We start from the raw sequence: 121,896 nt of genomic DNA on the forward strand, positions 1-121,896 counted from the left end.
CGAGGGCGAGCGAGGCCGAGGGTGAGGGCAAGGCCGGGTGATTTAGGGTGAGCGAGGCCGAGGGTGAGGGCAAGGCCGGGTGAGCGAGGGTGAGCGAGGCCGAGGCTGAGGGCGAGGCCGAGCGAGGCCGGGCAAGCGAGGCCGAGGCTGAGGGCGAGGGCGAGGCCGAGCGAGGCTGAGGCCGGGCGAGGGGGCGAGGGTGAGCGAGGGCGAGGCACGGCGAGGGCGAGGCAGCGCTAGGCAGAGCGAGGGGGCGAGGCCGGGCGAGTGAGGGCGAGGCCGAGCGAGGGCGAAGCCAAGGCCGAGCGAGGGCAAGGCCGAGGCCGAGCGAAGGCGGGCGAGGCTGGGCGAGAGTGAGGCAGGGCGAGGCAGAGCGAGGGCGAGTGAAGCCGAGGCCGAGGGCGGGGCTGAGAGCGAGGCTGGGCGAGGCTGGGCAAGGCCGAGGGCGGGGCCGAGCGAGATGGCGAGGCCGGGCGAGGCGAGGGCAAGGCCGGGCGAGAGGGTGAGGCCGAGTGGGCGAGGGCAAGGCCGGGCAAGGGCGAGGCTGAGCGAGTGAGGCCAAGTGAGGGGGAGGCAGGGCAAGGGCGAGGGGGTGGCAGGGCGAGGCAGAGTGAGGCAGAGCGAGGGCGAGGGCGAGGCCGGGCGAGGCACGGCGAGAGTGAGGCCGAGCGAGGCCGAGCACGGGGCTGAGAGCGAGGCCGAGAGCGAGGCCGGGCGAGGCTGAGGGTGGTGCTGAGCGAGAGGGCGAGGCCGGGCGAGGGCGAGGGTGAGGCCGGGCAAGAGGGTGAGGCCGAGCGAGTGAGGCCAAGCGAGGGGGAGGCAGAGCGAGGGCGAGGCAGAGTGAGGGAGGGAGACCGAGGGAGGGAGGGCGAGGCCGAGTGAGGGCGAGGCAGGGCGAGGCACGGCGAGGGCGAGGCAGAGCAAGGCAGAGCGAGGGGGCGAGGCCGGGCGAGCAAGGGCGAGGCCGAGGCCAGGCAAGGCCGGGCGAGAGTGAGGCAGAGCGAGGCCGAGGCCGAGCGAGTGCAAGCAAGCGAGGGCGAGGCCGAGGCTGAGGCTGAGCGAGGGCGAGGGTGCGGCAGGGCGCAGCAGGGCGAGGGTGCGGCAGGGCGAGGCAGAGCGAGGGGGTGAGGCCGAGCGAGGGCGGACAAGGCCGGGTGAGAGTGAGGCAGGGCGAGTCAGAGCGAGGCTGAGGGCGAGGCTGAGTAGGCGAGGCTGGGCGCAAGGCTGAGCGGGCGAGGCCGAGGCCAAGCGAGGGGGAGGCAGGACAAGGGCGAGGGGGAGGCAAGGCGCGGCAGAGCAAGGCAGAGCGAGGGCGAGGCAGGGCGAGGGCGAGGCAGAGCGAGGGCGAGGCCGGGCGAGGGAGGGAGGCCGAGGGAGCGCGGGCGAGGCCGAGCGCGGGCGAGGCCGAGCACGAGGCTGAGCGAGGGAGAGGCAGGGCGCGAGGCTGAGCGAGGGTGAGGCAGGGCGAGTGAGGGCGAGGGGGCGAGGCAGGCCAAGGGAGCGAAGCCGAGGGGGCGAGGGCGAGGGGGCGAGGGCGAGGCGGAGGTAGGGCGAGGCAGGGCGAGGGCGAGGCAGAGTGAGGCAGGGTGAGGGCGAGCAAGAGGGCAAGGCCGGGTGAGAGGGCGAGGCTGGGTGAGGCCGAGCGAGGCAGGGTGAGGGCGAGGCAGAGCAAGAGCGAAGCAGGGCGAGGGTGAGGCAGGGCGAGGCAGAGGCAGGGCGAGGCAGAGGCAGGGCGAGGCTGAGCGAGCGAGGGCGAGGCCGAGCGAACGCGGCAGAGCGAGAGCGAGGCCGAGCATGCGAGCGAGCAAGCGTGGCAGAGCGAGTGAGGTAGAGTGAGCGAGAGTGGCAGAGCGAGCGCGTGAGGCAGAGTGAGTGCACGAGGCAGAGCGAGCACAAGGCAGAGCGAGCACGAGGCAGAGCGGGCAAACGTCGCCGAGCGAGAGCTTGGCAGAGTGCGCGCGCGAGGCATAGCGAGGGAGGCAGAAAGAGAACGAGGCAGAGCGAGGGAGGGAGGCACAGCGAGGGCGAGGCACAGCGAGGGCGAGGCAGAGTGAGTGAGGCACGGCGAGGCAGAGCGAGCGCGAGGCAGAGCGAGCGAGGCAGAGCGAGAGTGAGGCACAGCGAGGGCGAGGCAGGGCAAGGCAGGGCGAGCAAGGCAGAGCAAGTGTGAGGCAGAGCAAGGCAGAGCAAGTGTGAGGCAGAGCAAGGCAGAGTGAGCGCGCGAGGCAGAGTGAGTGCAGCAGAGCGAGAGCAAGGCAGAGCGAGCGAGGCAGAGTGAGCGAGTGCAGCACAGCAAATGCATGAGGCAGAGCGAGGGCGAGGCAGAGCGAGGGCATGGCAGAGTGCGCATGCGAGGCAGAGCGAATGAAGCGGAGTGCACGAGGCCGAGCGAGGGCGGCAGAACGAGAGCGAGGCAGAGCGAGTGAGGGAGGCAGAGCGAGTGAGGGAGGCAGAGCAAGGGAGGCAGAGCGAGTGAGGGAGGCAGAGCGAGAGGGAGGCAGAGCGAGAGGGAGGCAGAGCAAGGCAGAGCAAGGCAGAGCGAGCGCGCGAGGCAGACTGAGTGCGGCAGAGCGAGGCCGAGGGCGCGAGGGCGAGGCTGAGCGAGGGCAAGCAAGCGAGGGCGAGGCCGAGGCCGAGCGAGGCCAAGGGGGAGGCAGGGCGTGGCAGGCTGAGGGCAGGGCGAGGGCGAGGCAGGGCGAGGCATAGCGAGGGCGAGGCACGGCGAGGGTGAAGCAGAGCGCGGCAGAGTGAGGGGGCGAGGCCGGGCGAGCAAGGGCGAGGCCGGGCGAGAGTGAGGCCGGGCGAGGCTGGGCAAGGCCGAGGCTGAGGCCGGGGCCGAGTGAGAGGCCGAGTGAGAGGCCGAGGGCGGGCGAGGCCGAGGCCGAGGCCGAGCGAGGGCGACGCCGAGCAGGCAAGGGCGAGGGCGAGGGTGAGGCCGGGCGAGGGCGAGGCCAAGCGAGGGGGAGGCAGGGCAAGGGCGAGGGGGAGGCAGAGCAAGGCAGAGCCAGGGCGAGGCAGAGCCAGGGCGAGGCAGGGCGAGGCAGAGCCAAGGCGAGGCAGGGCGAGAGCGAGGCAGGGCGAGGCAGAGCGAGGCAAGGCAGGCCGAGGGGGCGAGGGCAAGCAAGCGAGGGCGAGGCCGAGGACGAGGCCGAGCGAGGCCGAGGGGGAGGCAGGGTGCGGCAGGGCGAGGGCGAGGCATGGCGAGACACGGCGAGGGCGAGGCACGGCGAGCGCGAAGCAGAGCGAGGCAGAGCGAGGGGGCGAGGCCGGGCGAGAGTGAGGCAGGGTGAGGCCGAGCGAGGCTGAGGCCGAGGGTGGGGCCGAGAGCGAGGCCGAGGGTGGGGCCGAGCGAGAGGGCAAGGCCGGGCGAGGCTGAGGCTGAGGCCGAGCGAGAGGGCGAGGCCAAGCGGGCGAGGGCGAGGCCGGGCGAGGGCGAGGCCAAGCGAGGGCGAGGCAGGGCGAGAGCGAGGCAGGGCGAGGCCGAGCGAGGGCGAGGCAGGGCGAGGGAGGGAGGCCGAGGGAGCGAGGGCGAGGCCGAGCGAGGGCGAGGGGGCGAGGGAGAGGCGGAGGTAGGGCGAGGGCGAGGAGGCAGGGCAAGAGCGAGGCAGGGCAAGAGCGAGGCAGGGCGAGGCAGAGTGAGGGGGAGGCAGGGCGAGGCAGAGCGAGGGCGAGGCAGGGCGAGGCAGAGCGAGGGCGAGGCAGGGCGAGGGCGAGGCAGGGCAAGTGTGAGGCAGAGCGAGGCAGGGCGAGGGCGAGGCAGAGCGAGAGCGAGGCAGGACGATGGTGAGGCAGGGCAAGGCAGAGGCAGGGCGAGACCGAGCGAGCAAGGGCGAGGCCGAGCGAACGCGGCAGAACGAGAGCGAGGCCGAGCATGCGAGCGAGCAAGCGTGGCAGAGCGAGGCCGAGCAAGCGCGCGGCAGAGCAAGGGCAGCAGAGTGAGGCAGAGTGAGTGCAGCAGAGCGGGAGCAAGGCAGAGCGAGCGAGGCAGAGTGAGCGAGCTTGGCAGAGCGAGCGCGTGAGGCACAGCGAGGGCGAGGCAGAGCGAGCGAACGATGCCGAGCGAGAGTTTGGCAGAGTGTGCGCGCGAGGCAGAGCGAGGGAGGCAGAACGAGAGCGAGGCAGAGCGAGGGAGGGAGGCAGAGCGAGAGTGAGGCATAGCGAGGGCAAGGCAGAGCGAGCGAGGCAGAGGAAGGCAGACTGAGCGCGTGAGGCAGAGCGAGCGAGGCAGGGCGAGGCAGAGCGAGCGAGGCAGAGCAAGTGTGAGGCAGAGCGAGTGCGCAAGGCAGAGTGAGTGCAGCAGAGCGAGAGCAAGGCAGAGCGAGCGAGGCAGAGTGAGCGAGTGCGGCACAGCAAATGCATGAGGCAGAGCGAGGGCGAGGCAGAGCGAGGGCGGCAGAACGAGAGCGAGGCAGAGCGAGTGAGGGAGGCAGAGTGAGGGAGGCAGAGCGAGAGCAAGGCAGAGCGAGCGAGGCACAGTGAGGGCGAGCTAGAGCGAGGGAGGCAGAACGAGTGAGGTAGAGCGAGGCACAGCGATGGCGAGGCAGAGCGAGGCAGAGGGAGCGAAGGAGTCAGACCGAGCGCGAGGCAGAGCGAGGGCTAGGCAGAGCGAGCGAGCGAGGCATAGCAAGGGCGAGGCAGATCGAGGCCAAGTGAGTGCAAGGTACGGCAAGACAGAGCGACGCAGAGCGAGACTGAACGAGGCCGGACGAGACAGAGCGACACAGAGAGAGACTGAGGGAGGCAGAGCGAGAGCGAGGCAGTGCGAGGCAGAGCGAGAGCGAGGCAGCGAGAGTGAGGCAGAGGCGAGCGAGGCAGAGCGAGTAAGTGAGGCAGAGCGAGAGCGAGGCTGAGCGAGGGCATGGCAGAGCAAGTGCGAGGCAGAGTGAGCGAGGCAGAGCGAGATAGAGCAAGGTAGAGCGAGGCACAGTGAGGGAGCGAGGCACAGCGAGGGCGAGATAGAGCGAGCAAGGCAGAGCAAGAGTGAGGCAGAGCAAGGGTGAGCGAGGCAGAACAAGAGCGAGGCAGAGCAAGAGCGAGGCAGAGCAAGAGTGAGCGAGGCAGAGCAAGTGAGGCAGAGCGAGCGAGGGCGGCAGAGCGAGTGAGGGAGGCAGAGCGAGAGGGAGGCAGAGCAAGTGTGAAGCAGAGCAAGGCAGAGCGAGCGCGCGAGGCAGACTGAGTGCGGCAGAGCGAGGCCGAGGGAGCGAGGGCGAGGCTGAGCAAGGGCAAGCAAGCGAGGGCGAGGCCGAGGCCGAGCGAGGCCAAGGGGGAGGCAGGGCGTGGCAGGCTGAGGGCAGGGCGAGGGCGAGGCAGGGCGAGGCATAGCGAGGGCGAGGCACGGCGAGGGTGAAGCAGAGCGCGGCAGAGTGAGGGGGCGAGGCCGGGCGAGCAAGGGCGAGGCCGGGCGAGAGTGAGGCCGGGCGAGGCTGGGCAAGGCCGAGGCTGAGGCCGGGGCCGAGTGAGAGGCCGAGTGAGAGGCCGAGGGCGGGCGAGGCCGAGGCCGAGGCCGAGCAAGGGCGACGCCGAGCAGGCAAGGGCGAGGGCGAGGGTGAGGCCGGGCGAGGGCGAGGCCAAGCGAGGGGGAGGCAGGGCAAGGGCGAGGGGGAGGCAGAGCGAGGCAGAGCCAGGGCGAGGCAGAGCCAAGGCGAGGCAGGGCGAGAGCGAGGCAGGGCGAGGCAGAGCGAGGCAAGGCAGGCCGAGGGGGCGAGGGCGAGGGGGCGAGGGCGAGGCGGAGGTAGGGCGAGGCATGGTGAGGGTGAGGCAGGGTGAGGCAGGGCGGTGCCAAGCGAGCAAGGGCGGGGCCGAGCGAGTGAGAGCGCGGCCGAGGGCGAGGCAGAGCGAGGCAGGGTAAGGCAGAGCGAGGCAGGGTGAGGCAGAACGAGGCAGCGCAAGGCAGAGCGATGGCGAGGGCGAGCGAGAGGGTGAGGTAGGGCGAGAGGGCGAGGCCGGGCGAGGCCGGGCGGGAGGGCGAGGCCAAGGCCGAGGGCGAGGCAGGGCGAGGCAGGGCGAGGGCGAGGCAGAGCAAGAGCGAGGCAGGGCGAGGGTGAGGCCGGGCGAGGCCGGGCGAGGCAGAGCCAGGCAGGGCGAGGGTGATGCAGAGAGAGAACGAGGCAGGGCGAGGGTGAGGCAGGGCAAGGCAGAGGCAGGGCGAGGCCGAGCGAGCAAGGGCGAGGCCGAGCGAACGCGGCAGAACAAGAGCGAGGCCGAGCATGCGAGCGAACAAGCGTGGCAGAGCGAGGCCGAGCAAGCGTGCGGCAGAGCGAGGGCAGCAGAGCGAGGCAGAGTGAGTGCAGCAGAGCGGGAGCAAGGCAGAGCGAGCGAGGCAGAGTGAGCGAGCGCGGCAGAGCGAGCGCGTGAGGCACAGCGAGCGCGAGGCAGAGTGAGTGCACGAGGCAGTGCGAGCACGAGGCACAGCGAGCACGAGGCAGAGCGAGCGAACGACGCCGAGCGAGAGCTTGGCAGAGTGTGCGCGTGAGGCAGAGCGAGGGAGGCAGAACGAGAGCGAGGCAGAGCGAGGGAGGGAGGCACAGCGAGAGTGAGGCACAGCGAGGGCGAGGCAGAGCGAGCGAGGCAGAGGAAGGCAGACTGAGCGCGTGAGGCAGAGCGAGCGAGGCAGGGCGAGGCAGAGCGAGCGAGGCAGAGCAAGTGTGAGGCAGGGCGAGGCAGAGCGAGTGCGCAAGGCAGAGTGAGTGCAGCAGAGCGAGAGCAAGGCAGAGCGAGCGAGGCAGAGTGAGCGAGTGCGGCACAGCAAATGCATGAGGCAGAGCGAGGGCGAGGCAGAGCGAGGGCATGGCAGAGTGCGCATGCGAGGCAGAGCGAGTGAAGCGGAGTGCACGAGGCCGAGCGAGGGCGAGGGCGAGGCCGAGCGAGGGCGGCAGAACGAGAGCGAGGCAGAGCGAGTGAGGGAGGCAGAGCGAGAGCGAGGCAGAGCGAGCGAGGCACGGTGAGGGCGAGCTAGAGCGAGGGAGGCAGAACGAGTGAGGTAGAGCGAGGCAGAGCGATGGCGAGGCAGAGCGAGGCAGAGGGAGCGAAGGAGTCAGACCGAGCACGAGGCAGAGCGAGGGCTAGGCAGAGCGAGCGAGGCATAGCAAGGGCGAGGCAGACCGAGGCCAAGTGAGTGCAAGGTACGGCAAGACAGAGCGACGCAGAGCGAGACTGAACGAGGCCGGGCGAGACAGAGCGACACAGAGAGAGACTGAGGGAGGCAGAGCGAGGCAGCAAGAGCGAGGCAGAGGCGAGCAAGGCAGAGCGAGTAAGCGAGGCAGAGCGAGAGTGAGGCTGAGCGAGGGCATGGCAGAGCAAGTGCGAGGCAGAGTGAGCGAGGCAGAGCGAGATAGAGCAAGGTAGAGCGAGCGAGGCACAGTGAGGGAGCGAGGCACAGCGAGGGCGAGATAGAGCGAGTGAGGCAGAGCAAGGGCGAGCGAGGTAGAGCAAGAGTGAGGCAGAGCGAGCGAGGGAGGCAGAGTGAGGGCAAAGCAAAGCAAGTGCGAGGCAGAGCGAGCATGAGGCAGGGCGAAGCAGAGCGAGGTATAGCGAGGTTGAGGGAGGGTGAGTCAGAGCGAGTGAGCGAGGCAGTGAGCACGAGGCAGAGCGAGCGAGGCATAGCGAAGGCAAGGTAGAGCGAGGCAGAGCGAGGGCGAGGCCAAGCGAGCGGGCAAGGCAGACCGAGCGCGAGGCAGAGCGAGGGGGGCGAGGCAGAGCGAGGTCAAAGCAGAGTGAGGTAGAGTGAAAGCGAGGGAGTCAGACCGAGAGCAAGGCAGAGCGAGGGTGCAGAAGAGCAAGGCAGAGCGAGGGCAAGGCAGACCAAGTCAGAGTGAGCGCGAGGTACAGCGAGACAGAGCGACGCAGAGCAAGACTGAACGAGGCAGGGCGAGACCCAGCGACACAGAGAGAGAGACTGAGTGAGGGAGAGCAAGAGCGAGGCAGTGCAAGGCAGAGCGAGTGAGGCAGAGCGAGTAAGCGAGGCAGAGCAAGAGTGCAGCAGAGTGAGAGCGAGGCAGAGCGAGGTAGAGCGAGGGAGCAAGGCACAGTGAGGGCGAGCTAGAGCGAGCGAGGCAGAGCAAGAGTGAGGCAGAGCGAGCGAGCGAAGCAGAGCAAGCAAGCGCGGGAGAGTGAGCGAGCACGGCAGAACGTGTGAGGCAGAGGCAGCGAGGCAGAGCAAGCGAGCGAGCCAGCGCAAGAGTGAGGCGCAGCGAGGCAGAGCGACACAGAGCAAGACTGAATGAGGCAGGGCAAGCGAGGTAGAGCGAGTAAGCGAGGCAGAGAAAGAGTGCAGCAGAGTGAGAGCGAGGCAGAGCGAGCAAGGCACAGCGAGGGAGTGAGGCACAGTGACTGCAAGCTAGAGCGAGTGAGGCAGAGCAAGAGTGAGGCAGAGCGAGCGAGGGAGGCAGAGTGAGGGGGAGGCAAAGCAAGTGCGAGGCAGAGCGAGCATGAGGCAGAGTGAGGTATAGCGAGGTTGAGGGAGGGCGAGGCAGAGCGAGTGAGTGAGGCAGAGCGAGTGAGTGAGGCAGAGCGAGCACGAGGCACAGCGAGTGAGGCACAGCGAGGGCAAGCTAGAGCGAGGGCGAGGCAGAGCGAGGGCGAGGCAGAGTGAGGGCGAGGCCAAGGGAGGCAGAGAGAGCGAGGGTGAGCGAGTGAGTGAGGCAGAGCAAGAGCGAGGCAGAGCGAGGCAGAGCGAGTGAGGTAGATCAAGCAAGGCAGAGCAAGAGTGTGGCAGAGCAAGCAAGAGGTAGAGCGAGCGAGGCAGAGCAAGTGAGTGAGGCAGAACGAGAGCGAGGCAGAGCGAGGCAGAGTGAGTGCGAGGCAGAGCGAGGCAGAGCGAGCAAGCGAGGCAGAGCGAGCAGGAGACAGTGAGTGAGCGCGGCAGAGCGAGCGAGCGAGCAAGCAAGGCAGAGCGAGCGAGGCAGGGCGAGGCAGAGGCAGAGCAAGCAAGGCCAAGCGACAGCAAGGCCAAGCGAGAGCGAGGCAGAGCAAGGCAGAGTGAGCGTGCAAGGCAGAGCGAGCGAGGCAGAGTGAGCATGAGGTAGAGTGAGCGAGGCAGAGCGAGTGCACAAGGCAGAGAGAGAGCGAGGCAGAGTGAGCGAGGCAGAGCGAGGGAGCGAGGCTCAGTGAGGGCGAGCTAGAGCGAGTGAGGCAGAGCAAGAGTGAGGCAGAGCAAGAGCGAGCGAGGGAGGCAGAGTGAGGGCGAGGCAAAGCAAGTGCGAGACAGAGTGAGCACGAGGCAGAGTGAGGTATAGCGAGGTTGAGGGAGGGCGAGGCAGAGCGAGTGTGTGAGGCAGAGCGAGCACAAGGCACAGCGAGTGAGGCACAGCGAGGGCAAGCTAGAGCGAGAGCGAGGCAGAGCGAGGGCGAGACCGAGAGAGGCAGAGAGAGCGAGGCAGAGTGAGTGAGTGAGGCAGAGCGAGAGCGAGGGAGAGCAAGGCAGAACGAGCAAGCGAGGCAGAGCGAGTGAGGTAGATCGAGTGAGGCAGAGCAAGAGCGAGGCAGGGCGAGGATGTGGCAGAGCAAGCACGAGGTAGAGCGAGCGAGGCAGAGCGAGTGAGTGAGGCAGAACGATAGCGAGGCAGAGCGAGTGAGTGAGAGCAAGGGAGAGCAAGGGAGTGAGGTAGAGCGAGAGCGAGGCAGAGCGAGGCAGAGCGAGCGAGGCAGAGCGAGGACGTGGCAGAGCGAGGCCGTGGCAGAGCAAGCACAAGGCAGAGCGAGCAAGAGAGGCAGAGCGAGGCAGAGCCAGCATGAGGCAGAGTGAGCGAGCGCGGGAGAGTGAGCGAGCACGGCAGAACGGGTGAGGCAGAGGCAGTGAGGCAGAGCAAGCGAGCAAGGCAGAGCAAGTGCGAGGCAGAGCGCGGCAGAGCGAGCGCGAGGCAGAGCGAGCGAGCACGAGGCAGAGCGAGCGAGCGAGGCAGAGCGAGGCAGACCGAGAGCGAGGCAGACGGGGCGGGCGAGGCAGCTCAAGGCAGGGCGTGTGAGGCCGCGGCAGAGGAAGCAAGGCCAAGCAAGAGCGAGGCAGAGCAAGAGCGAGGCAGAGCTAGAACACTGAAGAGCAAGCGAGCGAGGCAGAGCGAGAGAAAGGCAGAGCAAGGTAGAGTGAGCGCGCAAGGCAGAGCAAGAGCGAGGCAGAGTGAGCACGTGAGGCAGAGTGAGGCATAGCGAGAGTGAGGCAGAGCGAGCAGGAGACAGAGTGAGTGACCGCAGCAGAGCGAGCGAGCAAGGCAGAGCAAGCGAGGCAGAGCGAGCGAGCAAGGCAGAGTGAGGCAGAGGCAGAGCGAGCGAGCAAGGCAGAGCGAGGCCAAGGCAGAGCGAGGCCGAGGCAGAGGAAGGCAGCACGAGCGAGCAAGGCAGAGCGAGTGAGGTAGATTGAGTGAGGCAGAGCAAGAGCGAGGCAGAGCAAGGCCGTGGCAGAGCAAGCACGAAGTAGAGCGAGTGAGGCAGAGCGAGTGAGTGAGGCAGAATGATAGCGAGGCAGAGCGAGTGAGTGAGGCAGAGTGAGCGCGAGGCAGAGCGAGGGAGAGCAAGAGCGAGGCCGAGTGAGGCAGAGCGAGCGAGCGAAGCAGAGCGAGGCAGAGCCAGCATGAGGCAGAGTGAGCGATCGCGGGAGAGTGAGCGAGCATGGCAGAACATGTGAGGCAGAGCGAGAGCGAGGCAGAGCGAGGCAGAGCGAGAGCGAGGCAGAGCAAGCATGAGGCAGAGCGAGGGGGAGGCAGAGCAAGAGTGAGGCAGAGCGAGGGAGCAAGGCAGAGCGAGGCAGAGCCAGCATGAGGCAGAGTGAGCAAGCGCGGGAGAGTGAGCGAGCACGGCAGAACGTGTGAGGCAGAGGTAGCGAGGCAGAGCAAGAGAGCGAGGCAGAGCGAGAGCGAGGCACAGTGAGCACGAGGCAGAGCGAGCGAGCACGAGGCAGAGTGTGCGAGCGAGGCAGAGTGAGGCAGAGCGAGCGGGTGAGGCAGGTCAAGGCAGAGCGAGTGAGGCCACACGAGGGCGAGGCAGAGCAAGCAAGGCCAAGCGAGAGCGAGGCAGAGCGAGCAAGCGAGGCAGAGCTAGAGCACAGAAGAGCAAGCGAGCGAGGCAGAGCGAGAGCAAGGCAGAGCAAGGTAGAGTGAGCGCGCAAGGCAGATCGAGCGAGGTAGAATGAGCACGAGGTAGAGCAAGCGCGGCAGAGCGAGCGTGCAAGGCAGAGCAAGGCAGAGCAAGTGAGGCAGAGTGAGCATGTGAGGCAGAGCGAGGCAGGGCGAGGCAGAGGCAGGGCGAGGCCGAGCGGGCGAGCCCGAGCGAGGGCGAAGCCGAGCAAGGCAGCACGAGCAAGCGAGGGAGGCAGAGTGAGGGCGCGGGAGAGCAAGACAGAGTGAGGGGGAGGCACAGCGAGGCAGAGCGAGCGCAAGCGCGAGGCAGAGCGAGCGCGAGGCAGAGCGAGGCAGAGCAAGCGCAAGCGCGAGGCAGAGCGAGGCAGAGCGTGAGGCAGAGCGAGGCAGAGCGAGAGCGAGCGCGAGGCAGAGCAAGCGAGGCAGAGCGAGAGAGGCAGAGCCAGCCTGAGGCAGAGTGAACGAGGCAGAGCAAGGCAGAGTGAGCATGAGGCAGAGTGAGCGAGGGTGGCAGAGCAAGGCAGAGCGAGGCAGAGCGAGTGAGCAAGGCAGAGAGAGTGAGGCAGAGCGAGGCCGAGGCAGAGCGAGGCCGAGGCAGAGCAAGGCAGCACGAGTGAGCGAGGGCAAGGCAGAGCAAGCAAGTGAGGCAGAGCGAGCGGGCGAGGCAGCTCAAGGCAGAGCGAGTGAGGCTGCGCGAGGGCGAGGCAGAGCAAGCAAGGCCAAGCGAGTGCAAGGCCGAGCGAGGCAGAGCAAGAGCAAGGCAGAGCGATGACGTGGCAGAGCAAGCACGAGGTAGAACGAGCGAGGCAGAGCGAGTGAGTGAGGCAGAGTGAGAGCAAGGGAGAGCGAGTGAGTGAGGTAGAGCGAGAGCGAGGCAGAGCGAGGCAGAACGAGTGAGCGAGGCAGAGCGAGTGAGGCAAAGCAAGTGCGAGGCAGAGTGAGCACGAGGCAGAGTGAGGTATAGCAAGGTTGAGGGAGGGCGAGGCAGAGCGAGTGAGTGAGGCAGAGCGAGCACGAGGCACAGCGAGTGAGGCACAGCGAGGGCAAGCTAGAGCGAGAGCGAGGCAGAGCGAGAGCGAGGGCAAGCGAGGGCGAGGCCGAGGGAGGCAGAGAGGGCGAGGCAGAGCGAGTGAGTGGGGCAGAGTGAGCACGAGGCAGAGCGAGGCAGAGCGAGCAAGCAAGGCAGAGTGAGGCAGAGGCAGAGCAAGCAAGGCCAAGTGAGAGCAAGGCAGAGCGAGAGCAAGGCGAAGCAAGAGCGAGGCAGAGCGAGAGCGAGGCAGAGCAAGGTAGCACGAGCGAGGCAGAGTGAGGCCGAGGCAGAGTGAGCGAGTGAGGCAGAGCGAGGGCGAGGCAGAGCAAGGCAGCACGAGCGAGCGAGGGAGGCAGAGTGAGAGCGAGGCAGAGTGAGGCAGAGCGAGGGGGAGGCAGAGCAAGCACAAGGCAGAGCGAGCGAGCGAAGCAGAGCGAGCGAGCGAGGTAGAGTGAGAGCGAGGCAGAACAAGCGAGGGAGGCAGAGTGAGAGCGAGGCAGAGCAAGAGCAAGGTAGTGCGAGGACGTGGCAGAGCAAGCACGAGACAGAGCGAGCGAGGTAGAGCGAGTGAGTGGGGCAGAGTGAGCACGAGGCAGAGCGAGGCAGAGTGAGCAAGCAAGGCAGAGCAAGGCAGAGCGAGCAGGAGACAGAGTGAGCGAGCGAGGCAGAGCAAGCGAGGCAGAGCGAGGCAGAGGCAGAGCAAGCAAGGCCAAGTGAGAGCAAGGCAGAGCGAGAGCAAGGTCAAGCAAGAGCGAGGCAGAGCAAGCAAGCGAGGCAGAGCTAGAGCAAGGCAGAGCAAGGCAGAGTGAGCGTGCAAGGCAGAGCGACCACGAGGTAGAGCGAGTGAGGCAGAGCGAGCGCACAAGGCAGAGCAAGAGCAAGGCAGAGCAAGCGAGGCAGAGTGAGCACGTGAGGCAGAGCGAGGCAGAGGCAGGGCGAGGCAGGGCGAGCAGGAGGCAGAGTGAGCGAGGGTGGCAGAGTGAGCACGGCCGAGCGAGCAAGCGAGGCAGAGCGAGAGTGAGGCAGAGTGAGCGAGGGTGGCCGAGCAAGGCAGAGCGAGAGCAAGGCAGAGCGAGAGCAAGGCAGCATGCACGAGGCAGAGCGGGGGTGAGGCAGAGCGCGGCAGAGCGAGTGAGCAAGGCAGAGAGAGCGAGGCACAGCGAGGGCGAGGCAGAGTGAGGCCGAGTGAGTGAGGCAGAGTGAGGCCGAGCAAGCGAGAGAGGGAGAGCGAGGCCGAGGCAGAGCGAGGCCGAGGCAGAGCGAGGCAGCATGAGCGAGCGAGGGGAAGGCAGAGCGAGCAAGCGAGGCAGAGCAAGAGCGAGCGAGGGAGGCAGAGTGAGGGCGAGGCAAAGCAAGTGCGAGGCAGAGTGAGCATGAGGCAGGGCGAGGCAGAGTGAGGTATAGCGAGGTTGAGGGAGGGCGAGGCAGAGCGAGTGAGGCACAGCAAGGGCAAGCTAGAGCGAGGGCGAGGCTGAGGGAGGCAGAGAGAGCGAGGGAGAGCAAGTGAGTGAGGCAGAGCGAGAGCGAGGCAGAGCAAGGCAGAACGAGCGAGGCAGAGTGAGGCCGAGGCAGAGCGAGCGAGTGAGGCAGAGCGAGGGCGAGGCAGAGCAAGGCAGCACGAGCGAGCGAGGGAGGCAGAGTGAGAGCGAGGCAGAGTGAGGCAGAGCGAGGGGGAGGCAGAGCGAGGGCGTGGGAGAGCGAGGCAGAGCGAGGGGGAGGCAGAGCAAGAGCGAGGCAGAGCGAGTGAGCGAAGCAGAGCGAAGCAGAGCGAGCAAGCGCGGGAGAGTGAGTGAGTACGGCAGAACATGTGAGGCAGAGGCAGTGAGGCAGAGCAAGCGAGCGAGGCAGAGGAAGAGCAAGGCACAGTGCGGCAGAGCGAGCGAGCACGAGGCAGAGTGTGCGAGCGAGGCAGCGAGCGGGTGAGGCAGCTCAAGGCAGAGCGAGTGAGGCCGCGCAAGGGCGAGGCAGAGCAAGCAAGGCCAAGCGAGAGCGAGGGAGAGCAAGGGCGAGGCAGAGCAAGCAAGGCCAAGCGAGAGCGAGGCCAAGCGAGAGCGAGGCCGAGCAAGCGAGGCCAAGCGAGAGCGAGGCCAAGCGAGAGCGAGGCAGAGTGAGAGCGAGGCAGAGCAAGGCAGAGCGAGCGTGCAAGGCAGAGCGAGCGAGGTAGAATGAGCACGAGGTAGAGCGAGTGAGGCAGAGCGAGCGCACAAGGCAGAGAGAGCGAGCGAGGCAGAGCGAGCGAGGCAGAGTGAGCACGCGAGGCAGAGTGAGGCAGAGCGAGCAGGAGGCAGAGTGAGCGAGGGTGGCAGAGTGAGCGCGGCCGAGCGAGCGAGGCAGAGCGAGCAGGAGGCAGAGCGAGCAGGAGGCAGAGTGAGCGAGGGTGGCAGAGTGAGCGCGGCCGAGCGAGCGAGGCAGAGCGAGCAGGAGGCAGAGCGAGCAGGAGGCAGAGTGAGCGAGGGTGGCAGAGCGAGGCAGAGCGGGGGTGAGGCAGCATGCACGAGGCAGAGCGGGGGTGAGGCAGAGCGGGGGTGAGGCAGAGTGCGGCAGAGCGAGTGAGCAAGGCAGAGAGATCGAGGCAGAGCGAGGGCGAGGCAGAGTGAGGCCGAGCAAGCGAGAGAGGCAGAGCGAGGCAGAGGCAGAGCGAGGCAGAGGCAGCGCAAGGCAGCACGAGCGAGCGAGGGCAAGGCAGAGTGAGCGAGCGGGGCAGAGCGAGAGCAAGGCAGAGTGAGGCAGAACGAGCGCGCGAGGTAGAGTGAGCACGAGGCAGAGCGAGGCAGAGTGAGCATGAGGCAGATCGAGCTAGCGCGGGAGAGCGAGCCAGCGCGGCAAAAGGTGCGAGGCAGAGCCAGCGAGGCAGAGCGAGCGAGTGAGGCAGAGCGAGGCAGAGCAAGCGAGTGAGGCAGAGCGAGGCAGAGCGAGGACGTGGCAGAGCAAGCATGAGGCAGAGCGAGGCAGAGTGAGCGAAGCAGAACGAGCGAGGTAGAGCGCGGCAGAGCGAGGTCAAGGCAGAGTGAGGTAGAGCGAGAGAGAGGCAGAGGGAGCGAGGGAGTCAGACCGAGAGCAAGGCAGAGCAAGGGCACAGAAGAGCAAGGCAGAGTGAGCGAGCAAGGCAGAGCGAGACAGAGCGAGCGAGGCATAGCAAGGGCAAGGCAGACCAAGGCAGAGTGAGCGCGAGGTACAGTGAGACAGAGCGACACAGAGCAAGACTGAACGAGGCAGGGCGAGCAAGGCAGAGCGAGTGAGTGAGGCAGAGCGAGGCAGAGCGAGTGAGTGAGGCAGAGCAAGGCAGAGCGAGCAAGCGAGGCAGAGCGAGGCAGAGAGAGCAGGAGAGAGTGAGTGAGCACGGCAGAGCGAGCGAGCAAGGCAGAGTGAGGCAGAGGCAGAGCGAGCGAGCGAGGCAGGGTGAGGCAGAGGCAGGGTGAGGCACAGCGAGCTTGAGGCAGAGCGAGAACGAGGCAGAGTGAGCGAGGGTGGCAGAGTGAGCTCAGCAGAGTGAGCGCAAGGCATAGCGAAGGTGAGGCAGAGCAAGGCACAGCGAGGGAGGTAGAGTGAGCAAGCAAGGCAGAGCAAGGCATCGCGAGCGAGCGAGGGAGGCAGAGTGAGAGCGAGGCAGAGTGAGGCACAGGGAGGCAGAGCGAGAGAGGCAGAGCAAGGCAGAGGAAGAGCGAGGCAGAGCGAGTACGTGGCAGAGCAAGCACAAGGCAGAGCGAGCGAGGCAGAGCACGAGGGAGGCAGAGCGAGCGAGGCAGAGCGAGCGCGAGAGGCACAGCGAGCGAGGCAGAGTGAGTGCGAGAGGCCAAGCAAGCGCACGAAGCAGAGCAGGGCAGAGCGAGCATGAGGGAGAGCGAAGCAGAGCGAGCGAGCGTGAGGCAGAGCAAGCGCGAGGCAGAGCAAGGCAGAGCGAGCGAGGCAGAGTGAGAGTGAGGCAGAGCGAGCAAGGCAGAGCGAGGCAGAGCGAGAGCGAGGCCGAGAGATCGAGGCAGAGTGAGGCAGAGCGAGCGCGAGGTAGAGCGAGCGCGAGGCAGAGCGAGCGAGCGAGGCAGGGCGAGGCAGAGCGAGCGCGCAGAGCGAGGCAGAGCGCACGAGGCAGAGTGAGGCAGAGTGAGCGAGGTAGATCGAGCACGGCCCAGTGAGCGAGAGCGACGGAGAGCGAGGGCGAGGCAGAGCGAGAGCATGGAAGAGCAAGCAAGCGAGGCAGAGGGAGAGCGAGGCCGAGCAAGGCAGAGTGAGCGCGCGAGGCAGAGCGAGCTAGGTAGAATGAGTATGTGGCAGAGCGAGCGAGGCAGAGCGAGCGTGAGGCAGAGGCAGAGCAAGCGCGCGAGGCATAGCACGAGCGAGGCAGAACGAGCCCGAGAGGCAGCACGCGAGCAAGGCAGAGCACGAGCGAGGCAGAGCGAGCGAGTGAGGCAGAGCGAGGCACAGCGAGGCAGAGCAAGAGCGAGGCAGCGTGAGCGAGGCAGCGTGAGTGAGCGTGAGGCAGAGCGTGCACGAGGCAGAGTGCGTGCGCAAAGCAGAGCGAGGGCGAGGCAGAGCAAGGCAGAGCGAGCGCGAGGCAGAGTGAGGCAGGGCGAGAGCGAGGCAGGGCGAGGCAAAGTGAGCGAGCGAGGCAGAGCGAGAGCGAGGCAGAGCGAGCAAGCGAGGCAGAGCAAGAGCATGGCAGAGCAAGCGAGCGAGAGCGAGGCAGACCGTGTGCTAGAGAGAGCGCGCGAGACAGCGAGGCAGAGTGAGTGAGCGAGTGCGGCAGAGTGAGCGCAGCCGAGCGAGCGAGGCAGAGCGAGCGCCAGGGAGATTGAACGAGCAAGGCAGAGTGAGCACGCGGCAGAGCGAGTGAGGTAAGGCAAGGCAGAGTGCGCGCGTGAGGCAGAGTGTGAGGGCGAGGCAGAGCGAGCGAGGCAGAGCGAGCGTGAGGCAAAGTGAGCATGGCAGAGCAAGGCAGAGTGAGTGAGCGTGGCCGAGTGACCTCAGCAGAGTGAGCATGAGGCAGAGCGAGGGTGAGGCAGAGCAAGGCAGAGCGAGTGAGGTAGAGCAAGCGCCAGGCAGAGCGAGCGATGCAGAGCGAGCGAGTCAGAGCGCACAAGGCAGAGCAAGGCAGAGTGAGCGAGAGCGAGGCAGAGCGAGTGCAGCAGATAGAACGCGAGGCAGAGCAAACGAGAGCGAGGTAGAGAGCGTGTGGCAGAGTGAGCGAGAGCGAGCGAGGCAGAGCGAGCGAGGCAGAGCGAGCGCAAGAGGCTCAGCGAGCGAGGCAGAGCGAGCGCGAGAGGCCGAGCAAGCACGCGAGGCAGAGCGAGGCAGAGCGAGCGTGAGGCAGAGCGAAGCAGAGTGAGCGAGCGTGAGGCAGAGCGAGGCAGAGCGAGTGAGCGAGGCAGAGTGAGCGAGGCAGAGTGAGCGAGGCAGAGCGAGAGCGAGGCAGAGCGAGGCAGAGTGAGCGAGCAAGGCAGATCGAGTGGAATAGGCAGATCAAGGCAGAGCAAGCGAGGCTGCGGCAGAGCGAGCGATACAGAGCGAGAGTGAGGCAGAGCGAGGCAGAGCGAGAGCATGGAAGAGCAAGCGAGCGAGGCAGAGGGAGAGCGAGGCCGAAAAAGGCAGAGTGAGCGCACGAGGCCGAGCGAGCTAGGTAGAATGAGCACGCGGCAGAGCAAGCGAGGCAGAGTGAGCGCGAGGCAGAGAGAGGCAGAGTGAGCGCACGAGGCAGAACGAGCCCGAGAAACAGAGCGAGCGCACGAGGCAGAGCGTGAGTGAGGCAGAGCGAGCGCGAGAGGCAGAGCGAGCGCGGCAGAGCGAGCGCGAGAGGCCGAGCAAGCGCACGAGGCAGAGCGGGGCAGAGCGAGCGCGAGGCAGAGCGAAGCAGAGCGAGCGAGCGAGGCAGAGCGAGCGAGGCAGAGCGAGAGCGCGGCAGAGAGAGCGAGGCAGAGCGAGGCAGAGCGAGGGCGAGGCAGAGCGAGGGCACGGCAGAGAGAGCGAGGCAGAGCGAGGCAGAGCGAGGGCGAAGCAGAGCGAGTGAGCGAGGCAGGGCGAGGCAGAACGAGCGCGCAGAGCGAGGCAGAGCACACGAGGCAGAGTGAGGCAGAGTGAGTGAGAGCGAGGTAGAGCGAGTGCGGCAGAGTGAGCGAGAGCGACGCAGAGCGAGGGCGAGGCAGAGCGAGCGACGCAGAGCGAGAGTGAGGCAGAGCGAGGCAGAGCGAGAGCATGGAAGAGGAAGCAAGCGAGGCAGAGGGAGAGCGAGGCCGAGCAAGGCAGAGTGAGCACGCGAGGCAGAGCGAGCTAGGTAGAATGAGCACGCGGCAGAGCAAGCGAGGCAGAGTGAGCGCGAGGCAGAGAGAGGTAGAGCGAGCGTGTGAGGCAGAGCGAGCTAGGTAGAATGAGTACGTGGCAGAGCGAGCGAGGCAGAGCGAGCACGCGGCAGAGCAAGCGAGGCAGAGTGAGCGCGAGGCAGAGAGAGGTAGAGCGAGCGCGTGAGGCAGAGCGAGCTAGGTAGAATGAGTACGTGGCAGCGTGAGCAAGGCAGAGTGAGTGAGCGTGAGGCAGAGCGTGCGCGAGGCAGAGTGCGTGCGCAAAGCAGAGCGAGGGCGAGGCAGAGCAAGGCAGAGTGAGAGCGAGGCAGAGCGAGCGAGAGTGGCCGAGTGAGCTCAGCAGAGCGAGCGCGAGGCAGAGAGAGCGAGCGGCTTAGAGAGGCAGAGCGAGCGAGCGAGGCAGAGTGAGGCAGGGCGAGAGCGAGGCAGAGCGAGGCAAAGTGAGCAAGCGAGGCAGAGCAAGAGCATGGCAGAGCAAGCGAGCGAGAGCGAGGCAGACCGTGCGCTAGAGAGAGCGCGCGAGACAGCGAGGCAGAGTGAGTGAGCGAGTGCGGCAGAGTGAGCGCAGCCGAGCGAGCGAGGCAGAGCGAGAGCCAGGGAGAGTGAACGAGCAATGCAGAGTGAGCACGCGAGGCAGAGCGAGCTAGGTAGAATGAGCACGCGGCAGAGCAAGCGAGGCAGAGTGAGCGCGAGGCAGAGAGAGGTAGAGCGAGCGCGTGAGGCAGAGCGAGCTAGGTAGAATGAGTACGTGGCAGAGCGAGTGAGGCAGAGCGAGCACGCGGCAGAGCGAGCGAGGTAGGGCAAGGCAGAGTGCGCGCGTGAGGCAGAGTGCGAGGGCGAGGCAGAGCGAGCGAGGCAGAGCGAGTGTGAGGCAAAGTGAGCGTGGCAGAGCAAGGCAGAGTGAGTGAGCGTGGCCGAGTGACCTCAGCAGAGTGAGCGTGAGGCAGAGCGAGGGTGAGGCAGAGCAAGGCAGAGCGAGTGAGGTAGAGCAAGCGCCAGGCAGAGCGAGCGAGGCAGAGTGCACAAGGCAGAGCGAGGCAGAGCGAGGCAGAGTGAGCGAGAGCGAGGCAGAGCGAGCGCGGCAGATAGAACGCAAGGCAGAGCAAACGAGAGCGAGGTAGAGGGCGTGTGGCAGAGTGAGCGAGAGTGAGCGAGGCAGAGCGAGCGAGGCAGAGCGAGGCAGAGCAAGCAAGCAAAGCAGAGCAAAGGCACAGTAGAGTGAGAGCGAGGCAGAGTGCGTGCACGAGGCAGAGTGCGCGCGCAAAGCAGAGCGAGGGCGAGGCAGAGAGAGGCAGAGCGAGTGTGAGGCAAAGTGAGCGTGCCGGAGCGAGGCAGAGCGAGAGCGAGGCAAAGTGAGCGTGGCGGAGCGAGCAAGCGAGGCAGAGCGAGGCATGGAAGAGCGAGCGAGCGCGAGGCGGAGTGAGCGAGGGCGAGGCAGAGTGAGCGCACAAAGAGCGAGGGCGAGGCAGAGTGAGCGAGGCAGGGCGAGGCAGAGCGAGCGTGAGGCAAAGTGAGTGTGGCAGAGCGTGGCAGAGTGAGAGCAAGGCAGAGTGAGCGAGCGTGGCAGAGTGAGCTCAGCAGAGCGAGGGCGAGGCAGAGAAAGTCAGAGCAAGCGAGGTAGAGTGCTCGCGCGAGGCAGAGCGAGGGCGATGCAGACTGAGCGAGGGCAAGGCAGAGCGAGCGAGGCAGAGCACACAAGGCAGAGCGAGGCAGAGTGAGCGAGAGCGAGGCAGAGTGAGCACGGCAGAGTAAGCGAGAGCGAGGCAGAGCGAGCGAGGCAGAGCAAGGCAGAGCGAGCGAGCGCGAGGCAGAGCAAGGGTGAGGCAGAGCAAGGGTGAGGCAGAGCGAGCGAGGCAGAGCGAGCGAGGGCAGCGCAAGGCAGAGCGAGGGCGACGCAGACTGAGTGAGGGCAAGGCAGAGCGAGCGAGGCAGAGCAAGGCAGAGCGAGGGCGAGGCAGAGCACACACTCGGGGCAGAGCGAGCGAGCGCGGCAGAGCGAGTGTGAGGCAGAGTGAGTGAGCGAGGCAGAGCAAGGCAGAGCGAGCGCGGCAGAGCGAGGCAGAGTGAGCGCGGCACTGAGTGAGAGCACGGCAGAGCGAGGGTGAGGCAGAGCGAGCATGAGGCAAAGTGAGCGTGGCAGAGCGAGGCAGAGTGAGAGCGAGGCAGAGAAAGGCAGAGTGAGCAAGCGAGGCAGAGCGAGTGAGGTAGAATGAGCACAAGGTAGAGCGAGCGTGGCAGAGCGAGTGCACAAGGCAGAGAGAGAGCGAGGCAGAGCAAGCGAGGCAGAGTGAGGCAGAGGCAGGGCGAGGCAGAGCAAGCGAGCGAGGCAGAGCGAGGGCGAGGCAGAGCAAGGCATCACGAGCGAGCGAGGGAGGCAGAGTGAGAGCGAGGCAGAGTGAGGCACAGGGAGGCAGAGCGAGAGAGGCAGAGCAAGGCAGAGCAAGGCAGAGGAAGAGCGAGGCAGAGCGAGTACGTGGCAGAGCAAGCACAAGGCAGAGCGAGCGAGGCAGAGCACGAGGGAGGCAGAGCGAGCAAGGCAGAGCGAGCGCGAGAGACACAGCGAGCGAGGCAGAGTGAGCGCGAGAGGCCAAGCAAGCGCACGAGGCAGAGCAGGGCAGAGCGAGCATGAGGGAGAGCGAAGCAGAGCGAGTGAGCGTGAGGCAGAGCAAGCGCGAGGCAGAGCAAGGCAGAGCGAGCGAGGCAGAGTGAGAGTGAGGCCAAGAGATCGAGGCAGAGCGAGGCAGAGCGAGCAAGGCAGGGCGAGCGAGGCAGGGCGAGGCAGAGCGAGCGCGCAGAGCGAGGCAGAGCGCACGAGGCAGAGTGAGGCAGAGTGAGCGAGGTAGATCGAGCACGGCCGAGTGAGCGAGAGCGACGCAGAGCGAGGGCGAGGCAGAGCGAGGCAGAGCGAGAGCATGGAAGAGCAAGCAAGTGAGGCAGAGGGAGAGCGAGGCCGAGCAAGGCAGAGTGAGCACGCGAGGCAGAGCGAGCTAGGTAGAATGAGCACGCGGCAGAGTGAGCGAGGCAGAGTGAGCGTGAGGCAGAGAGAGGCAGAGCGAGCGAGCGAGGCATAGCACGAGCGAGGCAGAGTGCGAGAGGCAGAGCACGAGCGAGGCAGAGCGAGCGAGTGAGGCAGAGCGAGGCACAGCGAGGCAGAGCAAGAGCGAGGCAGCGTGAGCGAGGCAGAGTGAGTGAGCGTGAGGCAGAGCGTGCGCGAGGCAGAGTGCGTGCGCAAAGCAGAGCGAGGGCGAGGCAGAGCAAGGCAGAGCGAGAGCATGGCAGAGCAAGCGAGCGAGAGCGAGGCAGACCGTGCGCTAGAGAGAGCGCGCGAGACAGAGCGAGGCAGAGTGAGCGAGCGAGTGCGGCAGAGTGAGCGCAGCCGAGCGAGTGAGGCAGAGCGAGAGCCAGGGAGATTGAACGAGCAAGGCAGAGTGAGCACGCGGCAGAGCGAGCGAGGTAAGGCAAGGCAGAGTGCGCGCGTGAGGCAGAGTGCGAGGGCGAGGCAGAGCGAGCGAGGCAGAGCGAGCGTGAGGCAAAGTGAGCATGGCAGAGCAAGGCAGAGTGAGTGAGCGTGGCCGAGTGACCTCAGCAGAGTGAGCATGAGGCAGAGCGAGGGTGAGGCAGAGCAAGGCAGAGCGAGTGAGGTAGAGCAAGCGCCAGGCAGAGCGAGCGAGGCAGAGTGAGAGCGAGTCAGAGCGCACAAGGCAGAGCGAGGCAGAGTGAGCGAGAGCGAGGCAGAGCGAGTGCAGCAGATAGAACGCGAGGCAGAGCAAACGAGAGCGAGGTAGAGGGCGTGTGGCAGAGTGAGCGAGAGCGAGCGAGGCAGAGCGAGCGAGGCAGAGCGAGCGCGAGAGGCTCAGCGAGCGAGGCAGAGCGAGCGCGAGAGGCCGAGCAAGCGCACGAGGCAGAGCGAGGCAGAGCGAGCATGAGGCAGAGCGAAGCAGAGTGAGCGAGCGTGAGGCAGAGCGAGGCAGAGCGAGTGAGCGAGGCAGAGCGAGCGAGGCAGAGCGAGAGCGAGGTAGTGCGAGGCAGAGCGAGTGAGGCAGAGCGAGGCACAGTGAGCGAGCGAGGCAGATCGAGCGGAATAGGCAGATCAAGGCAGAGCAAGCGAGGCTGCGGCAGAGCGAGCGATGCAGAGCGAGAGTGAGGCAGAGCGAGGCAGAGCGAGAGCATGGAAGAGCAAGCGAGCGAGGCAGAGGGAGAGCGAGGCCGAAAAAGGCAGAGTGAGCGCTCGAGGCCGAGCGAGCTAGGTAGAATGAGCACGCGGCAGAGCAAGCGAGGCAGAGCGAGCGCGAGGCAGAGAGAGGCAGAGCGAGTGCACGAGGCAGAACGAGCCCGAGAAACAGAGCGAGCGCACGAGGCAGAGCGCGAGTGAGGCAGAGCGAGCGCGAGAGGCAGAGCGAGCGCGGCAGAGCGAGCGCGAGAGGCCGAGCAAGCGCACGAGGCACAGCGGGGCAGAGCGAGCGCGAGGCAGAGCGAAGCAGAGCGAGCGAGCGTGGCAGAGCGAGGCAGAGCGAGTGAGGCAGAGCGAGAGCGCGGCAGAGAGAGCGAGGTAGAGTGAGGCAGAGCGAGGGCGAGGCAGAGCGAGTGGGCGAGGCAGGGCGAGGCAGAACGAGCGCGCAGAGCGAGGCAGAGCACACGATGCAGAGTGAGGCAGAGTGAGCGAGAGCGACGCAGAGCGAGGGCGAGGCAGAGCGAGCGACGCAGAGCGAGAGTGAGGCAGAGCGAGGCAGAGCGAGAGCATGGAAGAGCAAGCAAGTGAGGCAGAGGGAGAGCGAGGCCGAGCAAGGCAGAGTGAGCACGCGAGGCAGAGCGAGCTAGGTAGAATGAGCACGCGGCAGAGCAAGCGAGGCAGAGTGAGCACGAGGCAGAGAGAGGCAGAGCGAGCGCGCGAGGCATAGCACGAGCGAGGCAGAGCAAGCGAGTGAGGCAGAGCAAGGCACAGCGAGGCAGAGCAAGAGCGAGGTAGCGTGAGCGAGGCAGAGTGAGTGAGCATGAGGCAGAGCGAGGGCGAGGCAGAGCAAGGCAGAGTGAGAGCGAGGCAGAGCGAGCGAGAGTGGCCGAGTGAGCTCAGCAGAGCGAGTGCGAGGCAGAGCGAGTGAGCGGCATAGAGAGCCAGAGGGAGCGAGCGAGGCAGAGTGAGGCAGGGCGAGAGCGAGGCAGGGCGAGGCAAAGTGAGCGAGCGAGGCAGAGCGAGAGCGAGGCGGAGCGAGCAAGCGAGGCAGAGCAAGAGCATGGCAGAGCAAGCGAGCGAGAGCGAGGCAGACCGTGTGCTAGAGAGAGCGCGCGAGACAGAGCGAGGCAGAGTGAGCGAGCGAGTGCGGCAGAGTGAGCGCAGCCGAGCGAGCGAGGCAGAGCGAGAGCCAGGGAGAGTGAACGGACAAGGCAGAGCGAGCACGCGGCAGAGCGAGCGAGGCAGGGCAAGGCAGAGTGCGCGCGTGAGGCAGAGTGCGAGGGCAAGGCAGAGTGAGCGAGGCAGAGCGAGTGTGAGGCAAAGTGAGCGTGGCAGAGCAAGGCAGAGTGAGTGAGCGTGGCCGAGTGACCTCAGCAGAGTGAGCATGAGGCAGAGCGAGGGTGAGGCAGAGTGAGTGAGGTAGAGCAAGCGCCAGGCAGAGCGAGAGAGGCAGAGTGCACAAGGCAGAGCGAGGCAGAGTGAGCGAGAGCGAGGCAGAGCGAGCGCGGCAGATAGAACGCGAGGCAGAGCAAACGAGAGCGAGGTAGAGAGCGTGTGGCAGAGTGAGCGAGAGTGAGCGAGGCAGAGCGAGCGAGGCAGAGCGAGGCAGAGCAAGCAAGCAAAGCAGAGCAAAGGCACAGTAGAGTGAGAGCGAGGCAGAGTGCGTGCACGAGGCAGAGTGCGCGCGCAAAGCAGAGCGAGGGCGAGGCAGAGAGAGGCAGAGCGAGTGTGAGGCAAAGTGAGCGTGGCGGAGCGAGCAAGCGAGGCAGAGCGAGAGCATGGAAGAGTGAGCGAGCGCGAGGCGGAGTGAGCGAGCGCGTGGCAGAGCAAGAGCGAGGCAGAGCGAGGCAGAGAGAGCAGGCGAAGCAGAGCGAAGGCACAGTATAGTGAGAGAGAGGCAGAGTGCGCGCGCGAGGCAGAGTGCGCGCAAAAAGAGCGAGGGCGAGGCAGAGTGAGTGTGGCAGAGCGTGGCAGAGTGAGAGCAAGGCAGAGTGAGCGAGCGTGGCAGAGTGAGCTCAGCAGAGCGAGGGCGAGGCAGAGAAAGGCAGAGCGAGCGAGGTAGAGTGCTCGCGCGCGGCAGAGCACCCGCGGCAAAGCAAGTGCCAGGCAGAGCGAGTGAGGCAGAGTGAGGCAGAGTGAGTGAGAGCGAGGTAGAGTGAGTGCGGCAGAGTGAGTGAGAGCGAGGCAGAGCGAGGCGGAGCGAGCGAGCGCGAGGCAGAGCAAGGGTGAGGCAGAGCGAGAACGAGGCAGAGCGAGCGAGGCAGAGCGAGGCAGAGTGAGCAAGAGCGAGGTAGAGTGAGTGCGGCAGAGCGAGCGAGCGTGAGGCAAAGCGAGCGAGGCAGAGGGAGAGCGCGGCAGAGCGAGTGTGAGGCAGAGCGAGCGAGCGCGAGGCAGAGCAAGGGTGAGGCAGAGCGAGAAGGAGGCAGAGCGAGCGAGGCAGAGCGAGGCAGAGTGAGCAAGAGCGAGGTAGAGTGAGTGCGGCAGAGCGAGCAAGTGTGAGGCAGAGCGAGCGAGGCAGAGGGAGAGCACGGCAGAGCGAGGGTGAGGCAGAGCGAGGGTGAGGCAAAGTGAGCGTGGCAGAGCGAGGCAGAGTGAGAGCGAGGCAGAGTGAGCAAGCTAGGCAGAGCTAGAGCATGGAAGAGCAAGCGAGCAAGGCAGAGCGAGAGCAAGGCAGAGCAAGGCATCACGAGCGAGCAAGGGAGGCAGAGTGAGAGCGAGGCAGAGTGAGGCACAGGGAGGCAGAGCGAGAGAGGCAGAGCAAGGCAGAGGAAGAGCGAGGCAGAGCGAGTACGTGGCAGAGGAAGAGTGAGGCAGAGCGAGTACGTGGCAGAGCAAGCACAAGGCAGAGCGAGCGAGGCAGAGCACGAGGGAGGCAGAGCGAGCGAGGCAGAGCGAGCGCGAGAGGCCAAGCAAGCGCACGAGGCAGAGCAGGGCAGAGCGAGCATGAGGGAGAGCGAAGCAGAGCGAGCGAGCGTGAGGCAGAGCAAGCGCGAGGCAGAGCAAGGCAGAGCGAGCGAGGCAGAGTGAGAGTGAGGCAGAGCGAGCAAGGCAGAGCGAGGCAGAGCGAGCGAGGCAGAGCGAGAGCGAGGCCAAGAGATCAAGGCAGAGTGAGGCAGAGCGAGCGCGAGGCAGAGCGAGCGAGGCAGGGCGAGGCAGAGCGAGCGCGCAGAGCGAGGCAGAGCGCACGAGGCAGAGTGAGGCAGAGTGAGCGAGGTAGATCGAGCACGGCCGAGTGAGCGAGAGCGACGGAGAGCGAGGGCGAGGCAGAGCGAGGCAGAGCGAGAGCATGGAAGAGCAAGCAAGCGAGGCAGAGGGAGAGCGAGGCCGAGCAAGGCAGAGTGAGCACGCGAGGCAGAGCGAGCTAGGTAGAATGAGCACGCGGCAGAGCGAGCGAGGCAGAGTGAGCGTGAGGCAGAGAGAGGCAGAGCGAGCGAGCGAGGCATAGCACGAGCGAGGCAGAACGAGCCCGAGAGGCAGCGCGCGAGCGAGGCAGAGTGCGAGAGGCAGAGCACGAGCGAGGCAGAGCGAGCGAGTGAGGCAGAGCGAGGCACAGCGAGGCAGAGCAAGAGCGAGGCAGCGTGAGCAAGGCAGAGTGAGTGAGCGTGAGGCAGAGCGTGCGCGAGGCAGAGTGCGTGCGCAAAGCAGAGCGAGGGCGAGGCAGAGCAAGGCAGAGTGAGAGCGAGGCAGAGCGAGCGAGAGTGGCCGAGTGAGCTCAGCAGAGCGAGCGCGAGGCAGAGAGAGCGAGCGGCTTAGAGAGGCAGAGCGAGCGAGCGAGGCAGAGTGAGGCAGGGCGAGAGCGAGGCAGAGCGAGGCAAAGTGAGCAAGCGAGGCAGAGCAAGAGCATGGCAGAGCAAGCGAGCGAGAGCGAGGCAGACCGTGCGCTAGAGAGAGCGCGCGAGACAGAGCGAGGCAGACCGTGCGCTAGAGAGAGCGCGCGAGACAGCGAGGCAGAGTGAGTGAGCGAGTGCGGCAGAGTGAGCGCAGCCGAGCGAGCGAGGCAGAGCGAGAGCCAGGGAGAGTGAACGAGCAATGCAGAGTGAGCACGCGAGGCAGAGCGAGCTAGGTAGAATGAGCACGCGGCAGAGCAAGCGAGGCAGAGTGAGCGCGAGGCAGAGAGAGGTAGAGCGAGCGCGTGAGGCAGAGCGAGCTAGGTAGAATGAGTACGTGGCAGAGCGAGCGAGGCAGAGCGAGCACGCGGCAGAGCGAGCGAGGTAGGGCAAGGCAGAGTGCGCGCGTGAGGCAGAGTGCGAGGGCGAGGCAGAGCGAGCGAGGCAGAGCGAGTGTGAGGCAAAGTGAGCGTGGCAGAGCAAGGCAGAGTGAGTGAGCGTGGCCGAGTGACCTCAGCAGAGTGAGCATGAGGCAGAGCGAGGGTGAGGCAGAGCAAGGCAGAGCGAGTGAGGTAGAGCAAGCGCCAGGCAGAGCGAGCGAGGCAGAGTGCACAAGGCAGAGCGAGGCAGAGTGAGCGAGAGCGAGGCAGAGCGAGCGCGGCAGATAGAACGCAAGGCAGAGCAAACGAGAACGAGGTAGAGAGCGTGTGGCAGAGTGAGCGAGAGTGAGCGAGGCAGAGCGAGCGAGGCAGAGCGAGGCAGAGCGAGCAAGCAAAGCAGAGCAAAGGCACAGTAGAGTGAGAGCGAGGCAGAGTGCGTGCACGAGGCAGAGTGCGTGCACGAGGCAGAGCGAGGGCGAGGCAAAGTGAGCGTGCCGGAGCGAGGCAGAGCGAGAGCGAGGCAAAGTGAGCGTGGCGGAGCGAGCAAGCGAGGCAGAGCGAGAGCATGGAAGAGCGAGCGAGCGCGAGGCGGAGTGAGCGAGCGCGTGGCAGAGCAAGAGCGAGGCAGAGCGAGGCAGAGTGCGTGCGCGTGGCAGAGTGCGCGCACAAAGAGCGAGGGCGAGGCAGAGTGAGCGAGGCAGGGCGAGGCAGAGCGAGCGTGAGGCAAAGTGAGTGTGGCAGAGCGTGGCAGAGTGAGAGCAAGGCAGAGTGAGCGAGCGTGGCAGAGTGAGCTCAGCAGAGCGAGGGCGAGGCAGAGAAAGTCAGAGCAAGCGAGGCAGAGCGCTCGCGCGAGGCAGAGCGAGGGCGATGCAGACTGAGCGAGGGCAAGGCAGAGCGAGCGAGGCAGAGCACACAAGGCAGAGCGAGGCAGAGTGAGCGCGGCAGAGTAAGCGAGAGCGAGGCAGAGCAAGCGAGGCTGAGCAAGGCAGAGCGAGCGAGCGCGAGGCAGAGCAAGGGTGAGGCAGAGCGAGCGAGCGCGAGGCAGAGCAAGGGTGAGGCAGAGCGAGCGAGGCAGAGCGAGCGCGAGGCAGAGCAAGGCAGAGCGAGGGCGAGGGCGAGGCAGAGCACACACTCGGGGCAGAGCGAGCGAGCGCGGCAGAGCGAGTGTGAGGCAGAGTGAGTGAGCGAGGCAGAGCAAGGCAGAGCGAGCGCGGCAGAGCGAGGCAGAGCGCGCGAGGCAGAGTGAGCGCGGCACAGTGAGTGAGAGCACGGCAGAGCGAGGGTGAGGCAGAGCGAGCATGAGGCAAAGTGAGCGTGGCAGAGCGAGGCAGAGTGAGAGCGAGGCAGAGAAAGGCAGAGCAAGCGAGGTAGAGTGCTCGCGCGTGGCAGAGCAAGCGCCAGGCAGAGCGAGGCAGAGCGCATGAGGCAGAGCGTGGCAGAGTGAGTGAGAGTGAGGTAGAGCGAGCAGGGAAGAGTGAGTGTGAGCACGGCAGAGCGAGGGTGAGGCAGAGCGAGGGTGAGGCAGAGTGAGCGTGTGAGGCAGAGTGAGCGTGTGAGGCGGAGCGAGAGCGAGGCAGAGCGAGCGGAAGAGGCAGATCAAGGCAGAGGGAGCGAGGCCGCGGCAGAGCGAGAGCGAGGCCGTGCGAGCAAGCGAGGCAGTGCGAAAGCATGGAAGAGCAAGGCAGAGTGAGCGCGCGAGGCAGAGGGAGCGAGGTAGAATGAGCACGAGGCAGAGCGAGCGAGGTAGAATGAGCACGAGGCAGAGAGAGGCAGAGTGCGAGCGAAGCAGAGCGCGCGAGGCAGAGCGAGTGCGTGAGGCAGAGCGTGCGCAGAGCGAGTGCGCGAGGCAGAGCGAGCGCGCGAGGCAGTGCGCAAGTGAGGCAGAGTGAGCGCGTGAGGCAGAGCGGGGCAGAGTGAGAGCGAGGCACAGTGAGCGAGCGAGGCAGAGCAAGCGTGACGCAGAGCGAGGCACAGAGAGCATGAGGCAGAGCAAGGCAGAGCGTGCGAGCGAGGCAGAGCAAGAGCGAGGCAGAGCGAGGGCAAGGCAGAGCATGCGTGCGAGGCCGAGCGAGCGTGAGGCAAAGTGAGTGTGGCAGAGCAAGGCAGAGTGAGCGAGTGTGGCAGAGTGAGCTCAGCAGAGCGAGGGCGAGGCAGAGCGAGAGCGAGGCAGAGCAAGCGCCAGGCAGAGTGAGCGAGGCAGAGCAAGGCAGAGTGAGCGAGCGCGAGGCAGAGCGAGCAAGCGAAGCAGAGCGAAGGCGCAGTAGAGTGAGAATGAGGCAGAGTGCGTGCGCGAGGCAGAGTGCGCACGCAAAGCAGAGCGAGGGCGAGGCAGAGTGAGCAAGGCAGAGCGAGGCAGAGCGAGCGTGAGGCAAAGTGAGTGTGGCAGAGCATGGCAGAGTGAGAGCGAGGCAGAGTGAGCGAGCGTGGCAGAGTGAGCTCAGCAGAGCGAGGGCGAGGCAGAGAAAGGCAGAGCGAGCGAGGTAGAGTGCTCGCGCACGGCAGAGCACACGCGGCAAAGCAAGTGCCAGGCAGAGCGAGTGAGGCAGAGTGAGGCAGAGTGAGTGAGAGCGAGGTAGAGTGAGTGCGGCAGAGTGAGTGAGAGCGAGGCAGAGCGAGGCGGAGCGAGCGAGCGCGAGGCAGAGCAAGGGTGAGGCAGAGCGAGAACGAGGCAGAGCGAGCGAGGCAGAGCGAGGCAGAGTGAGCAAGAGCGAGGTAGAGTGAGTGCGGCAGAGCGAGCGAGCGTGAGGCAGAGCGAGCGAGGCAGAGGGAGAGCGAGGGTGAGGCAGGGCACGCGCGTGAGGCAGGGTGAGCGAGCGCGGCAGACCGAGGGCGAGGCAGAGCAAGGCAGAGCGAGGCAGAGCAAGCGAGGCAGAGCGAGGCAGAGTGAGCGAGAGCGAGGTAGAGCGAGGGTGACGCAGAGCGAGGGCGATGCAGACTGAGCGAGGGCAAGGCAGAGCGAGCGACGCAGAGCGAGGCAGAGCGAGGCAGAGCGAGCCTGAGGCAGATCAAGGCAGAGCATGCGAGCGAGGCAGAGCGAGGCAGAGTGAGTGAGAGCAAGGTAGAGAGAGCATGGCAGAGTGAGCGAGCGCGAGACAGAGCGAGGGTGAGGCAGAGTGAGCGAGCGTGGCAGAGTGAGCTCAGCAGAGCGAGGGCGAGGCAGAGCAAGGCAGAGCGAGCAACGTAGAGCGCTCGCCCAAGGCAGAGCATGCGAGCGAGGCAGAGCGAGGCAGAGTGAGTGAGAGCGAGGTAGAGAGAGCATGGCAGAGTGAGCGAGCGTGAGACAGAGCGAGGGTGAGGCAGAGTGAGCGAGCGTGGCAGAGTGAGCTCAGCAGAGCGAGGGCGAGGCAGAGCAAGGCAGAGCGAGCAACGTAGAGCGCTCGCCCGAGGCAGAGCGCGTGCGGCAGAGCAAGCATCAGGCAGATTGAGCGAGGCAGAGCACGAGCAAGAGGCAGAGCGCGAGTGAGGCAGAGCAAGCGAGGCAGAGTGAGCGCCTGAGGCAGAGTGAGCGCCTGAGGCAGCGCGTGGGTGAGGCAGAGTGAGCGCGAGGCAGAGTGAGTGCACGAGGCAGAGCGAGGCAGAGCAAGAGCAAGGCAGAGCGAGTGAGCGAGGCAGAGCGAGGCAGAGTGCACAAGGCAGAGTGAGCGAGAGCGAGGTAGAGCGAGCGCAGCAGAGTGAGCGAGAGTGAGGCAGAGCGAGCACAGCAGAGTGAGCGTGCGGCAGAGCAAGCGAGGCAGAGTGAGGCAGAGTGAGCGAGAGCAAGGTAGAGAGAGCGCAGCAGAGTGAGCGAGCACGAGTCAGAGCGAGGGTGAGGCTGAGTGAGCGAGCCAGGCAGAGTGAAGCAAAGCGAGGGAGGCAGAGTTAGTGCGAGGCAGAGCGAGTGCATGAGGCAGAGCGAGCAAGGCAGAGCAAGTGAGGCAGAGTGAGCGCAAGGCAGAGCGAGCGAGCGAGGCAGAGAGATTGACAGAGACAGAGAGAGAGAGACGGAGGCACAGAGGGAGAGAGAGGGGGCAGAGAGAGAGAGGAAGAGGGGGAGAGAGAGAGGGAGAGAGGCAGTGAGAGGCAGAGAGAGAGGGATGAGAGAGAGGGGGCAGAGAGGCAGAGAGGGAGAGGGAGAGGGAGAGAGAGAGGAAGAGAGGGAGAGAGAGAGGCAGAGAGGGGGAGGCAGAGAGGGAGAGAGGCAGAGAGGGGGAGGGGGGAGGGGGGGAGAGGGAGAGAGGCAGAGAGTGGGAGAGGCAGAGGGAGAGAGAAAGATGTTTGGATAGTCTGTCCTAGTCTCTGAGTTTTTCTGATTTCACTCTAGACAGGGATGGAGCAACATGTATAATCTGAAACTGAATTTTACTGAAAATAGATCTTTCTTGTAGTTGATTACTGTTATTAGTTTATTGTAAAATTAGGATAAATAAGCTTTTTTTTCCTGAAGATTTTGTGTATATCATAACTTTCTGCATAGTAGCGATTTAAAATTCTTCAAAGTTACTTGTCTTTAAAACATTCTCCATTTCCTGTATTCCCTTCCGCTGAAAGTGCCCTGAGCTCTACAAGTCCTCTGTCCTTTAGTAAACAATACTGATTCTGGATCCTGTACCAAATTGGACTTTTTACTGCTCTATTAAAAGAAATAGAAATAAATCCATGTCTCTTGACAAGTGGAAAAGAGAAGAATCCTTTCTGTTTAGGGAGCTATTGATAGAGTTTCCTGAAGGTACAAACTTCATAATAGTCTGATGAACAAACACCTACTACTAGCAAGACTGGTACTCCCTCCAAGATTTATCCTGATATTGTAGGCTTCATCAGTACTGAGTCCTTTGACACCAGCAAGGTAAAGATTGTTGTTTGGACCTGAGGAAAGTCAGTCTTTCGCATCAAAACTACCTTTTATGGTACCAAACGATATTTGTGTTCAGTCATCGAAAATCAAACAATAGATACTAGGGTTGGTATCAGACTGACAAATGACTGGTACTGGGGTGTTTGTCTTTTACTAGGCAACTATGAGGATGCCATCATCATTATCTCTTGAAAAATAGTAGAGTGGGAGACACCCAAGACAAAAGAGGTTTCTGGACTCTAATTCATCTATTTCATGGTCTCCATATTTGTTTACACAATTCTTATGCATGGTCTGACTGGTTTTCATGGAGCAATTTCCAGAGATTTTTTTGGCTTAAGTGCATTCCAAACCAGAATGTTCTTCAGTGGTGGAATCTTGTAAGAGGTTTTTAATCTTTTCATACTTGTCAGAATTTTTCTAGCAACGTGTAAAGATATTAAGCATTTTCTGCACTTTGTGGGTTTTCAATGTTTTATTGGTTGGTCTGGCAGAAGCACACTCTGATTTTAGTCACTTACAGTCTATTTAGGATTTTTCTGCAAAGACTTTTTTGTTAGTGGCTGTAACCTCTTTAAGAATAGTGTAGAAAACCTGGTGCTCTAATGTCAGGGTCATGTTACATACATACGTTTTATATATATATAATATTTCTTTAGAGTAAAATTTTGCTCAGTCCTCATCCTACCTATCCTCAGAAGTCCATATCAGAACTTAATGTTAATCAAATATACATGTACCAATGTTCTTCACAGATGTTGTACACTAAATGCAGTGAGAATACTGCCTTTATTTTTTTCAGAGGTAACTTCAAAGTTTATCTGAAAGATTTATTTGTAGTATATGTGGAAATAGTTAAAGAGAAAGCATTATCCCTTCAAAGATTATCAATATGGCTTTCTGAATGTGTTATACTTTGCTACATAGAACTCAATATAATACATGTATTGCTGTGTTTCCAGCAGCTTTGGTAGTCTCTTACAAATGTACTAGTTTGGGAGATGTTTAGATCTACTATTTGGCTTTTGGCACCTACACTCACTAAATGCTGTGGTATAGTCCAACTTCTAGAGCAAATGGTGTCTTTGGGCTGGCAATGTTTTGGTTTAAAAATTGAGACTATATTGATCTCTTTAATTGGAGCACATTTGGGGGCTCTCGAAGAGTAGACATATGAACAATGGAAGCAAAAAACTGTTTATTTAACATAATTTGTTCTTTGAGATGTGTTGTCTATATCATTCCACAGTCTACCACTCTCCCTCAATCTTTAAATGGCTGATTTTCATTTGGCAAAAGGACTGAGGGACAGTTGGCCCATTCTGTAAAGGAGGTTGGGGGGGGGTGAGAGGGAAGTTGTAGCAATAGAGGTATATGATTTACCCATCAATGTGTATATACAAACAAGTTTTGGAAAATATCACTGAGGTATGGTGAAGTGTAGCTTCACCATTTCCACTTGTATCTGAATACACACTCCTGGCTCATAGGTGAAAATGCACACAAAAAAAAAATTAGTCCTTGATTATTTTCAATAGTCATTTTTTGAAGATTTTTTTTCCCTTCCAGGTAGCTTCCATAATGGGTTTTGTGTTGCAGATGACTCAGTATATTCTTTCTTTTGTGTAAGGGGGGGGGGTAGGAAACTGTTTAGTCAAATTCACTATCTCTTCCTGATTCTCAGATGATCAGTTTGTACTTTTTGTTCACCTGCTTTCTGACTATAAATTTGAATACACCATTTTAGTTGCAGGCTTCCCTGATGTCTGTGCTGTTGAATAGTGCACCATGTCCCAATTAACACCTCTTGTGTGGAAAGTTGGAAACTAAGAGGCAGGTAGAAGGAATTTTGGTATAGCATGAAGACAAAGTGTCAGGCATACAGCTAGCTAGATCAAAATGATGAGTTCTCTTGGGGAAAATGCTGAACCGGGTACACTAATTTCAAATGGGAGAGCAGGAAGGAAGAATCTACAGACAAATACTGAGGAGTCCATGGATTCCTGATTGGGATAAAAAGTACCTCATATCTCCGAGCTACTACTTCAGACTGTTTGCAGATTTAGGGTGCCATTTTTACGAATTAGTTTAGTCTCTTGCAATTCAAAATTATCTTCACAATATTAAAAACTAAAATGTAATGGAAGCTACAGTTCTGGAGCATGTTCCCTAATGAATCTTAGGACCTTACTTAAGGGATTGTTTGATTTAAAATTTGGTAAGTGTATAATGTGAAAATGATAACTTGCTGTTTAATCCATGTTCTTCAGGTGGATGAATAGCACTTAAAACATGCAGTGTGAGGGTATGCATTATAACCGCACATCTGGTACATGCCATTATTTGTGCATACTCACTACAGGTGCGTAATTGCTTTGCATATAGTCTCATTCAAAATAAGCCTCCTCCAACCTGTCTTACTGCATTTTATTAACCTTTTTCCTAGTTACTAGCTATCTATCTAGCATTCCCTTGGGATATATTTACTCTTCCAATACCATATTGACTAAAGAGAGGTTGTCTACTAAGCTTTTTAAATCAAGTAGTAATTTAGAAGACTGTTTCAGTTATTTCCTTGGCTAGTGCAGAACCACTCTGTTGCTGCACTTTCAGTGTTCAATTATTTGCTACCATTAACTAGTCTAGAAAGCTTTTATTAGGTTATAGGAAAATAACTGCAAAGACACAAACCTGTGAGCCAGAGAAATATAATTGTCTCCATTTTATAGATGGGCAACTTGGGCAAGCTAAGTGACATACTCAAGGTCACAAAAAGAAGACCACGGGAAATCAGGGTACTGAATTTAAATCTCCTAATTCTTAGACAAGTGTGTTCACTGCATGGACCAGCATTCCTCTCAAAGGTTTGGTCTGTCTAGTACAAGGAATCTGAGAAATAAGGAATGAAATGAAATGTTTTATCTACTAGATTTGTAACTCTTTAAAAGAAAGAAGAAGGAAAAAAATATATATATTGTTTTGCACCAGGAGGTGCCGGTTCATTATGATGCCAGGAAGAAAGGCACTCAGACCCTGTAAAGTATCACTTAAAATGCCATTTATTGGAGCTAACACTATAAGGGAAAAGGGGATTAGCGTAGAGGATCTTGCATCCCTTCGCCATCCCTGGGAAGGTGGTCGAGCAAATAATCCTGGAAACCATTTCCAAACACATGAAGGAAAAGAAGGTGATTGGGAGCAGTCAGCATGGATTCACAAAGGGGAAATCATGCTTAACCAACCTGATAGCCTTCTATGATGGGATGACTGGCTGGGTAGATGAGGGGAGAGCAGTGGCTGTTGTCTACCTTGACTTCAGGAAGGCTTTCGACACTGTCTCCCATACCATCCTCATAGGCAAGCTCAGGAAGTGCGGGCTAGATGAGAACTGGCTGAAGGGCAGAACAGTGGAACAAAGTCTAGTGGGAGGCCTGTAGTGAGCGGTGTCCCCCAGGGGTCAATACTTACTGGGTCCAGTCTTGTTCAACTTGTTCATCAAAGACCTAGCTGAAGGGACAGAGTGCACCCTCAGCAAGTTTGCAGATGACACCAAATTGGGAGGAGTGGCTGATACACCAGAGGGCTGTGCTGCCATTCAGAGGGACCTTGATAGGCTGGAGAGATGGGCAGAGAGGAACCTCATGCAGTGCCACAAAGGGAAGTGCAGGGTCCTTCACCTAGGGAGGAATAACCCCATGCACCAGTCCAGGCTGGGGGCTGACCTGTTGGAAAGCAGCTCTGCAGAGAAGGACCTGGGGGGTCCTGGTGGACACCAAGTTGACCATGAGCCAGCAACATGCCCTTGTGGCCAAGAAGGCCAATGGTATCCTGGGCTGGATTAGGCAGAGCGTTGCCAGCAGGTCGAGGGAGGTGATCCTCCCCCTCTCCTCAGCCCTGGTGAGGCCACACCTGGAGTGCTGTGTCCAGTTCTGGGCTCCCCAGTACAAGAGAGACATGGAGCTTCAATTAGTTTCAGAACCAATCATGATTTTTATGGCTTGTATATTTTTATAACCCCCCCCCCCCACCGTTTCCCCTCCGATTGTAAAATATGCAAGTAACCAGGTAATATAGCACTTGAGTTCTTTTATTGAGACCTTGAAAATCTCAGTAAAGGTCTTATGTGATCAGATAATACAATAACGGACAAGCAAAATGCTTACAGAAAGTATGTGAAAGCTGTTCAAATATTTTGTGTGCTGCCTTTTAGCATATTCTTTCTGTTTTAACAATCACTAGTTATTTTCTTCGGTGTCATTTCTCCTCACACAGAGGAACAGCTGTAACTTCTGTAAGTTTTCTGACCCAGATACAGGAAAAAACTTTTTCCCAAGCACACTCCTCAGGTTTTAATTATGATTCAGAACAGAGATCACAGGGAAACAATCTTGTGCAGCTAGAAAACATATACATCAGAATGAAAATCAACTAATTCCACTCTGTTTTTTCCTTTTCATTTTGATTCCCTGTAAGCTGCTTTCCTAGAGCTTCCCAAACAGCTTGGAAGTTTGGTAGGGCCATTCCCACTTCACTACTGTTTTGCACCAGGAGGTGCCAGTTCATTATGATGCCAGGAAGAAAGGCACTCAGACCCTGTAAAGTATCACTTAAAATGCCATTTATTGGAGCTAACACTATAAGGGAAAAGGGGACTAGCGTAGAGGATCTTGCGTCCCTTCAGACGCTGGGAACCCCGAGTTGTGCAGCATCAAATGGGCCTCCAATCAGGGCGCAGCACCCTGTGCAGATCCCGTCCGTGGAAAGGTTACCCCATTTTGGTCTTTTGAGCTCTTATAGGATTTTCTTAGTAGAAAGCGATTCTATTCATCATTTCTACTGTCAAACAAAAAGGATGTTCCCATCAAAAATTGTCGCTGCACTTTTAGATAAAGGACACGCAGGTGGTGTAATCGCCGGTGCCAAGTGGGAGCTGCCTCCAGGCTCCTCCGTTAGGATTAGCTGGCTGAGTTTATCCTGTGGCCAAGGGATATGTGCAGAACAGCACAGGCCTGAAGGCCAAGCTGTACGTGCAGCACAGCACGGCACAGGCCTGCACCTACTCAGGTCAGCTGTTATGGGGATCACTAAGTCCTTGATGTACAATGGCCTTCCGGTAAGGATCACTACACATTAACAGTTAAAACTTATGGAAAGGCATAATGATAGCTATTGTGTATAAATTGGAGATTAGCACTGAAAAGAATAGTTTTACAAAATAAAAAAAATAAATAGTTCAGGCTTTGACCTTCTGATAAGTGATATATGAGAGATCAGCACAGGTTCTATAAAGTGCTGAGAAAAATAAGTATTAATTGCATTCTAAATTAACTGATTAAAACAATCTGAATCTTTATAAGTCATTTGGAACATCATAAAGCTAGATATACACAGCACATCCCCATATTAATGATCCTGCAATCATCCAGACCAGCAAATAAATCTATTGAAGCAGGTGAGCGTAAAGTCAGTAAGCAGCCAGAATACATTTTGAAGGAACTAGAACTTGCAGGGTGCGCTTAAATTTACAAGCTAATCTTATTAATGGAATTTTTGTATTTTATTCTTGACCTGACCCTAAAATAGGTGAAGCACTACAGCTGTTCTCTTAAATCCTTGTCTCCAATGATACCATTGGCGTTGACTTGATGATTACTTCTCGTAAGTCAATCAATGCCAATGGTATCAAGTTTCACATGATCTAACAACAACTATAAGGACACATACAGTCTAGTTATTTTTCTTTATGGCCAGATAACTGATTAAATGATTGTGATCTATTTTGAGTGAGATATCATTCTTGATTCCTTTGGTAGCCATGCAGTTATCAGAGTGTAGTCATTTATTTTTAAAGTAAAAGACCAAATTCCTATTGAAATATATTTGGTTATCTCAGCTGTTTTATTGTTTTCGTAATAATTTCTGATGTTTTTACTACATTTCCCAACACTGCTTATTGACACAAGAAAATGAAAAATGTGATCCAAATTAAATAACCATTTGTCATATGGCTTCAAGTTCTGCATAGGTATTTTTCTTTCTTTACCAGTAACTACTGAGAAGGTGAGAAAGGAATGAGATGTTTAACAGATTTTCTACAGGCATATATTTGAAATTATAAACTCTACTAGGTTTATGAAATTCCTAACAGTTGGTAGTGTTAGAACTAAGGAAATGGGAAGCTTGATGTAGCCACCTTTTTCTTGAGCAAAATATCTCTCCGTTAGCCCATTATGTCTGTTTTCTGTGCTCAATATATATATGGATATAGATGTGGGTTTCAGAGAGTTTAAAGATTTATTTTTGAATTTTTATACCATAAATGATTTAAGGATTACATATTTAAATGACTGCTTTTCTTTGTGTGCTACTACTATAGTTGCAGCACTTAGGTACTATGATGATAGGTGTTTTGAATAAGAAATGTTAAAATGCACTGTTTATTTTTTTTAACTTTACTTGAAACAGACTTCAGCGATTTTAGGTATTAATAAAATACTACTAAGTTATATTATTATAGCATTGTTTGTAATAAAGATCATCAGAAACACATGGAGTTTAGGAATGGGTGTTTTTATTGCATAGGTAAGTTAGTATGCTTAAGCAAGTAGTTTAGCAAATAATTAGATATTAACTTTATGTAGGAATTACAGATATTTTAAAGTTGCATGATTGCTATATTAAATATGACTACATACTTTTATACAAGATTATAAGCATACAAACTGAGCTACAGTGGATGAATTAAGATCTTCTTTCAAGTTTTTTCTCTGACCATCTTTTGTCATGCTGCTAGGTGAAATGATATTAAAGCCAGACATTTGTCTTAATATGACTAAATTTTTGTTGTGTTTTTTCCTGTCTCTTTTCTGCCCCCTTGTGGACTTACTTATTTTAAGTCTAGAATGGATTCTTCCTGTTTCCTGAAAAAGACTTTTTCTTGTTGCATTCTTCTTGTTTAGCATGTTCTGCAGTGGTTTTCTACTTGCTTCTATTTTCAAATCTGAAATGTAATTAAACTTTTCCTAGTGTTTTAAATTTTGTGATAACTTTAATGAAAAGCTGATCAATTAAGCTTTTGTAGGCATTTGTTGACCTCATTGCTACCTCTTTGTCTGAATTGTCATATGCAGCTTAGCAAGAAGAAAAGATATGGTCCTTAATTGCTATTTTTGTGATATGCATATCAAAATAACAGAGTCTAGTTTAGTTTTCATCAGGAATTGTTCCATTTAGGAGGAGAAAAGGCATGAGTGTGCATCTCCAACTATCTATTCTGGAATCAACATTTATGTCCTGCCAAAGCATTGAAATTCCTTTTCAATATATATTTCAGTTGGACTATAACCTCTGTATTTCATATCCATGAAACCTGAACTTAAATATATTGATATAAACTAATATAGCATGTTTATTAGTCATCCAGTTGTTAATTTTAGGACTTCTTGATTGTATCTTATATATCCCTCCCTTTTATCTATGCAACACTTGATTATATCTTCACAATCGCTATTAATAACATTGGTGAAAAGCTTATCTTTATTGCTGTCTTTTAAGAAAATTTATTTTGAAAAATACTTTTTTTTTGGTCCCAAATTCTTGATGCTTATTAAACAAGTATTTCATTTGTTGTTATCCCCATCCGGTTATCTAATGAGATTAGATGTAGTCCTTTCATTGACTCATTTCCTTGACCTCTGTTCTCATCAATAGTAATACTTTTCTTTCCTTTTTATCATTCTACTCTCTTATTTACCTGATTTTTCTTCCTGTTATTTACTTAGTCAGGAGTGGAGATTACATCAATTTTTCCCAACCCTCTTTTCCTCAACTCTTAGTCTAAAGCTCTTAATAATGTTAGACTGAATCACACAATGCTGTTTTTTCACAAATTCAGGTGGAGTCCATCCTTTAAAGAGTCCATTCTCCATGAATTGCTGGTAGTGATTGAGCTTCATAGAAACTTGCTAGTAGAACAGTCATGAAGCTGCTATTTTACCATGCTTTTGCCCTTCCCTTGTGCAGACTAGAAAAATTCCAGGTTCACTTATGTTCTAGACAACATGAAGTGAATACAGAAGACATCTAGCAGATGATATACTTGGTCCTTGCAAGTTCATTAGATTCGGACCAACAGCCTCGAGCTGAATGATTCTGTGTTCATTGTTATTGCCTACTCCTTCCATTCTCTTACTCTGTTTTTGACTCTGATACAGTAATGTTTCAAATAATGTATTGCATAGCATAACCTTATACACAACAGAAGTTTTTAGTCATTTCCTATCATAAATATACATTTATTTTGTACAAAAGTTACTGTGATATAATTCTCAAAAATTGAAATAATGAAGTATTAGAGCATTGTAACATAAACATAGTATTGACTCTTAATGGTTTCTTTTTTTATATAATTTGTTGCAGGATGTGATAGCAATAACCATTTCATTTATGGTAGGTGTTTGAATGCTGGCAAGGTAGTACTATTTGCTTGGGGTCCTATTCTACTTTTACATTACATGCATTAGCTAATGAAAAACAGACTGATTTGAACAGAATCTGTATGACTTATTTTTCCTGCTTAAAAATACATTTGAACTTGTTAGCATGTGACTTCTTCCAGAAAACTGCCCAAACCAGAAAACAACAGAAATGGCATGGGGTGCCTTTTGAATTGTGTAATTTGTTTGTATACAGTAATCTAGTATAAGGCAAGGAAAATTCATATAAAAAAGTGAGAGATTGTTTAGGTGAAACTTGTCTGTGTTGAGCCCATATCAGGTTCTTTTCAGAATACAGTCTTAAATTCATGTCTGAGGCTTACATGTAGTATAGAAACCTTCACACTATCTGCTGAAGTATCAATGTGCAATTCAGAGCTTGGAGTCCTAAATTGCATGACTAAAATCAATGGAGTGAATGCTTCTTCTTCATTATTCAAATAGAGCACCAAGAATTGCATAAGGCCAAAACAAAGATAATCTTGTCCACTGAAACTTGCACTTGAGCATGATTTAGATGTTAAAATGAGGTATTAGCAGGGAAAAAAAATCACTTCTATATTAGTATGTGCATGCAGCACTTCTGTTAAATGTATGCTAATTCCTAATGAAAATATTAATTTAAATAATTTTAAAATATGGTTATTGTTACAAAAAAGAAGTCGTCTGTCCATTATTGAGGTGTATTACTTTAAATATTCTTCCTTAAGGGGAAAAAAACTGGTTTCAAGGTGTATTCTGAATATGTACAGCTTTAAACTGGTGCAACAGGTACTTTCCAGTGGGCCCTAATATTAAGAGTGCCAGATACTTCTAACTGCAGTGCCACTGCCCCTAACCTGGGTATGACATGTTGTATGCTGCTAGTACTAGGCTGTCCTTTTGCATAGAGGCTCCCCCAGTTTTGATACCCTATTAAATTTACTGGAAATCTTCATGTGCACCACACTTCATCTAGCTCAAGCAAATAGCAAGTTCTCAGTCCAGGGTAAAAGGCATAGTAGTGCCTACTTTCTGGCCTTGGCTGCTTTGTTACACTATTTAAAGGTGTTGCTGGGGACGCAACTTGGCAGAACTGCTGCTGTTTGGGCCATATGCTATATCTATGTACCAAAGTAGCTTGGAAGTAAGGGGTATAAAGATGTTCAGTTATCCATTATCTTTGCACTGAAACATTTGTAATGTTATATATATATATTTTGAGCACATGAGCAGGAAGACAGTGTATCAATTTTACTGTGCCTTTTTTAATGATGTGTATGTTTTCTTGTTTTGTTGTTTTTGTAAACTTGGTTGTTCTGTTGGCCAACTGTAATACAATTTTGAGCTGCTACTGTATTGATACATGATATTTATTTGTAGGGTTTTTGTCAGTCTTTGCCTTTCTGCCTTTGTAAAAGGAGATCTGTGACTATGCAAATATAAACACATGAAATTGTTGTACAAAATACAGAAACTTTAAATTTAGACATTTATACTTGCAATAGTTAAACAGTCCAATTTTTATTGGATTATTAGTATTACAATAATTAAAAGTTAAATAGTTAATCCATTAAAACAACAACCTGTGTTAAACAACCACCTTCATATAGGGGTTTGTATAGTGCAAAATAACTGCTCTATGTAGAACGGAATAAAATTACAACTAGCTAACTACTTCACACTCATTTAGTGTGTTCATTTAAAGGGCACCAAGTGTGAGACAGATTACTCTGCTTTAAGTGGAATATACTGTCCTCCATAAAGGGACAGGGAATGTCAACACAAAGTCAATTGAAAATAGCCTATTGTAAAAGTGTATACTGGAATATGTATGATGTTAATATTCAAGATATAGACAACTATTTAACACAGTAATGATAATCTTCTGGGGAATGGAGAATAAGAATCTGTTTAGCATATTCTTTCTTTTTTGGTATTCTAAGACTTGCTACCTATGCTCTCACTACCAAATTTTTGCAATATAATTGCTCATATTCAAAAGCTTGGATAATGTTGGATAATGTTTCCTGAAGAAGATTCCATTACTATAACTTGTAGATATATTAGATGAATTCTATTATTTATATATATAAATATATATAATTATAATAAATAATATAATAAATTATATATATAAAATCTTCTTTATTCTCTTTGATAAACTTTCTTCTTTTATTATTTATTTATATCAAAAAAGCCCAATTTGTTGAAACTGCAATTTTTTTATAGGCATGTGTTTGTTTTAAGACAGCTTTTATTAGGAATGTTTCTTAACTCTAGGGTAGAATCTTTTGTGCATATGAACATGCATGTCAGTAGTCTGAGCATTGAGGGGCTTGCCTAGGATGCTAGAAGCTCAGGTTTGAGTCTTGAACTGAATCAAGAAAACACAATTGTAAATACAGAAAAATGTGTATGTGCACAAAGGATCAGTTAATGATATATAGATGACTTAAGTTTTGCTGTTTTTCCCGAGTTGTTCAAACTAGCATCCTGAATGTAACACTAATTTTTTTTTCAGTGATTGACTTTTTGCTAAATAATATCTACAGTGTAACGATCTATCACTCTAATCATTTATTTACCTGATTTTTCTTCCTGTTGTTTACTTAAAATCAGGAGTGGAGGTTACATCAATCATTCTTTTCCTCACCTCTTAGTTAAAGCCCCTCCCCCCCCATACACACACATACTCCCCAATACAAGACAAAGATCTGAATAAGGATAAGTGACAACAAGCAAAAAATTTTGTGCTAAGCTTTTAATTTTACATATTAATTTTATTCACAGACCACGATGCAGACATCGGAGACTGGGTCGGACACAGGGTCAACTGTGACTTTACAGACATCTGTAGCTGGCCAGGCAGCAGTGCCAACTGAGGTAGTACAGCAGGTATCAGTTCAGCAACAGGTAGGTGTCTATTAATTTTGGGAAAACATTTTTTTTTTTTGTACAGGGCTGCTAAAGGAATTATTTTGTCCTGTTTTTATCAATTTTATTTTGCTGGAACTGAAATAGCTACACAAGATGTGCTGTTTTCAAGGTTTATTCCTTGAATATCTGGCAACCACCAGAAATAAATATGCATGATTCTAACAGTAGATTATTATGGTGTCTGTGTAATATCTTATAGAAATTTACATTAAGTTAGTGAATATTCACATTTATTCCTTTGAAATGTTGGTAAGAAATATGTTTCTGATATTATTGGCCATATCTCCTTTTATTTGGACTTTAACATAAGTACAATATAGATGTAAAATACAAGAGCAATGTTGTTTTGCACTTCTAGCCTGGATTCCCTGCAGGTTCTTGCACTCCAGAAAGGTATTTGAAGACAGACCATGTGTAATTCACAATGTGGATTTACCAGAGAAGTACAGGGTCTTCTGAAGCAGCCAGCTCAGCAAACACTTCTGTGACATAAGATGATTAGTCACCTATGCATCCCCTCCCCCATTAGAGGGAGTGGTGGATGGGAAGATTGAGGAGGGAAAAGGTGGAGCTGGAAAACAGGAATTGAATGTGAAAGCCATGACTTCTGTCCAAGAGTTTTCCTTTATTATGTGCAAATTAGTGTGTGGAGTGGTTCCCCCCCCCCCCCCCCGTGATATTTGATGTTGTTTTTCAACATAAATTGGCTTTATAGTTTCAGAATCAAAAATATTAAAATTGGGAATGACTTGTTAAATCATACAAATCTTTTTAAATTAAAATTTCTAGCATTTTGTTTAGTCACCTGTTTAGTCACTAAAATTATTTTTTTGCATGTTTTTTGCAATGTGGTTCCACTGCCTATTACATTTCACTAATAATTTTTCCTGATATACAGACTCAATTCATAATGTCTCATAATTTCATTACTATTACTTCTAATTATATTATAATGTACCTCTCAGAATGCATTTGCATTTTTTTAAAACACCCAGTTTGGCAAAACACTTAAGCATTGAGCACTTAAAATACTTTTTAAATGTTTGTCTTTGTGTACTTGCTCAAAGTTCATCCCTACTAAGTTAAGAATTGGCTGAAATGTTTTTGCTGAATTAGGACTGTTATATAGATCTTTAACTTGTATCTTTAGCATACCATTAGAAAAGGCCTTATCCTAATAAAGTTGTAGATGAAGCTTCCGTGATGCTTGGACTTGGTTAAGCTTTCTAGGAGGTTTAGTCTGGTTAAGTCTTTAAGCTTTGTTTAAAAACTTTTTAAAACTAGTTTGTGACTTGTACTTTGCTATTCCTTAGCTTTTCAGGTGAAAGATGGAGATTAGATAGTGCTATGCAGATGCTTGTTTTAAACAAATAGGATATAAACACAATGGTTTAATATGCACTGGACTTGATCCATATGAACTACTGAGCAGTGTGCCAGATCGAAGATTGGTAACTAGCTAGTGGCATAACATGTATTTTATGATATTTTGCTTCTGATCGCTAAATTCAGTGACCTGCAAGGATGGGGTCTTCTACACTTATTTCTAATACAAATAATCAAGTTTTTTATGCACAAGCAACAAAGTCTATAGTTATTACTTTTTTCTGCAAACTTGTACATAAGCAATAAAGATAGATGCACTATTTACGGTCTACATCTTTTCTGAAGTTCAGACTTTCAGTCTTCATCATGTGAGAATGCTAGATTTAATCTTGCTTGATTATACCTTAATGAATACAGGAAGCTGAAAATTTTGTATTACATTATGAGAGTTTCTAAAATTTTCAGTCCCTGGTCAACCTTACTTATCTTTCAGTGTTAAAACTTCCAAGAATTCCATTTCACTGAATTACTTCATCTGTTTTTTGGACTATATTTTCCTGTGATTATATTAGATTGTATTTTTCAGATTTTTTGTTTTATGCATCAAAATTTGCACAAAACAAATCTTCCTATTTGACTTATACTGTAACCATAGCATTTGGAAAGAATTGCATCATTAAACTGGAGATGCACACTTTTCCTAATCAAAATTGGAGCTTAATGCAAAATTAGGCTTAACATATGAACAACATTAAATGACCGATAACAGTTCATGATTTATAAATATGAACATGCTAAGAACATTGCAGCTTGTGCTATTTAAATGCTGCTTTCCAAAAGTAATCCAGGCTTTTTATTTCCTCTGAGAACAGAAAGTTCTGCGTATCCACCACCCCCCTGGCACTGCAGTGGATTGCATGTTTTCTTTTAAATGGGGTTTATACTTTTAATACAAACACTTGTTATCTGAAGTCCAAATTCAGTTTTATCTTGCGTGTGTGTGTGTGGGGGGGGGTTGTTTTTTGTATTTTTTGGTGGGGTGTGTGGGGGATGTTTGGATTTTGGGGTTTTGTGTGTGTGGTGTGGAGGTGTTGGTTGTGTTGTTGTTTTGAAATTATAGTTCAGGTACACTGTTAGGGAATGGCAGGCCAATGTCGATTTATATAATGGTTCACATGGGAAATAGCAAACTACTGATTTTGCTATTTAACCATCAAAAAGGGTACATCTTATTACTATTGACTGGCAGAAACATCTGATTTTCTATCACACTTTAACAATTTATTCAAAGTGTTTTTCAGATTTCAGGTTTTTCATAGAAAGTCTTTCTTAGGTTAACAATGAAGTTAGAATCTCCTTTCAAAGCATATGGGTTAATGGTGAAAAAGGAGGAGTAGGAAAAATGTGCTCGTGGACAGAATTTTATATAATGTAGTGAAGATGATGAAGGTATTTTAATGAAAATGTTTTCAAAGAGCTCTTGCAGATGATGCATCAAATGCATGAGAACCAGGCTCTTCTAAGATTACACTCTTTGGATTTTTTTTTTTTTACTTACTCTAAAAGGTCAAAGGTTGCCTGTTAACAAAATAGCTAAGAAAAATAGCAGTCACTGGAAATATAGCAGGCTATTATATAAAATTATTATATAATTTATTATATATATATATATTTTAAAATAAACCTGTGTACCATTACTTTCTTGATTTGGTTCACAGGGTAAGATTGTATAAAGTCTGAAGGCTCTAAGTCATTTTGCATCCTTTAGTTTCTGGACTGCTCCAGAGCCAAAATGTGGCTGATTTAGATAATGGCAGGATTAAAATATGGAATTCACTTACCCTCTTATAGCATAGGAAGAAAAACTCTGCTTTCTGTGTTAAGACTTGCAAGGAAACTTGCATAACTCAGTTCTTCACAGTCCTCGAGTCAATCCATCTTGTGGCTGGTGGTATGTTTTTATAAGACAAGTATCCTATCTCAGCAATATGCATGGGCTTTAGTAGAGAAAGATAATCCTTCCCTTACTGTTTCAGTTAGAAAATGTCTTCTAACTTTTGTTTAGCTTATTAGCAAATTGTACATTTGGATCAAAGCATTAGTGGAAAAAGAGCTTTACATCAGTGTAGCTTAACTCAGGTTAAATTAGAATTAAACCATCCTGGTGTATTAAACCACAACTTATATGTGCTGTATTAACCTTAAAAATAAGGGTTTGGGGGCTTGTATTGTATAAATTGGAGCTTAACTAAAAAGTGTATAGTATATACAGTATGGGCAGTGTATAGCAAGCCAAAGGAAGTTTTCTTCCTGAGTAAATGTAGTTCCTAAGCTTGATGTGAAGCATACAGTTGCACATCTTTCTGTTCTTGTTGTGCTTTCCAGGTGGTTCTGTTTTTGGCATTGAAAATACCCATACGCTAAAGGGCATGCATCTCCAGTGTTAGTACTCCAGTTACCATATTACAGACTTGCAGCACAATACTGCATTCTGTGTTATTCAGTAATTCTGAGAACGAGTATGTCCCATGACTGGGAGTATTGTTTAGAAACCATTAAATGCACCGAAGTGCTAGTCATTCTCTTTATAAGATAAACTATCCTATATTTCTGGTGTTCTTGTTTACAGGTACAGCAAGTACAGACTGTACAACAGGTACAGCATGTCTATCCAGCCCAGGTTCAGTATGTGGAGGGAAGTGACACAGTCTATACAAATGGAGCTATGTAAGTTGGTTATTGATCAAAGCTAGAATGTTTGCTAAGATGACATCATGTGGACTATTGTATTTTAAATAGCAAAGAAAAATGTTTGAATGTTTAAATAAAAACTTTATTCTTGTCATTTGAAATAGTTATTTGGGTGAAAACAGTTGAATTCACATCACTTAAATGTATTGAGATAGTTTTTGTCTAAAATGAATCAGGTAATTGTTATAGCTGTACATTGAAGTTATATATGCAGCATTTTGTTTGAGGGGGGGAAAAAGTCTTAAGTTTATGGTAAGTTTTAAGTTATGTTGATGGGAAGGATTATCTAAGTTTGTCATAATATGATCATCTGTGTAATAAAGAAGTCTTCATGTGGGCCTCCTGTTCTAGCTGTAATCCTACTGGCAAATGCATAAAATGCTGAGACAGCTGTGGTCATTACAGAAAGCAATTATGTAATTTCTTTACTGTTTAGTGCAATGAGATATTTTTTTTTCCAATGGAAGAAAGAAAGGGAGAAGGAGAGTAACACTGTATGTCCTTTTGCTTCTCTTTTAGACTCTTTTCTATTTCTCATGCTTTTCTTGCTTCATTGAATGTGCTCTTCCACCATCAAGTTTTTCTCCCCGTGCAAACTTAGAATCATAGAATAATGTAGGTTGAAAGAGATCTCTGGTGGTCATATGGTCCAAACCCTCCTCCCCCCCCATCCAGAGTAGGGTTAACTTCAAAGGTAGATCAGGTTGCTCAAGGAGGAGCTTCCCTCCCTCCTTTTCCAGTTACCTCTAAATATAGCCCCTTGCTGCTTTTGATGTGTTGTGGGTTCAGGAAGGAGCAAAAAGCATGTAGGAAAGCTTGTTTGGTGCCAACAAATATATATTTATTGATGATGATTTGGCATTGACGCAAAAGATGCTACTATTGGGTTCAGAAACTGATGTTAACACTTGCAGCATCCTCTCCAGTGGCATATTTTGGCAAATTCATTCTTCAGTTAACTTTTCCCCTGCACAGTCTTCTTGCCTGATTTTCTTTTCTCTTATTTCTAATCAATTTCTATCATAAATGGGTCTATTAAGACCTGTTTATTATTAAGAATGACCAGTGTTTCCTTGTTTAAGGTACTGTAAAAACTGAAAGTCATTCATAAAATTGTTAAACTGTAATCAAAGGTTGAAATTTTCTATGTAGAATGCTTTCTCAAGCTAACTTGTTTTTGAAAAATTTAAACCAAACCAAAGACACTGAGCTTTTGTGACAAAGGAAATCATGTTTCTTCATCCACACTTTAAGGTGGTTGTTGTGGGTGGCTTTCTTTTTTTTCCTCTAGTACTTTTACTCTTTCAATTATGGATTTGAAACTGAGCAGTGATGTTAAGTGTGTGGTTTATTGCAGTTCATGAAACTTTGCCTGAGTTTATAGCTCGCATGTATTAAGTAGAGGTTTTTGTTTTACCATATTTACGTTAAATTTTCCAAAGACCAATGGATGCTCTCCAGGTGATCCTAAATGGGGCATCTCTTTGCTGCTATCAATTGTGTCAATTCTGGGTTCTAGCACCTAATCTCTGAACAAAGAGTCTATTTTATTCCATATACGGAGTCTAGGAAGTACGGTTGAGGGAAGCTATCCAATTCAAACGGAGAAATGAGCAAGTACTAAACCTGTGGTGGGAATAGAAAATGGATTGTGGCTATTAACATGGATCTTCTGTCATTCTCCTTTTATGGCTATGTGCTAGCTATAATATGTGCTAGCAAAAACCTCAAGCCCTCCCAAGAGAGCAGTTGCACATGAAAACAGAAACTGGAGCAGTTAGTGAGGAGGAAAGGAAAACCTGAGTTGGTTGGTTAAGATGACTGGGACTGTGATCCAGTAAGCAGGAGAGGGTTCTGGACTTAATTAAAGAGCTGGCAAAAGCAACTGGAAAGGCAGGAGCCAAGAACCAGTGGGTGGAAAGAAGTAAGTATGGTGGCAGACACACAAATCTAACAAAGAGCTGGAGTGCATTGTTGTCTGGAAAAAGAACTGTTAAAAAAAAAAAAAAAAAAAAAAAAAAAACCACCCACTGTGACTAGTCAAACAGCCCAGAAATTGTCTCCATACAGGAGGTCATGCCTCTGATTTTCCTGATACAACTGTTAACAATTTCCTTTGTAGACAGTACCCTAAAAGGAGATGGAAGGAGGAGCTGGCTGGCATAACATAGCTTGTAGTGCTATTCTATCCACCAGTAAACTGTATTTTAATATTGTTGATAACTTACCATAGAATAATTAAGGTTGTAAGGGACCTCCAGAGGTCCCTTAGTCCAAAACCCTGCTCAAAGCAGGTCTAATTAGATCAGGTTGCTCAACTTGTTTGGTTGAGTCTTGAACATCTCCAAGGATGGAGGGTCTACAACCTCTCTGGGCAAGCTGTTCCTGTATTTGACCATCCTCATTGGGGGGGGGGGGGGGGAAATCCTTTTCCTAATATCTAATCAGAACTTCCCATATTGTGTCCGTTGCCTCTTGTCCTATTGCAGCACACCTCTGAGAAGAGTCTGGCTTCATGTTCTCTGCATCTCCCAATCAGGTAGTTGTAGACAGCAATAAGGTGTCCCCTGAACCTTCTCTTCCCCAAGTTTGAACAGGCCGAGTTCTCTTAGCCTCTCTTCATATGTCATGTGTTCCAGCCCCATGACTATCTTGGCCCTCTACAGGACTTGCTCAAGTATGTCCATGTCTGTCTTGTACTGGGGAGCCCAAAACTGAACACAGGACTCCAGATTTCTCACCAGTGCTGAATAAAAGGGAAGGATCATTTCCCTTGATCTGCTGGCTACACTCTTGCTAATACAGCCCAGGATGCATTTGGCCACCTTTGTTGCAAGGGTACTCTGCTGGCTCATATTCAACTTGTCCACTGGGACCCCCAGATCCTTTTCTGCAAAGCTGCTTCCTAGACAGTCAGCCCCTAGCCTGTATTGTTGCATGGGGTTATTCCATCCCAGATGCAAGACTTGGCATTTGTCCTTGTTGAACTTCATGAGGTTCCTGTCAGTCTGTTTCTCCAGCCTGTCCAGATCCCTCTGAATAGCAGCTCTGCCCTCCAACATATTGACCACTTCCCTCAATTTGGTATCATCCATAAACTTGCTGAGAATGCACTCTGTCCCATCATCCAGATCACTAATGAAGATGTTAATCAATACTGGGACCAATACTGATTCCTGAAGGATGCCACTAATTACTGGCTGCTGGCTGGACTTTATACCACTGATGACAATTCTTTGAGCCTCACAGACCAGCCAGTTTTCAACCCACCTTATCATCCACTTATCCAACCCATATCTCACTGATTTGGTAATAAGGAGACTATGGGAGACTGTATCAAAGGCCTTGCTAAAGTCAAGGTATGCAACATCTGCTGCCTTCCTCTTGTCCACAGTACCAGTCACTTCATAGAAAGCAATCAGGTTGGTCAAGAATGATTTGTCCTTGGTAAATCCATGTTGGCAGTTTCCAGTCACCTTGTCCTTCATGCATTTAGAAATGGCTTCTAAGAGGATTTGCTCCATAACCTTCCTGGGGACTGAAGTGAGGCTGACTGTCCTGTGGTTCCTTGGATCCTCTTTCTTGAAGATGGGTGTGACATTTGCCTTTTTCCAGTCATCAGGAACCTCCCCTGATTGCCATGACCTTTTGAGGATGATGGAGAGTGGCCTTGCAATGACATCAGCCAGCTCCTTCAGCACCCTTGGATGCATCCCACCTGGTCCCATGGACTTGAGTACATCTAAAAGGCTCAAGTGCTCCTTAACTGTGTCTTCCTAGCTACAGGAGGCTGTGACTTCTAGCAATCTCTAGCAGCTTCTAATGAGTGCTGTCAGCTGTTTTTGATCAAAAGGTGCTTTGAGCTTTTCTTCCAGCTGACTCCTGATTAGGGAGGGTCAAGCATTCGGTGATGCCTCCATTTAGTAAAATCAATCAATTGCAATGTGCTACTAGGTGAGCATACAGGTTCTGGAGCCTTCTCTCCCTGCACTCCCTCCCTCCCTTTTTTAATTGCTTTGTTCTCAGTAGGCTGCACTGCAGTCCTGTTATATTAACTGTGAATTTCTCACAGCTGCTCTTAAAGCTTTTGAAATACCTAGAATAAAACCAAAATTTTAAAAGTAGTTTAAGGAGCTGTGAAAGCAAATAATATAGTATATAGCTTTAAAATTGAAATATTAAAATGGAGGGGGGTTTTTTGAATTTTTGCAGTCTCTGAAGAGCAAGAGCAAATCCTTGATGGCTATAATTAGTACCATAGAAGTTCTGACTTGGGTTGTTGTTATGGGGTTCAAAGTGGTGGTGCCAGTTTTACTGTTTTTTGGGGGGGGGCAGCCTTATATAGTCTATGGTTAAATGAAAATTAGCAATTAGGTAAACAGACTAATTTTTATCACTTGACCAATTTATTGTAACATATGCCATAGTATAAAGCTTAGTGGTCATGAAACTGACCAAAATTTTTAAATTAGTTTTCCTAAAATGAAGAACCTGGATTTTGCAGTAATGAGTGTTTACTTGTTAGTTTTGAGCTATATCAATTTGAAAATCCAAGTCAGTACATAGGACTAAATATATATTATGTTCAATAATTATAAATAGATTATAACCCTTTAATGGGTTAATAATTTAAGTGATTATAAACATGAAGAATGATGTAAGGTTCATGAGTTAAGTAAAAAGTGTAAGGTTAACTGGTTAATGAGGCCCAAATGTTTCATAGTTGGAAGGAATTTAGTTAAAGTATTACTGTTATATACCTTTGACTTTTTTTCCATCCCTTCGCAAATTGCAACTCCCTCTTAGTTTTTCATCATAACACTGTACATATTGGTGTCCAATTTAAAATTTCACCCTGCAGAAATAACTGCATATCCTAAAATACCAATGAGCTCAGAATTTCAAGCTCCAGAGAGCTGCAATGAATTTAAAATCAATACAAAACATTTATAGCACTCTTGTATATAGGACTGTCTTGGTTGACATTTGTATGTCTTGTTTACAGTTTTGCAATGTGCACAGTATGCAAAATAAATGGTATCTAAATAAGAATCCAACTTTCACTGTAGAATTAAAAAAAAAAAGTTACAACAAATGTAGTTTTATAAGTTGCTATATAATGTATTAATACTTGTATGCGATTGTGGCGGTCTGATTCACGGACTCTGATGTGCTGGATCAGAATCAACTTTATTCAAGCAAGCAAGCCCTTTATATAAGCTCTAGCCCGGATCGGTACTTTCCCGAAGGTCCTGTTCCCATCATCACTCCTTCTCATTCCGTGCGGCTACTACCTTATCTACGTACTGCTATTTATTCCTCCCAAGGCTTTCAGCTCCTTAACTCTATCTTGTCCAATCCCTCGCTGTCTGCCCCTACATCTCCCCCTTTTTTATTTTCTAAACTAAATATTGCCAGTGCAGTGTGTATTTGTACAAGTACTTGATGCAAAGCCCTTCGAGTCATTCTCTGCATAAGGCTTATTAAGCAGGGGAGATAGATAGCAAGGGCTAGAAATCTTAGCAAGATTACCAATCCACAACCTTCTTAACCCACGACCCCAAACCTAACATCCAGTCCTATCCCTCAAAAGGGTTCCACTCTGATTCTATCTACAACTTATTAGTGAGGTCGTGTAGTTGCCGTAAGCTTTTATGAATCGATATTGACCCTGCACGAGGCAGGCAGGTATTGCCAGAAAATGTCCCGACATGGGCTCATCTTAACTGGCTCTCAGTCCTCGTTTGGTGTTTCGAGGGATGCGTCAACAGTACCGTTCACGCTCACACCAGTCACAGTGACTCTAGATTTCTGTTTTTATAGTCTTGCAGTGCGCCTTATGCTGATCAGGCTGCGCATTCCCCTTTCCGGCCGGACCAAGCTGGGACTTAAAACCCACTCAAACCCTGGGGATGGGACTCATACCCATCCCCCTGGTATGCCTTATGGTGGCCAGCCCACGTACCCCCTGCCTGGTACGCCTTCTGGTGATCAGCCCGCATACTCCTTACAATGCACTCTGTTACCAGACCAGAATTTAGAATTTAGGCGGGAATTTAAGACTCACCTTTTCGGGGCCTCTCGTTGCCAAAGATCCCAGGTGAACTCACCCGATGGCGCCAGATGATCATTTGGAGACGAGAGGCCCCGACAGTGGTCGCCTAGGGTCCCACCTGGGTCGCCAAACTGTTATGGAAATTAGGCTTGTTGGCCACCATAACAGGGCCTGACCCTAGGTTCCCGCAGAAAAGTTCGGAGCCAAATCAAAGCAAATTAAATAATTAAATTTTAATGACACGCGTGCGGTAATTACAGCTCGAGCTGGGTGCCTCCGAAGAGGGACTTATTGATTTAGACATTACAGAAGAATCTGTCTTTGTTGCAGTTGTAGATACAATTTCATTTCTATGTCATGAGGCGTATCATTTTCCGTTGGTAGCTCAAACACACGCCTAAGTTTCGAATGCATGAGTTGTTCTGGTTTTGCCTCTTTCCATACTGCTTCCATATCTGAAATATCAGCTGGAGCAAACATAGACTGTTGGTTGGTGGTGTTTTTTTGTTTTTTTGGTTTTTTTTCCCCCATAAACTTGTGTTTACTTTTCTCATTAGGATCATATTCAAAAGGCTGTAGCATCACAGAAACATTAATTGATGTTCCTGCATCGATAATTCCACTGTTAGGTCTTACACAGTATCTACGTGGTGCTGTGGTCTTAACTTTGAAGCACACGTTTCTGTCTGTAGGATTGCCGAGCTTCAGGTTTGCGGTGACATCATCTGTGAAAGGCTCTTTGAATTTGAGCTCGTGCTGCGGTTCCAGGCTGAGGCCTGCTCCGCTTTCGCCATGTTCTTCCTCCTGCTGCTCGGTGGTGGCGGCACCAGGCAGAGGCGGCACCAGGCGGAGAGAGGAAGGGCCGGGCGGGAGGGGAAGGAAGGCAGGAAGGAAAGGAAGGAGGGAAGGAGGAAGGCGGTGGGCGTGCCCAGCCGGTGTAGTCACGCCCCGCCGAGCGGCCCTGGGGCGATGGATCCTTCCCAGAAGGCCGGGTCAGTGGTGGGGGGGGGGGGGTTGTGGGCAGTCCACACTAGCGGGCGGCCCCGTCTCTTGAGGGGGGGTGGTTCTGAAGGGGCTGTAAGATGGACACAGCAAGGCGTATTAAGAGGCAGATAGAGGTCCGGCTCCTGCTCCGGATCGATCGGCCCTGGGTCAAATGGATTGTCTGGGTCGTTTCCTGGGGAGTTCCGTCCACCCACCGCCCCCACCACCGTGTCGCTTGACGGAGGTGCTGTGGGGGCTGCGGGTGCCTCCGGTCCCTGTGTTTCCTTCTTGCTATGCTCTTTTAGGGTCTCAAGCATGGTACGCCACGGGGCTAAAAGTCCTGCCGCCGTCTTGTTGTTTCTTGTTGCTGCGTCCCAGAGCTTAACCCCGATCGAGTCCCGTGTACCGAGGCTATAAATCGTACTGGAATTCATCTCGGGACAGTTTGAGCGTGCCCACGTCAATAACATTTTTGAGATCTTGGAGTGGGGGGGGGGTATATCTCTGCCGTGCTGTTTCAAAGTCTTTTGCATTATGTTTAGCACGGACCTATCTTGCGGGGAGATTCCGTTTCCCATGGCTCCCACACGTTCCCGGCTGCTTACCTCCGTCCAGTGGTAGGTAACCTGTTGCGCGCAACGCCACTTCCTTTCAGCAGCTCTTTTGTCCAGCCAGGCTCTGCCACCGGTTCAGCTAACCGCTGCCTCTACAGCCCTGGACGAAGTCAGTCTTCGGTCCCTGTTTGGGCGCCATTTGTGGCGGTCTGATTCACGGACTCCGATGTGCTGGATCAGAATCAACTTTATTCAAGCAAGCAAGCTCTTTATATAAGCTCTAGCCTGGATCGGTACTTTCCCGAAGGTCATGTTCCCATCATCTCTCCTCATTCCGTGCAGCTACTACCTTATCTACATACTGCTATTTATTCCTCCCAAGGCTTTCAGCTCCTTAACTCTATCTTGTCCAATCCCTCGCTGTCTGCCTCTACATGCGATCTTCCTCTTTCTCTTCAATTCTTGTCATACTTCTCTCCACCACTCCTTTTCAGGTGGGATTGATAAATTTTTATATGAATTTTAATGAATATTTATTTTAACATTGAGTTATAAAGTCAGTTATTCACTGCTTTGAAATGATGAAATGTTACCGTCTGTGGAGGCAGGGGTTTGCCAATCCTATTTAGTTTGGTTATCGCAACTGTACACTCTTTTCTACTATGAAAATGTTGCCCTCACTTAAACAATACAGATAAATAACTATTACTACTTTTGTTTTATTTTTCTGAAGACGATCAACAACTTATCCTTACACAGAAACCCAGATGTACAGCCAAAACACTGGGGGAAATTACTTTGATGCTCAAGGAAGTTCTGCCCAGGTGACGACAGTGGTCTCCTCTCATAGTATGGTGGGCACTGGAGGGATTCAGATGGGTGTCACAGGAGGACAGCTCATCAGCAGCTCAGGAGGGACCTATCTGATTGGCAATTCAATGGAAAATTCTGGTCATTCAGTGACTCATACAACGCGGGCCTCCCCAGCTACAGTAAGTACTTCAGAACTATATGAAATCTTTGGGGCTAGTTTCTTAGTCATATGATGTTCTTGCATGCTGACATGTTTCTGTATGTTCTGTAGCAAAAAGCATATTATCTTGGCAGAATCAGTAATACATGGCTCTGTCTCGCAAATATTTACATTTTATAATTTGCACATGTGAATAGTGACATGTGAGTGCATTGGGGATGCTCACATGCATTAAAAATGTGGATGAGACTGAAAATTTGTAAGATTGGGGCCTGAAATAGCTTCCTTGGACACTGTCTTTTTTTCTGAAAAAGAAAAACAAAACATTACTAAGAATGTTTGTTTATAACTAATATAAACAATAAATAACTTGTTATGTTTTCTGACTCCATATTATTGTTGGTTTTGTAGCTGATTTCAAAATATTTGCTACTTGTTCAGAATACTAAGAATTTTTTTTTGTCATTACTTATGGTAGTTCTCAAGTCCATTTCAAGACCAGAAGCTCATTGTGAAAGTGTATTACAAAGAGATTGAAAGATGCATTTTGTTACAACCATAATAGATAAGATTAAAAACCTAACCATGAAGACAAACGTTCTCCTTTCCCTTAAGAGCTTACTAATTCCAGGGAAGTAAATGGGTTTATGCTTATTCTAGCTTTGCTGGATAGCCTTAATGAACACTTTTACCTAACCCTTGATGATATTCTGATCTGGTTGTAGAGATTTGGAAATAATGTGCAAGAGAACTTGTAAAACTTGCAGTAACAAGAGTTAAAAAAATATCATGAAGGGAGTAATAGTGAAATATAGTATGATTAAGTAGCATTTATTTGTATTAATAGTCAAAAAGGCTACTAAAATTAAAAATACTTTTGGAAACCAGCATAATGAGTAAAAACAAATATTAGCCTCTAAGTTTTATTTGTAATGATGATCATCATTTATTTTAACATCAGTTAATGTAGATGATCTTTAGAAATTAATAATTTGGGGTTGGGGTGTGTGGGGGGTGTTTTTGGAGGGGGAGAGAGGGGACTAGCTGATGGTTTAAATGAATTCAAAATTTTAGGACAAAGTTAAAAGGTGTTATTTTCTCTAAATTGTGAGACTTCCATGACTGTAGTATTGTTTGCTGTATTTTATTAAAAAGTTTAAAGAAATATGATTCAATGAATAGTGTAAATTACGTTACATTGAAAATAAGGCAAAGAGAGCCTCAGCCAGAAACAGGGAATTAATTTTTGTAATCACTAAATAAGACACTTTATAGAAAAATATTTACCTGTATTTTGCATTAATAGTAAAAAATGTGATTTAAAAAAAAATTCCTAATTTGGATTTGTTTGTTTAAAAGCAACATTTCATCTTATTTCCTGACTTTATGTAATCAGGTAATAAACATTTTTTCACTCATTTATTTGAAAAATATTTCATATAACACTTTAGTCATTTTCACATGACTTCTATGATTATGAAGTGCAGGCAGAAGTGGCAGAGTGGCAAAAATGATGAGTCTTCTAGTTTGAGGTAAATCTTAAAAGTGATGTTTCTTTGAAATATTTAAATGCCAAAGATATTCCTGTGCCCTCTTAGTTATTAGTTATTATAAATTGCTTTACATTTGAATACGAAAATCCCCCTTTTAGGCATTTTTTTTTCTCCTCAATCAAATCGGGATATATGCTTTTTCCTTTTTGTCGTCAAACAAAATATGTCATAAGTTTAGTATTATACATCAAGAATAGAATTCAATAAGTGGAAACAATGCATTTAGTGTGGGATCAAGGTATAGATTACATGCAGTCAGCAAACTAATTTCAAGCAATCCAGGAAGAGTAGTAGACTTTGAAGTTTGATATCTTAGAATAATTTGAATACTATCAAAACTCCATATTATTTTTTGCAAATGAAAAGCTGACTGGTTTTTCTTTTTTGTCAAAATTAAAAGCTAGAATTGAATTTTCCAAAATGAAATATTTCAATATTTACAAGGGATAGTGTCCTAATATATACTCTGAAATTCAATAGAGTAGTTGGTAACTTTTACCTCATTTTAACACATGAATAAAGTTTGTGTTGTGCTCATTCTAAACATAATGTCTTATACAAACAAAATTTAAGGTACATACTTTGGCTATCCTGCTTTCGCTTCATGTGCTTAAAAAGTAACCAGGCTGTGTTTTAATTGGGATGTTCTGAGTTTATTTTTATTTTGCTATATCAAGTCTTTTAGGACTACAGATGAAACAAATTACAATTCCAAAATTGCATTTTTATCACTAAAATAGTTTTCCTCCCATTTTAAGGTATTATAGATAGCATATACTTTATATAAATGATGCACTAGTATATATTAGAGTGCATTTCTTGTTGATAAAATATTAAGCAGGAAACTACAAAATTATTTTAGTTTCTTGAGTTCAACTGGTGAACCCAACTGGTGCAATTAAGTCAATTGAAACATAAAAGGTTCAGCTTAAACTGTAATGTCAAACACCTACTCAGTTTTAATTTTACTAAAGGTATAAATAAACCATGCAAACTAGAGCAATGCAGCAGTTCATTTTTATTTGAATAGTACCTCAGCTAGAGCTCATTTCACTTGTGATCCTCATCCTACCTGCATCATCATAACACTTTTCATATTCGTACAGAGAATTTGAGAGATGAAAATAATATGTATTTAGACCTGCTTGCTATTGTAATACTCAGCAAATGTTTTCAAATATCTTGAATTAATTTCACATGGAGACAAAGGAAACAAAAATGAATGAATCAGATGTGTGCTCATCATAACCTCTGTCACGTTTGCCATATCAGGATTTAGTTCTGTTTCACTGTTTACAACAGACTTCATTTTGTTGTTATTTACCCTCACTAATCAAATAATTAAATTTATGTAACTAGTAAATTATTTGTAACTTTGAAATGGTTTTTAGCCATTCCTGATAATTCTACTTTTGGTTAAAAGAATGGTGACAGATTAAAGTCAAATGTATAAAGACCATGTTATTAACTGTGTCTTAGATAATGAAACTATTTTTACACTAGTTAAGCTATTTGGTTTTTGTAAACTTCAAAAAATAGATAAAAGTGAAAAGGTTCTTGAGTTTATCTTCACTTTATTTTTCTTATAATTTAATTTCAAGTTTTATTTTGGGTCTTAAATCTGCTGGTTTTTTTTGTAATATTCCATTCATACTAGTTTCTGTGAAACTTTTATAAAAACAGGAATTTTTAGCCCAAATGAAGCTGTCCTTTTCAGGCCACAACAGGAATTATTGGTACTTTTATGCAGAAAATATTAGGATTTGTGCATTTTTGGAAATATTCTAGCACTAGTGTTTTGTTAGTACATATGAAGAAAACTTGAACATGCTAGCATGTCTCCATTGCTTCTTTCCATCAAGTGCTTAGATGGCCTATTTAGTTGCAATAAATTACTTTCCTACCTATTAAGAAAAGATTATTTTACTAAAACAAGAAGGTACCTAAATTAGGAGATCTTTTGTATCATGTATTGCTTAGATAAACAGCTTTGTAAAATGACTATTTTGGTCTGAGGGTGTTTGGATGGGTCAAGAATAGATTGCAGTTGAATTATAGGAGGAGCGGTTTGCCCTAATGGGTTGACTGAAATTATCTTACATGTTGTATCTGGGTGGGTTACTGACAGTTACCATCAGAGGAGAGGCAGCTATAGCAAAGACTAATGAGAAAACTATCTGCCCTATAACTCATAGAATTTAAGCCACATTATACTTTTCATCATATGTGAATGTCTAAGGATTGTTCTTCTGATCAAATGACCATATAAATGTTTCCTAATGTCAAAACTTTGAAAACATGTATATAGTTATTACACTTAAATTTATTATGCTTGGCAGCTAGTGAGGGGCTCCCATCAGTGGACAGGATGCTTTCTAACAAGCATTAGGATTGATCTGCAATTACTGTTGTTGTTCATCAGTCGTCGTCATCATCAACCATAGGAACTCTTCACTCACGCTGCTGCAGAAATCTATTCTATTTTTACAGAATAAAAGAATGGTTGAGGTTGGAAGGGACCTCTGGAGATCATCTAGTCCAACCCCCCTGCTCGAGCAGGGTCACCTGGAGCACATTGCACAGGATCGCATCCAGGCGGGTTTTGAATATCTCCAGAGAAGGAGACTCCACAATCTCTCTGGGCAACCTGGCCCAGTGCTCTGTCACAGTAAAGAAACTTTTCCTTATGTTCAGGTGGAACTGCCTGTGTTCCAGTTTGTGCCTATTGCCTCTTGTCCTGTCGCTAGGCACCACTGAGAAGAGTCTGGCCCCATCCTCTTTACACCCTCCCTTAAGATATTTGTATACATTGATAAGATCCCCTCTCAGTCTTCTCTTCTCCAGGCTGAACAGTCCCAGCTCTCTCAGCCTCTTCTCCCTTGACCTGCTGGCAATGCTCTTCCTAATGCAGCCCAGGATACCATTGGCCTTCTTGGCCACAAGGTATCTTCTGGATGGCAGCACAGCCCTCTGGTGTCTCAGCCACTCCTCCCAGTTTTGTATCATCAGCAAACTTGCTGAGGGTGCACTCTGTCCCTTCAGCCAGGCCACTGATGGATAAGTTGAACAATACTGGACCCACTATTGACCCCTGGGGGACACCGCTCGCTACAGGCCTCCCACTAGACTTTGTGCCACTGAGCACAACCCTCTGAGCTCTGCCATTCAGCCAGTTCTCAATCCACCTCACTGTCCACTCATCTAGCCCGCACTTCCTGAGCTTGCCTATGAGGATGGTATGGGAGACAGTGTCGAAAGCCTTCCTGAAGTCAAGGTAGACAACAGCCACTGCTCTCCCCTCATCTACCCAGCCAGTGATCCCATCATAGAAGGCTATCAGATTGGTTAGGCATGATTTCCCCTTGGTGAATCCATGCTGACTGCTCCTGATCACCTTCTTGTCCTTCACATGCTTAGAGATGACATCCAGGATGAGCTGTTCCATCACCTTCCCAGGGATGGAGGCGAGGCTGACTGGCCTGTAGTTCCCTGGGTCCTCCTTCTTGCCCTTTTTGAAGACTGGAGTGACATTAGCTTTCTTCCAGTTCTCAGGCACCTCTCCTGATCACCATGTCCTTTCAAAGATGATGGGGAGTGGCCTAGCAATGGCGTCCGCCAGCTCCCTCAGCACTCGTGGGTGCATCCCATCAGGGCCCATGGACTTGTGGGTGTCCAGTGTGCTTAAGTGATCCCTAGCCCGATCCTCCTCCACCAAGGGCTTTCTCCAGACTTTCTCCCTGGTCTCCAGGGTCTGGGATTCCTGAGGGCTGGTCTTACTGAATGCCTTCTTTGCTTCAGTCTTTACTGGTGTCTCTGCCTTCTCTGTATCCTTCGTCACCAGGGCCCCTGCCCCATTCAGCAGCGGGCCCACATTCTCCCTAGTCTTCCTTTCGTTACTGATGTATTTGAAGAAGCCCTTCTTGCTGTCCTTGACATCCCTCGCCAGATTAAACTCCAGATGGGCCTTGGCCTTCCTCATCGCCTCCCTGCATACTTGGACAACGTCCCTATATTCCTCCCAAGTGGCCTGTCCCTGCTTCCACCTTCTGTATGCTTCCTGCTTATGTTTGAGTTTTGCCAGGAGCTCCTTGTTCATCCATGCAGGTCTCCTGCCCCCTTTGCTCGACTTCTTGCTCATTGGAATGCACCGTTCTTGAGCTTGGAGGAAGTGTTCCTTGAATATGAACCAGCTCCCTTGGACCCCTCTTCCTTCTAGGGCCCTATCCCATGGGATCCTTCCAAGCAGGTCCCTGAAGAGGCCAAAGTCTGCTCTCCTGAAGTCCAGGGTTGTGATCCCGCTTTTTGCCCTGCTCCCTCCTCTCAGGATTCTCAACTCCACCATCTCATGGTCACTGCAGCCAAGGCTGCTCCCAGCCTTCACGTCTCCAACCAGCCCTTCCTTGTTTGTTAGTACAAGGTCCAGCAGTGCACCTCTCCTTGTTGGCTCCTCCATCACCTGTATGAAAAAGTTATCATCGATGCTCTCCAGGAACCTCCTGGATTGCTTGTGCCTCTCTATGTGGTCCCTCCAGCAGATATTGGGGCGGTTCAAGTCCCCCATGAGGACCAGGGCCTGTGATCATGAGGCTACTTCCAGCTGTCTGTAGAAGGCCTCGTCTACTTCCTCTTCCTGATCAGGTGGCCTGTAGCAAACACCCACAACAGTGTCACCCATGTTAGTCTGCTCTTTAATCCTTACCCATAAGCTCTCGACTTGCTCGTCATCCACCCCTAGGCAGAGCTCCATGCATTCCCGCTGCTCTCTCACATAAAGGGCGACCCCCCCCCCCCCCTTGCCTTCCTGGCCTGTCCTTCCTAAAGAGTATGTATCCATCCATGGCAGCATTCCAGTTGTGTGAACTATTCCACCATGTCTCTGTGATCCCAATGAGATCATACCCCTGCAACTGCACACAGATTTCAAAATCCTTCTGTTTATTCCCCTTGCTGCGTGCATTTGTGTACAGACACTTCAGGCACTTCAGAGAGGTATTCAAGCATGCTGATTTCCCAGGAGGGGTGCAAGTGGATTCCCCATAGTGTTGTCTTGTAGGTACTTCCTTAGCTGCATGCAATTGTTGGAGGTGCCCCCACTTGAGCCCTGTTTTGCTGACTGCATGGTCTCTATAACTCTTCTCTTCCCCCATCTTTCCTAGTTAAAATCCTCCTTACCAGGCTGGCCAGCCTGTTGGCAAAGATGCATGTGCCCTGTTTAGCGAGGTGGATCCCATCTCTTCCAATCAGTTGTCGATCTTCAGACAGGGTCCCATGGTCATAGAAACCAAAACCTTGGTGCCGACACAAAGTGGTGCTTGTGCAGATCAAAAGGTACATGGAAATAAAAACAAAGTGGTTAGGAATATTTTGGGCTACCATTAATTAATACTTGTGGTAGTAAGCAGAGTGTGCTAAGCCTTCTCCTAATATAAAAGAAAGCATGGTACCTTCCTAAAATAAACCATCCAATAATGGAGTAGGGGAAAAAGAATAACAGCAGCAAATAAGGAGGCCCAATAGTAATGTCATATCCTGGTAATATAATTTTGGGGGAAGAATTATAATTATTTTAAGAACAAAAATGTTATAAAAATGTGTAAACTTCCATAGTCCTAGTTTAAGATGGAGTAGTTATGATTTGTAAAGTAGTTTGACTGAGATTTTATTTATCCAAACAGTTAATCTCTTTCTAGATAAAGGTACTTTTCCTTCTCTATTCCTTCACCTCTCTGGTAATTGGCAGCAGAATTTTCATGTAGTTGGATTCATCCTAGGATGAGCAAACTGTTTCAGATAAAATCAGAGATGTGTGGATCTTTATGTTACATTGGAATATTAGATCATCTAGTCTGACCTCTTACTCATACACACTGGACATTTTAACTCAGATCTTCCCCTGTTGAGCTCAGTAACTTGTTTGGTGAAAAAAGGCATTCAATCCTTATTCAATCCTTATTTACCTTCTTGCGTCTGGAAACCATTTGTTTAATGGGTCACTCAAATGGTTAATTACTACCACTGCTAAGAAAAGTTGGTCAGGTATGGATTAACTAATGGGATGATAAGATTAGAGGACTTGGGGGTCTTGTACTCTCATTAACCTCTGTCTCCCAAGGCTCTGCCTCCTGCTTTTTTTCCTCCTCCATAGCCATGAAGCATCACGGCTTATCTGTAGCTCTTCCAGAAAGAGAGAGAAGTTTGTGTTGCACAGTAGCTAGAAGTACATATATGTCCTACTCTGCCCCATGTGAGCCCCATACAGCTCCAATTGCATGTCCTGCGAATCCCCTGATAGGACTTACATCAGTCACACCTACACCCTGGCCTCTAGGAGTTCGTGCGGGCTTGTGCGGGCTTGTACGGGCTCGTACGGGCTCGTGCAGGCCTCTACGGGCTCCAACGGGCTTGTGCGGTCTCATATGGGCTGCTATGGGCTCAAACAGGTTCATACGGGCTCGTACGGGCTTTTGTAGGCCTCTATGGGTGCTTCAGGGCTCGTATGGGCTCGCACAGGCCTCATGCGTGCCTCTACGGGCACTTACGAGCATAAAAACTCAGATATTTCATCTGAGCTAGCTCTCTATCACCAGTGAACAGAGAAAGACTTCCTCCTGGAAGATTCTAATAGAGGAGAAATGCTGTCTAAAGCAGTTGTCAAATCAGCAAGAGCAAAAATCTCTTGTCCTCTCCTTCCTGGATCTTTGGGGCCTCTCCAAGAAGGCTGGAGCCCTTCTCAGGGGGACAAAACATGCAGCCACCTGCCATGGGAGCCCAGCAGGGCTCCGGGTGCCTGGATGCACTGGCTCGTGGCAGGGCAGGTGCCTCTGCCCAGAGCTCCCCTGCTAGGCAAGAGGGGTCATTGCAGATACGTACCCCAGGAGGTGCTACAGCGCTTTTTAATTTAGCAGAGAACACAACAAAAGCTAATAGCTGAAAGCTAGAGAGAAATAAGCAACATAAGCAGATGAGCACATTATATTTAGTGTATTAATTATAAACAAATTGTTTCTGAAATAACTCTTATGGAAAACTGATGTAATTAATTTAATAATTGCAAGTAGAGAAATATATCAGAAATCAAGTTGGAATGTTGTTGGAATTAAAATATATTCCCATATATTGTTCCATTTATTAAAAATTGGCCAAAGGAACACAATCATTTTCTTGTTCCTGATTGGCCAAAAGAACACAATGACTTTTTTTTGTTCCTGAGGTATTCAAAATTTGATATATGAGATACCTCTGAATCCCTGAGGTGAATTTCTATCCATTCCTTTTCTTTTCTGTGAAAATGTGTAAGCTAGGTTGAACATGACTAGCCGCAGACTGCTATCATAACAGTCCAGTTCTCAGTGGCATGGTGGCAGCCCTTTTCTAGATGAGTGGGTTCTTGTGTGTGTAATTAAATAGCCAGTTTATTCTAAAAGTGCCAAGTCACCTCTCCCCAATTCTGTCTTGCCATAAATTTTTTAGATTTTTTTTTAATAATAATCTGAACTGAAATTTCTTTTTAGTTTTACAATTCTGATTTCCTTATGGGACTAACTCTTGGGGAAATGTATGACTGTTGCTATGTGTTCTTGGTAATTTGGTGGAGTGTGCCTTAAGTAAGCTTGACAAGGTTTTGGGAGGATTTTTGAGTCTGTACCAAATGTGGGAGAAACAATCACAGAGCAGCTCAGTAGTCTAAAATCTTAAGAAGTATATGAGAAAGGTGAAGTATACAAACTAATGATTGATTTATAAAAAGGAGTTGGATACAAAGGAAAAGAGAGTGGAATTGGTTAATCCAACCATCCTTTTGAAACATCCAGCAAGGAAGATAAAAATGGACAATGAATTGTCATTTGAAAACTTAGGGAGGAGGAAGTCATCTGATAAACTCCAAACATCTTGGATTTTTACCAAGTCATGGATGTTATGTATGCTTCTGCTCCATATGTTGGCCCCAGATGTTCTCTGTTCTGCATATTTAACTATGATGTTGTGTTTATTTTATAATAAAATGTAATGAATCAATTTAGGGAAAAATACTACACTTTTAAAGCTTGTCTGTATTCTTTTAAAGTTGGCATATATAAAGTATCGGACATATTTTACATCTTTCTATTTTTTTTTCTATATATGTACAAAACTTTTTTTCTGGAAGACTTAAAATAATTGCTTTTTTCCTACCTTCCAATTACTTTTTCATTCTCTTGAGCAAAATTCTATATAACCTATTAAAAGCTCTACTAAAGCTGCTTTGTTTGTTGTGAGGAGTTTGAAGAGACTCTTTCAAATTCTTCTGGCTGTAAAAGTGAGTGCTCTTTACATGTGAGTAAGCCTGTGAGTTCTCTTTACGTGATTGCTGATGCTTCATTTTCAAGTCTCTCTGTTTCTAGGCAAGCTTGTCTGCCCAGTTCAACCCTCTGGCATGAGTGCCTCTTCAGAGGACAGTACCATTTGCATGAATGCTCTGTTTTGAAATAGAAGTGGAAGCCACCAGAATTAATGCAGCTTTGTGGCACCCTAAAAGAGTGTAAGCCACATGTTTTTAGATACTCTGGAGTTCTCATCCATTTATCATGTAAAACTTCGTTATTATGGTGATGTGTATAGACCTTGTTTTAGGATTGTCAATGAGAAAGTTTATTGTTGTAAGGAAAATATATAACAGCAAGCACAGTTATCACTAGTACCCAAGGCTTATCTAGCTGTACTGAATTTAATTTTTCTAGTATGTTTGATGAATTTTTTCTTGGTTTAAAGCTTAAAATGGCAATGTTTTGGAAGCAGATGGAGCTTAAAAGGCTTTGTGAATAGTAGGTGCCTGCGCATAGAGACACAAGGACTTTTTTGGACATGAGGCAGCAAATGCATTGAAATTTAAGATATCACTAGCAGCCTGTTTTATTGTCAGTGAAAAGTTTATCCAGTTTATAGATGCAAACAGATAACATGGACATCCTCCAATTCATTATCTTTAACTTCAGTACCTTAGACCTTAAACTTCTGAGGAATTTTTTCTCTTATGTCCTGACCACCTCAGAACAATTTAAGTATTTTGTATTAATTACTTCAATCATGAAGACAGTAACATTTCTTTGCCATTGGCTCTTAGGAAGGCAATTTTTCAGTGAATTTGGAATAGTTAGGTATCGTAGCTATATATATGCATCTGAGATGTTAATGTATATGCTCATCTGATAAAATATTAATGGACAATAAGAGTTAAACTAACAGGAACAGTTAATAAGTTTCAAATTGCTAGATTATATAAAGACAGATCATTGTAGGATTTAGGTGGCATGTACAATAATCAATTTTGAATTTATTAACCACAGAAAAATTGTACCCTTCTTAACCGTTAATGATTATGGCAGATAAGAAAATATTTTAGGTGGCAAACTGAGTGAACTGATGAAGACTAAATTCACAATTTCCATAATTATCATGCTGTAATTTAGCCCCCCCATGTTTATATTAATATGTACGCTGATAATTATATACATGCAGAATCACAGAATAGTTGAGGTTGGAAGGGACCTCTGGAGATCATCTAGTCCAACCCCCCTGCTCAAGCAGGGTCACCTAGAGCAGGTTGCTCAGGACCGTGTCCAGGCAGCTTTTGAATATCTCCAAGGAAGGAGACTCCACAACCTCTCTGGGCAACCTGGTCCAGTGCTCTGTCACCCTCACAGTAAAGAAGTTTTTCCTCATGTTCAGATGGAACTGCCTGTGTTCCAGGTTGTGCCCGTTGCCTCTCGTCCTGTCACTGGGCACCACTGAAAAGAGTCTGGCCCCCATCCTCTTTGCACCTTCCCTTCAGATACTTATACACCTTGATAAGATCCCCCCTGAGCCTTCTCTTCTCCAGGCTGAACAGGCCCAGCGCTCTCAGCCTTTCCTCACATGAGAGATGCTCCAGTCCCTTAATCATCTTAGTAGCCCTTCGCTGGCCTCGCTCCAGTAGCTCCATGTCTCTCTGGTATTGGGGAGCCCAGAACTGGACACAGCACTCCAGATGCAGCCTCACCAGGGCTGAGGAGAGGGGGAGGATCACCTCCCTCAACCTGTTGGCAATGCTCTTCCTAATGCAACCCAGGATACCATTGGCCTTCTTGGCCACAGGGGCACATTGCTGGCTCATGGTCAACTTGGTGTCCACCAGGACCCCCCAGGTCCTTCTCTGCAGAGCTGCTTTCCAACAGGTCAGCCCCCAGCCTGTACTGGTGCATGGGGTTATTCTTCCCCAGGTGCAGGACCCTGCACTTCCCTTTGTGGCACTGCATGAGGTTCCTCTCTGCCCACCTGTCCAGCCTGTCGAGGTCCCTCTGCATGGCAGCACAGCCCTCTGGTGTCTCAGCCACTCCTCCCAGTTTTGTATCATCTGCAAGCTTGCTGAGGGTGCACTCTGTCCCTTCAGCCAGGTCATTAATGAAGAGGTTAAACAGTATTGGACCCAGTACCAACCCCAATATTAGTAATGCAGATATGTTTAATGTGATTTGGTTGGGGTTGCTGTGGGAATTATGGTCTATGTTTCATTTATCAGTCAAGATGTTTTAATAGATGATGGTTTTCCATATTGAATTAGTATCTTAAGAAGAAGAAATGTATGACTGATCACACATTCAAGTAACTGTATGTGTAAGTTTTTTTCATCACTTAGCACTCCAGTTATAAATATGCCTGGAATTTTTGACCTCTTATTCTTAGAAATGTAAGGAATACAATTCATTTTTCTGTATGTGTGCAGAATATGATTTTAAATGTTAAATTTATTTTCATAAATTTTTTCCTGGAATGTCAAGGCTGCAATTAAAAAAAATAAATCATTGTTCAGGATAATCCCTATTTATTTTGGGATATACTCTTAAATGATGCTCTGAATAGAGGTGTACTTAAGTTCATGCTCATTTTTTTTCCCAGAACCTAAGTTTAAGTCCCTGGCCCTAACTTTGAACTTAAAAGCTTGAAAGAACAGATTCTGCACATGAATAACTTTCCATTAAGTAGCTGGTAATCCCCACACATGCAGGGGCCTGTTTCACATAGAACATCTCGAAAGCCTGGGGACCCAAGCCTACTGAAAGCTTGAGCTTTTTAAAGAGAAAATACATTGGAATGAGAGAGAACCTAGAAGTTGCTGGAAGTTTTCAACAGGAGAAAGATGAATGAGTCACTGTCTGGAAAAGTCTACTTTCAAGTTAAGCCTATTTTATTTACGTTCTAGAGAAGGTTCAGAGATGATTTGTCAGTGGTTGTTAAGTGCCTGCATAGAAAAAGGTTTCTGATAGTGAAGAGATATTTACTTAGCAGGTAAAGCTGAAAGTTCACCCCATCAAAATTTAGACTAGAAATAATGCACAAAATATTTAATAATAAAAATAATTAATATTAGAACAGCTTACACTAGAATATGGTGAATACCCATCACTTTAAATATAGATCAGATATCTTTCTGAAAGATCTGCTCTAGTTCAGTAAGACTTCATGAGATTGATAAAATAATGGTGAGTTTTAGCATTAATGAACACTTCTTGGCTTACATTATGCGGAAAATCAGACCAGCTGATCATAATGCTTTTAAAATCCTTAAGATGTCTGTTTTTAAAATCTATGGATCTGTGGCCACAGATATATTGTCTTCAGTGGCATTTTCCCCAGTGCCTTGTTCCCTCAACTGTTTGTGCTGCTATGCTGTGAGACAAAGCAGGGAACTGTTTCTTCTTTTAAATATATATATATATCTTACTTTAATTTACTTTTTTAAAAGATTGGTTCTCTGAACAGGTCACAAACACTCATCTCAATGAAATATTTATTTTAGTAGTGTAATTTATCAGCATAAGCTCTTTGGATAGTACTGTAGTAATTAGGATAGGGAGGGCTCATTTAAAAACTGCCTACAGGGAGAATAAGTGGTTTTAAATGTACAGATGGCTTTTTCCATTGTTTTTGGTTTTTTCCATTTAACATGGCTAATTATGTGCTGCCTTTTACTGTACATCCCATTTTCTCTATCATTTTAAATGTTTTTGCTATTCTAGCTCTGCAGTTAAAATACAGTTAGATTATAATTTTATTTTTATTGCTGTCATTACAGAAATAATCAAAAGATGTATTAATATACGGGGAAAAGAATGGGAATGGGTATGGGTAGGTTATATTTACGCATTTGTATTAGGAGTAATACTACTGTATAATTAGTGGTATATAATACTTTTTCTTTTAAAAGACAATTATTCTTTGAGTCTTTGAGAGCTGTGGATATTCAAAGAATGTTCTGACAGGCTGTCCAATTGAAACTAATGGCAGAAAACCTACTGAATTATTTTAGGGTTGGGATTTCACTCTATGATTGTAGAGAGCAGAAATTTTGTTTCTAATTCACATTCCTGGGTTCAAACTGTGCACAGGTTTTTCTCACATACTTGGAGGAAAAAATGCTGAGGCCTTTCTTAATGATTTGTTCTGGGATTTTTATTTTTTTTAATTAAAAATATTATTGTTCAGTCATTTTTTCTGTTTGCAGTGCAGCTTACAGGTAAATCCATTTCTTCTATTTCCTGAGCAGGGAGGAAGGTAAATTGGACTTTGAAGGTGGGGTCCTGCAGTATACATCCAAGCAAAATGCCTCCCTGACTTCATTGGGGAGGTTTGCCTTCATGGGGACTTCAGGATGAGGCCTTTCAGTAGAATGTATCCCTTAGCCAGGACTGAACTAGATATTTCCATTGAATTTTAGACAATCCATAAGAATTTCTCCGATCAGCCTTTTTTACTATCTTGTCTTGAGTCCTTTTTTAATGACATCTATTATCAGATTGAAATGGCGATTGAGACACTGCAAAAGTCTGATGGTCTTTCCACTCACAGAAGCTCTCTTCTCAACAGCCATGTAAGTTGTCTCTTCTTCGTGAAAGCTAATCTCTTGCTTGTTCTGCATGCTTAGTCTGTCTCTAAATGTTTGTTTTAATTTACTGCTACTTTTTTGCTTTTAATCTTTCCATTTTAATTGCTTGTAATCTTATACTACATCTTCCATGGCTAGATTTTGTCAGGTTAAGTATCATGTTATATTGTAGAGTGCATCTGTTTTTTAGGTTCTGTATTGTGTTAACACAGCTTAACACATTTGTCTGTTCTGCAGGTCCTAATGTAAATGTAAAAATAATCAGATAATTCTTAATTATTCTATTTGTCTACAATTTGTGTACCCTATATAATGATTCAGGAGCATGTAAAGGGAGAAAGAAGCAGCACACAGCTTGAATAAATAACGATATTTAGATTACTTTTTAAATCTTTCAATTATTCTGAATGGTTGTTATAAGATGACATAAGAATTCTGAAGACCTATAGGATAAGCTAAGAAACTTAAAACAATCTGTTAGTCTGAAATATGTTTTATTCATCTGCCTCTTGCTTTGAAAATCCTGTAGTTACAAATTTTCCATAAGAGAAAGCCAAAGATGTTTGCATAAAAAGATAGTTTCCAAATATAGTGGTAAAGCCATTAAATGTAATTTTTAAGTAAAGGAGAAAGCCTCAAAGTTTAATCTTCAATTTGTTTTTTTAAATTTGTTTAAAAACTTAAATTATATTTCTTGAAATATAACTTAAACATGGTTTTTCCTTCAGTTGGTATAACTAGCTTTGTTTTTTTTTTAAATGGCGCTAAGTTTCTATACATACTGCCTCCTTTTTGCTTCTCAGCCTTACTAATCAATGTTAACATATATTTTTCAGATTCTTGTATTCCTTTTACCACAGAAAGGTGAACATTGATTTATGAATGTATGAGTATATTTGGTAGAGGCTATCATTCAGAAATGAAAACATGCACTTGTTTTGATTTGGACCCCCCCCCCCCTTCTTTCTCTAAGAATATGGTAATCTGGAGGTGAAAAACAAAATTGTTTTGTCAAAGTTTCCCATCATGGTAGAAAAAGGCAGCAGGAGGCAGTAAAATTTTTTTGGAAGAGAACTTACTTTTCTTAGAAAATGCTAAAATTGGGTGAGGGAAATTTGAATTCTGTAGAATATGAAGTACTTTTAGATCATTGTGTATGTTTATAAAATAATTGTTTTGATGCTAAGACAATCTAGAAATATATTAAAAAATATTTTAACATCATGGTTAAATGGACTGTATTTTTTGGCAAAATATCAGAAATCTGTCTTAAAACTTAGAAATACAAATAATTGAGAAGTTTGCCTTGACTCTAATAAAAAAAAAGTCCAGAATCTTGGTATTGAAAACAATAAGAATTAGAAGATAAGCTTCTTTACATTAGAAAACTGTATTCCCCTATTTCCTGTGTTATGCATTTGTTAAAATATCTTCCTAATAATGAAACTTTCATCTCTGTTATGCTAGTCTTATCCTGATGTTTCCTTCTTAACTCTTTTGAGGTATTTTCAAAAACTATTGAAAGACAGAGGGATGTACTGTTGATTCTGTGGGGAAAAAAAACCTCCGTGCATCTTACTGTAATAATTGTTCTTTCCTAGCCTCAGTCCTTTTGGAAGAAATTGGAACCCAGCTCAAACTTATCAGATGATTTCCCTATTTTTAAAGGAATATTTATTGGACTGTGACTCAAATAAGGACAGTAAATACAGTTTTAGTCTTTTCTTCTTCCTTAAACAGCTCTTCATTTTGTTTTACAGGGCTCTAATTTGATATTTATTAAAACAACTGATTTTTAAAGGTTTTAGAGTAGAATTCCTTCATATTTAAATAGTATTACCTTTCACACTGCAAATGATATGTTAATCTGTGACAAAAATCTTTAGCTCTAGAAAATATTGGTTCGACACTTTGGCTTTCTACAGCACTATATCTCTGTTAGACTCTCTGGAGTTTTGTTGCTTAAGTTAATGCTTGTTCATTTTAATTAACTTTTCATTTCTCCTCTACTTTTTCCTTTCCTGATTTCTTTCTGCACGAGATTGACTTGCCTAGTTAATTTATAATCTAATGTTTTATAAACACTGAAGTTTTGTTGGAGTCAATTTACCCATTCCATGTAAGCATTTCATACCGTTCCATCTTAAAATGTTGTTAATTTTATATATATCTCCAACAAGCCAGGATTAAAAGTCTGGACGTATCAATTTTAGAATTAGATTCTGCATGGAAAAAATATTTTTAAGGTTGTTCACAATAGCTTTATAATGTCTGCAGATTATTTACCTTTTTTAATGATATTCAGCTATTGGCACTCTTCCTTCCAGGCTGTAACCTAGCAAGTAATCACTTCCAGCTTTTGTTATTGAAATACATTCACCCTAGAGCAAAAAAATCTTTATTTTGTACTTATCTTGGGTTTTGCTTTCCCAGTGTTGGCTAATGCCAAAGGATGGTTGAAATAATCTGTCAGAAATGTAGATCATTAATAAAGTGCACTTAAATGAATCCTAATAAATTATAATTCATCTGGAAAAACTCTGATGCTACATTTAGAAGTTAATTAGGAAATAATTTTCTTTGTCTGTCAATACATTTTTTCCTGCGGGGGGAATAGGAATAGTTCACATTACATAATCTAATTAGTATAGATGAAATGCAAAGGTTGAAAGATATAATTACGATATGCTTAGACAGTTAGTGAAATAGTTTTGTTAATACACTCAGGTAAAGGTTAAAGTTTACGATGATATTTTTCTTAGGCTTTATTTCAGAATCGTAACTGCTCAACATTTGTGAATGTTAAGACACTTTTAATAATGTTTTTATATCTATAAGTTGATATAAGGATGATGAACTGTGCTTTTGTTAAGTCTATTTAAAGTGCAACATCATCTATGAATTGAGCTATTTTACATCTTGGAACCATTTAGATCTTGCTTCTCCTGCATCTTTGCCTAGAGCTCTTGTTTAGAAATCTAAGCACAAGAGTTATGGTGATGTTTTCTGTTAAAAAGCAAACATGAAGATGGTGTTTGAAAGGTTTAGAGTAAACTTTTTGCATTTTTATTATGCTTGGTAAATTGCTCACAATCAACTAAAACAGCTGTACATCCAATATATTCATTATAATCTAAATTTTAGTAGTTTTGCAATAAAGAAGAGGTCAGAGTGGAAAGTTATTTCATGAGTAATGCACATTAAAATATTAATATTCGCATCCTTTAAATGACAAATTACATCAAACATTGGTGGAACAGAATTTGTTTAGTGCTCTATTAAATATATAACCCTGCAGAGTAACGTACTAAATAACACATAAGCCTTGTATATCTTTTACCGTAGTTTAAACATTTATATTTTTGTCATATTAATTGCTTTGATGGACTAAATTGAAGCTGAATTCAAGCTGAAATTGAAGGGAAATTCCAAGGACATGAAACCATGGGGGGGGAGCTAAGTAAAATTTAGCATCTCAAAAAAAACTGAACCATGGAATTTAAGGATGAGCACTATTTAAAAAAAAATCTGTTTTATTCTGTCATTCTCCTATGCTGTTAAATCTGGCATTAAAGTGACTCTTTTACTTGGGTTTTGTGTGTATGTTAGTGAGTATTTGTTCTAGATATTTGAGTGTATGCAATGCATAAGGTATGATGGTGTATTAGAAACTGTTTTCTTAAATGCTTCCAAAATTACTCACCAAAATGCTAAGTTAATTACCTGGAGGACTCCCCCCCCCCCCCAAAACAAACAAACAAACAATGCTTTTCACAGGATCTAATTCTGTTCTTCTTCAAAGTGAAAGGCAAACAGGCTACAACAAAAAGGGATTGGGCCCAAAATAGTTTACAGATTTTTAGTGTCATTTAGATTGCTAGTTACATAAGTAATACCTTATATTTGATAGTTTCTTCTTTGTATTTGAAAGAAAATAAACCCTACTCAGTTAAATGAAGGATTTTATTTATTTATTTTCAAGTGAAGAGAAATAGTATAACATTCCAGGGCTATAAATGTGTTAGTTAACTCCTGTTAATCCAAGCAGTTTATTTTATTTTATTTCTTTGGAGTTCCAGCAATTTGTCTCCAAGGTATAAATAACTTTATAAAATGTTAACGTGTGGTACTGAATTTGAAATATTTTTAGAAGTGGAGCTATCTGAGGTCACAAGTGCAATGAGTTGTGTTATTTCCTTGTAATTCTAAAAAGATACTAAGGCATCATGGCATATCTAGTATGTAAAGATATTTAAAGAGATTACATTTGCTTGAAAAACAAAGTCACTGTTTAATAGGCCTTAAGAGTAGTCTTAAAAATATTGGAGATTTGTGTTGTACAGTTAAGATTTTTTTTTTAGTAGAGTAATACTGAATTTACTTCATTTTCATATTTGATATAGCTCCAATGGCTTTTAGACAACTATGAAACCGCAGAAGGAGTGAGCCTTCCCAGAAGTACCCTTTACAACCATTACTTACGACATTGTCAGGAGCACAAGTTGGATCCAGTTAATGCTGCCTCCTTTGGAAAACTCATACGGTCAATTTTCATGGGATTACGGACCAGAAGACTGGGAACCAGGTTTGTGTTAATGAAATCTTAAAGTATAATAGAAAATATCAATAATTGTGAACATGAAGCTTTTATGTTATTTCCTAAACAACAGGGAAAAAATATATTTAAACCTTACTGTTAAGGGAGTTACAAAATCCAGCGGACCCAGAGGAGTCCTCCTTCCTGGTCTGCTGAAGCCAAATCCTGTGCACTCTTAGACCCAGGAGATCTCCCATCGCAGGCCAATGGATGCAGCTGCTGCTGTTCCCTTTGCATGTCCAGCTAGTAGGGAGATTGAACATGTGTTTCAAAGATGCAGATAAACACACACATGACACAAACACGACCAGCCACACAGACTAACACAGAGCAGTGCCTTTACCAGCACCCACATAAACACCAACAGCACTCAAACATGAACGCTGATAGCCCAATCCAGTCCTGATCAGCTGGAGAGGAAGAACAGACGTTTACTAGTGAAACATACACACACCCTCACTCATTCACAAGCATACCTCATTTACAGAATTGTTTTATTTCCCATGACTACATATAACATTTGGGTTTCACTTTCCATATTCTATTTAAGTGGAGTCCAATGGTAAAGTGTTGGAAAATATAGTTAAATTGATTCCCAGAAGCTGGTGGAGTTATACCAGTGTTATACTGGTGTGAGAGGAGGGTCAAGCCTAATTTGTATGTACTATTTTTCCAATCAAGATAAACCGTAAAGTGAGTATAATGTGTATATAACTAATGTTATTTTTGTTCTTCTAATGCTTGTTCTTTCATAAAGGGGGAACTCCAAATATCATTATTACGGAATTCGTGTCAAGCCAGATTCACCCCTTAATCGGCTACAAGAGGACATGCAATATATGGCTATGAGACAACAACCCATGCAGCAGAAACAGAGGTAAAGTGTTAAATAAATGAGAATACTTGTTCATATTTCTAGTTCTTGGAGACTTACCTGGCCTCATTTACTTGTCAAAGTTCAACCTCTAATGCAAATTGTTTAACTTCTCTTTTGGTGAAAGATAAAGGTTTCTCAGATCTGCAATTGATGTCAGTGAAGTCTGATATCAGTAGACATGAGAGAACACATATCTGAGAAGTCATAAGTTTGCAAAAAGTGATAACAAAAGTAAAATGTAATGCAGTTCTTTTGAACAGACACTTCTTGGCAGTCTTGGGTTATTTTCCCACAAGCTGAAAAAAATTAATAGTTTTGGATTCCGAATTCTGTTGCTCACTTTCATTATTATATCATTTTATATACATGCTGCTTATAAGACAGCTTATGATTGGGTTCAGCTTGGCATTGATTTCCTCCTCCTGGCAAGAACTGATGTATCAAAACCCTGGACTTCAGCAGAGCAGACTTTGGCCTCTTCAGGGATCTGCTTGGGAGAATCCGGGGGGGGGGGGGGGGGGAGGGGGGGGCAGTCCTGGAGAGAAGAAGGGTCCTGGAAAGCTGGTTGATGTTCAAGGATCACCTCCTCCAGACTCAAGATTGGTCCATCCCAACAAGCAAGAAATCAAGCAAAGGGGGCAGGAGGCCTGCATGGATGAACAAGGAGCTCCTGACTGAACTCAAACATAAAGAGGAAGCGTACAAGAGTTGGAAGCAGGGTCAGAGGAGCCAGGAGGAATATAGAGACACTGCGTGAGCATGCAGGGATGGGGTTAGGAAAGCCAAAGCCCCTCTGAAGGTGGTGGGAGGGATGTGAAGGGCAGCAAGAAGGGCATCTATAGGTATATCAGCAGCAAAAGGAAGACTAGGGAAAATGTGGGCCCACTGCTGAATGTGGCTGGGGCCCTGGTGACAAAGGACACAGAAAAGGCAGAGGTACTGAATGCCTTTGCCTCAGTCTTTACTGTTAAGACCAGCCTTCAGGAATCCCAGGCCCCTGAGACCAGTGGGAAAGTCTGGAGCAAGGAAGACTTGCCCTCAGTAGAGGAGGATCAAGTCAGGGAACACTTTAAAAAACAAACAAACAAACAAAAACTGGACATAAGGCCATGGGACCTGATGGGATGCACCCATGATTGCTGAGGGAGCTGACCAATGTCGTTGCGAGGCCACTCGATTATCTTTGAAAGGTCATGGTGATCGGGAGAGATTCCTGAGGACTAGTAGAAAGCAAATGTCACTCCTATCTTCAAGAAGGGCAAGAAGGAGGATGCGGGGAACTACAGGCCAGTCACCTTCACCTCGATCCCTGAGAAGGTGATGGAGCAAATAATCCTGGAAACCATTTCCAAACATATGAAGGACAAGAAGGTGATTGGGAGTAGTCAGCATGGATTTATGAAGGGGAAATCATGCTTGACCAACCTGATAGTCATCTACAATGAGATGGCTAGCTCAGTAGATGAGAGGAGAGTGGACAATGGATGTTGTTTATATTGACTTTAGCAAGGCTTTCAACACTGTCTCCCTGTCAGGGAGCAGCAAGGGCCGGCTACTCCCTAAGGGATGGGGAGCTAGGAGCTGAGCAAGATGATACGCAGGGCAGGGGCCTCAGCAGCCAGGGCCCGGTCCCACAGTACCTGAGCAAGGCAAGCAGGACACACCCAGAGATGGTAGCCAGGTTCAACCAAGAGTCCAGATCATGAGGCAAGTTCATGGTGATGAGGCAGGCCCGAGGTCAAGCTGGCAAGTCAATCTGCAGGTCAGAATCAGGTCTGGTGAGGATAACAAGGGTCAGACATAGTCTAATGATCGGCTGGGCAGGTCCATAGTGACAAGGCAGGTCCAAGGTCAAGCCAGGAAGCCAGTTGGGGTCTAGATCAATGGGGTCTATGGCCAGGCACAGGCATGGCTGTGGTTGAGCTGGAGACCAGTACTCCTACAACATAGCTCAGGCAGGGACTGAAGGCCTAAGCTTAAAAGGGGCTCCTGGGCCCATGGGCAGAGGGTGTGGGTGGTGGCTCCAGGTAAGGCTGGTGAGGGCCATTAAGGCCTATAAGTGCACTCAGGGCCCTGACACTCCCATAACATCCTCACAGACAAAGTGATGAAGTACCATCTAGGTAAGTGGACCATGAGGTGGATTGCTGGACTCAAAGGGTTGTGATCAGTGGCATAAAGTCCAGCTGGAGGCCAGTCACTAGTGGTGTACCCCAGGGGTCGATACTGGGGCCAGTACTGTTTAACAACTTCATTAATGACCTAGATGACAGGATGGAGCGTGTACTCTACAAGTTTGCAGATGATACCAAATTGGGGGGGGGGGGGTAGTTGATACACTGGAGGGCAGGGTTGCTACTCAGAGGGACTTCAACAACCTTGAGAAGTGGTCAGAGAGGAACCTCATGCAGTCCAGCGAAGGGAAAGGCCATGTCCTGCACGGGGAGGAATAACCACATGCACCAGAACACACTGGGGATTGACCAGCTGGAAAGCATCTTGGCCAGACCCAGAGGGTCCTGGTGGACAAGTTGACCGTGAGCCAGAAATGCACCCTTGTGGCAAAGAAGGCCAACAGCATCCTGGTCTGCATTAGGCAGAGCATTGCCAGCAGGTTGAGGGAGGTGCTCCTCCCCCTCTCTTCAGCTCTAGTGAGGCCACACCTGGAGTGCTGTGTCCAGTTCTGGGCTCCCCAATACAAGAGAGACATGGAGCTACTGGAGCGAGGCCAGCAAAGGGCCATTGCAATGATTAAGGGACTGGAGCATCTGACATAGGAGGGTGAGGCCAAGAGAGCTGGGATTGTTTAGCCTCGAGAAGAGAAGGCTCGGGAGAATCTTATCAACGCGTTTAAATACCTGATGGTAGGGAGTAATAAGACAGAGCCAGACTCTTTTCAGTGGTGCCCAGTGACAGGATGAGAGGCAATGGGCACAAACTCAATACAGGAAATTCCGCTTAAACATAAGAAAAAAAGTTTTTTACTGGGAGGGAAGTCAAACACTGGACCAGGTTGCCCAGAGAGATTGTGGAGTCTCCATCCTTGGAGATATTCAAAAGCTGCCTGGACACAATCCTGGGCAACCTGGCTCTATGTGACCCTGCTTTGAGCAGGGGGGTTGGACTAGATCTCCAGAGTTCCCTTCCAACCTCAACTATTCTGTAATTACAGCTGAAATCACCATGGCAGAAGCTGTAATTTACACTATCAAAAATAGCTTTGTTAGCTATAAGGATAGTTGAGGCTCTATGTCTTAAACTATTAACCCAACTTTATAAAGTGACTATTGTTTGGTTCATAGAAAGGATATAAAACTTAGTAATTACAAGGATTATACTGGATTGTTAATAGGAAATTTCTTAATATTTAACACAACATACATGATGCAATAAATGCTTTAGGAAGGAATTTAACTTTCCCAGAAACCAATTTAAATTCATTCACTACCAAAAGCAGCCATAAAAAATAAAATGCTTGAGCAACAATGGATACTATTAAAATCAACTTTGAAAACAAAGCTATATTCCTGATAATGGTCAGTTGGCCATAATACTACATTCAGTTGCTGAGTCCTTCACACTGGACATAGGACAGAAAGTATAGTAGACTGGAATAATAAACAAGACTAAAAGAGATTGACAATGTTATGTTGGTTTAATAGGCATCAAACCTGATAAGTTACTGATCTTAGCAGCCATTGATAAGACAAATGTTTAAGTATCCAAAAATGAAATTACAAAGAATAGAATAACTAGAGGTTTTATATATAAAGCCTTAAACGAAAGCCTACTGAAGTCAGTGGAAAGACTGACTGACATCAATAGACTCTGGCTCAGGGCCATAGTGCATTCACATCTGTCAGGTAGACTAGAGCGTCTGTGTAAAGGAACACATTTTTATCTTAAAAATAATAAAAACTTATGATTTGCAGTGACAAAAGCATCTTTCATAGGGAAATATATCCTGAAAACATCTTTCCTAAACGCAGTGAAATACCCAGTCTCCTTTTCTTTAAATACAATGCATACATCAACTAACTCTCAGTACACCTTCCTACTCAACAGAACTAAGGAAAGATGACACACTACCTTTTATATCCTTCCAAATCATTCACGGAAGTTTCTTGTGAGGCACAAAATCACCACCACATACAACACAACACAACACAACCTTACAGGATGTTATCTATGTTCAACTTACTAGGAATAGGTCTAAGGACATCAGGAATGAGAATCTCCACCAAAGCCTGGTACATCACATGGTCACAATTACACATCCATTTCAGAATAGACTCATTTTTGCACAGAGTAATCAGCTTTCCTTTTGGAAGTCGACTTTCTATTTCACTTAGATTGCTGGCGTGAACAAATGTAGCAAACAAATAAATGAAGGTGCATTTATATACAGATAAAATAAGTACAGTGGACTTTGAAATTTATTATTAAATAAAAACTTTATAAATGTCTCAATTACATCCAACAGAACTTCTTTAACTTGCTCAGATGAAATGGGAAAAATGGCCTCCAAAGTTCTGTTACAGCCCATAAGTTATGCAGAGGTATGATGATAATGGTCCTTTCAGTTTAAAGGAATAGGGAAGTATATTGCAAAAAGATACCTTAACTTTAGTCATCCAAACAAAGGAAAAAAGGGAAGACATATACAATCATTTCAATGCTGAAGCTTGACATATACCCACAGCCTATATGTCAAATACCAGACAACACAAATTTAACCTGAAAAACTACTGATATCAAAAATGGCTCTTAGCCTATATGTATATTTCTTTGATTTGACACCAGCTGTTATATTATGATGATAAACAGTAGAGACATGTACTGACCTCACTTCAGTAACAGTAGTGCCATCAGCTGGAGCAGAGGGAGAATAGCGCCAAAAAGTTTGCCACAATTTTTCTATCAGGCTAAACTGAAGGTTCACAATAACATCCAATATTGCCTAAAAACAAAACAAAACAAAAACAAAAAAGACCAAGTGCAAATAGTCTTCTACCTGGTTCCCCCCCCCAACTCCTCCCAGCGGAATTTCCTGTATTTTGGTTTGTGCCCATTGCCTCTCATCCTGTCACTGGATAGTAATGAGAAGAGTCTGGTTTTGTCTTCTTTACTCTGTCCCAGCAGTATTATTATTGCAATAACCAAACTTCATATAAAATTCCTGGAGATTAGGATGATAACAGATGTTTTTATTTCCAAGTATTGGCATTCCTAATGTTATTATGCTTTATGTTAATCAGTCCAAGAGGCCTTCTCTGGAAAAGTATACTTCTTGTATATCCTGTTTATTGTATAGTTAAATGTATGTCAGGAATGCACAGAATCTTGGATGCATGTTTCTTATGGGAGCTTTCTTGTAAACTAAAATCTAAGTAGTTACACAAGGCATTCCTGTTTAATGGGAACAAAATGAGAATATGCTCACAGCTGACTCAACTGCTTCTCAAGAGCAGCATATCCAGAGTGGAATCTGTTGACATATTTCTAAAGTTAGTATAAAGCTTTATAATCTGCACAATGGAATTTCAAACTTGAGTGATAAGTCACACATACTGTATTCTGCACTGAGATTTCTCTAGTTTTCCTTTCTCCTGGCTACAAGGCTATTTCAGAAAGCCAACGCTTCCAAGTTCTTACCATTAAGAGCTGGGGCAGAGTTAATTCTCAGTTGTGTTGGAGATGGCAGGCAGGATCTTCAGCCTGTCAGCATGATGGTTTTAACATCTGATCCTCCAAAACAGCATTCCTACTTGTATCTTTGTCCTTTTTATACTTTATAAAAGCTTTTGTGAGTTGACTGATGACGAGTTTAAGTCTCTGAGTAGTCTTCTCAGGCCTCCTGAGCTCATGAGAAGAGTTTGTTGCATTAAAAAAATTATTTCAATTCCTTTGTCTCCAAATAGTGGTATGGCCCTTCTTAAGGTGATGAAACCTTATTTTTTTGAGCTACTTGATTCCTGGGAAGACAAGTCATTTGGAAAGGGAAATATTTTGATTCTGTTCAGTGTAAATCAGTTTTAGGTCTTAGTGGTTGAGGTTTTTAATCTAAATTCTACAAGAAACTGGTAGTGGTGCTGTGATATCAGCTTTATGAATTTTATAATGCATTGTCAATGTTCTATCTTTCCTTACTACAATTATTCTGCTGTTATTTTTCTTGTGTGTGAGCTAGCAAAATTTTATTTTGAGACTGAGATATCAGGCAGAACAGAGTGTAATATTGCACTTATGAAAAAGTAAACAGAAAGGATAATTTTGTATTTGATATTTTTGTAGGTACAAGCCTATGCAGAAAGTGGATGGCGTTGCAGATGGTTTCACAGGAAGTGGTCAACAGACAGGCACATCTGCTGAACAAACTGTAATTGCCCAAAGTCAGCATCATCAGCAGTTTTTAGGTATGAAAAGATATGTAATACTGTTCTATAAATAAATAAAATAAACTCCATTATCGCCATGACCATCAATTCATACAAATACAATAATTATTTTTAGTTATGTTGCCCTGTTTAAAACTCTCTCTGTTAACAGAACAAAAAGATACTCGTAGAAGCTATATGTTCTATATTGTGAGACTTATGCCATATTTAATGTGCATCATACAGGTATAAAAGGAAAAATGTGCAAAGTCTATTTGCATAGTGTATTTAAAGTATATTTCAATGCAATTGCCATGAAGTGTTTTACACAAAAATGCATACTGAAAGTTGTGCCCTAAAACATTAGTAATTTCCACTGGGTTCCCAATTCTTTGAATATGCACATAAAATGGGATTGTATTTTTGCAATGCAGTTGTGTAACCATTGAGTGATCCATACTGAGTGTGTACTGTAATGTTATAAATGGAAAGAGACAAATAGTTAAAACCAGAAGTCCAGGGTTCATGTTTAAAAAATGTGCAATTTGTGCATTCATTGATGTAGCTAAGCATGTCAATTTCTCAGTTGTGGAAACAAATGGTGATGTAGTAATTTGCTAAGGTAAAAAAAAAAAGCTGATTATATGTGTTATTGCAATAGTTGTACACTTAGTTTTGAGTTCATATGTTGGGATTTCCAAGCACCACATCCTTTGGCCTAACCTTGCTGTTATTAAAATCATTGGGAACCTTAGACTAGAGTTAGAATGTTTTTGAATTTTCTCTTCCATTTATTGTGCCCCCCCCCCCCCCCCCCCCATTGGCAGTCCATTTTTACCCCCCGTACCAGTGTATCTCTTGGAAACATTTGTGAGAAGTACTAAAAGCGCATGTTGGCTATAGTTGGAAATCTAGTAAATTTCAAATAAAAATATGCTGCTGAGTCTACTAAACCCTAACATACATGACCATACAAAACCTATTCAAGTTTCTCAAAACAAAAACTATTAAATAATATTAATCTCTTATATACTGACATGAATATTCTGCTTCATTCTGTCATATTCTGAAAATCTACAATACATGTACAATATGTATGTGAAATCATTTTAATCTGCTACCTGTCAGGAATAATTTAACATATCCTTTTGCTTAAAATTTTATTGCAACTTTAAAATATATTAAGTATGAAAGACTTTTGGACTTTATTTCTTTATATCATCCTTAAATGTTTCCTAATTAAACTGTAATTGGTACCAATCACAATAACTTTCTGCTGTTATGTTGTCATGGAAACAGATGCATCTCGAGTGCTTCCAGAGTTTGGAGAAGTTGAAATCTCTTCTCTGCCAGATGGTACTACCTTTGAGGATATAAAATCACTGCAAAGTCTTTATCGAGAGCACTGTGAGGTAACAAAAAAGAAAGGCATTTTATGTAAATCATTCTTCTTTGAAAGTTCATCTGATGTGCTTCCCCAAATATTTTGCTTATTCTATCAGAAAGGACAAAACAATTTTTCTGGAATCTCTCTCTTTATAGGGAAAGAAATTAATATCTAATAGAATACTGATAATGAAATGTAATCATGTATATGTTTTAAGAATTTTAGAGAAATTGGACTTCAGATTATATATAAAGATTTTTGCTTTTGTTTATAGGAGTTGAAATCAGATTAAATTATTATTATTTCTAATGTTTATGTTAAAAACAAACTTGCTTTTTTCTTCACGTTTTAAAGAAACCTGTTGCTTGAGAACTTTAAGCCACATTTCATATTGAATAATGTGTCTTTTAAAATTATTGTTGAAGGTGCTTTAAAGCATTTAATGAAATAACAAAATTAATGAAATAGCAGGTTTCCTTTGTGTTTAATCATGTTAAAAGTTTTGTTTAGGTGAATTCTCCTGATATGTTTGTTTAGGCTCTTTTTTGGAGGCTTCCTTGTATTTGCACTTGGCCTGATCTGAGTCTCTGTGTGCACTAGTGTGTATAGTTGGAAAATTCATTGATAAGAAAGTTATTAAAAAGGATATTTGTTTATTTAGAAATATACATTTTACTGTTGTTACACAAAATGATTGGGGGGGAGCTATACCCCTGGGAGGAGTTGGGGGGGGGGAACCAGGTAGAAGACTATTTGCACTTGGTCTTTTTTGTTTTTGTTTTGTTTTGTTTTTAGGCAATATTGGATGTTATTGTGAACCTTCAGTTTAGCCTGATAGAAAAATTGTGGCAAACTTTTTGGCGCTATTCTCCCTCTGCTCCAGCTGATGGCACTACTGTTACTGAAGTGAGGTCAGTACATGTCTCTACTGTTTATCATCATAATATAACAGCTGGTGTCAAATCAAAGAAATATACATATAGGCTAAGAGCCATTTTTGATATCAGTAGTTTTTCAGGTTAAATTTGTGTTGTCTGGTATTTGACATATAGGCTGTGGGTATATGTCAAGCTTCAGCATTGAAATGATTGTATATGTCTTCCCTTTTTTCCTTTGTTTGGATGACTAAAGTTAAGGTATCTTTTTGCAATATACTTCCCTATTCCTTTAAACTGAAAGGACCATTATCATCATACCTCTGCATAACTTATGGGCTGTAACAGAACTTTGGAGGCCATTTTTCCCATTTCATCTGAGCAAGTTAAAGAAGTTCTGTTGGATGTAATTGAGACATTTATAAAGTTTTTATTTAATAATAAATTTCAAAGTCCACTGTACTTATTTTATCTGTATATAAATGCACCTTCATTTATTTGTTTGCTACATTTGTTCACGCCAGCAATCTAAGTGAAATAGAAAGTCGACTTCCAAAAGGAAAGCTGATTACTCTGTGCAAAAATGAGTCTATTCTGAAATGGATGTGTAATTGTGACCATGTGATGTACCAGGCTTTGGTGGAGATTCTCATTCCTGATGTCCTTAGACCTATTCCTAGTAAGTTGAACATAGATAACATCCTGTAAGGTTGTGTTGTGTTGTGTTGTATGTGGTGGTGATTTTGTGCCTCACAAGAAACTTCCGTGAATGATTTGGAAGGATATAAAAGGTAGTGTGTCATCTTTCCTTAGTTCTGTTGAGTAGGAAGGTGTACTGAGAGTTAGTTGATGTATGCATTGTATTTAAAGAAAAGGAGACTGGGTATTTCACTGCGTTTAGGAAAGATGTTTTCAGGATATATTTCCCTATGAAAGATGCTTTTGTCACTGCAAATCATAAGTTTTTATTATTTTTAAGATAAAAATGTGTTCCTTTACACAGACGCTCTAGTCTACCTGACAGATGTGAATGCACTATGGCCCTGAGCCAGAGTCTATTGATGTCAGTCAGTCTTTCCACTGACTTCAGTAGGCTTTCGTTTAAGGCTTTATATATAAAACCTCTAGTTATTCTATTCTTTGTAATTTCATTTTTGGATACTTAAACATTTGTCTTATCAATGGCTGCTAAGATCAGTAACTTATCAGGTTTGATGCCTATTAAACCAACATAACATTGTCAATCTCTTTTAGTCTTGTTTATTATTCCAGTCTACTATACTTTCTGTCCTATGTCCAGTGTGAAGGACTCAGCAACTGAATGTAGTATTATGGCCAACTGACCATTATCAGGAATATAGCTTTGTTTTCAAAGTTGATTTTAATAGTATCCATTGTTGCTCAAGCATTTTATTTTTTATGGCTGCTTTTGGTAGTGAATGAATTTAAATTGGTTTCTGGGAAAGTTAAATTCCTTCCTAAAGCATTTATTGCATCATGTATGTTGTGTTAAATATTAAGAAATTTCCTATTAACAATCCAGTATAATCCTTGTAATTACTAAGTTTTATATCCTTTCTATGAACCAAACAATAGTCACTTTATAAAGTTGGGTTAATAGTTTAAGACATAGAGCCTCAACTATCCTTATAGCTAACAAAGCTATTTTTGATAGTGTAAATTACAGCTTCTGCCATGGTGATTTCAGCTGTAATTACAGAATAGTTGAGGTTGGAAGGGAACTCTGGAGATCTAGTCCAACCCCCCTGCTCAAAGCAGGGTCACATAGAGCAGGTTGCCCAGGATTGTGTCCAGGCAGCTTTTGAATATCTCCAAGGATGGAGACTCCACAATCTCTCTGGGCAACCTGGTCCAGTGTTTGACTTCCCTCCCAGTAAAAAACTTTTTTTCTTATGTTTAAGCGGAATTTCCTGTATTTGAGTTTGTGCCCATTGCCTCTCATCCTGTCACTGGGCACCACTGAAAAGAGTCTGGCTCTGTCTTATTACTCCCTACCATCAGGTATTTAAACGCGTTGATAAGATTCTCCCGAGCCTTCTCTTCTCGAGGCTAAACAATCCCAGCTCTCTTGGCCTCACCTCCTATGTCAGATGCTCCAGTCCCTTAATCATTGCAATGGCCCTTTGCTGGCCTCGCTCCAGTAGCTCCATGTCTCTCTTGTATTGGGGAGCCCAGAACTGGACACAGCACTCCAGGTGTGGCCTCACTAGAGCTGAAGAGAGGGGGAGGAGCACCTCCCTCAACCTGCTGGCAATGCTCTGCCTAATGCAGACCAGGATGCTGTTGGCCTTCTTTGCCACAAGGGTGCATTTCTGGCTCACGGTCAACTTGTCCACCAGGACCCTCTGGGTCTGCCAAGATGCTTTCCAGCTGGTCAATCCCCAGTGTGTTCTGGTGCATGTGGTTATTCCTCCCCAGGTGCAGGACATGGCCTTTCCCTTCGCTGGACTGCATGAGGTTCCTCTCTGACCACTTCTCAAGGTTGTTGAAGTCCCTCTGAGTAGCAACCCTGCCCTCCAGTGTATCAACTACCCCCCCCCCCCCAATTTGGTATCATCTGCAAACTTGTAGAGTACACGCTCCATCCTGTCATCTAGGTCATTAATGAAGTTGTTAAACAGTACTGGCCCCAGTATCGACCCCTGGGGTACACCACTAGTGACTGGCCTCCAGCTGGACTTTATGCCACTGATCACAACCCTTTGAGTCCAGCAATCCACCTCATGGTCCACTTACCTAGACGGTACTTCATCACTTTGTCTGTGAGGATGTTATGGGAGTGTCAGGGCCCTGAGTGCACTTATAGGCCTTAATGGCCCTCACCAGCCTTACCTGGAGCCACCACCCACACCCTCTGCCCATGGGCCCAGGAGCCCCTTTTAAGCTTAGGCCTTCAGTCCCTGCCTGAGCTATGTTGTAGGAGTACTGGTCTCCAGCTCAACCACAGCCATGCCTGTGCCTGGCCATAGACCCCATTGATCTAGACCCCAACTGGCTTCCTGGCTTGACCTTGGACCTGCCTTGTCACTATGGACCTGCCCAGCCGATCATTAGACTATGTCTGACCCTTGTTATCCTCACCAGACCTGATTCTGACCTGCAGATTGACTTGCCAGCTTGACCTCGGGCCTGCCTCATCACCATGAACTTGCCTCATGATCTGGACTCTTGGTTGAACCTGGCTACCATCTCTGGGTGTGTCCTGCTTGCCTTGCTCAGGTACTGTGGGACCGGGCCCTGGCTGCTGAGGCCCCTGCCCTGCGTATCATCTTGCTCAGCTCCTAGCTCCCCATCCCTTAGGGAGTAGCCGGCCCTTGCTGCTCCCTGACAGGGAGACAGTGTTGAAAGCCTTGCTAAAGTCAATATAAACAACATCCATTGTCCACTCTCCTCTCATCTACTGAGCTAGCCATCTCATTGTAGATGACTATCAGGTTGGTCAAGCATGATTTCCCCTTCATAAATCCATGCTGACTACTCCCAATCACCTTCTTGTCCTTCATATGTTTGGAAATGGTTTCCAGGATTATTTGCTCCATCACCTTCTCAGGGATCGAGGTGAAGGTGACTGGCCTGTAGTTCCCCGCATCCTCCTTCTTGCCCTTCTTGAAGATAGGAGTGACATTTGCTTTCTACTAGTCCTCAGGAATCTCTCCCGATCACCATGACCTTTCAAAGATAATCGAGTGGCCTCGCAACGACATTGGTCAGCTCCCTCAGCAATCATGGGTGCATCCCATCAGGTCCCATGGCCTTATGTCCAGTTTTTGTTTGTTTGTTTGTTTTTTAAAGTGTTCCCTGACTTGATCCTCCTCTACTGAGGGCAAGTCTTCCTTGCTCCAGACTTTCCCACTGGTCTCAGGGGCCTGGGATTCCTGAAGGCTGGTCTTAACAGTAAAGACTGAGGCAAAGGCATTCAGTACCTCTGCCTTTTCTGTGTCCTTTGTCACCAGGGCCCCAGCCACATTCAGCAGTGGGCCCACATTTTCCCTAGTCTTCCTTTTGCTGCTGATATACCTATAGATGCCCTTCTTGCTGCCCTTCACATCCCTCCCACCACCTTCAGAGGGGCTTTGGCTTTCCTAACCCCATCCCTGCATGCTCACGCAGTGTCTCTATATTCCTCCTGGCTCCTCTGACCCTGCTTCCAACTCTTGTACGCTTCCTCTTTATGTTTGAGTTCAGTCAGGAGCTCCTTGTTCATCCATGCAGGCCTCCTGCCCCCTTTGCTTGATTTCTTGCTTGTTGGGATGGACCAATCTTGAGTCTGGAGGAGGTGATCCTTGAACATCAACCAGCTCTCCTCCATCACCTTTGTCAGGAAGTTGTCATCAGTGCACTGCAGAAACTGCATGGATTGCTTGTGCCCTGCTGTGTTGTCTCTCCAGCAGATATCAGGGTGGATCGCGTTCCCCATTAGGACCAGGGTCTGTGAACATGAGGCTTCTTCCAGAGTTCTGAAGGCCTGATCTACCTCTTCCTGATCAGGCGAACTGTAGCAGACACCCACCACAACATTGCCTGTGCTGGTCTGCCCTCTAATCCTTCCTGGCCTGTCCTTCCTAAAGAGCCTGTAGCCATCCATTGCAGCATTCTAGTCGTGTGAGCTATCCCACCACGTCTCCGTGATCCCAGTGAGATCGTAGCCCTGCAACTGCACACAGACTTCTAATGCCTCCTGTTTGTTCCCCATGCTGCATGCATTAGTGTACAGGCACTTCAGAGAGGCACTTGGTTGTGCTGATTTCCCAAAAAAGGTATGAGAGCTTTCACCATAATGCCATCCTGTAGACACTTCCTTATTTGTGTGCATCCACTCTGGTTGGGCCTCCTTCAGCCCTGTTTTGCTGATTACAAGGTCTCTTTTGTATATATCACCCTGCACCCTTTGCTTTCCAACCCAGTCCACCACTTCCTCACTTCCCCTGTCATTCCTAGTTTAAAGCTCTCCTCACGGGGTTGGCCAGCCTGTTGGCAATGATGCTTTTGCCCCACTTGGTCAGGTGGATCCCATCTCTTCCTATCAGTCTTTGCTCCTCAAAGAGGGTTTGGTTATAGAAACCAAATTCCTGTTGGTGACACCAGCTGTGCAACCAATTGTCGACCTATAGGATCCTTCCACTCCTCCTCAAGCCCTTCCCCCTCATCAGCATGATTGAGGAGACCACTGCCTGGGCCCCCATGCCCTTGACTATCACCCCCAGAGCCATGTAGTCACCCTTGATATGGTCCAGCTCTCCCCTGGCAGTGTTGTTGGTGCCCACGTGGAAGAGTAGCAATGAGTAATAGTCCGAGAACTGGACAAACCTTGTCAGTCTTTCCACAATATTCTGACTCCAAGCCCCCAGCAAGCAGCTAACCTCCCTAGGCAGCTGGTCAGGTCAGCCGGTAGGGGTCCCCATCCCCTGTGGCAGGGAATCTTGCAGTGTTATTGCTTGACACTTCTTCCTGGTGCTGCTGTATGGCTCAGGCTCAGCTTGTTCAGATGCTTCATTGGACAGAGCCCCTCATCTGCTATGAGGGCACTGAACCTGTTCTTTAGTTGGAAATATGCAGGTAGAGAAGGAGCCTTCCTCCTGGTGCCAGAAGTCACAAGGTGCCAGTCGTCATCATTATGGGAGTCTCTATTTCCCAACCCAATAAGCACAGACTCTGCCTGACATTCTTTCATTACAGTTGAAGGTTCAGTCAGCAGGGTCTTGGAGAAGATTCAGTTGATCTTTCTCATCGTTTCTGATACTGTGCAGTCTGCTGACCTCCTTCCACACCTACTTTACTTGGCAACACAGATCCTGTACCACCACATGCCTTCTACAGACAAGGAGACCATCTCCCTCTGCCCCAGCCTCAGCGAGAGGCCCCAGGCACTCCCTGCAGCCGGAGAGCTGCATCCTCCTGCAGGAGCTCAGTCTGGATTGAGGCCTCTGATGTTACAGGGATAGTTGCCCAGGAGACTGTGCTGGAGACCACGCACTGTGGCATGTTATCATCATTGCTGAGCGCATGGATGCTGTTCTCTGCAAAGTTTCTGCTCCCTTCTGTGAAGCCTTCTGTGCAAACTGCTGCATCTGGTGACTGCCTCTGTTAGCAGTGTTGTAAGCAGCAGCTTGGGAAAGTATTTACAAGTACTGCTTTGTAGAAAAATGCCATCATAGGCAGGTTTCTTTTTTTCTGGATAATTGGAAAGGTACCAACTGCAGTTGGCCAAAAAATTAGGGAAAAGTGTTAACTTAGTAAGGACATAAACTGATAATTCTTTTTTTTTAAGTTTCATATTTTTTCTTTACCAGATTTTCAGTATTTTTATTTTGAAAAAAAAAGAAAAACCCTACTCTGTTACACACCTACCCAATAAATATTACCATAAAAGAAATTAACAGTGAGGAAAAACTTTTGAAAAACAACCTCTAAGTTGAATTGTGTCAGTTGAAATGTTTGTGATTACTTTCTAGGGCCCACAAAATGAATGAAAAAATACTGTGTTGGTAAAAAGCCAAATTTCTTTGTTTAAAAAGAAGTCAAACACTCTGCACTTGAGTCAGGAATAAAGTTTATTATTATCTAACGACTCTAGCAAAAGACCAGAGCCATTGTGTAATACTGGCAGTAGATGCTTTTTCGTGAGAATGGCCTTTTTATCCCTTCACAAGTGACAGGATGGACAGTAACAAACATGTCTGGGAGTTCCTATTCCAGGCAGAGAAGTTATGTTCAACATGTTTTAACATTGTATTTCCCAATTTCAGCAATTGCAAGTACTGGAAAAACTGCAAAAATCTTGTTTTTGTGAGATTTGTGTATGAGAGATTTCAGATGAGAACCCAAGCTTTTTGAATGCTTATTCAAAACAAATGTTCTCCTTGTAACTTCTTTTGCTACATCATTTAATGTGTTTAGTAACATTTTACAAACTATCAGAATGAATTCAGGCCATTTATTTTGCACCAGATTGTTCTTGAGATTCTTTGGAAGATGGTTTTGGGGATTATAGCCAGATCAACTTGAAGAATGTTTGGAGGATGTAAATGCTTAGGCCTTTGGTATGTTAACCACTGTACTTAAAAGACAGAGGACAGCAAAATTCTTGAATTTAATATATTATCTTTAGAGCTCATTAGAAATTCATGTTCACTCTATATATCACTGTCCTCTAATCTAGTTTAGTTAGAGGGAATATTATTTCTTTAGAATTTATATTTCCTCTTATCTGCTCCTCTTTCTTTATAGCTAAAACCTTTTTTTTTTTAATCAAGATGTCACTGAGCTGCTTCTTTCCATACTTATTTTTAAAGCAGATCATTCTGTGATACAGTTGGGTGAAAAAGATGTTATGTTAGTTTTTTTACATAGTATTTGTCCAGGAAAAAAGTAATATTTTCCTTAAATAACTAAATATTGGTGACATGTTATTTACAGTATTCCTTATACTTTGCCTTTTCTTATTTTGCAGGTAATAAATTAACATGAGTGAATGCATAGTTAACTATTAAGTGCACAGAAAAATGTTTACATAGCAGCACAAGTGGGTTAGATGATTGACAGGGCAGAAGAAAGTTTGTTCTTTGCCTGGAAACCTCAAGGAAAAAAAAGCCAAAAAGCCCGTTCCCATAGAGTATTCAGCTAATACAGAAGTTTTGTAAGTCCAAATTAAATTTCAGATGAGCATCCAAATTTGGGGGAAGTTACATAAACAGTACCTACTACTGGTTACCACTACAAATTTGAAGAAAGGATGCTGTGAAGAATAAAATATTTCTTAATTTTAAGTGAGTTGACCCACTTTCCTAGCAGAAGTTCTTAATAATAATGGGGTTTGTTGATTACTCAAGTTGTAAAAGGACATTTCTCATATTAGGTGACTTCCATTTACCATTACTTCTTACTCTACCAAAGATGGTGTTTTGCCTCATAAACAAAACACAGTCTTTACTTGGACTGCTTCTGTTGAGACGTAATGAAAAATCACCTTTATGTGAGGGAGCAAGTGAGAGGTATGGGAAAGTGAGGTTTTTACTACTCAAGAATTCTGGTTTCCTTTTCCAAGTGCCGTTCCTTAAGGACACATTTCCCTTCCTCCTCCTCTTATAAATTAAAACTTTTTTTTTTTTTCCTCCAGAAATGCAGGTTGGTGCAACAGCTTCAACTACAAAGCTATGCAATTTTTCTCCAAGTCTGCATAGGCCTCTCAGCAGTTATGCAGCTGTTGCAGTGAGGAAAAAAAAAAAAAAAAAAAAAAGCAGAGATTTCACAGCAGTAAGAGCAATCCCACCTTCTGCTAGTTAAACGCCTTTTTATATATTGATGCTTGATACTGTCTTTGAACACTGCACATGGCATTTTGTTCTTCAAAACTAAAGTAAACAGCATGATGGCAATGGTTCAGGGTACTTGAGGAAACTGCAGTATTGCAATAATTACAATTTTCTGCAAAGTTTTGCTGTTTAAAAGAAAAAGCATTTAGGCAAAATTGAAGGCTGAAAACTCATGATAGTTTTCAGCAGATAGGAAACAATTGTTGCAATTACTGATGTACCTCTAGGAATGCCCAAAACAATTTTCACTATTGATCATAGGTTTCTTGAAAGAGTCTAAAGAGGACAGTTCTGCTACTTAAATTAAAAACAAAATAATTGTTGCATTATTATGCAATATGGAATCATAGAATAATTCGGGTTAGAAGGGCCCTCAAGAGGTCTCTAGTCCAACCTCCTGCTTAAAGCAAAATCAATACTGAATTCAGACCAGGTTGCTCAGGGCTTTATCCAGTTGGGTCTGGAAAACCTCCAGTGATGGAGGCTGCACAGCTTCTCTGGGCAACCTGTTTCACTGCTTGACTGTCCTCATGGATAGAAGGAGAAGCTTTTTCACAAGTCAGGACCTCTTTTGTTTCAATTTATACCCAGTGTCTCTCATTCTCCTGCCATGCACCACTGCGAAGAGCCTGGCTGTCATCTTGATGAACTCCTTGTACATATTGGAAGGCTGCTATTAGGTCCCCCCATAACCCTTTTCTTCTCCAGGCTAAACAATCCCAGTTCCCTCAGCCTCTCCTTGTAGGGCATGTGCTCCAGTCCCCAACCATCTCAGTGGTCCTCTGCTGAACTTACTTTGGTTTATCAACATCCTTTATTGCTTGGGGGGGGGGGGGGGGGCTACAAACCTAGACTGGATAAGTCTACGAGACAATAAATGTAGCAGATCTTAATGTGCAATATTTAAGTATTGAGGATGCAAGAAGTTTCAAGACAGACACCTTGCCACCTTTTTAGTTCTATTTTTATTCTTTAATGTTTAGGTGCCTTGACCCAAGCCATTCGCAATTTTGCAAAAAGCCTTGAAGGTTGGCTTTCCAGTGCCATGAACAATATTCCACAGAGAATGATACAAACCAAGGTAAACAAAGCTTACTGCAGTTTTCTTCACTTTATGAAACAGCACACTGAATGACATTAAAAGTAGCAGCATTTTAAATTTTTATGCTAAATGTCATGTTTAGGTTGAACTTCAAACATGAAACAATAGGATAGGAAATAACTTTGTTTTGCCAAAAAAATTAATAGGGAAAACATTATTTACTATATGTGAGTTACAACATCTGAGGGCTCATAAATTAATACAGAAATATTAACATGAAGGTAGAAGAATCAGAGGATCAGTTGATGATGAGTACAATATGTTAAGATAAATGGATTTTTTCATAGGTTGCCACTGTAAGTGCCTTTGCCCAGACTCTGCGAAGATACACATCTCTTAATCACCTGGCTCAGGCAGCTCGTGCTGTGCTTCAGAACACTTCTCAAATCAACCAGATGCTCAATGATCTCAACCGTGTTGATTTTGCCAATGTCCAGGTAAAGTGTGGCTTTAAACAATAGACTTTTTTTTAAGTGTTATTTCCCCCAAAATTTTAACTTTATCATTAGTTCTCGTTATTCCATCAAGAAAGCAAAGTGAGAATATTTTGCTGATTTTGTATATGCAGCGATTCAATACAAACTTGCCAGTTTACACTTTAGCCTTAAGGAAAATAAAACTTCAGAGCCATTATCCATTTCTATTTTCTCTGAAGAGAAAAATACCAGACCATGTGTTCTGCCAATCTTTATTTAATGCAGATGAAAGTGTAGACTACGTGTGTTCTTAGAATGAACAGCATGAATGATGCCTGAAGATGAAATCTTGGAGAGTAACATAGCTTCTGATCTTCCATTAAAAACTATTAATCATACAACACTATTTCTAGTAGAGATTGTTTCATTAAGTTTATTTTTAAAGACAGTATCATTAGTATAGTATTAGTTATATTGTATAATGGTGCGTAAATTATCTAAGATCTAGTACGTGACCAAAGATATGGTATATTAAATATTGTTCTGTGTTAAGATACAGGGTCTGTGAATGTTGAAATGTTAACTTAGCATGATAGCCAGAGTTTAAGCATATGGCCTGTAGTAATTCTATATTGGTTTTCTCCAAGTTTCATCCAACAGAAGTGTCCTATTGGCCTTATTTAAAATTAAAAATGCAATGTAATCACCTTCCATGATAACACCAAGACTGAATTCCTCATTATTGTACATGGACCGTTTGTCCATTTGTGTGCAACTTATATTACTCATTAAGCAATGTATAATATATTACAGCCTATGGGCAAACAAAACAACCCTTTTTTGCCTACAAAACAAAACTTTTTTTTTTAAGTGAGGTGATTAGAAATGTAACAGAAATTGTCTTTTGTCTCAACTCCTTCAAAGCAAGAGGAACCATGGTGCTTTGGTTTCTTGGTTCCTCTTTATTACTCTCTCCCATATGAATGCTTTTTCCACTTGTTGTGCCTGTAGTCCCAAGAAACCTGACAATTACTGAAATTTTTGCTAGAAAAAATTATGAAGTTGATTTTTCCCCATGAAAATTAATATGGAACATTGCAATGTATTTGTGTGGTTTTCCATTGTATTTTATTTTAGTGCTTTATTTGATACCTGGTTTTATACTTTGGGTTCCTTACTCTCATTTTCTTCCAACAAAATTGAAAGAGACATGAAAATAAAAATGCTCATTAGTTTGCCTAGTAAGTGTATTTCATCCTTTTCATTTAATTGTTCAATCTTTAAGAATAATTTACATTTTGTGTTTTGCTTTCATGTTTGCCATGTGTTTTAACAGGAGCAGGCTTCCTGGGTATGCCAGTGTGATGACAATATGGTTCAAAGACTAGAAACAGATTTCAAGATGACTCTTCAGCAGCAGAGCACTCTGGAGCAGTGGGCTGCCTGGCTCGATAATGTAATGATGCAAGCATTGAAACCATATGAAGGAAGACCCAGCTTTCCTAAAGCAGCACGGCAATTTCTCTTAAAATGGTCTTTCTACAGGTAGTACTTAATAGTCTTCTAAAATATTTTAACTATTTAATTATTTGCTGAACTGTATGTTGTAATAATGTTAACAAAATTTAGATCAGACAATAGTTAAGGAATGAAGAGCCTTTTTTTTCCAGAAAAATTAGCATTGTTAACATTAAACTCATGGCTATGTGCAACTCAGCAATGAATGAAATGTTCCTTGTATTTTATTTAAGGCCTTGTGCAAATATAATGAGATTAGAAATTTATTCCAAGTTGGAAACATGCTATGAAACCCTTTGGGGTGAATAGCTATACAATTTTAAAGCCAATATTCTTAACACTTTATTAAAATGTCATGACTTCTATTTTTATTATTTAGGGAAAACAAAATCTTTTCTTATGTGTAAAAAGAACATAAAGACAAATATTCCATGTCAGCTGCTACTGTATCAGTTATCAGAGTAATGCTAGTTATTTCAAAATTATATGTTGTAGCATCTACTTTTTGAGGGTATCATATGTATGTTTTCATCTACAATCTGCATTTGTCTATTATAAAATCACAAGCCTACTTTTGCAAAATGTAAAGTTTAAAAATCATACCAAAAAACCTTTGTACTGGAAATGTGAGCACAACAGGCAGTATATTTTGAAGGAGTACTTTGTTTAAAATTAAATAATCTTAATTCAATTTTATTGTTTATGTTTTTAACAAAGAACTTTCTTCCACTAAGGTCAGTTTTTACATATGCTCACATATTGGTAATTGTGCATATACCAAAAAAAAACGCAAAACAAAACCCTTCCTGTCTTTTTGAAAATCTAGCTACTAGTTGTGTAATGTGGTTCCAACAATGCTTTCAGAGAAAGAGGAGAGGCAAATATTTGCCTTTCCTGGACACTTCTTTCTGTAGGCACGATAAATCAGATGTGTTTGGATAGCATTACTTTTAATAATATTGTTCTTGAAGTGCATATTCCATATGAATAAATGATTAAAGGATTGTGATATTTATTTCATAAATATTTTTTTTCCATATTTAAATAGCTCAATGGTGATTCGAGATTTAACCTTACGCAGTGCTGCTAGCTTTGGCTCTTTTCATCTGATCCGCTTGCTTTATGATGAATACATGTTTTACTTAGTAGAACATCGTGTTGCTCAGGCAACAGGAGAGACACCTATCGCAGTTATGGGAGAGGTAAGATAATTTGCAAGACACTGGATTGGTGGATTTAGTGATGAATTTGATATGTATCTGCAATTTTTTTTAACATTTAACCGTTGCAGATTGAGTTGCAAACATCTCGGCATCTTCAAATTTGGGTTTCTAAAGTTATATACCTTAATCCATGTTTCCTTGGTTGATTCCTCCTCCCCTCCCCTCCCCTCCCTCCCCCCCCGAGTGCTAAAATCACACTGACTTCTAACACTGATTTTCTGCAAAGGAGCTTGCTCATTTAGAGATCTACATATAGATTCTGGTGCCTAAGTTTGTGTACAATTTAAAAAAAAAAGGGGGGGGGGAGTGCACAGGTCAACCTACTAGGTAGAAACCTACTTTTTTAGATTCTGGAAAACTAAGTAGTTCATATGAAAAAAATAAAGGAACAGAATAATAGAAACTGTTGCTTTCAGGGATCTGTTTACACATATTTACACACACGCAAAATTCACACAAGTGAGTAGTCCCATTGACTTCAGAAGGGTGGCTCACATGCAGAAGTTAGTTTTGCTTGAATGGTACTGTTCACATGCATGAAATGAAAGTAGCACAGAAGTACTTGCAGGAGTGGGACATAGCATTGAAATATAGGCATGAAAATATGTCTATTTGTTTAAAATAAACAGAGCAAAACTCTTAATTCACAATCAGTGTATCTTATATGTGTCTATGGTATGTGCAAGGTGAAGTTTACTTTAGGCCTCTTTTCTTCAGTAGCTCACCTAACCTTTAATTTTGTGCGAGTTGCTTAAGAATTCACGTTATCCTTGATGAGTTATCATCAAGTAATCATACTTTCCAGGTGTTGGAAAGCTGGTAGATGTGGAAATATGATAGATGGTTCACCTGACTAAAGCTTAATGTTTTTATACTTGACGGTCATTGTATCGTGTTTTATTTTACTGATAAGTTGCAAGTCACCTTGCATGACTTGATATATCATTCTTCCCTCAAGATATATTAAATAGTATCATTAAATATTATAAAAAAGATGTACTTTTTCATAGAGATGTGGAGTCTCATTTTAATTTGTCATATGATTTCATGTAATGTAATATAACATGTTTTAGAAAAAATAAATGACTATTTCTGATTAGTGACTCACCAACAGCTTGGATATTTGATTAAACTCTGCCATTATATTTATAGCAAGGTATAGCAAAAGTGTAATGTTGCTACATTCTTGTGTTCTTGACAGACATGGTATATGTTAAATATAATGTTTTTGGTGTATTGTGGGACCTTCTATAATGTTTTGGTAAACTGAAGAGGGATATGTTCTTAGAAAATAAGTAATATAAAGCTTTTAGAGGTGAGAGGGGGGCAGGGAAGAAACCATAAATATTCATTAACTGCATGCCTTCTTGTGTTTCTCTGCCTTTACTGACTGTGGTTGAAATAAAATGAGAAAGACTAAGGCTAGTCTGACAAGCACTTTAAACCAGCATAAACTGGTTTTGCAGCTGAGAAAAGCATTCTTTGTCTCCTCTTCTCCCATCCCCCTACCTTTGGACACTGATGCTGGCACAAGTACTCAGGCAGTCCTGTGGTTAACTGGATCAGAGGATCCATCCCATGAAAAATAACCTGATTAAAACTGGTTATTTTTCTCTTGGGTCAGTTCTGTCATGTGGCTCTTTGCATGGTTATGTGAACATATCCATGTGAAAGGATGGGTATGGGGAGGGGAGGAAGTGTATGTGAGGGAATCTGGGAGAATGGGACTGCCGCTGCTTATGCCAGTTTAGTGTTTGCTGAATTACAGTTTTATCTTTCTGTACTTCTGAAAAGGACTGAATCAGGTATGGTTAGAAATATATTTATCTAAATATTGTACTCCTTTCATTTGAGATTCACTTATCAAATTATGCTCTGCTGCTTCTCATTTAAGAGAAGGATAGAGGATTCAGACAAGGAAAGGGAGGAAGGAAGGTTGCACTTTTTACTTCTGAGCAACTTTTCAGTTTGTTTTTGTATAAGTAAATTAGTTGCCATAATAAGCTGTAATAACTGTAAGCCCTATTTTCAGTAGTGCCATTTATCTACCTTACATATAGATTTGCAATACTGTAACTGCTTTTAGTGATGCCCCTTCATTTTTCTTCCAGCTGAATAAACAGTCGTCTTAGGGGAATTTTTAAGAGCTTTTGGTTAAAATATTGGCAGTTCAAAAATGAATACCAGTCATAGCTTTTGGCATTCTACATCATAGAAATATCTCACTCAAAGCAACAAAGGCCCTGACATAAGTCACCCTAAAACATATGCTTAAGTTTATATTTCATTGTTTTAATTGTTGAGGATTTTTATTTTAATGTTAATTTCCTTAATATGAACAAGAATGTGATGGAATGGAAAATGAACTGGTATACTATGGATGTGACTGCAGTCACATGCACACACTTTCATACTACCCCCAAGCCACTGGAGCATAGTCCTGACTCCATCATACATACTCTAAGGTCATGTTTGTGTAGGACTGCGTCCACACTTTTTATTGTTTATTTTGCAGTTTGGTGATTTAAATGCTGCATCCCCTGGAAATATGGATAAAGGTAAGCATTCTAATCTCTCAAATGTATGATTTTATATAGAACTAATGTGTCTCCTGGAGCAAAATAAGTCCTTATTTTTTGAAAATATAGTAAAGCAGAATCTAAAGCTGTATCATGATTTAAATTGTTTGTGTATTACTAATATATGGGTACAATATGCTATACATGATATATAGTATATAATAATGACTAAAATAATGTAGATAAGGTTTTTAATAGGAAAATCTTAAAAATAGGTTTATTGTTTGCACAAGAAATTTTCAGTGTTTCATGACTTAGCTCTTGTATATCCTAGTGAGAGAGCTGAGGGGGGTGGACAGTTGGTGGAAGGAAGATATGATGAGCATGCACATATATCTACACTGTAATGAATGATGGTTTTTGATAAGTGAAGATGTGGCAGAATTGGGTATGAGCACTTGCCAAATAACTCGCTAATTGTTACTGAAGAATATAGTGTAAGAAATTAGTTTATTTCCTCTTTGTAGAGTGTAGGCTTAGTTTGTTCTCCACGCTTACACTGGTTGTATGATTTGAGGCAAGTTGCATAACCTCTCTTCACCTCAGTTTCCTTATCTATAAAATGAGAGTAACAATCCTTGTTAATCAAGTCTCAGAGTTGAAAGGCATTCTGTAAGTGCAAAATTAATATTTGTTAGAAATATTTATTTGAGATAGCATATAGTAAAGGCAATTCTGGTATTAACAGTGTGCAACTATGGTGATGAAAGCTGAGAGAGTTCATTAACCTATTTATCTGTAGTATTTATTGACTTTTTCCCAATAAAATCTTAAGTTTTCAGTTTCTACTTTATCAGGTTGCTAGACTTCCCTGTATTTTCATATTCCATACGTTATTTGCAAAATAAAGGCCATTGTATTTAGCCTTTTCCTTTTTGTGCTAGTTTCTTGGTTGTTTGTTTATGCAGATGAAGGCAGTGAAGTTGAAAGCGAAATAGAAGAAGAGCTGGATGAAATTGGAGAACCACAAGCCAAGAGGGAGAAAGCAGAGCTAAACCAGGCATTTCAGGTGGACTGCATGCAGCCAGTACTTGAGAGTGGAGTACAGCAGAACCTCCTGAACCCACTTCATAATGAGCACATTGTCACAAGTACTCAGACTATCAGACAATGCAGTGCTACTGGAAATACGTATACTGCAGTCTAATATTGAAAGCTCACCCCCAACTACATTAGCCCTGTTGATGTTGGGCTTAATGTGGGAGAAAAAGAGAATAGATCTGAAGGTTGACTTATCAAATTTTAGCTGTGCTGAACATTACCTTTTATTGGAGTTGTGAAATGGAATGGGTGTATCTATTTTGCCAGATGTTTAAAAAAAATTTTGTAAGCAAAGTCATTTTGCGTTAGCCAGTCAATATTAAGAGAATTCCTAGTTTCAAGTGTCAAGGAAGATTTTTGCCAAGCTTTTAATGTTAATGTTTTTGTCCTCTTATAATTAAAGTAACTTAAATTTTTTCATAGTTTTAAAAAATATTTTAATGTATATGAAATCATCATCATGATGAATAATTAACATAGGTTTTTAATTAGATGCATTTCTGTGAAATATCAAAATAAATATTTTCTTTGATTTATGCTGGAGGCATACTCATTTGACAGCAGATGCATCAAATTTGTTATAAAAGGTGCTTTTCATTGAACAGAACTAGAAGACACTATTTTGATAAAATTGTGAGCATTCAGGGGGTATTTTTATCATAATGCTGGAGGGTTGGAAAGATCTACTGTTTTCTTTCTGTAAGGAAGAAGTATTTTCGCTGCATTTACAAATGCAGAATGAATGATAAAATTGTAACAATGTGCTAATGTGTACACAGTAAGCATACCTAATTATTTGATCACCATGTAAACAATTCGAGCTTCCTTTAAAATCAACAGTTCCAGATTTTATTTGCATCCCGGTTCCTCTGGTTTTGAAGACTACTGATTCTCTGTTTGGGACCACTGCACAGATGTTTTTGGCTGTTGAGTGGTACTGTAGCTGTTAAAACTGAACCTGAAAAGAAGTGGTTTGATGTGTGGGTTTTTTTGTTTTTTTGTTTTTTTTAATGTACATGCTACTTATGCTGAACTGGACATACAGGAAAACATTCCATTTGGATGACTTTCCTTTGGATTCCAGGTCTTTTCCTACTAGTAGCTCAATCTGCTGCTCTTATAATTTATAGAATGCAAGGAATGTAGCAACCTGCATCATTTTCTTTCCAAATTATTTCCTGACTCTTGTGGATTTAAATTTTTACAAAAATTAAATAAGGTAGTGTAACTGGCACACCTCACCTGTATTTATTCCCAATTGCATAGAATTTGAATAGGTGGCTAGATGGACCATTGCCATTTAAGAATGTACATCAGGGATCATTGTACCTCGGCTATTACATGGTGCCTTAAACAGAACCGAAGCTAGGATTTAGTATTTTTTGTTATTCTTAACTCTTAAATTAATTCAACAAGGTGTGCCTGTCAATTTCAAATTCCCTAAGTACTAAGGGCAGGTTACATAGTCTTCGAAGAAATAAAAGGGAATTTATTATCAAAATGATTTTAATATCCCTCTTAAAATTGATAATAATAAACCTATTTTTTCTTGTTTCTAGCTGAATTTCACTTTATTAGAAATAAAATTTGCTTGGGAACTTGGAAAGCAAAAATAGCTTTAATATCAACTTCAAATGTTGTTAACAAAGTAGATTGACCTTAATCCTAAGCATAGTTATATATATATATTTTAAACCCTTGTCTATTTTAATTTTAAAAAGTCAAAATAAATAAATGAGCAGGTACATAATGCAGCGCATGTTCTTAATTTGTATATGTGATGGGGTGTCAGCCTGATGTTATGTTTTAATGATTAAATCTTATAGTGATAGTTTATATAGCTCATATTAATTGACATTAAGCATCTCTGATTTTTTCTGATTATGTTAAGCATTTTCATTGTTTTTAAGCAGACACATGAATTTGCTAAGCTAAAATAGTGGAAATAAATAAGTAAATGAGCAAAAAAGTGAAGGAGAGAACAAAAAAATTCAATTTTATAGAAAGGACTGTATAAAATGATTAGGGAGCCTTTAATTTTATCCAGTGTGTCTGTGGATTTTTATTTTATTTTTTTTATAAAATTGTATATGCCAAATGGGTGAACAGCATGTGAAATGAACAGTGTGTTTTTAGCAAACAAGTTTGCTAGAGCTTTCATATGCTTCAAGAATAGATACAGATTAACTAAGATGTCCTAACGTTTTTTGGTGCAAAAATTAATTTTAAATTGCTTAGCAGAATTTGGAGGCCAACCCATCCTGCTCCATTCTATGTAGGCATAATTCCTACTGATGTCAGCAGATGTTTTTTATCTCAGCAAAGAATGTAAATGAGGTTTATGTTCATTTATGTCTAAATTCACCTGTGCACTGAATCTCGTTATAGATTTTGTTCCCCCAAATATCACTAAGTTCTGATTTTTTTCCTTAGAAATCAGCGCCCTTCATCAGAAGTCCTAAAAACTAACTTGTGATAAATATTTATTCCCCTTCATTGTGTATTATAAGTAAAATAAAAAGAAATATTCAACTCTTTCATTTTTAACATAGAGTTTTTATGCTATAGTACTGATATTCTGTATTACCTGGTTTCACCTTTTGTATTAACAAACCTTAACTGGTTTTATCATCATTATTCTTTACTGCTATAATGTTGGAATTGTTGCTGAGAGAGAAGTATGGTTGTCACATGTAAATCTAGATTGCTAAGAGGAGGTGGGACCTGAATATCTCTTGATTCAGCTCCCTAGTCCCACCCAGTTATTCACTGTTCATGTAGTGCAAAAAGAAAACAAAAAACATTAATACAAAGGTGGAATGTATTTCATGGATTCTAATAGCAGTTATCAAAACAAATTGGAACTATCCCAGCTTCAGATAACTGAATTGAGTTTGTATTTCTGTGCTTATCAATTGATTATTCTCTCAAACTTTTAAACAATATTTTCCCCACTTTTTTACCAAATTTTTAAAATAATTAAGTTGCTATAAGCTGCTGTGTATACTTACAAGTTTGAGAATTTTGTGTTTTACATTTACTGAAATTTTAATCAAACATATACATATGAAACAATTTGCACACTCTTGCTAATTGTTAATAGATGGATATCATTAATGATTTAAAAACAGAGATATGAATACCTCAGTCCAAATTATGTAGTGTGTAGCATGTGGCTGGATTGCCACATCAACTCTGAAGCCTACTTAACTCTTTTAGTGCTCTAAAGAGCTGTAGCAAGTATCCACAGGCTAGACGTTATAAGATAAGAGCTCATATGATTTGTGAATTTTACCTGATCTTGACATGGAATTCAAATTAATTATTTTAGAGACATTTCCTCCATTAGCACAAATAACTCAGTGAACAGTGTGGGGGAATGGGTATTGTTGAACTACTTTTTCAAAACATGGGGCCCAATTTTCACAAGTTTTATATTTATGAAAAAATGATGGTACATTTTCATATTTCTCATTGTAAAACAGTTTTAAGGGTTTTTTCCTCTTTTCAGTTACCTAGTTCTGTGTTTTACTGTTGTATTGTAGCATGCTTTGTGCACCTTTTTTTTTTTAATGTTCCATTGAAAAATTTGGATAGTATTATTTAAATTGTTTACTTACAAAATGATGATGTACAGCATTACTGCCTTTAGTTCACAAATGTGTAAAATAATGTGCTGGTGTACTGTCATTCAGGAATGTATAGGTCTATAAAATAATTTAATTTAAAATGAAGGATTTTTAAATGTCTGAAACACTGCTTTTGTTCAAATTATTTTCCATAAGAGACCTGATCTGATGATATCTTTGTGGTTCTCACCAAATGACATCAGCATTGTTTAGAAAAACATTTATATTACTTAGAGCTACATTGCAATCTAATTTAATTTATAGAGTGGTTTTACAAAATAAAATAACCTTTTATACCCATGAAAAAAGGTAAAAAAAATATTTTTTTAAATAATATAAGTATTTTTGGTACTTCATATGACAGTGAATTCAGAGTTTAAAACATTAATTTGAGAGATCAGTACAAATTTCTGAAAATTGGGTCTCTAGAGCAGGAAAACTTACATGTATATGGTTTAAAAACAAGTCAATGAATGGAATTCTAGTATCTTTTTGAATTCAGTGATTAAAAAGAAAATAAAAAAACTGGAATAGAAGCATAAATACACAGTGCTTAGTTGTAGTATTAGAAAATTAATTTAATGTAATGCCTTGCATTAACCCTTTGAGCATTGTAAGGATGAGAAGAAAGCTTTTTAGATAATTTAAGTGGTCCACTGAAAATATTCTATACATCTAAGTAGCTGATTGTGTTGTAGAAAATGGTTTTAATTTTAATACTTGCATACTAGACAGAAATGTCTTTGTTATAGAAACCTCAAGAGACTTAGGCTAAATTATTCACTGCCATCAATGTGTGCTCTCTAGTGCAAAACAGTACTTCTGCTCTTTTGTTTTCATAATTGCATAAATATCTAGAGAAAATCAAATATGTGGCTCTACAGACATAAGTTGTCTACTTTAAGATGCCTTTACGAGATGAAGGTTTAGAAAAAAATTATTTCTACTGTATTGAAACTCTCTTTAGGGTAGTATTGGAATACTCTAATACTGTAAATTAAAATCTTTAGAAATAAAAACATCTTAGTTAACAAGAGAATGAATTTTACAAAATACTTGGTATGTTTATAATCAAACTTTCTGCATAGTCTTTTTGATAAACAGATATAAAAAGTACAGTTGTATTCATATTACTTTTAACATTCAGTCACTACAATAAGGACTAATAAAGAGATAAAGGTACTATTCAGCTTCCTCTATAGGGATGCAGTTTGGACAGCTCTTATTGAATGTCAGAATTTAAAAAACAGCCTAGAAATTGCACCTGCCTTCTGCTGTGTTGAAAAAAATTCCTTTGTTCTTGCAAATAATACCCCACGGAACAAGTTCAGAAGTGAGTGGAGTTATTGAAATTATAGATAGAAATGCCACCTTACTGAGATTTTCTACTGGTTCCTTGCAGTACCAATCAGCAACACTAGGTGCAGCTGTACTTATTCAAATCTAGATGAGTGCACAAAAAAAGTCTCATTAAATTATTCAGTGGAATTAAATCAGTGGTATAGTGCAAATAAACTGTAAACATTTTTAGTCAGTTAATGCAAATTCATACGTAATTAAAATGCAATACTCAAAGGGTTTTAATTTAACAATGTTTTATTCATAATTTATTGTAAAATGCTTCTCAGTTTGCATGCCTTGATCACTGCTGCTAGTGATTTTATGTGCCAGTAGACCTGAGTTTAATTTACCAATTTTACTTAAGAAATAGTTAAAGCCACTTACAAAGTGACTGCCTAGTTTTTGTTTGAGGAAAATATGCCTTAGTTTGATCATTTAAACACACTTGTTTTATTCTGTTTTTTTTTCTTAAAAAAATCAAAAACAAAAAAACCCCAACAATTAAAATGTTGAGATTGGAAGCTCTGAGTAATTAAATATTTAGTAAGAATTCTTCCTGTAATTTGATTGTTAAAGGTGAAATTCATTGTAGAGAAGAAGGCCTAGAACAAGACTATCAGCATCAAAATGACCCTCACTTAAATCTGAATCAGGGAAATGCTCTCATGTTCATAAGCTCTTCCTTGATTCAGGTGCAAACATCTTGCAATGATTTTCAGCACTGGGTGAATTTTACTCCAAAATAGTAAGTGTCTTGAAAGAATTAAGACTGTGGAGGGACAACCTCACCTTGATTGGTGTTTATCAGGGACCCAATCCAATATCTTTTGACTCACTGATGTCAACAAGAGTTTTGTTTTGTGTTTTCTTACACAAAATACTAAAGGGTTCCCAAATACAATGTTAAAGTAATTGCCTTGTATTTAAACATTAAATATCATATTAAAGTAACCCAATAAAGCAATTTAAAATGTCAGAAAAATATCATTTTGTACCAAAGCAAGTTGCTCATCTTCACTGGAAATTTGGGTTTACAGTAATAACCAACGAGGCCATTAAAGAAACTTTGAGTGCCTTTCAAACACTTGGGAAATTGTGCCTGAGGTGGTAAACTGTAATTAGGTTAATTCTAGAGCTTACCAATCAATCATTCTATCATCACTCAGGGCTTTCTTACCTTCTTGGAAACTTACTTTATTCCATTTATTTTATACTATATTTCTTTAAAGTGCCATCATTTAAATTTCACTTAGTAAGTGGCAGATTACATTATTCAGTCCCACAAGCACAGAAATGTAATAGCAGTAGGAGAAATTTGAACTTTTATTTTCCAATTGACTGCATACATTATGTAAATGAGGTAAGCAACTTTTTTGTAGACTGTACATGTGAGATAATGTAATGTTCTTTTCCAGTTTTTGAATTAGTTGAACATACTTTTTAATTATTTAAGGAAAACATCATCGCAGAATAACGTGATAGGATTTTTTGTATAATGTATTTGATTTTGTAAATATGTATTTCCTGATGTGATTTTTTTTTTTGTGAGAAATGATAAATCTTTTAGTATCTCATGTCCTCTCAAAATTGGAAGGAGCTAAATAATAGTTTGTGGGCAATTTGTATTGTGTACTGTACAATAACTAGGGAACTTTTATAATTATAAAAATATATATATTAACTTTTAGTGTGTTGTTTAAAAATAATGAGCGGAACATACTAAAGACAGTAGGATTTTTCTGAATATTTCAGACTTGAACTCAGGCTAGCTTTCTTGTGTTTTTTCAAAACAAAATTGTGTCTTGTCTTCTGAAATAAATTTGTTTTCTTGTTACAAACATTTGAATTGCTTTGGGTTTTATATAATTAAATATTTTAGATTGCAATACTATCGATTTTGAAAGAAAAATTTCAACTTTTGCCTTTTAAATGACAGTAAAATATTTATGTAGCAGCATTAGGAGTAGAAAACTAACATTGAGTGTGTCTTAGGTTGCAAAACAGACTATTATTTGAGGTGACAACTTGATTAAATAGCTGTTCATGCTTCCAATAACTGCAAATTGTAATATGCTAATTTAAATTTCAAGAATGATTTTCTATTCTAGATTTAGTTAGTTAAAATGGGATTTCACAGCTGTTAGGGGCAAGCAGACTTTGGCCTCTGGACTTCATTGCTGTTAATGCACCACCACCAAAGCCTAATACTGCAAGTTTTGCTTTAGTAAAATTGTGAAAATATTTGCATTAACTTATTTCAGAGTACTTAATCTGAAAACAAAGAATAAAGGCTGTATCATATTAAACCATGTTTCTCATGGGTCTCCAATGTGTATCTCCAAAGATAGGAAAGCTGCCTCCTATAGCTTGAATTTTTTTGTTCAGTTTATGAGCATTACAGTCCACAATTAGCTATCTCATACAGCTTATTTCAACTAAGGTCCAAAAATTTAGTACAATACAATACTGGTTCCTGCGATAAATCCCACCAGACAAGACTATAAATCTTTCTACTCCAATGACCAGACAGACTTATGTTTACAAAATCCTCCTAATTGGTATGTTAATGAAGACTGAGACTTCCTGGCCTAGCTGGTGCCTTGGTTGAGGCTGAGGGGGTTTAGTTCCAGCACACATCTGCTAGAAAAGGCTTTGTAGAAGACAATTTCTCTCACCCCAAATAACAGTATTTGGTCATATTATTAGATTCTTTTTCAGTGACAGTGTTCCAGAAAGAACCTGCAGGATTCAACCTCTGTTGTTGTTAATATTAATTAAAGTAGTTTAATCATTTAAATTATAAATGGAAGTTTAGTTCAGCTTCCCCACAGTACTGCAATATAGATCCCATAGCATAAAATATGGCAGAAACAGTGGAAATTCAGGGAAAATCAAGGTATTGTAAGCAGACACCAGAATAAGATGGGTTACAAGTCAAGACGTCATTTTAATTACTTCTGCAAGGTGATTTTTCTGCACAATGTTGATATTATCAAATAAGTTACATTCTATATCAAGTTATTTTAAATGTATTTAATTTGCCTCATCTCAGGCAATCACTTCTAATGTGTAAAATGTCATACAGCCCACAACAATCCAAACTGTGCCAAAAGCCATCACAAATATAAAGCCAACTATTGTTCCACAAAGGAACCAAGGCAGTCAAACCTTGATCCATTTCTGGCACTGTTGACAGTATGCCAAATAGGGTTGCTCTGTTGACTTGATGCTGTTGTTCCTGATCTTATTCCAGATTTCACTAAATCCCATTGTATATATTCTTCCCCAATAGCTGGATTAGCCTAACAGTATTAAAACAAAAAATTTCTTGATTACAATATGGTGCTGTTGATAGCTTATTCTGAACGATTTTATGAACAGACCTGTTTTAGAATATTTTTGAATATACATTTCCTAAGGAAATACTATGCATCCAAAATCTGGAGCTGCCTTCACTACTAAGTTTTAGGGCATAGTCAGATCTACAGATCTAGCTGGAGTGGTGTTTAAAAAGATGTTGTCTCAAGCTGTTATCTCTTTCCAGCTGGAAGTTACTGTTCCCCACAGTGGGATGTGAGTACAGCTAGCACATTTCTGAGGCAAAATCGACTACCTTTGCTCAAACTAGCCGTAAGTTGTTTGTACTAGTGTCTCTGTTCTGCAGCTGATTAGGAAGTCCTTAAAGCTTTTCCTAAGCTGTCGTAGTAGCTTAGTTATAGAAACAAGAAAATAAGTGGATGACAACAGGCAATTATATCATTCTGCGATTCTATAATTTAATATGTTGGAAGGGACCTCTGGGGCTCTAGGTAGGGATCTAGCCCCTACTCAAAGCAGGGCCCTGTTTGTGTTTGACCACTCTCATGGGGAAAAAAACTTCCTAATATTTAAGTGGAATTTCCCATGTTCCAACTTGTGTCCATTGCCTCTGCCTCTCCTTCTTCCTTCTCTTCTGAAGGCTAAACAATCCCAGTTCTCTCAGCCTCTCCTATGCCATGTGCTCCAGCCCCCTGACCATCTTGGTGGCCAGCTGCTGGGCTTGCTGCAGTATGTCCATGTTTTTCTTGTACTGTGGGGCCCAAAAATGGACATGACTCCAGATGTGGTCTCATCAGTGCTGAACAGAGGGGAGGAAAAATACACTTCTCAACCGTCTGGCTACATTACTGCTAATACACCCCAGGATGCAATTGGCCTTGACCACAAAGGCAGACTGCTGGCTCATATACTAGCTGGCCACCAGAACCCCAGATCCTGCAAAGCTGTTCTCTAGCCAGTCAGTCCCCAGCCTGTACTGCTGCATGGGATTGTTCCATCCTGGATGCAAGACTTGGCATTTCCCTTTGTTGAACCTCATGAGATTCCTGTCAGCCCATTTCTCCAAGCCTGTTGAGGTCCCTCTGAGTAGCAACCCTGCCCTTCAGTATAAACTGTCCCCTCCAATTTGGTACCATCCACAAACTTGCAGAGTGTGCACTCCATCCAGGTCATTAATAAAAATGTTAAACACTATCATCCCCAGTATCAATCTTTGAGAGATGCCACTGGTAACTGGTCAACAATTGGACTTTTTAACCACTGATCACAACACCTCGAGCAGAATGGTCCAGCCAATTTTCCACCCGCTTTATCATCTGCTTATCCAGCCCATATCTCACCAATTTGGCTATAAGGATACCACGAGAGACCATGTTGAAGGTCTTACTGAAGTCAAACACTGGTCTCCCCTTGTTCGCAGCCCCAGTCATTTCATCATAGAAGGCAATCAGGTTGGTCAGGCACAATTTGCCCTTGGTAAATCCATATTGGCTAATCCCAATCACCTTCTTGTCCTTTGTGTGCTTGGACATGGCTTCCAGGAGGGTTTGTTTTGTAACCTTCCCAGGGATTGAGAGGAGGCTGACCGTCCTCCCAGATCATTCTCCTTGTTCTTATTGATGATGAGTGTAACATTTGCCTTTTTCCAGTCATCAGGACCCTTCTTTGATCACCATGACCTTTTAAAGTTGATAGAGCATGGCCTCACAATGACATTAGCCAGCTCCATCAGCACCCTCTGCATCCTGTCTGGTCCCATGGACTTGTATATGTATGGCTGAAGTGTTCCCTAATCATAGAAAAGAGACTTCTACCTGGGGTCCTTCAGTTCCCAGCATGACATCAAATTAGTCTCAGGTTCATAGCAAGTGGGAAGGATGTCACTCGTGTTAGGGAGTTGCTGAATCTGGCAGCCCAATAGAGCCGAGGGTCTGCCACAGCTCTCTGCCCCCAGGTCCAACCAGCAGCGAGGTTGAGCATGTATTCCCAGTAGGCACACACACAGACACACACATATAATACACATATACACACGGCCAGCCACATAGATCAACACAGAAAGCACTCACACAAACAGCACCAATGGCCTCATCCTGTTCCCCTCTCTGGCTGATCAGGACAAAGGTCCATTACTGGGAAATATATACACATATACACTGCGGATCCCTCCAGTAGCTGGGCTGAGACAGTCTACCCAGTAGCTGGGCCCCAGATCCCTGCTCTCCCCAGTTGCCTCCCACGCAGAAGCACACACACACAAACAGGTCTCTCAGTCGACCCCCCAGCTCAGACCTTACGGTCTCTCCAGCAGTTGGCTGGGACCCTCTGGTCCCTCTGGTAGCTAACTCCTCGAGGTGTCTCACCCTCAGAGACACATACGAACACACCTGGCCCCCAAGTCACCTGACCTACTCGCCAGCTAGTCTGGCTTGATGTTTGCTAGCGATCACACACTGCCATGCACACCCTCACGGGCTCCGGTTGCTGGCACCCCAGACACACGGGCTCCTGTGACCTGTGGTCCGACTCCAGTGGCTGGCACTTAGCCCTCCATACATGCACGCACACACAGAATAGAGAGCCCCTCACCCAGGAAAATAGTTAGAAATGGAGTCTAATGAGACGACAGGCCAGACAGCACCGATCAGGCGCGGGGCACGGCCAGGCAAGCATACTGGCCAGCAGCCTCTTCACAAGTGACTGGCCCTTTTCCCCTCTCTTTTCCTAGTTTGTTCCTCCCCCAAACCACCTTGATCCCTCCCTTTCCCTGCCTTTGGTTCCTCCCCTAAGCATCCCATGATAAGTCTTGTGCGCTCCCCAAATGCACTTCCCTGCATCCCATGATGTGTCCCATACCCCTAGGCAGTAACCCCCCCTCAGCCTGTGAGGTGACCCAGAGAGCCTCTCCCCTTGACTCATCTTGATGGGTGCCACCCCCGGCCCATGGAGAGGGGCTGGGGCAGGGGCTCCATTTTCACTGATCAGGTTATTGGGGTTCCTCCACCCATCAGTGTTCCTCTGCTCCTTTGTGTTTATGTAGATGAGCCTTTAATCACATAACCTTGTCCCGATCTAATATCGGGAAGGTTTCGTTACAATCCCAAGGACGAGATTAAGACCCTAAAACCAGTCAAATATCGTACAACCTTTTAACTTTATTTTCAACGAAGCGGGGAGAAAAGGTGGGGAAAGGCGAAGGGGAGAGGGAAAAAGGGTAAGGGGAAAAGATAGAGAAAGTTGGAAAAGGAGAAAAGAAACTAGCTACCGCCACTCCGAGTCCGATGATGTTCGGCTGACTCCACCCGAGATCTCCAGTCGTCGCAAACAAGCCCCCCTGCTATTCACCCAGTCTGCAGTTTTTATAGGTTCTTGCCCCGCCTCTGGGAGGTGCTTCCTCACTTCCCATGCAGATTAGCTGTCATGCGCAGTCCACCCTCTCGGAACCTTCCAGAAACAGGCTGGGGGCATCTGGGGGGGGGGGGGTGTCTCCTGCTCATGTGCAGATCGCAATTGTGTACATGCGGCTCGTGCTAAACGTGCTGTTCCCCTAGAAGCCGCCTTCTGCCTTTTTCGCGCTTTTTTCCCCCCTTGCAGGTGCACGAGGTTGTTTACCTCGCGGACGGCTCCTGGGGGCGCCGGCGCGGCATTGCCCGGCGCGCCTCGGCAGCGGCGGCTCTGCAGCAGCAGCAGCAATGTCGAGACAAAACTGCATTTAGTACCGGTTCTCTACACCACCCCGTGGCTCGACATTGCAGCTTGGTGGCAGAAGAGAGAGAGAGAGAAAGAAAGCAAGCAAGGAAGGGAGAGAGAATTAGGGGTAGGGGGAAGTCGCGGGAAGAGTAAAAGGAACAACATGGGTTTGGGTAAAAAATAAAGTGCTTAACAGTGATTGAACAGAGGTGTTGCTCAATGCAAGCTCATTCTTGAACATTTAACTTCACAGAAGTTCAAAACTGAGTTAACGAGGTAGATGATTGTTACAACAGGTATAAAACAGCTGGCAAATGCCTTGTGGATGTCAATATGCAATTTCCTCCTTCAGGAGAAACTGGGAATGGGTTTAAATGATGGGTACTGTGGTTGGCCGTGGCCGATGGATGGCACGGATTTTCTTTATGCCGTCGGGTGAGGTGGTAGGAACAAATTGCATATTTGACACAACATGTCGGATTAATTGAACAAAGGAAGGAATTATACAAGGTAAGAACATTAAGGCAGCAACTGCACCTAACAAATACAATATTAACTGTTTTGTTACAAGACAACCCTGGGAAGCTCAGAAAGAATGTTTGAACTAGGTAGATTAGGATAACTTCTATCTCTATTTTCTAAAAAAGAAGCATTCTTTAATCAAGGGCATCCTAGAACTGCTAATCCTTAACTGAAGACTTGAACTGTAAATTATTGAACTGAAGCTGCCTAGAGGTAGTCACTTAGATAAAACTTGCTTAGCATGAGTAGCTAAATTTGCTGAAGCCTTAGGCTGCACTCCTAGTTCGGTAAGAAAGGGCCCCAGAGCTGGTGCAGGCTGGAAAGATAAGGGAGTTACCAGCAGTCTGCATTCCTGTGCCCCACACTCCGAAAGGGAGGATATCAAGGCTTTAAAATAAGGCCTGCTTGGGCGCCAGGACCTTGGGAAACAAAGCCTCCTCTCGCTGCTGAAACAATGTTAATTAAGGGGTCTGGACTATCTCCCCCTCGTCAGGACCTTGGGAGATAACACCTACTGTCCCTGCTGGGGCAGTGTTAATTGCTGGAATTACTATCTCCTCCTCGTCAGGACCTTGAGAGACAGGGGTGGGACCCGGGGAATGAAGAAATCACTAGCCAATCAGTGTAAAAGGGAAAACTGCAAACCCGGCAATTTGTTTGTATAAATGCTACTTGAAAAGTTGGAGGGCTGTGCTTGATTTGTGGGAAACCACCGAGCACCCAGGCTTGCGCAACTGAAATAAATAAGCAAATGTCTCTCCTGAGTGTGTAATTATTGGCTTATTGCACACCGGGCAATGAATCCGCTTTTCCAGTTTCACCCACGGTGCCCCCAGTAACCAGGACCACAAATCGCCACTCCAGCCGTTCCAGGTTTGGACGGGGACGTGGGCTATTTTTCTGATATCTTTGGTTAACTGGAGAACTACTTCGCCTACATCATCTATTTCTAAACAACAGTTAGAAATATTTAATTTCCCACACACTCCTCCCTCTTCAGCTAACAGATAGTCTAAAACCATGCGGTGCTGAAGGATTGCCGTGCGCATCTGTTGGGATTGCTGAGTTAAAAGATCTATTGCATCAGCGGTTTTGTTGGTAATAATTTCCAGAGCCGCTTGTAGTCTGATTATTCGATTTAGGTTATAAATTGGTTCTCTCACCCCTGATATTGGCTCATTAGGGTTCCAGGTTGCAGGCCCGTAATGTTGAATTATTCGTTCAGGAGGCCACTCATTATTCCCCCATCTTTGCATCCCACCCAAATCTACCTTAATGGATCACGTCTTACGGGCAACCCTTCTGTCACCGAGGTTATCATATACCTTTATGCCTAACCGAGGTCCGCCTGTTTCTGGTAAAAGGGAAAAACAAAGGTCTGATAATCCCTATATAACAGATTCCCGACCACCCCGCGGGTAAAAATTTATATGCTGTGTGTCCGCAGATCCAATAATGCCCCTTCTCAGCTCCGATGCCCTGAGCAGGTGGCCCATTTATCCCCATTGGGAATTGAAAGTAAGTTGCATCTCTGTCGCCCAGAGGGCTGAAAAATGTGGTCGCCCCATCACCTATTCAGCCAGTACAATACCAAGCCCCAGAAGTGCCTTTCCATTCGCAGGTTTGCTTGTAAGGGGGATAATTGGGTCGTTGGAGAGTTAAAGCTTCATTTTTGTTTGACCAGTATCCCTCAAATCCCCAATTGCGCCCCATTTCATCAAGCCACATCCATGAGTGGAGATTCCTGTCTTTATCGAGTGCCTTACGAGTGAGTGTCCATCGACATTTACTTTCCCCCACTTTGATCCCTCCCTCCTGGGTACAGTTTAAACAATATTGCCCCATGGCTGGAAACTGAATTGGCCAGGTCCCACTGTCATCCCATGTGTCGTCCGTGGTTTCGCTGTACTTGCTTATGATCTGGTCTGGGGTGAGGGGTGTGGACGTCCACGGCCAGCTTGATGACCCTAGCGGTCCTCTGCAAACCCAGCAGTGGCTTAAATTGACAGTTTGGCTTACTGCTTTCGCCAGGAACACGAACTCGTTGTTCTTGAAGGGATTAAATGGGTGGGGGGAAGGTAGAGGGAGTGGTCGTTCGTCGCCCTCGTGGATGCCTCCTTGAATCAGGATGGTCCAGAGCAGTAGGTGCATCTTGGTCAGACCACCGCCCTTGAAAACAGAAATAAGAACAAACTCGCTCCTCGGGTCAGAAGGAGGGAATAATCAATTTTATGTGAATCTTGCGAGTTTTCCCACTAGCATCTTTTGCTCTCCAAGTATATTTATTATTCAATTAACCTCCCAGGCGTTTTGCTCCCAAAAAGGAAGCCATTCCGGGCAGCCTTTGAACACCGCATATGAGTCCGTGTAGATGTGTACAGGGGAAGTAGCCTGGCTTTCGTGTTGGAATATGCTCCACGCTGCAACCAGCTCTCCCACCTGTGCACTGCCCTCTCCCTCTGTAATGATCTGCTCCTTAGTCCCCACTTGGAGCGCCACAGCCCGGTATCTCCAGGTTTTCCCTTTCCGCTTTGAGGAAGCATCTGTGAACCATGCATTTAGGATCTGATCGGAAAATGTGGGAGCTACTTGAATTACAGGGGGGAGTCAGGGGGTTTCTTTATTCAAGTCTGCCTCATCTTGTATATTTAAAACTTTAGCAGCTCCTTCCGTTATGGAAAAGACTTTGCAATAATGCTCTATTCCCCCATTCCATCTGGATAGGGTCGGTGGGGTGGATTGGCCCCAAAGCTTGGTAGGCATTCGCCTCAAAAACCAGCAGCCGCAACGCCTCATCGTGGACCGAGGTCCACTCCCAGTGAGCCCTTTTCTGTAGTAAGTCGTATAATGGCCTGGCAACAATTGAAAAGTCAGGAATGTGCTTCCTCCAAAACACAAGCAGCCCTAGAGCATGTTGCAAGTCCTTTTTGGACTCCAGCATTTTAATTGAGTCCAACGAGGACAGGGTATCCGGGGGAATGCAGGTCATTCCCCCCCCCCCTCCACCAGATTCCCCAAAATGTTACTTCACTGGAGGGAGTTTGGATCTTTTCGGGCGGAATTGTCAGCCCTATCTGCTCTAGGTGAGCAATAATGTCGCACTGCGTTTTCTCAACATCCTCTACCTGGCTCCCTCCCACGAGCACATCATCTATGTATTGATAAATTTTGACTCCCGCCTGTATGGGGACAGTTTCGAGCTCTTGTGCTAGCGCATGATGGGCTAGCGTAGGGGAGTGCTTGTACCCCTGAGGTAGTTGAGTGAACGTGTATTGCTGTCCCTCCCACGTGAAGGCAAAACGCTCTTGGTCCTCAGGCTGCAAAGGGACCATAAACAACATGTCTTTGACATCGATTGTTGCCATCACAGGGTGGGACTGCTCCTGGATAGTCGCTGTTAATTCAGCAATGTTTGGCACAGCTGCCGTCAATGGGCCTGTATTGTTATTTAGTCGCCAATAGTCTATGGTGAGTCTCCACTTACCCTTTGGTTTTTGAACTGGCCATACAGGGGAATTGAAGGGGGACTGTGCCGGGATCACAACTCCCTGTTTTTTCAGGTCCTCCAATACTGGGGTAATTCCCTCTCTGGCTCCCAAAGGTAACAGATAGGGTTTTACATTAGTCAGCCGGGAAGTGGGGAGGGGAGGCGCCGCTTGCAGCAAGCGCACTGCCACACCGAAATCTCCGATTAGTCTTCTGACCTGAGGAACACCGAAAGACCACGAATTTCCCCAGGTATCCCGCCACTGTTTCCCCTTCAGGACGTCTATGCCTAAGAGGTTCATTTGAAAAGACCCCACAGCCGCCATGGTGTCCACAGGACTCTCTTCCCCTGGTAACCACAATGTTACCGGGGTCATGGGCACAGTTTGGGTCTTCCCCAGAGCATTTAAAACTATTAGGTGTTTGGAGGGGACCGAGATGCCACACCGTTCCGCCTCACTCCGTGTTAGTGCTGTAATTTGGGCCCCCATATCGATTAAAAAGGTTACTGGCATTCTCTTCGGCCCCACCGCTACGGTGATTAACAAATCTCCTTTGTTATTGCAGGTGAGTTGTCTTATAAACATCCACCCTCCGCCTCCCCCCTCACCCTGAGGGGGCAGAGGAGCTAGTTTTCCCACCACCCTTTCGTCCCCCTCGAACTCCTCCCCCACGTTTAACGCCGGCGTGGGGGGGTGGGTTCGGTCTGGGCGGGGGGTCCCTGTCCGGACCACCTCCGTACCAGGAGCTCTAGTTTTTTGGTCCGGAGCCCGTCCATCAAGTCTCGGGGCACGCCTTTTTGCAGCCCCAATTGCCATAGTCCCTGCCGGGTCAGGGATCCTTCTCTTCTGGCTAAGTCTGGGCTCCTCCCAGAAAATGCCAGCGGCTTGTTTGCTGGCTCTGCCGCCCGCATGGCCCTAGTTTCCACTTTTTGGTAAGTCCGACCGACTGGCCCGTATTTCCTCCCATAATTGATCAATTCCTGGGCTATCTCCCCCCAGGTCCACACCTTTTTCCCCAGCCGCCGATGCTCGGGGGTTACCATCCCCTCCAGGGCAGCCGCGATTCTCTCCTCGCAGGGCACATTTTGGATTCTCCCCTGCAATTGGATCCCAATAGGTTTCAGGGAATCAGGAAGTCCCCGTATTAGGGGCGTCATCCGCTCAGGATCTACCGGCAATAACATCGGAGAGCTCAGGTTCGGCTCGAGTTCCCGATCATACATCATTTGCAGACAAGCTGCCTTTTGTACGCTTTCCAGCAATTGATCGACGGAACCTGTTATAGCTAGGGGATCCCCCCTTTCCAAAGGGTTCAGCCCCCCCACCCAACATGCGGCCCTCTGAGTCAGGGACCACGGGGCTCGGCGATCGCCGGTCGTCAGGAACATGCCCAGGCCCCAATATCCCTCTGCCTCCTTTTCCGATAGCAGGATTCCGTGTCGTCCTCCCCCCCCCCCCCCCCAACCCCCGGACAGGGATACCCGCCACACGTATTCGGTTTCGGATTCCCTAGCCGTTCTGGCAAAATCTTTTCGCAGCTTGGCCAATTCGGTAGCTGTGAAAGGGATTTCTTTGGTAACAACCTGGGGGTGGTTGTCGCTGTCGTCCTCGTATATATATTCCGTTTTGACTAGTGGGCACATATTGGGGGGGCCGTCTACGGCCTCCTTTAATCTTTTTAGGTCCCTTTGGGGGTAAATTTGGCGTACCCCTTTTCCCTCGAGCAGCACCTCAGTTTCGGCGAGGGTGTCTGCCTCCCTCAGGAGCTGGTTTCTTAGCTCCTCTTTCAGTATCAGACCTTGGTGCTTCTCCTCCTCCAGTGCCCGCTTGATTTCCCCTAATTGTTCTTGCAGCGGCGTTAGCGCCGCTTGCAGCGCGGCAACCACAGCCTCCGCCTGACAAGGTGCCCGCTTCCTGTCCTCCACCGCAGCTGCTAGGCACGCTCCTAGCATGGCGCAAACAATAGCTTTTCCTTTTCCTCTCTTTACTTTAGCTTCTTTTTGCAAGACCGCTATTCGGTCCGCTACACTTTGCAAGTGGAACCAATGGTCCCGTGCCCAGTCTCGTCCCGGGGGTGAGGGACAAGAATGGTGTGCTTCCAAAAGGTCATACAATTTCCCAATTTCCTCACAAAAATCGCCTGCCTTCTGGGCAGCCATATCCTACAAAGGGGATTTCGTCCTGGGAGGGCCAAACCTTAATTAAAGGAGTCCAAGTTTCCCCTATACACTCCCAGGAGGCCAAACCGTAAACTACTACAAAAATGTCCTACAAAGGGGATTTCATCCTGAGGGGGTCACACCTTAAAATCCAAGTTTCCCCTATCCACCCTCAGGAGGCCAAACCACAAACTACTATACTAAAGATCTCAGCATTCACTAATCGGTCACCACACCATAAGGTTGTACGACACACTCGTCTCAAGGGATCCTGTCCGTGACGCCAATTAGATGTCCCGATCCAATATTGGGAAGGTTTCATTACGATCCCAAGGACGAGATTAAGACCCTTAAACCGGTCAAATATCATACAACCTTTTAACTTTATTTTCAGCGAAGCGGGGAGAAAAGGTGGGGAAAGGCGAAGGGGAGAGGGAAAAAGGGTAAGGGGAAAAGATAGAGAAAGTTGGAAAAGGAGAAAAGAAACTAGCTACCGCCACTCCGAGTCCGATGATGTTCCGCTGACTCCGCTCGAGATCTCCAGTCGTCGCAAACAAGCCCCCCTGCTATTCACCCAGTCTGCAGTTTTTATAGGTTCTTGCCCCACCTCTGGGAGGTGCTTCCTCACTCCCCATGCAGATTAGCTGTCATGCGCAGTCCACCCTCTCGGAACCTTCCAGAAACAGGCTGGGGGCATCTGGGGGTCTCCTGCTCATGCGCAGATCGCAAATGTGCACATGCAGCTCGTGCCAGACGTGCTGTTCCCCTAGAAGCCGCCTTCTGCCCTTTTCGCGCCTTTTTTCCCTGCGCAGGCGCATGAGGTTGTTTACCTCGCGGACGGCTCCCAGGGGCACTGGTGCGGCATTGCCCGACGTGCCTCGGCAGCGGCGGCTCTGCACCAGCAGCAGCAGCAGCAGCAGCAATGTCGAGACAAAACCGCATTTAGTACCGGTTCTCTACAAACCTAACAGTAGCTATATTAATAGACTGAACACAAATCATTAAGGAATAGGATCAAACATCATAGAATATTTCTTCTTTCACTACAGAAAGAGGCTGAACTTGCCACTTCATCTTCATGCTGCTGCTTTTGCTGAAAATATCAAACTGGGCAAAAGATTAGCTGGATTTTTCAAATATTTGTTTGCAGTGGAGGGGAAGAGAGCTGAGAGAGACTTCTTGTACTTTGAGATCCTAAACTAACAGTACCTTTTGGAAGTAGGACCTTCATGATTAAGACACACACGTTAGAGAACACAAAAACATTAAATAAAAACTAGTCTGCCTGACTCCTTAATTATTAGTTATCAATCATCTATACAATGACCTATTAAATGACTAGATAATCTCAAATGTTTCAATTATGACGTGAGATTCTATAAGAGACAGCACTGAACTATGATCTCAAGAGAAATAGCTTGATGGGAAACACAATATTGATCTATAATGCACAGAAAAATAAATAAACCTCCACTAAATTACTGTGATATTTCACATCTTTAAACTATATTAATATAACTTCAATATAACAATGTAACTTCACCCTCACCCCCAGAGCTCTGTAGTCACGCTTGAGATGCCATTAAAAGTATACCATCTTGCACAAGTTGGTGACAGCCAGCACCTTTCTAAACAGCAAATTCCAGACCTCAGAGAACCCTTTGCATTTATCGTTCAGGTTTGTTACTCAGAAAATAAGATTGGTGTGTAAGAGCCCTTTTCTATGTAGCTTACTGTTTCTAGAAAAGGTAATGCCCTTAGGTGTCTTAAGAGGAAAATCTTAAACATTTTTGGAACCACTTTGCATAATATTATTTGAAAGAAAGGGTGAAAGAAATATCTGTGTTTGTATTTAAACTTGCCTGTGATAAAGACAGCAGGACTTTGAAAAGGCTTCAAAACCCCATCCAAGAATTTTGATGTATGTTTTGTCATTAGATGCAGCAGCTAACCAAGATTGTTTACTGTACAAAGGAAGAAGAAAAACGTTTTTCATGCACTCAGGATTATTGTCTTAGATCTGTACAATAATAATAACTATGAAGGTGTTGCTTCTCTTCAGGCTTATAGGTTGGCTTATCATAGCGTTTCAGAGATGTGTATTAATTTGTCTTTACCAATAATCATTCCTGAAAATGTGATTATGTGCAGCCTACTTTACAAGAGCAGATCACTTTTTCTGTTGTGAAGAGCACTGTAAAGATAAAAATAAGGCATAAATATACAGCAAATGGTTAAAAAGTTGATTTTTCTTGCCTCTTTCATCAATGATAAATGTGTTCCATTTACACAGTACAACAAATATATGTAAATAGGTATAGATCACTTGCAGTTAGTGATGCTGTCTGACTTCCTCTGTTGTGCTTACTTGAGTTCTTTTTTTAAAAGTATATTCTTCTTAGATGTAGTCATCATAACTTCTTCCTCTTATGCAATTAACACTGACCTAACAATGCAAAATTAATTAATCTTAAAGGGGCATCATCATCTTGTTTTATACCTACACATCCGTTTTTGAAGAAAGTAATGATATTTAGAGGGTTTTATGATATTGTAACAATGGGGGGGGGGGACCATTTAAGGGTTCACTCCTAAAGTGCTACCCATGACTCAGCAGGAGGCTTCAGACCATGATTTAACATCTGGATGACCCTTTCATCACAAAGAATTTGCCTCCCTTTTAGGAGCCTTCCCCCTCTTTCCTCCCTCCATGCCATTTCATTTATGTTATCTGGAAGTTGATGACTCTTATGTACTTAAAGATTAAACTTTTTATTGGACTGATAATGGAGCTATGCCTGGGATCCTGGGAAATTTTTAATCTCAGTGTCGATGTTGGAAGTAGGCTGGATTTGCATTAAATGAGTGTTTGGATAACTTGGTCAGCTGAGAATGCTGGCGGTTGATTTTTATTAATTCCTATTCAGCAGGGATAAGATAGCACTCTTCCTTTCCTCCTCTATGCTAAATAAAAGGTCCAGAGCTGTTGCAGAGGGGTCCTCAGCACCATTTTGATTTTTCACCAGGTCCACCCCTATCTCCGGAACAGCCCGGGATAGAGGTCTTCTTACAAATGTAGTTTAAAGCTACCTTAATCCTTCTCCTTATTCTGTGCTGATCATTTCAGAAATGCAGTGTGAGAAATCTTCTTATATGCATTTGAGGGAACCAGGTCACATCAATGCCATAAAAGATGTCAGTGGTGAAGGGAAGGTAGGCTAAAAAGGGAAGCTGAGAAAGGGATGGAATTTGAGCCCTCAGCAAATTCCAGGAAGGGAAGGAAACATTCATCCACACTATGCCTGGGTTCTGTGTTAC

The 121,896-nt window shown here is 46.1% G+C and overlaps 2 protein-coding genes across 5 annotated transcripts; both read left to right on the forward strand.

The window, feature by feature from the left end:
• The first annotated feature begins 6,800 nt into the window (after positions 1-6,800).
• On the forward strand, positions 6,801-31,790 carry LOC135324355 (octapeptide-repeat protein T2-like). Its single transcript, XM_064500411.1, has 5 exons — positions 6,801-6,896; positions 13,314-13,466; positions 17,789-17,891; positions 21,606-21,839; positions 31,756-31,790. The coding sequence occupies exons 1-5, from the start codon at positions 6,801-6,803 to the stop codon at positions 31,788-31,790; spliced, it is 621 nt and encodes a 206-aa protein (XP_064356481.1).
• An 11,078-nt stretch (positions 31,791-42,868) lies between these two features.
• Positions 42,869-107,241, forward strand: LOC135324161 (transcription factor RFX3-like). 4 transcript variants are annotated; one of them, XM_064499785.1, is made up of 16 exons: positions 42,869-42,988; positions 46,968-47,065; positions 55,416-55,674; positions 70,017-70,091; positions 74,510-74,691; positions 75,461-75,580; positions 81,875-81,996; positions 83,257-83,369; positions 84,140-84,255; positions 84,744-84,898; positions 93,536-93,633; positions 93,942-94,091; positions 95,407-95,615; positions 96,637-96,790; positions 99,327-99,369; positions 100,299-107,241. In XM_064499785.1, the coding sequence occupies exons 1-16, from the start codon at positions 42,872-42,874 to the stop codon at positions 100,535-100,537; spliced, it is 2,250 nt and encodes a 749-aa protein (XP_064355855.1). In that variant the 5' UTR covers positions 42,869-42,871; the 3' UTR covers positions 100,538-107,241. The 4 variants fall into 4 exon arrangements, with proteins under 4 accessions (XP_064355855.1, XP_064355856.1, XP_064355857.1 ...); XM_064499787.1 differs by lacking the exons at positions 42,869-42,988; positions 46,968-47,065 and adding exons at positions 54,079-54,136; positions 54,671-54,745; XM_064499786.1 differs by lacking the exon at positions 70,017-70,091.
• Positions 107,242-121,896: the final 14,655 nt, after the last annotated feature.

Source organism: Dromaius novaehollandiae, chromosome W (genome assembly GCF_036370855.1).
Source record: "Dromaius novaehollandiae isolate bDroNov1 chromosome W, bDroNov1.hap1, whole genome shotgun sequence".
NCBI lineage: Eukaryota > Metazoa > Chordata > Aves > Casuariiformes > Dromaiidae > Dromaius > Dromaius novaehollandiae.

Coding starts and splice junctions, on each gene's coding strand:
- LOC135324355 (XM_064500411.1), top strand. CDS start 6,801: ATGCGAGGCAGAGCGAGTGAAGCGGAGTGCACGAGGCCGAGCGAGGGC. Junction 6,897..13,313: donor ACGAGAGCGAGGCAGAGCGA/GTGAGGGAGGCA, acceptor AGGCCGAGCAAG/CGAGAGAGGGAGAGCGAGGC. Junction 13,467..17,788: donor CAAAGCAAGTGCGAGGCAGA/GTGAGCATGAGG, acceptor CGCACGAGGCAG/AACGAGCCCGAGAAACAGAG.
- LOC135324161 (XM_064499785.1), top strand. CDS start 42,872: ATGCAGACATCGGAGACTGGGTCGGACACAGGGTCAACTGTGACTTTA. Junction 81,997..83,256: donor GCATCATCAGCAGTTTTTAG/GTATGAAAAGAT, acceptor TCATGGAAACAG/ATGCATCTCGAGTGCTTCCA. Junction 94,092..95,406: donor TTGATTTTGCCAATGTCCAG/GTAAAGTGTGGC, acceptor GTGTTTTAACAG/GAGCAGGCTTCCTGGGTATG.